This window comes from Seriola aureovittata, chromosome 11 (assembly GCF_021018895.1).
Source record: "Seriola aureovittata isolate HTS-2021-v1 ecotype China chromosome 11, ASM2101889v1, whole genome shotgun sequence".
In the NCBI taxonomy this organism is placed as follows: domain Eukaryota; kingdom Metazoa; phylum Chordata; class Actinopteri; order Carangiformes; family Carangidae; genus Seriola; species Seriola aureovittata.
This window is the reverse complement of record NC_079374.1, coordinates 25,787,874-25,932,052: the sequence shown is the minus strand read 5'-3', so window position 1 is coordinate 25,932,052 and position 144,179 is coordinate 25,787,874. Positions and strand designations below refer to the sequence as shown.

The 144,179-nt window shown below is 42.3% G+C and overlaps 1 protein-coding gene across 1 annotated transcript; it reads left to right on the top strand.

The window, feature by feature from the left end:
- The first annotated feature begins 39,314 nt into the window (after window positions 1-39,314).
- Window positions 39,315-132,139, top strand: gli2a (GLI family zinc finger 2a). Its single transcript, XM_056389969.1, has 14 exons — window positions 39,315-39,870; window positions 59,226-59,365; window positions 90,074-90,179; window positions 100,792-100,997; window positions 103,888-104,106; window positions 114,073-114,274; window positions 115,514-115,712; window positions 117,920-118,030; window positions 119,206-119,346; window positions 122,095-122,244; window positions 124,408-124,572; window positions 124,966-125,247; window positions 126,362-126,728; window positions 127,750-132,139. Exons 2-14 carry the CDS (start codon window positions 59,251-59,253, stop codon window positions 130,032-130,034), a joined length of 4,548 nt encoding a protein of 1,515 aa, XP_056245944.1. The 5' UTR covers window positions 39,315-39,870; window positions 59,226-59,250; the 3' UTR covers window positions 130,035-132,139.
- The last annotated feature ends 12,040 nt before the right edge of the window (window positions 132,140-144,179 follow it).

Here is a 144,179-nt window from a genome sequence, read left to right as displayed (position 1 = left end):
TATCTATCTATCTATCTATCTATCTATCTATCTATCGTGAGATTTCAAAAAGATTGGAGCGGGTAGTGGAGCATCAGTAGGCTGCTGAACATAAACCAAAACAGAAATGTTTACAAGGTTAAAAGTTGGATTTTCATCATTCGTTCCATATTTTCCTCTTCTCCTGTGTTTTATTTGAAGTGTTGATCCATAAGAAGATATATTTGTGGTTTTCAGAACCAAAAACCATCTCAATGTAGTTTTACATCTCCTCTCTCAGACTTCTCTCTGGAGCTCTGGGGCTTGGTGCATGGCTGAGAGCAGTGACTGCTTTGTTGTGACATCACAAAGTTCCAGAAGTCCTGACGGCTGGTTTTAAGGCTCAGTTTCTGAATACAGGCTGTGTGCATTTCTCTGTGGACTGAGCACTTTGATACTTCTACAGTATTAATATAGAACCTAGACCTGCTTTATAATCAAACTACACATGGAAATGTGCCTTTATACTATATGGACCTTTAATAGAAGACAGAAACAGGGTTATGAAACATACATGGGATGCATTTCAACTGTTGTTTACACAAATTCACATACACAACCTTGTTATGTGAGGACACCAATACAAATACTATATACTATATATGCACTATGCAGAGATAAATAGTGAGGGATTTCCCCAGCAGACATATTATGTGTGTATAAATAGACATCCAACACACTCCAGGTTCAGTTCACGATGGCTGAATTCGGAAAGTTGGAGGGGCCCGGCAGTGTGGCAGGTTCTTATCTTTTGTCATGATAAACCCACAGGAGATCCGAACTAGGCCAGGTCACATATTTGACCTTTGACCCCAGCATCACCTCTGAGGAGTCTGCCAGGAGAAGCCACCCTGTTGGTGCAGAAGGGAGGGAGAAAGAGGGGATAACACACAGAGAGAGAGAGAGAGAGAGAGGGAGAGAGAGAGTGTGTGTTTATGTCACACTAAGTCGAATGTAAACAGCTTGGATGCTGTCTGTCACCACAGCCCAGTAACATGGTTGTCCTGTTTTCACTGTCCCATTTACAGCTGTTATGAAACTTCTTTTAGGGGCTGAGGTTATGAAAGCATACCATATATTGAAGCTGCACCCAACACTTTTATAGTGCTCTGAGGAGAGGGAGCTAGTTGTTGCATTACCTCTGTTTGTGAAAAGGAACAAACTGTACATGTCAGAGCAAAGGATTACCAGATGTCAGAGAATCTCCAGACTGATGATGGGATGTTTTCTCCTCTCTCAACATTTGATGCCCTTTAGCAAGGCACTTAAAGTACAGTGACACTGCTGGCCAGGAGGTGCTGAGCAACCCAAACTCTCCTTTGATTCTTAAAGGCCCATATAGTATAAAGGTAGATGTCCATGTGTTGTTTGATTATAAAGCAGGTCTAGGTTCTATATTAATACTGTGAAAGTATCAAAGCCTCAGTCCACAGAGAAATGCACACAGCCTGCTTTCAGAAACTGAGCCTTAAAACCAGCCGTCAGGACTTCTGGAACTTTGTGATGTCACAACAAAGCAGTCACCGCTCTCAGCCATGCCCCAAGCCCCGCCCACCTGGACCCACCATCCAAACTACAATGTAAAACTACATTGAGATGGTTTTGGTCCTTAAAACCACAATATATATCTTCTCATGGATCAACACTTCTAATAACACACAGGAGAAAAGGATAACATTTAACACTATATACCATAAGTGAAAATGTGTAAGCTTTTCTACACCAGTTCTCAAATATATACATTTATGTGATACAGTAGGTAGGTTTTCAGCAGAGTAATGCCACCATCTCAGTTTTCCCTCTCCACGGAAGGCCCACCCACCCACCCTCCCTCTCTCTCTCTCTCTCTCTCTCTCTCTCTCTCTCTCTCTCTCTCACTGGCAGACACACACACCTGGAGACTATCTCACTCTTGATGCATTTGGGAACAGGTGAGTCACCTGGAAGCCACTTTAAACAACCTGTTACCCAGGCTGGATAACCTGCTTTTGAGGGTAGGACAAGTTTATTATTTTACTGCTGGGTAACACATGGCATTAGGTGATTTTAACACACATTTTAACATTTTGGTTTAAATTACACTGCAGTTGCCTTTGCTTGAAATAGCACTGACTTTGACTTTCTCACCAGATACTGTGCTGTTTGAGGTAAATCATCTAAACTGTAAGTTATTTAATAAGCTTTGTACCAAATGTACTAACTTTTTTTCTAATGCCGTTATTTTAGGGTTGTTATAGCCTCTGCTGTTTTGCCTGTATGTTAATTTGCTGCTATCTGTGCCCCTTTTTGTAAATACATTCATTTTCTCCAAACTGGACCAGCTAATAAATGGATGGGCCAAGTCCTGGAAATATTGAGGCCAACTGTTAAGGTCTGTTAATGCTCAAATCTAAACCTCAAAACCTTTTCTGTGTGAATTACAAATACCATGAATGATGCAAATGTAGCAGCATTTCTATCAATCCCAAAGGCCCGGTAGTTTTAATAATGCACTTGCATTAAGTAGGGGTAATCACAAAAGACACTTTAAAGTGTCAATTTCAAGATTTTCATTTAAGTGTCTTTTGAGTCTTTTAATCTATCACCACATGAGGTAACACAATTGCGATTGAGCCTTTGACCCACTGATGAAATTGTACAGAAGTCCTTGTATTTTACAGTTTTTTCAACTGGGTTCGCTGCACCCATTAGACCTGCCAGAAGTGCGGTTCAAAAACAAACCTGCCATTAACCGTTTATCGCCACGAGTTTCACCAAATATAACGAAACAGAGATCTTTGATCACTATTTTATAGAAAAAAAATGGTCAAAATCAACACAGCAGAGATTGATCCTGAGTTTTAATCCCTAGTAAGGGTGAAGCTCTAATACTCCTGGATTCAACACTTCCCAAAATGTATCTTTCTGTTGGACCCTCTGTGCCTGGTAAATACTCACATCTATAAGAGTCTTATGCCAAGTTTGTAACAGTCTATTAAAAATCTATTAAATAGTTGTGAACTCTAAAATGAAGTGAAGCCAGCAACATAGTTCATGCAGTCAACCTGAATAAGTTCCTACACACTTTACTTAAAGGGGAACTCGACAGGTTTTACACAACACATGTAGCCCAATCCTCCATCTCTCTGCTTGATGCTAGCTGCTCAAGGCTATTAGCACCAAAATCACCCACTGTATATCTCTGATCAAACTGTCAGCGTCTGAGTTGCACTGTGGGTAATGTAGGTGTCAGGTTTGGATGCATGAAATAAAAAATATATATATATATCATCAGTGCCGCTGAATTGAAGCATCAAAGGTGGAGCTGCCACACCTGCTACTGCCGCCACTGCTGATGTTCATGAAGTGTTTCAAAAGCCCCGCCTCCAGCCCAGCAGGCTCCGAGTTGTTCCCCTGCAGAGAAGTAACCATCATCATCATCATCATCACTGCACGCTGCCCGCTGTGCTGAGCTTCCTTTCTCCTTGTGGAGAGGGACGAGGTCAGAGCCTAGACACTGAATACTATTGCTGTGCATTATCGTACTACCCAGATTCACATATTTGTTTATTCCACATGGGCTGACCTGAGATAACCCTGATGACATCATCAGGGTTACTTTCCAAAGAATCAGAAGTTATTATGCAACTGTTTTCAACGGCTAAATGCTACTCCGCATGATGAGTAAGTCCTTTAAGAAATGCATAACTTTTACACTGAGCACGGTCGCTGTTTATATCCTTTTGTTTCGCTTTAATAGGATTAGATTTGTTTTCGCTCTCTCGGCTGTTGTTGACCCCCTGAAGCTGATTGTACCTCAACCAAGGTCTCGGCTAAACCACAAGTGTTATTGTAACACACCCGCTACTGTACTCCTGATTTGACCGACCAGTCACAGCAAGAGGGAAAAGACCACATCACAGGAAAGACTTAAAAGCTTGGTTTACTGTTTCACATAAAAACACTAGAAATCAAAGGGAAAACATTGTGGCGATTCTGTAATCCCTCAATTATCAAGAGAGGAGGGGGAGAACAGTCCAAGGCCATAGGTTGGTTGCTTCCTCAGTCCGCTGACAACTTTTAAACGTCACTTGATGGCAACACACTTCGACCTTCAGGAGGCCGAACTCTGCCTTACGACCGCAGCACCTAGATCAGACGCTGGACTGCACAGAGACGCAGCAGTAGACCAGAGCGTGGAGGCACACCTGCTTCCAATCAGCACCTCAATCACAACCATTGGCTCTACCACACACACACACACACACACACACACACACACCAACCACTCCCAGTCAATGCTGCTCAGGCCCTGTTCAGACCTGGCATCGACGTGACTCTCAGGTGATCCAATCGCAATCACACATTAGCTCTGCAGTCTATATGCAAATAAGCACAAACATCATTTCTGTTTTCAAAGAGTAAAGTTGTTTTCAACTATTTAGACTTTGACAAACAGGTCTGTTGTGTTGTGAAAGAGAGAGACAGAGCGCACGGCTGAGTGAACCAATTCTCTGCACACAGACATGCAATAGTAAAAAAACAAAAAAACAAAACAGAAAATCAATACAGGGCGGTGAGTGATGATACCGTGGCGCGCAGCCAGAAATAAATCAATGTGTGGGAAACACTGTGAGAAGTGTAAAAAGATATTGGACTAATCAGACTGTGTCAGAGGACGTCAGTAGAGTAAAGACACATTCTCATTCACACTGCTAAGAGAATGTGGCCAGCTGAGGTCCAGACCACCTCTGAATGTGGTCTGAGTGATCAGATCTTAAATGCGTTTCTGGTACGTTCGCACCTGTGCAACCGAGACAGATGTCGATGCCAGGTCTGCAAATCACATTCAATGATGCAAGTAAAAATTTGGAATTCTGTACCTTGTTTGAACTCTCAACATAATGCATTATCTTAATCATTGTAGCTGTGTTCCAATTCAGGGGCCACATCCTTCGAAGGATGTGGTCTACGAAGATGTAGCCCTTCGCGAAGGTCCTTGATTTTAACAGTTGTACCGTTAGCTGTTGAACTGAGCTGAAACCCAATACTGACATATTATTTTCATTAAAGATGCTTAACGAATCTTGGGATCGTTGCCCAGGAAAAGAAAGACGCATTTAAAGGAGCCTTCGAAATGGGACAGTCTAGTCGCACAATGGGTCTTCAAATGCAGCCACTGAAGGATGTGGCCCCTGAATTGGGACACTGCTATTATTGACATGGTCTCCACCATAGTCCAATACCTCTCAGCAGTATTGTTTTCCCCAATGGTTCTGGCGCTGGAGTGTCTCTCTTTCCGCCCACTCGTTACATCTGGTGACAGCTGCAAACGGATGTTTTATAAACCACTTATACAGACTAAAATGCAGTAAAATGAAGTGCAGATGAATGTCTGGCTACAGGAGGGTCAGTGTCCACACATCATTCATCTGAACCTGGATTACATGGTGTGGTCTCTGGTCGTAGGTACTTCACTCATTGACCTGATTCATCATTTCTAGGTGATGAAACTTTTAAACATAAACACATTCTTTGGCAGCATAGTCAGCTGCAGAGGTAATATAGTGAGAACAGATATATTTTAGTAGTTCTATCAACAGACGCCCATGTTCCATAAGATAGAGCAAAGTGCTGCAGAGGTGTAATGTAAATTACTGTAACTGTAAAAAAAAAAATAAATCCACCTTTACACCCTGAATACCAGAGACTCAGTCTCAGTTGGCATCCCACATTTCTTTCAGTAGCCACTAAGGTTTTATGATGCTGCTGCTTGACAAATAAAATCTGTGGTATGCTTGGTGTTTCATGTTTCATTTCCAGTATTATGTCATTTCTAAATAGAGTGTATAAATATTTAACTAACTGTTATGCAGGCGTTGGTGAAATGGGAGACCTGATTTGCGATCTCGTGTGGACTCACACATTTTCCTCTGTACTTTTAAATTAGAATCTGGCCGTCTGTCTCTCACATACAACTGAATACATTTCATGCAGTAGCTAAATGATGCCTTATAAACTTGCACATTCACAAAGTTATCACATTTACTAATAATTACTCAGTGGGAGGAGTTATTTGCTTTTTACTTTCTGGACAAACTCACCACTCCTTGGAAAAAAGCTGTTTGGCATGTAATAAGCAGTGTGCTTAGTAGAAGAATCTAAGTGGTCATATTCATTGGTATTTAAAGGGAAACTCTGGTTTATTACAACCCTCCTGTAGCTCTGGCCATCAGTTATGATAACAGTGTACTCGCCAAAGTAACAGCTAAAATCTGGGGAAAACGGCTACGACACTGAAACAAAGTTTTACTTGGCCAGAAACACAATCAGTCATTTTAAAAGAAGTAAACGGTTTAGCCATGTCATTAAAAGTATTTTATTTGGAGGTAAAACTGCATGTGAGTGGACCTGAAACACAGCAGGTCAACCAGCAGCTGGAAACTGAACTGTGCAGGATGTTTGCAAAGAACAGTGCAGGGTAATAATTTTGTTCTTCAAAATAACTGACCTGTGGCTTTTAAAGGCTTTTAAACAACCATAGGTGTTTTTTTTCCAACTCTCTGATATTACCCATAGGTGTCTCCTGAAATAACTCCCCTATGGCAGCGGGCTTACCGGACCTAAGTTGTCATGGTTACAATAATAAACACGCAGACTGTACCGAGAGCGGCATACCTACCTTCGTCACCGTGGTTACTATAATAACGGTCGTGCCTTGGTTAGGTTCGGGAAAAGATCGTGATTTGAGTGAAAATAACTACGTCCTCAACATTAGATGGTCTTTGTTGTCATGGTTACATTAATAACCACCTGTTTTGTCAATCGGCCATGAATAATAGAAACAACATAAACGTCATCTTACGTAAAAAAATAAAAAGGAAAATTGTGCTGTTGGTTGAAAATGTGGAGATCCTACAGTCACATTACACATGTGAAAGCAAGTAGCCAACCAAATATAAACCCTTTAACCCAGTGGTTCTCACAGTGGGGTCTGGGGACCCACAGGGGTCCTTGAGGGGGTTCCTGTGGGTCCCCATCAAAAAGGGTAGCCATTTATTTTCACTCTAATTCTACCCACAAGTAACACAATGACAGAATGTGTGACAATTTTTTTTTTTAAGGTTCTGTAATAAAACATCCACAAGCAGGTTTAGGGGTCATTGACGAGAAAAGGTTTTAGACCACAGCTTTAACCGACCAGCAAAGTCAATATATAAGCTAATTTAACATTAGTACGGTGCCATGTTGATTCTCCAGCCAGGCCAAGCGTCATGTCAACACAGTTCTTCTCCACTGCACATTCCAGCTTAAAGTCCAGGCAACGGTAAAAAGAAGCAGGCAATTGCAGTGCGGCCACCTGCGTCACATTTGTGTTTACTTCCTAAATGTTCCGGAGCCTTTTGAAGTCACTTCCTTGTTTTAGATAGAAGGCTGCCCTTTTCTCTCCGAGCGAAGAATGTAGCTGTGAGCAACGTGCGCAGGTCCAGCTGTGAGCCACATTACCAACTGGTGCAGGCTCCAGTGCTCCGGTTCCATCAGGGCGTTACTGAGATGTCGCGTTCACAAGAATGGGATAGATGGACGGATGGACAGACAACCCAAAAGCATAAATGCCTCCAGCTCTGGCTGTCGCCGGCACGGAGACATAAAAACAACTGAAACATAAATATAATATGATTGTATATTATAGTCTTTTTGCACCTCTCCATCGTTGATATAATCTCGTACATCCAGATATTTGGGCTGGACTGTATCAAGATATTAATTTTGGATATCGCCCGAACCTGATGTAACCGTTCCATGCCTATTGCACATGTGCAGAACACATCCAGTAGCTGTACATCAACACCCGTGGTCGAAATGCACACACATCCGTAGGCTGCCTTGATGTATTCATACATTTTCTTGTATACCAGGGACTTAACAACTTTTTTTGAACAAGATACTTGAAATGATCAAAACAGAAGTGGGGAAGGGAGCACCTTGCTGGAGGTGATGGTCAAACAGAAGCACATCATTGACAAAAAAGAGGCCACATCCATTTTCTCCAGGTACTGGTGGCAGCAGCCTTAGTAAGGCAGCCCAGATGTACCTCTGCAAACCACTTCTGCCAGACCTTGCTAGCAGATCCCGAGGCATTTCCAGGCCACATGGGATATGTAATCCCACCAGAGTGTTCCGGGTCTGCCCCAGGGTCTACTCCAGATGTATCCTAAAAGATCCAAGGGCCACCTCAACTGGTGAATATATACAGTGAAGTTTTTTAATTAAACATATGAAATGTGAATATGATAAATAGATGAATTTGAAATCGCAACACTCAGAAAGAAGACATTGTTTTAACAGTATATGACATTTTTCACATGGATCTGTTATTGAAACAAAGACAAAAAAAACAATCCTTTGTGTGTTTACAGATCTCTGCAGCAGGAAATGTTCTCTGCTGTGATAATTCACCTTCTTTATCTGTGGAGCAACTGAAACTGCCTGTGTCATAAAAGCTTTGTTGAGTTTAGGGTCTATAGGAAGCCCCGGGCCCCCGGCCAATTCAAGCAAGCTGCTCTCAGCGAGTGAAACCAGAGAAATGGCAATGCTCATGGGAGCAGGGATAGCGATTCAAAGACACCCATTCAGCAGCCAAACACTCTTCCCAGGGGTGTAAGCCATACAAGCAGGACTACACAAGGATCACACATGCTCTGTTGTTACCTAAATGGACTTATTAATCCATAATTTCAAGTGATCATTTTAGCAAGCTCAGTAAATCCTTTACACAATTATTGACCTTTATCAACTTTTGAGAGGTTGGAATTTGTTCAAAAAACTGTAATCAACAACCACAACTTCAACCTGTCACCTCAAGATAGACTCATTACAAGTTTTTTTTTATAGGGGGAAATGGGATTTGTGGGAGAACTGCATTCATACTGTAACTGCATACTTTTAGATTTGTGCTTTTGAGAGACTCTGGATATTGTCAGAAGTCAATAAAAAACATAAGGAAGCTCACATCGGGCCAAATCAGATAGAAAAAAAACAAAATGTATATAGAAAGAGTGTAATCTCTCTGCTATATGCTGCAAGTGTTTCTATGTCAGTGATTTCATCATGGCAGCATTAGACAATATTCTGATTATTCCAACTTCCATAGAAACATCTCAGTATGAAGTAATCAATTAGTATGTCTGGTTTACAGACCTTAGTTTTTAGTCAGTTTTTCAGTTTACTCTTTATGTATTTGGCATTATCTGGTTGAAGTCAGAAATTCTGTCAGTATAGTTACCGAGGCCATGTGAGGTTATGATTTGAATATTCTCTTTGAATAAAAGCATAAATAAATGTAATTTGATGTAATTATTCACAGTACAATAAAGATGGGTAATAGAGTGTGTCTTAGTTACGCATTAGTGCGTTAGTAAAGTTAAAACCCTTAAAAGGTTATATGTTGTCAAATATCAGCCATCATAGAGAGCTGAGTCCTAAAACCTGGAAGTTAATTAGTATTTTAGCACTTCCTGTTCCCTCGTCCTGAAGTCTCTGGTTTGTTGAATGGGTTTTTTGTTACGTGACTGAAATAAGGTCTGTGGTTAAAACAAGCTCCAGACATTTTCATGTTTTATTCTACGACATAAAATCAGTCAGTAAATACTCCAGTCCTGATTCTTGAAGCTTTTACGTCTGTTAAAAAAGTCTGTTGCTAACAAGTGTCTAAATGAGACTACAGAGGTTGTCGGGGACGTTAAACATCATCACGTTGAACGTGAAAACTGATCCACTCACCAGTCCACCTTTACAGCCTGGTTGTGTTTATACAAACTGTCACTAACTGTGTGAGAGGAAAAGCTTCTGTAGAAGAGGTCAGAGCTAAATCAAACTACAAGTTGAATTTTAGTGGTGGAGACGTTGAAGTCATGTGACCGTGGTGTAGTTGGTTTATAGCCTAGCATTAGCTTTTTACTTCTGCTGATTGTATTTAGGCTTCAAACATCATAAAGTGATGTTCATTAGTGAAGATGATCCTGCTGAACTAAACCTGTCAGGATCATTAACTAATGTTTATTTTCTGTAATAATCCAAAAGACAATGTTAAAATCCCACTGGCTTTTAGTGGAGGGAAGCAGTGTGTCGCTAACTTCAGGGAAGGCCTACAAAAATACGTCATCCCTGCGGCGATCTATAGCAGCTTAACTAGGGATGTCAATGTCGGTCTGTCAGTCAGTCAGTCCACCACTTTGGTCCAGATTCAAATATGTGGACAACTGTTGGACAAACTACCCTCTTCCTAAGCGTAGTTTAAAAAATAAACTATGGGTCATAAAAGGCTGTTTGCACAGACGATCATTGGGGTCATTTTTTACAGAACAATCTTGAGCTAGCATGGTTGCAGACTCTTAGCGCCATGTTTCAACCTTGCACGTGCAATGACAAGCACGAGGCTGCAGGTCTCGGGCGTATGGACTGTGTGCGCATCTTCAAGCATTCCTGCTATTTTGGTCGAAGTAGCTGCAACAGTAGAAAAATGCAGAAGGCTGCCTCAGGTGGAGTGTAAATCAGAGGGTGTGGTGATAATAAATTCACTCTTGGCCGGTCTCATCACTGATGTCATCCCTCTCAAACAGCGGCGCCAATCACGGTGACGCTCGACAACAACAGCTCAATAAATGGAAGGAGACGTCTCTAGGAAATTATAATCATACTGTTGTCCTGAAGGTGCAGAGCAGCACAACATGAACACACAGCGGCACAAATCTCTTAAAATGATGATAGAGATAAATAATAATAAATGTTGATGAAGCAGTTTAGCAATAACTGCATCAAACCATTTCTAGCTCAGTTTTATTTCTGCATTTGCACCATAATGCATTTCAATAATAAAACCGAATATTCTACTTATGCTAAAAATAAAGTTGGGAAGAAAACAACAGTGTAAAAGATTCAGATTCTGACCTCAACCTGCTAACCTGCCAGCCAATACTCAGGAGAAATTGTCGCAGAAGTAGGAGGAGGATCAGCAAACCAGTATCACTAGCTAGAGGTAAAGAGTCACCTGATGCGATGCTTTCACTGTCACGAAAACCTTTATTTCTCAGCCTCTGAAGCAGATAGAAACGTGACTTTAAAACCATCTGAGACCTTAAACCTTTGGCTTTTATTGTAAATCATGACTTTACTCTATTGTTCATCAACATCAAAGAAAATATCAATAAATGTTTAAATGCTATAAAACTTTGAACTGAACTGAGAATGTTAACAAATGTGCTTGTTTTTTCAGTCATATCCAGTTTCAAAGACAAAACCAAGTTTCCTCGGCTCCATCCCTCATCACCACCACCAGTGTCTGGCCTCTGGGGGAAGATTCTGATTGGAAGGACCTTAAACCTATGGACCGTTTCCACGGTGATCCACTTCCTGCCAGGGTCTAAGCACAAAAGTCTTTTCCTTTCTCTTCACAATAAATTTCTCGTACTCTTTTGTCCCTCTTATTAGTTTCTCCCAATTGAAAAGTAATATATGTACATATATAGAATTTCCATGTATCAAATATATGTACATAAAAAATAAATACCTAAAAACAAAACTTATACATGAAACCTATTAGAAATTGGGATTATTGATGTATATTACTAGACCATACAAATACATATGTTATATTGTAGTTTTATGTTATAGAAATATATATGATAAAATTAACTAGATATTAAGATGATTTTATTAAGAAAAACATAATATAGAGATATAAAATTTCATATGCTTGTTTGCATATATAAATTAACTATATAATATTAACATATATGGTCACAACAAAAATATTTACATATACAATTTTACCATGGTATTTCATGTTATAAACTTATATCTTCATATATCAAAAGGATGTTTAAATGTGATAATAATATATCTCCTTATGACGTATGGCATCATCACTCTTGATATAGAGACATATATGTCATATATTAACATTACTGAATGGGAATGCTTACGGATTCTAACTTTAAGGTGTTTTGAGGTCAGTTTCCTCATTTCTCTTCCTGCCTCTGTTCGTCCTTTTGTTGGGTTTACTGCAAAAAGCCTTAATCCAACTGTAACCGTAATCTGGATAATAATTCACAGTTGTGTTTGAATGTTCTGCGTGAATGTTGCTTTCAAGTATTACATGACTCATGTTTGACTGGAATAACCCCACCACCCGCTGCCTGTCCCCCGCTGCCCTCCCAACAGAACATCACACACTAATTAATATGAATATTACGACACAGTAATCTCTGTGTGTGGCTTTCTCTGTGTGTGTGTGTGTGTGTGTGTGGGTGGGGGGGGGGGGGGCAATGCCCATCTCTCAGTGGTCTGCACCTCACACAGGCTGTGTGAGTCATTTGGACACATTTAGCACATTAAACAATTAGGCTCTGAGAAGCCCCCCCACCACCACCCCCCACTCCCCTCCTTCCCACCCCCTACCCCCTTCTGCAACAATGGGACAACACATATGTCATTGTGCATGCAGGCTGACAAAGGAGGGACATTGTTGTGGACATAACTATGCGCATGTGAAAAGACACAGATTACCTGTAGTGTACACGCCAAAACACAAGTGTGCATCATATGCGAAATGTGAAGAGTGGAAACAATCAGCAAGGAGGAGGGTGATCATGGGTGGGGGGGGGGGGGGGCAAAGCAGAGAGGGTTTAGCAGCAGCTGCCCAGAGAGTGACAACTGTACACGAGAGAGGCGGAGAAATAAAGAGCGGGGGAAAGAGGGATGGAGGGAGGGAGGGAGGATGGACGAGGCGAGGAGGAGGTGAAGGTGCTCCAGAAAATGATTCATTTTCATTCATTTAGATTATTATTTTTATTTTGAGGAAACAAATCCACTTGGATGAAAAAAATAGTCTCATTAAAGCACAATGTGCCAGAGTTTTTACTCTTTTCCTGCTTGTTTTGAGGAAAAAAAAAAAATGTGTAGCTGTTTTGGGATAAATTTATTTATTATCATACCTTTATTCTTTGCAGCGCGCGCGGCTCCCGAGCTCCGGGTCCCACCAGCTGCCAGGAGTGTCCCAGGGTTAGCGGGGCCTTGAGCCACACAGATAATCAGCTTTATTAGTGCTGCTGCTAAAACCAATTTAAGAGCAGACTAGAGGGATCAGACGGGCCAGCTGTCCACACCAGCGCCATGGCAGGCGCCCTGGACCCGGCCCACACGAAACACCAAAACAACAACCAGCCAACTGTTTGCAGTGCCAATTAAACTGTGAGCGGGCTTATTACCATATCTCCAACACCAGCCCAGAGACTGGAAATAAAACAAACAATTACAGAATCTCCGCTGATCTGCATCTGAGATCATTCATTTAAAGACGACGGAAATATTTAAAATGATGAAATGTTTTTAATTTGAAGTACATTTTTAACAGCACTGAACCATGATTTTCCAAATCTCATCTATTCCAGTTCTTTCCACAGGCCGGCTAACTCCGTACAGTCGAAGCATCCCTCGCCTCATTACTCTGACTCTGACCCTGACAGTGACCCAGCACCAGCCTCATGTGACCCCATGTGGTGTTTCCTGTGCCCACGTTACAGTGCCGTCTCCCGGCCTTATACCTCCACGGCTAATTACCAAGTGGCGAAAGGAGGCTAACTCCATATTAGACGGGGCATGGTGTGCTACGCTCGGCTTCAGGCACAATTTCAACCTTACGTCACATCTCTGTCTGGGACGAGAGCGAGACGGTGGGGAAAAGTTAATCTCAATCAGCGACGCATCCTTTTCCACAGAGCCAGGTCTCGTCCACTCAGACAGAGGTTTCAAGGCCAGATTACGCAGGAAAGTGAGAAACAGGACGTGGAAATAGACGCGCCCTTCAGTATCAGGGCAGTAGGACAGTTTACACCAACGCCTCCGTGCTCACAAGCAACTATCAGCTCAGGTTGCGGCTTCGTGTTTGGTGCTGGAGAAGCTGACAGTGTTCAGGTCATTAAACGTCACTAACAACTGCATAAATCTAAAACCCCTAAGATAATGTTAAACATGTTGATTATATCAGATCATTAAGACAAAAAAAAAACACTGCCTTAAGACAGCTCAAGCTCGCCGCAACGCTAACCAACATTCTCATGATTTCACTCCGACTTTGGAAATTTGTCTGTGACAGTGAAGCTTTCTGTGTTTGGTGTGAGGCTGTGTATAGATCCACACTGAACCTTTGAGTTTTAGTTTTTTACGACTTTCCTTACAAATGTTGAAATCTGAATCTAATAGGATTTGATGAGGGATTTGAAAGGATTATGATGAGATCATTTTATATTGGATAAGGATCAATGAAATGCTGCAGGAACTCTAACTCTACTCCTGTCCATGCCGGGCAGGCACCAGGCGTCAGTGTGACATCAGAAAGATGTTTAGCAGACGTTTAGGAGGTGTTGGCTTTTGGTCATCACACTTCATGATTAGATTGTTGCTATTCTACATCAGTATAAAGTTGTCATGAGACGTTTGGAAGACACTGGATTTTAACAACAAAATATCATCATCTTTGCCTCTCTCTCTCTGAAACTAGAATTTACTTTTTCTTCGATTTTGTTGATCATTGTCAAGATCATGCTTTTGTCCATGCGGTTTGGGAATTTGCTCACCATTAGACACATTAACAGTATATGAGGGAGAATCCAGCGTTTAGGTTACACATGACAGAGCAGGCCTGAGCTCCTGCGAGAGGAGCGCAGGGCACCGTGTCAATGATCCGCAAACACACACGTAACAGCTTGTTCTTCAGACGCCTGTGTGTGATTATGTGTCCATACCATGTGCATATGCAATCATGTGTATGTCACTGTCAACATGTGTGTTTGTTTCATTCATGTATCTATATGTTCACACATGCTGCCTTGTGTTGTCATGCGTGCATGTTTGAGTGTGCGTGTGCTTGTTCCCATGCACTCGCATGCTTGTATTTGTGTTCATGTGTGTGTGTGTGTGTGTGTGTGTGTGTGTGTGTGTGTGTGCAGGATATGAACAGCAGATTCTTCGAAGCCAGGAGCACAGATCTCAGTTAATCTGCAGTTAACGGCTGTTTAAACAAGCTCCATAAATGTTCAGTGATGCTGCCCATGGCCTATTGAATGGAAGGCTTTTTACCTCGTGCAAAAACAGGCCGCCAGGGGCCTCAAGGGCCCCCCCTGACTTGCATTTAATGTGTGTAAGAAGGCAGCCATTATCAGTCTCACAATGACACAATTCACTCTGCCTGTGTGTCTGCGATCCCATTTGGTTTGTATCAGGGCCCCAGTGCTGCTGATGCCTATCTGATTGTAAGAGTTAATCAAGAGCTAATGTCATGAGCTGATGTGTTCATCTTTCTTTGGTTCAGACTTTATTTCCTCTGGTAATGCCTCATATAAAAGATTAGATGGAGCAGAGGTAAACAGATGAGATTATACACAGGTTGGAAAATAGAAGGTGATTGTTCCCAGTCACAACCAGGAGGAGATTTTGGTATTTTTTCACTTTTTTTTTGTTATAGAATTTGCGTTGCACTAAAACATCAGCTGTTAAGTTGATTTTTGGATCTAATTTTAATAGATTAAAACAACATGGTGGGATAATAATGTTTGAAGATGTTATGTTTTTATGGAAAATGTTCAACTTTTCAAATATGTCTATCTTTTGAAAAAAAAAAAAACACTTAGTGAACGGTCAGCCAATCATCTTCATTTTGTCAATTTTCTGAGTGATCCCATAAAAATAAAGGAGATTTCAGCTAAACACTTAGAGAAACCAAATCCTGGAAGGGTGGATGGACGGTCCAGGTGGGCGGGGCCTGGTGACTGTTGTGTTGTGACATCACAAAGTTCCAGGAGGTTTTAAGGCTCAGGTTCTGAATACAGGCTGTGTGCATTTCTCTGTGGACTGAGGCTTTGATACTTTCACAGTGTTAATATAGAACCTGGACCTGATCTATAATCAAACTACACAGGGAGTATATACTATGTGTTTATGTTAATATATCTATCTGTAGTTGAGCTTATTCTGATTCTGATCTGATTCTGAAGACAAATCTGAAATTATACTAAACCATATGTGCATATAATTTGTCCAAGATTGTGGTCAGTCAGACTAGATCAGGTAGACATTTGGGAACGCTTGTTGAAGAGAAGAGATGTGACGTCTGAGCATCTAGACAGCTTCTCGTAACTTCACTTAGCTAACCACCAGCCGCCAGCTGACCACAAATTGTGCTTTTACACACTGTTATTTCTATTTTCTACTTGTTGGTGACTTGTTGGTGCCAGGTCAGCTGTTTCCTCCTGTTTCCAGTCCTTAGGTTCAGCTAACCACCTTCAGGCTCGAGCTTCATATTTAGCAGACAGACATGAAGAGTGGTATCCATATGTTCATCCAACTCTTGACAAGAAAGTGAATGAGCAGATATATCTTAAAGGAAAGGTTCAACATTGTGGGATGGGTCTTTTTTTTTCCCGTCATCAGCACAAACCAACCGCTGTTTATCCTTCACTGTAAGGAGCTACTTCATTTTCAGGTTTGGAAAATTGAGTGAAATAATCCCCTACTGAAAAATTTGCTTTGAGGCAAACCATATGTCAAATTCACACACACACACACAGACAGACAGACACACACACACACTTTGACTTTACAGTCTGGCATCATTATACGGGTCACATTCATCATAACCTCTGATCTTTAGCTGTTTTATTCTTGAAGAAACCTTTGGACATAAAAACAGTAAGAATAGAGAATAGAGCCCCTGCTACCAGTACTATTAAACACAGACAGAGCGAGAGAGAGAGAGAAGTGTGTGTGTGTGTGTGTGTGTGTGTGTGTGTGTGTGTGCGTAGGATGGTGGGCAGTGCATTTAAGAGGGCATTACTCCCTCCACTCAGCGCTCTAGGGGAGCACAGTGATTTACTGTTCCTCTCAGCAGTGTTATAAACGCGGCTCCGCTCCTTAATGAGCCTCTGACATGCTGCATGTTTCCACCGTGTTTTCATTTGGCTCAGTGGCGACGACTGCCTGATTGCTGCCCCCATTAAGAGGGCATTCCCACTGACACCAGCGCGCGCCTTCAGCCTTATGCACTCAGGCATTACAAGCAATCAACCAGGGCGAGGGTAACAAGGGGGTAGATACAGCACCTGCTGTGCCGCTGATCAAGAGGATATTTATCATATGTTTTTTAGTCTCTTTCGGACAGTTCTGCATCTCATTCTGTGCAAGAGGTCAGGAAAGTCTTAGTCGTGCAACAGTAACCAGCTTACATCTCCTATAATGTGATTACTTGGCCTCTCATTCCTATGTGTAGTGGCTACATGAGAACACACTCATACAAACACACTTAGGATGGTAAATCTGACTTACATTTAGCGCCACAGCAGCAGAAACAGCAAACACAAGCCGGTCTAATACTATTTTTGTCAATTATAAACAAACACTGTGCACAGATGGACATGTTGTTGGCAAATGAATTCCACTCACCACAGACATGTGTTGGACATGTGTTCCAGTGATTCCTGTGATCCATTGAAGTTGAAAAAGTACATCAAATATCATCCTTGTGCTGGTGTTCCAGTCATGTGTACAAAACCTGTATCCACACTCACACACACAGTCCACGGACCTGCCACACCGCCAGTCAAGAAGCCAATCCAGCACTAAAGCCAGGTGGTGACTGACAGCTGCCAGCACAGCAACTGATATCCAATATCTGCACGCAGCCAGTCGCAGCTGGACCAGCAGGATGTGACAGCGACCGTCGCCGGGTCGGCCCCCGACTCGTTCTATAAAACCAGACTCTCCAGACTCCGACTCTGAGAACCACAGATCCCAGTGTGCCCCAGTTTCCCAGTCCTGCGTGAACAAATCCCCTCTCCAGGTCTGTCTGGATCTGCCGTGCAGAGCCGCCACTCCCAAGGATGCTGTCCAGACGCCATACGACGCTCGCACTCTCTCTGCTCACAAGGCTGGATTACTCTTCAACCACCTGGATATCAGAACAATTCCCAATGAGCAAGTTTGGAAACAGTTTACTTTAAATTCTTTTTAGAAAAGTGCATTTTACTTTAAATTTGAAAAACCTTTTAAATCTTACAAGTCTTTTGTGTATGATCATTAGTGTGTGAATTAGCATGTTGAGTTCTATGTATGAGTATAAGAATATTTGAGTACTAATTTGTCTTCTAGGTGCATTATATATTGTATACCTCGGCATATTTCAGGCTTACAGGACTTACAGAGCATTTGCTGTTTGCATGACGCTTTTGCTTTTCTATCAAACACTGTTCAGTGTTTATCAACAAGAGCCAATAAAATGCAGACTGTGTAATGTGAATGGCACACACGACGTGTGTGTGTGTGTGTGTGTGTGTGTGTGTGCATACCTGCAGGGACCACTTAATAAGCATTAAGGCACAGACAGTGGAGGGTTATTTAACCGCGGAACCTGGAAGTTTCTCATCATCGTCCCTCCTGGTGTTATAATAATAAACCTGGGCCGATATTCGATAATATCGAAGTCATGATATTTACGGCCATGTGATATTTTTCATAATATCAGGATTTTTTTCTTGTTTTGCAGTTTTGTAGTCTGCCCTGCTCCCAATCTGTCTATCATCTTTTTATACTGAATCTTTTTATTGGTTATTTTTGTCGGTTTCATAAACGCCATATCTGTTGGATCTATTATTTCCCCTGCTTAAGGGTTTTTTGGGGGGGAGCTTTTTCTTATTGAGGAATGAGGGTGGTGTATGCAGTAGAGACTGTAAACCCCCTTAAGGCAGTTCTGTGACCTCATTACCGGCAACTGAGAAAAGATCAGAAGATGCATGATTTGCAGATATTTTGAGTTTTGTTTCTCCGGCTTCTCTGCCCATTCTGTGGAGATGAACAGAAATGTGTTGTGATGCTCTCTAAGTATTAAAAAAGGAAATTATAAAGTCCTGTCAACTGTTTTCATAGGAACTATTTCTTTAGTAGAAAGTAGTGTTTTCCTGGAAACACACGCTGCTGAATTTTTTCAGTGAAGAAAATGGGTTTTTTTTGTAATTTAGACGAACTAATCCTTTAAATTTCTCAGAAACCCTGTTGAAGTGATATGTTTCATTACATCATTGTGCTTGGACAACAGAGTTAAATCACCTCAAACCACATTTTAAGCCATAAATCCAACCTCTGAGAGACAGAGGGAAAAAGAGTGTGTGTGTGTGTGTGTGTGTGCGCGTGTGTGCGTATGTCCATGCATACAGTTATGTGTGTGCGTGTGACTACAATGAAAGTGTGCATACATGAGTTTCTGTGTGTGTGTGTGTGTGTGTGTGTGGAAACGTATACCTGCCTTTCCTCGGGGGGGTAATACACACTACCATGACACATCCCTCCGAGGAGCTGCTGTATATTGAAATCTGAAATATGTGTCGCATCATGACCAAAACACAGAACAATGCCTTTATAATTCACATGTCACTGATACTACAGAGGGACACAAAGGAACACGAAGCCAAATCATCACATTATAGGAGAAATAAGCTGGGCACTGTTTCACAACCGAGACCTTTCTGGCCTCTCGCACGATTCGAACAAAGACACTGAATGTAAAGTAAAAAAAAACAAAACACTGCACTGTAAAAAAAGATAATCATATTTCCATTTGATCTGATTTATCTTTTTGTCACCTAGAATCTCCTTAAATAACCAGAGTTGTAACAAGTGGGTTTTTTCCATGACAGCAGTGATACCACAGGGCCCCACGCTGATTTTCAACCAAACCTCTCTGGGTCCAAAAAGTGAAACTAGCCTGAGGCAAAAATGACTCTGGTGGAAAAAACAATGGTGCATTGCCCCAGTATCACCAGCACAGAGCTAATAGATAGCAGGTGAAGGATGAGAAAGAGCGATGTCAACACTGCAATCGGAGCTCCCCTTTGGCGAGCCTCCAGACCTGCAGCTCTTCAAATCAAGTGGTACTTCACTGCTCTGCAACATGTGCATGTGGAGAGGGATCACTGAGGGATGTCCAGGCCCATCATCTTGCTTTTGGTTGCCTCATGTGGAACAGATTATTATGTGTGCGTTTGTGTGTGTGTGTGTGTGAGTGTGTGTGTGCAGAATTTTAACTGATATTTGGCATCTAGGCTCTGACTTTGTCACTTCCTGCAAAGACACAGCAAATTCCCTTCGGATAATGAATTGTAAGGGTAATAAACAGAGAGCATAGGTGGATGTTGGGGTGGGGGTGGAGCTAAAGGCATGCTATATCAACAGCGGCGGTAGCAGCAAGTGATTATAGCAATTAAAGCAGAGTTTCCAAGTGAGCCCTGCAGCAGGAGGCCGGGCCGGGAAGCCACTGAAGCCTTAAATACACCAGCCCTTGCAAAGTGTGTATTGGATATATCTTCCATTGACTACACCCAAGTTGTGTAACTTGCAGGCTTTGCTTCATTAGTGCACCGCTCTAAAACATAAGTGCTTGTAAAAAGGCTTCGTACGATACAGTGGTTGTCAAGAGGCACTGCTAGGCTTCCCCCCCCCCCCCCCCCCTCAGGAAAATAGGTTGCTACTTTCATGATATAAATAATAACTAACTGCACACAAAAACTGTGAGTGGTTAGTCAGCCATGAAGTGTGTTTTGATATTTATAACAGGCAACTTTACCAGTCTCCATGGCGGACTGGGGTTTTTTAGCCGTTGGACCTGTCTTTAGTGATGATATTATGGTCTGAGAACTCACCAATCATCTTGGTCAGTACAATGTTATAATGACAGACATAACCAATGGCCTCGGCTACAGATATAAAACTGCAGCCAACTACTAGTAGAAGAAAACACTTCAAATTCATCCTGAGGGTTGTCACAGAGGACAGGAGCAAAGTAGTAATAAATAACACATTCCCCTTCGCTCCCCCCCCTACCAGCCTGAGACCGGCCTAAAGCCACATGACCAGAGGCCCCTTTGCTAGATATGTACTGTATGTGTTTGCATATGATTGGCTGTTTTATATGTTCTTTTATATGTCCTATTTAAATGTTACTTGTGATGTGTGTGTCATCATTTTAAATTTCCTGGATGCAGCCAAATGTTTTCAAGACACCGAGGACCAAAGTGTTTGTCAGTTGAAGATTTTGATCCGATGGTGATGAGGGAAACTAAAATTAGCTGTCACATTATCTCGTCCTGGACCGAAGTGTGGACATCACAGTCCTCACGCCCCCCCCCCCCCAGCAGCAGGATCATATCCACAGTACCTGAAATGGATTAATGCCTCACATCAGATGTCTGACCTTTTTTGAGGACACTGTCGTTGTTATTGTTTCCACTTGTCCGACGTTTTTCATCGTGAGGGAGCCGATGCCCTCCGTTTAAGGACAGCAGCATCGCCATCACCATTAATGAAAACACACGGGGACATGTGAACTGTCGGTGGGGACAGTTTTAACTTCAGCTGGGCAGAAAAAAAAAAAGCATTTTCATCCGTGCTGGAGTTACAATGTGTCCCTGTGCTCTCTAATCCACGTGTTCGTCTGGAACATGTCCTGCCTCATAAAGCAGACTATTAAGCACAATCAATCTACTTTGCCGAGAAACCAGAGGGCATACTGATACGAGGTGGAGGGTGAAAGTTGAAAAAAACAAAACGGAGCTGGTAAACGAATGAGAAGCGCACACAATAAAATCAAATACAGATTAGTGAGACGGATCCCGCTGCTTCGTCTCTTGTGCTGTTTTTTTTTTTTAGAGAGATCACAAATCCTCTGTCCACTCTGTTTGACATCGTGTGGGGTCACGCTGCGGTTTGATTTAGGTGGATTATTGGATGTTGGATGGGGGGGTGGGGGGGGGCTATGTGTGTGTGTGTGTGCCTCTTGGCTTCTGTTTGTATGCGTGGGGAAAAATGTAATGGTATAATACTGACTGATGTCATTATGAGTAGAGAGTTTAGAGCAAGAGATCGAGCCGTCTAGACTCTGGTGGTGCTATAATGGGATTCAGTCAGATTACTGTGATTACACTTGTAGTTGTAATACAGGGCAGCGCTCTGGGTAGCCGGCAGGCCTCGGTTTTCATTCACTAATGTGTCAGGTTGAATTCTTCAATGGCTCGGGTCCATCCTACACACAGGGAGTGATCCTGCATTTTCTGCTCTTCATAAGAAATTGACAGTTCCAGCCCATAAATGCCATAACTGCTGTCGGTGTGCCGTACAGTTCCGCAGGGATGATGTGTTTTTATACACCAACCCAGAAGTTAGCATCATCCTGGTTCTCTAAACAAAAAGCCAATGAGATTTTAACATTGTCTTGCAGATTATTACAGCAAATAATGATCAGTTAATGATCCTGACAGGTTTAGTTCAGCAGGATCATCTCCACTAATGAACATCACTTCATGATGTTTGAAGCCTAAATACAATCAGCAGAAGTAAAAAGCTAATGCTAGGCTATAAACCAACTACACCACGGTCACATGACTTCAGCGTCTCCACCACTAAACTTCATCTTATAGTTTGATTTAGCTCTGACCTCTTCTACAGAAGCTTTTAATGTGACACAGTTAGTGACAGTTTGTATAAACACAACCAGGCTGTAAAGGTGGACTGGTGAGTGGATCAGTTTTCATGTCAACATGATGATGTTTAACGTCCCCGAAAACCTCTGTAGTCTCATTTAGACACTGGTTAGCAACCAACAGACGTAAAAGCTTAAAGAGTCAGGACTGGAGTATTTACTGATAGACATCTAACTAAAAACCCATTGAACAAACCAGAGACTTCAGGATGAAGGAACAGGAAGTGCTCAAACACAACATATTTCTTGATTTTAGGACTCATTCCTGTGGCACTCTATTGAGCAAGACATCCTCTGACACCTAGTTCCACTACTGTATGTGTAGATGTCTTTTTAATTTTAATGGGTATCTTCAAATAGAAATATGACATATGTTCCGGCCACTCATTTATTATTAAGTAATATTTTAACTGTGTTTCTGAGAACTGTTCTTTCGGGATGGCATCATTGTGCAGCCATCATCACATGCAGTTGTGACACAAACAATAAGTGAATTTGTCCAAAATTGACCCAGAATTCAAAAGTGAACTGTTGACTTTCCTCATCACTTTTATCTTTAGCTTCCACCTGCAGCCACTGGCACAGGTAACAGACTAAGGCTTGGTGCTTGAATGTTTCATATATAAATACAATTTTATAGCAGTACTTAACGTCTCTCCTGAGGTTTTCATGTCCAGTCTTGACCCCTTTGACTTTTCTAATAAAAGACATTTTCTGAGACAGTTGTTTGTCTTTTGGGCCGATGTTTCATGATGTGTCAGTGTCGATCCAAGCTGCAGAAGAAGAAGTCAGACTGTGAATCACGTTACTTTGTCTATGGGAAAAATTAATGGAATTTTTACTCAAGCACACATGTTGCGACTTACCTCTTGTGGTATGCAGTCAGACAGTTTGTCAGATTATTTTGTCTAAGTTTTTTTTTTTTTTGATTGTTTTTTGTGATCAATTTTTTTCCCTTTTTTTGTTTTGAGATATTTTTGTCTGAGCGTTCTGCTCCTGAACCCACACAATGGAGTGAAATCGAGTTGATGTTCTTCTCAATGTAAAGTTGGGCTAACAAAATTAAAAAGAAAGACATTTTTACAAAAAAATAAATAAATAATTGGAATTTCCCATTTGCAAATGAAAAGTTGAATTCATAAGCAATAAAAGAGACGTTCTCCAGCTGCAGCTTCAGTTGCTCTGGTATGACCAGAAGCTTATAGTGGCTAATGTTAGCTAACAGTAGCAAACTTACTTGATGTGTAACAAACTTTATTGAGTCAGTTTGCCGACTGACACCAGGACCGACAAAGATGCTGCAATGGAGATAAGAGGATACCTTTATGAACAGGAGTAAACAGAAGAAGAGCCTTTGCAAATGGAGAATGACCGGGCTGAAACAGAGAGAGGGGGAAGTGTTGTGGAAGGCGGAGGCCGAGACGGAGCCTGAACTTCTTGCTGGTGGAGATGTGTGAGCTGTCAGCCCACGCTGACAGACGCAGACAGTAACTGCTGCCATGAGTGGGACTTACAATGCAACTTCAGGATCTTTCTGAATCAGCGGATGTCAGCATCTCACATCCAATCCGCATCACCAACCTGCATCAGCTCCCTGCCTTCTGATCTGCGGCGTAATACAATTCACTTGTGCGTAGGAGTTCAGTGGCGGAAAAGTAGTTCCAAAGGAAAGAGCTGTTTGACGGAAAGATAAAGTGCTGAAAATATTCAAAATAAAGTGAATACTTCAACTGATATTAGCTTTTTTCTGTGAGCATTTTTTTGGTTGGTGGCTATGACGCATTGTTGCAGCTGGCCCCACCCACAAAAGTACATCACTCAGCTGCTTCTCCAAACTGGTGGAGCGCTGATCCGAAACCTGCCGAGGGTAATACACTGACTATGTACAAGTACCTCACACAACCCCACCTGAAACAACCTGAACTATCACTTTAAAGCTTAAAGAAAACTTGAGATCATGTTGGCATCAAGCCACTTACACACACACACACACACACACACACACACACGACACTCAGGTGAGCGACTTAAAGTGAATCCTGCCAAGCGAAGGTGTTAACATTCTTAAAGGAGGTTCATCTAGCTTCCCGTGTTCCTCCTGCATGCTTACTGGACAGCTGTCTGCCACTGCAGAGACCAGGTTAACAGGGTTAAGACAGTCGAGACAGTCACTTAGGGAATAACATGAAGTCCCAGACAGTCTGGTTGGGCTCACCTTAGAGATGTCTATGGCCTACATGTCATGTTATGGTGTGAGAGCTGTTTACTCAGTTTCCATAGCTGCCCTGCACCTTGGCTTCATGTTTTAAGGGGAATAATATGCCTTTGCTTTCCAAAGCAAACTGCTTCAGGACTATAAAAGACCCTTTGTCCTTAAAATGCCTAGTGACACACAACACAGTATATGTGGGATTATGTAATGTGATAGGAGGCTTGTGTTTGCTTTGTGGATATGTATCTGATACCAATAGGGACCGCTGCAGTCGGTGCAGGCTGATCTCTCTCGGCCATCAATCACGCGTGTTTTTCCACCTACATCCTTCAATTGTATATGTTTCCCAACAACATTAGTTAAGTAACGTGTCTGTACAGACAGAAACACTTGATACGTAAGATGCTGAGTGACATCAGAAACGTCACCTGGGACTCTTGAAGCATATCACACTTCGTCTTTCTCTTTCAGATACCAAAAGATGTTTTCACAGCAGGTCTGAGACTGTTGACGACGCAGAGACTGTTGTCGTTCATCATCACTCGCCTGTCTGAGAAAGATACTGTACCAACCATCCACCCCCCGTCACTTGCAAGCTCGTCTAACGGTACATCAAAGCACCTTTACTTCCATCACCGAAGCTGCGGCGAGAGACGACAACAAAAGCAGAAACAGCACGGAAACTCCCCAACTCCGGACCTTTTTTCTTTTCTTTTTCTCTTATGTTACTACCCATGAATAATCAAAGTTCTCAGATGAGGCGCACATCAACCCCCGCCTTCCCCAGAAGCTTTGGTTGCATTTAGCTGTAGCCACTCCAAGAACCAATGCAAGGTCAGTCATGGCAACGGAACGAGTGGATCCTCTGGAGACCTCAAAACACAGATCTCAGGGAAAAGTAGGAGGCAGAGAGTCGAAGTCGAATTTCCCTGTCCGTCTTGGCGTTTGAGCTTCTCAGACGGTTTTTGGCCACGTGGGAAAAACCAGCCGCGTCTTTCACATGAGAGGAAGCATCGAGCCGGCCGGTCAAGGAGGTTACTGTGTAATATATCACAGTCTGATGATAATGAAAACAGAGGGAGGAAGGCATGTCAAAAAAAGAATGGCCTTGATCTCGTACATCTGCATAGTGTTCGGGAAGCACATTTCGGACAGGTGTCCGAAAGGTGAAGCAATGTTTTGCTGCTAAACTCCAGATCGTGTAATGAGGTAGAGCTGGAACCGGAGGTGGAAAGTAACTAAGTACATTTACTCAAGTATTGTACTGTTGTTCAGTTTTAAGGTTCATGTACCTTCTCTGAATATTTCCACTTTATAATACATTTAAATCTCATAGATAGATGTTGTACTTTCTCAGCTACATTTATATGATAACTATAGTTTACATATTGAACATGTGAACAACATGAAACATTATGTATTTGTCTAGATAAAACTGTCCAGCAGCATATAAAGTGTTAAAATTAGCTCCACCTGAACCAGCTACAACATTAAACTGCTGCTAACATGTTCTTGCTTAAGGAATATGTGATAAAGTAAAATATTTATATTTTATTTTGATGCCTCACATGTTTTAATATTTTGTTTCAGTGCAAGGCTATGTTTACATTCTGGCATTTACTTTTACTTCAGTAAAGGATCTAAATAAGAACTTGAAAAATTCATTTGTCAATAGAAAATTGAAACTTTTTATAACAGTTTCTTTGTTTAAGTCAATTTCATACAAGAATATCAGACATGTTTTCAGATTAAGATTTGATGTTTTTGTCTGTATTTTCATCATTTCAAACAGAACCTATTTGGTTTGGTAACTCACAAACATTTCTTGTAGACTGGTAATTAAACAGCTGTTAATGCTCATGTTAGCCTTGTAGTAAGAGCACAACTTACAAATAGTTCCTTTAAATAGACAGGAAATGAGGTCTTCAGTTTGAATCCAACTGGAGGACTCCATGGCCGGTGTCCTTTAACCCCCTGGTCCATTAGGGACTCCCTGAGCTTTTGACATTTGATAGAATAAACAATGAACTGATTTAAAACCAATTTATTGCTCAGTAATGAAGACAGTTAATAGCTCCAGGCCTAAGAGGATGAGACAGTCACAGGGTTAACAGAAAAACGAAAGAGTTACAGAGAGGAGCGCTGAGAGCAGGCGACATGGGCGAGAGATGGAGAGATGAGGGAGAGTTTATTCCTTTCCCATCATCCGCTGTCCTTTTATTCTCCGAGGCACAGACCAGCGATGTGTATCTAGATCTAGCCTGCATACTTTGGCCTGATCCCTCCCTGGGGTTCCTCAAACTGGCCCTCTGTGTTTGGGCAAGCTTGAAAGAGAGCTGATAGTATTCAAAGTACCATGACAAGAGAGTGACGCACACAGTCACTGGGTTTTATCTCGACATCGGCAGCTGGGAGCACAGCTCCGCCGCATGCCCGTCATCTCACGTTTTCTGCAGCAGACGCCCCAGACGCAAAAAAACCGGCCCGTGGAAGGTGCCTCATAAGTCAATGACTTGGCTGATTTATGAGACAGTTCAGTAAGACGCAACACAGCGTCACCAGAAGAGATGCATCGGAGGTGTATGTCTGTTAAACCTCTCTAAGTCTTGCAGAAAGCCTTGAAGACCAGTTGACTGATAAGTTAATTATGTTAATGTGCCAAAGTGGTTGGTGTAATTTCAAACAGACTGTTCTGGTGGAAGAACAACAGGATGTTGTAATTTAGACCAACCAGGATCCTTTCCTGCATTACTGTCAGCAAAACTGGCAAAACACCCACAGCCAAGCTCGCAACCTAACTGAGCGGATGTTGTTTAAAATGGCCGAAGGTGAAGATGTCCGTCTTTTCTTTTCGTATCAGCTCCGCAGATCGCTGCAGATTGCTTGGGAGGTCTCTCGTATACACGGCAGGTCACTGCTCCACTTGCAATGACTGTGTTTGTTTGACATCCTCATCTGCTTTTGAGTTCAGTAGCAGTTTATCTCCATCTCTAGAGATTTCTGGAAGAAGATCTGAAATAAAACGACTGAATTTGAATGTGACAGAAGAGTCATGATAAACACAGATATATATACAGTCAAAGAGAGGATGGTCAGTGTGTGCACATGTCCTATAGTCACATTGTGTTGTAATCCACAGCCTTCCCCAGGGGCCTAAGGTTTACTACATGCCTGTTGATTTTTGGAAATGAATCAATTGCACACTTGGTCAGTAATATGCATCACAAAGGCCATGGATAGATTATGAGGCAATGGGCACAGACATGTCAAAGCCCCCATCCACCCCACTCACATAGGAGCAACATATTCAGACTCAAAGAGACACACAATGACTGCAAATGACACATTCTATGTATCTTTGCAGTTTCCTCTCTCATTGAGAGTCTTTTACATCTACTCCTAGTTATTTTTGTGTCTCTTTGTGTTCATTTTTTGTTTCTTCATGGTCTTTTTTGTGTGTTGCTTTACATGTCTTTGTGGTTGTTTTGTGTTTCGTCATAGTCGTTTTGCATCTCTTTGTGTGCATGTTGCCTCTTATGCACCTATTTTTAGTCATTTTATCTCTGTATCTCTATGTGGTAATTTCACAATTCAGTATTTTTTGCATCTCTTCGTGGTTGTTTTGTCGGTCTTTGTTGTAGTTGTCATCAACATTACAAATGCGGAGCGGAGGGGGTTTCCATCTGACAAGCATATTGTGTTGAAGTCTACTGTGTAGTATACTACTTTGTAATCATTTCGTGTTTCTTTGCATCCACTTTTGCTCATTGTTCATCTCTTTGAGGCTGTTTTTGTGTCTGTTGGGGTTGTTTTGAGTTTCTGTAGTTGATGTCATCAATGTTGGTGATAGTGTGACGGAGGGGGTTTCCATCTGAGAAGCATGAGTGTTGAACTATACTGTATCTTTAAGACCGTTCTTACCTGCTGCCAACATACTGATATACAGCAAAGTTGGGCAAACAGTAGAATTCCAGCACAGGAATACTGGTCGGTTTATTGGCCTTAGGGCAAAATATATAATGAGTGTAGCCTGATGTGTAATAACACAAGTCATTTTGTAGCTGTCATTGCTCAGGATCACCTCGCAGGTTGACCCAGCCCTGGTGATTCACACAGCTTTCTTTAGCAAAGATTGAGAAAAAGTCAAATTACACAGTTTGTACAGTTCAGATTTACCCACAGGATACTGTACCACATGGACCACCAGCTAATATGTGTGTGTGTGTGTAACAGCAACATTCCCAGTTTGAATCCTAAAAGGGACTTTTGTTGTCATTCCGCTTTCTCTCTCTCTCTCTCTCTCTCTCTCTCTCTCTCTCTCTCTCTGATGGAATGTGGTGTGTGCACTGAACAGGTCCAGAGTCAGTGCTTTAAGCTGCCATCAGGCAGAAACAGACACAATACAGGATGTCTTCAGCTATACTGACTGAAAAAAATAACTACAATACCAAAGCAACACACAGAAACTCAAAAGAATTTCAATTCATGGTTGGAAAAAAGTCGCTGTGACCACTGGCAAAACATAGAGCACTGGTACCTCCTAGTGTTCACTACAGGTAATGCACCTGACACTTGCACAGAAATCTGAGTGAGAATGCAACCTCAGAACTCACAGTAAAAAGCACATTTATTACTTCTATAAAATAAAACACTGGCTCCAGCTGTAAACCTTTCTCTAATGTGTGATTTTGTTACCGTAACAGCAGGGGAAACTTTTTTTTACTGGATCATTTGGAGACATCACAGAACTCCCTCACTGATTCTCTCCCCTGAGAGAGTTAGTTAGTGTGTGATTAGTGGTCCGGGTGTGTTGACGTCTGATGCTCTTCCATGGGCTCTGTTGTCGCACGCTGCCGTGACTCGGAGAGCCAGACTGGGCCGTGAGTCAGAAACAGACAGGGGCACTTGTGGCTTGCTTTATACTGCCAGCTCACGCAGAAAGCTGTGACTGCTGCAATGAGGTTTTCAGACGTCTGCTGTATCAGCTGCAATCTGCGGTCACTGAGTCTGCGCCTTAAAAGTGACCAGAGCGGCGTTTTCATGGTCATCGGAGGGGGGAGATGAAGGAAAAGCCCGAGACAAACTCATAGCAGGCGTGCAATTCTTCCTGTAGAGAGGGAAATTGTGGATTCAGTTCTGGATCTGAAGTCTTAAAGCTTGGAAATGACTAGTTCCCACCTGCTGGATTCTCAAAACCCTCGAGTCTGACAAGATCTTGACCACATCTCCCAGTGAAGCCAACAAAATGCCTGGACCGGATGTTATAGACCGGGTGCTTTGAGGTTGACCGTGAGTCACTGAAAGGGGACAACACCCTCCCTCCCCCCTCTCCTCGGTCCCCTCCCACAGCTTTGAAGTGGTGGCAGATTGTGCACAAACAACATAAACCTCCCCTGCAACAAACGCTGTGATTTACCACCCAAAGGCAAGGAAATGGCCACTAAGACAGTTCTATTCAGTTTATAGGGCTATTTTGCAGCTTTCGTACCTCCGGACGGATGCTCTTTTGTGATGGCCACTTTGAGAATGCTGGTAATGAGGATTCCCAAAGCGGAGCCTGCAGAACAAATGTCTGGCCAGGCACCTAAACTGAGGCTTACAAGCGCAGGACAGTTTTGTCACTCACACTCTCACTGCTGTGGTCAAGACATCCAGAAGAGCAAATGTCACTGCGGTTAGAGTCTGATTCACTGTGATCCGGCTCAAACGCAATGAAGTGAAAACTGTAAAATGATATGGTTGTAAATGTAAATTGGAGCTGATTGGAGATGACAGAAATCCAGCTGTTACTGGTCTCTCTCTCTCTCTCTCTCTCTCTCTCTCTCTCTCTCTCTCTCTGATGGAATGTGGTGTGTGCACTGAACAGGTCCAGAGTCAGTGCTTTAAGCTGCCATCAGGCAGAAACAGACACAATACAGGATGTCTTCAGCTATACTGACTGAAAAAAATAACTACAATACCAAAGCAACACACAGAAACTCAAAAGAATTTCAATTCATGGTTGGAAAAAAGTCGCTGTGACCACTGGCAAAACATAGAGCACTGGTACCTCCTAGTGTTCACTACAGGTAATGCACCTGACACTTGCACAGAAATCTGAGTGAGAATGCAACCTCAGAACTCACAGTAAAAAGCACATTTATTACTTCTATAAAATAAAACACTGGCTCCAGCTGTAAACCTTTCTCTAATGTGTGATTTTGTTACCGTAACAGCAGGGGAAACTTTTTTTTACTGGATCATTTGGAGACATCACAGAACTCCCTCACTGATTCTCTCCCCTGAGAGAGTTAGTTAGTGTGTGATTAGTGGTCCGGGTGTGTTGACGTCTGATGCTCTTCCATGGGCTCTGTTGTCGCACGCTGCCGTGACTCGGAGAGCCAGACTGGGCCGTGAGTCAGAAACAGACAGGGGCACTTGTGGCTTGCTTTATACTGCCAGCTCACGCAGAAAGCTGTGACTGCTGCAATGAGGTTTTCAGACGTCTGCTGTATCAGCTGCAATCTGCGGTCACTGAGTCTGCGCCTTAAAAGTGACCAGAGCGGCGTTTTCATGGTCATCGGAGGGGGGAGATGAAGGAAAAGCCCGAGACAAACTCATAGCAGGCGTGCAATTCTTCCTGTAGAGAGGGAAATTGTGGATTCAGTTCTGGATCTGAAGTCTTAAAGCTTGGAAATGACTAGTTCCCACCTGCTGGATTCTCAAAACCCTCGAGTCTGACAAGATCTTGACCACATCTCCCAGTGAAGCCAACAAAATGCCTGGACCGGATGTTATAGACCGGGTGCTTTGAGGTTGACCGTGAGTCACTGAAAGGGGACAACACCCTCCCTCCCCCCTCTCCTCGGTCCCCTCCCACAGCTTTGAAGTGGTGGCAGATTGTGCACAAACAACATAAACCTCCCCTGCAACAAACGCTGTGATTTACCACCCAAAGGCAAGGAAATGGCCACTAAGACAGTTCTATTCAGTTTATAGGGCTATTTTGCAGCTTTCGTACCTCCGGACGGATGCTCTTTTGTGATGGCCACTTTGAGAATGCTGGTAATGAGGATTCCCAAAGCGGAGCCTGCAGAACAAATGTCTGGCCAGGCACCTAAACTGAGGCTTACAAGCGCAGGACAGTTTTGTCACTCACACTCTCACTGCTGTGGTCAAGACATCCAGAAGAGCAAATGTCACTGCGGTTAGAGTCTGATTCACTGTGATCCGGCTCAAACGCAATGAAGTGAAAACTGTAAAATGATATGGTTGTAAATGTAAATTGGAGCTGATTGGAGATGACAGAAATCCAGCTGTTACTGGTCTCTCTCTTCTCTCTCCCCCATTTCCCTCCTCTCAACCCAACTAGTCGAGTTAGACGGCCGCCCACTTCCCGTTCACCGTCTGGTGCTGCCCATGTTGGGAACTGTTGGGTTTCTCTCTATAATATTGTAAATGCTTGATCTTACTTTGTAATGTGCCTTGAGATAATGTATATAATGATCCGGTGCTACACATACAAACTACAAACACTACTATAAACACTTTTGTTTTTATTCCCATTTTCCCACTAGGACTTTTTTCTACCCGCAGAGGTTTTCTTTCTATTAAACGTTCTTCACAAACGTGTTTAAATCTGTGTCAGTGAAAACGTCTCCTTTGTCAAGATAATCCACCTGACAGTTGTGTCACATCAAGATGCTGAATACACAGCATGATTACTGCACAGGTGTGCTTTGGACTTCTCACAATAAAAGGCCAAAATGTAGTAGTTTTATTTTGAAAAAATACCTTTATTATGTACTGTGGATTTCACATGATCTGGGGCCGGTTTCACAAAGATAGACACAAGCTTCAGATCGACGTCTGAATTTATCCGTTGCACAAAGCAGTTTAGTTCTTCACTAAGAACTAAGCCTGGCTTCTTTACAGTGCATTGTGGGTAAATTAAGACTTTTTTCAAAAAAAAAAAAAAAAAAAAGGTTGACAGTATCCAACCACTCAGCTCCATTTACACCAGCAGAAAATATTTGTCTTTTGGAAGAATTCAACAGTAACAATGACGTTATACTTGAAGAGTGAAACAATCAAAAGAAAAATCTGATTTGGGAAAGAAACTAGCTGTAGTCTCTACAAACTTTCCCATTGCTCAAATTATGAGCCGAGTTTTCCTGTTTTTTGTTGTTGGGTGCTACTGCTCAGTGCAGGTGTCATTGATTGTTACCATGGTAACGTGGGCCTTAGGACTGAGTTAGCCTGCAGGTTAGGTGCCTAATGTTTTTGTCTTAAAATGAGCCAGTCTGTATTTTTGTGAAGCAGTCTGACATCAGGCTGATCTGTGAGCAGCATGAAGACTGGGCCAACATATTCAGTCTGGTGTGACCATCTGCCTCGTGCAGTGCAACACATCTCCCTCGTACAGAGTCGATCGGGTTGTTGGGTATCGACCGCTCCTCGTCAATGGCTGTGCAAAGTTGCTGGATATTGGCAGGAAGTTTTACATGTTGTTGTACAAACAGATCTGGATTATCCTAAACATGCTTGGCGGGTGGCATGTGTGGTGATCTGCATTGTCAGCTGTGAGGATATACCTGATATAAACAGGTGTGTGTTTCCACATCATGTCCAATCAGCTGAGTTTACCACAGGTGGACTCCGGTCAAGGTGGAGAATCATCTCAGAGATGCTCAGGAGAAATGGAGGAACCTAAGTGTTATAGCAAAGCGTCTGAACACTAATGTCAATATGACATTTCAATTTTTCCTTTTTGATAAAGTTGCAAAAAATGAAATTTTGTTTTGACATTGTCATTGTGAGGTATTGAGTGTATATTGATTTTCTTTCTGATGTTAGGATCAGTTGAGAAAGTCTTCCCTAACTGAATTAACATGGAAGTAAAACTCTTCAAATAGGCTACTTAATGTCTGAGAAAGACGATCTGACGGAGCCTTTAAAGGCAACCATGCTGCAACATTTAAAATGACCATTAGAGGGCGGCATTTTATAAGAAACTTTCCTTTAAAGTAACTGAGTGAAACTGATTGAATGTATTTCTTTTCAGCAGAGGAAGTTAGTTGATGAAAATAGAAAATCATAGCACTAAGATATAAGTGTTTTCTGACCCAGTGGTTGGGATTGGTTTTGGGTCCCAAAAACTGACACTTTTCTTTGTTTTTCACTCTAATTTTAGCTTTCTTGTGAAATACTCTTTCAAATGTTCTTTGAAGTCTTTCAAATAAAACAACGTGAGAAGTAGAAATCACCGCTCATGTCCACATGAAGCCCATAACCTGTGATGAGGGGTCAGATAAGTAGACATGACTTTACCTTAAGAGGTCACAGGTCAAACCATGATATACTCTACTATAGCAGTGCATGTAAAATCATATAATATAGCAGTATAACAGGGAAGTTATGGACAGATGCAGAACCCATCTCACTTAAAGAAATGTCAAAAATCAAAACTGAGTCGTTAAATTTACATGACTTCATTATTATTTTATATAACTTCCATTTACACATCACTTAAACCGTGTAAAATGAAATGTTTAACATCCCGTCATTTTGCTCTTCCCCACCCAAACTCTTCTCATCTCTACATGTGTGCACAACCTGCACCTTTTCAGCGTGAGACACAAGGCGAAGCTGAGCCCTGAGGAAACACTGCAGTGCTGTAAAGGGCGCACAGAGAGCGGCTGAATGGACTGTCAGGAGCTCAGAGATGGGAAGATAAGAGGACAAAGTGTGTACTGTGCTCCAGCAGAGGGCCGCCTCACTTGCTTCACTTACCTCATCCACTCTACGTGGAGGTGAGTGAAGTCGGTCTGACTTATCGAGGGCTGAGGACAGAGGCTGCTGTATGTTACACTGATTGTAAAACCCTCTGAGGCAAATACGTGATCTGAGGCTTAAAAGAAATAAAATAAAACTTCACTTGACTTTGAAAACCTGCTTGTTACCACAGTTTGTCTTGTGTATCAAGCACACATAATGACAAAAATAATCACCTGTTTTTTTATGTTTTGCACATTGCAGTAGTGATGGAAGATAATGCAGTGTATTAGGTTTTTATGACAAATTTTATGTGAAAAAATGTCATTATTTTTTTCATTTTAAGACAGTAAAAACCTGTTTAAACTTCGGTACAGGTCAAAAAAGTCCATATAGTCTAAAGGTAGATGTCCATGTGTAGTTTGATTATAGATCAGGTCTAGGTTCTATATTAATACTGTGAAAGTATCAAAGCCTCAGTCCACAGAGAAATGCACACAGCCTGTATTCAGAACCTGAGCCTTAAAACCAGCCGTCAGGACCTCTGGAACTTTGTGATGTCACAACAAAGCAGTCACCACTTCTCAGCTTTTCCTCAAGCCCCGCCCACCTTGCAGGATTTAGTTTCTCTAGCCATGTTTCGACCAAAAAGAAAAGTACTTTTCTTCAGGAACTAAAAGGTTCCTCTGGCCCATTGTTTTTTTTTTGTGCCTTTATTGGACAGGATAGTAGAGAAAGACAGGAAGTGGGGAGGCAGAGAGAGGGGGAATGACATGCAGCAAAGGCCGTCCGATGCGGGACTCCAACCGGGGCCGACTGCAGCGAGGACTGTAGCCTCTACACATGGGGCGCCTGCTTAGACCACTACGCCACACGGCGCCCCCTGTGGCCCATTGTTGTCTGCATTTCCACCGTGGCCTAAAGTCCCAGGAAGATTATGCAAAATTATTACTTGACATTACATTATTCACAGCACTTTGAGGACATAACATGAATGAACTCTGGTTGCCTGTTTCAGTTTTTTTACCTTCTTCTGGACTTGTTTCGCGGTGTGGAAAATGTGTTTGCTCGCTCTGTCCTCGCTCACTGTGGACTTGGCGAGTGAAATAAAATGCAGTGAGTACTCGACCAATCAGAAATGTTCAGCACTGCAGACCACACCCCCCCATCCTGAACCTTTGGAAAGTGCCACCCCCAACCAGGGACTTTTTGGGGGGTTGATCAGTTACACTGGAACTAAATTTAGACCCTGGTTCCTGCTGTGGAAACGTGCATAGTCCCTCAAAAGGTTCCTGGTTCCTGGGGAAAGTTCCTGCAGTGGAAACGTGGCTTCTGAGCATTTACCTGAAATCTGCTGTATTTGTATTTGATCACAAGTACAGGCTCAGAGCCTACTCTCTTCTGATTGGCTCACTGACCTGTTGTCACTAGAGCTTAAGAGAGAAGCCTGAGAGAGGAGATGTAAAACTACATTGAGATGGTTTTTGTTTTTTGGTAAAACACATGTATAAAATATGGGACCTTTAATATAAAGAATTACCAAAAAAAAAAAAAAGAATATAGTTTAACATTCTAATCAATTCATTGATTAAATGGGCAAATTTTCATTAGAAATGTGCAGGTACACTCATCATATTAATATGACTCAGGGAAATATATTTAAAAAAAAAGATCATTAACCACCTAATGCATCAGTCAAAACTATTGTAAAGACATACATTTATTGGCTATAATTGAGCACAAGATCACGTTTGAATTTGTTTCAGATTATCAACTGAGATCATTTAAACAACATGTTCCCCCATAAACATCTGGGTAAACAATGAGCTGGCTGCAGATGTTATCACAGAAGAAGAAGGCATCGGGTAATATGACCAAAACCATAATCTTATTATCCTCTCAAACTTCAAATAACGGCGTCTCTTCTCCTCACCTCTTCATCTTTGTTCCTTCTCCTCCTTGTTTCCCCTCTTTGATTCTCGATCCAGCAGCTTTACCGTCTCTACTTTAGCAGTTACATTCCTCTATTCCAATCAGAAAAAAGGCCGACCGGCTCATTAAAATTCCTGCCTGTAAGACCATAGTAGCACGGGGAGGGAAGGCCAGCGAGCCCGACACTGGCATTCACCCTCCTTTTGAGGCCGTGCACAGGCACAGAGGCGCAGGGGACCGCAGGGGCCGCTCATGTGCACGGGCTGGTGTTGAGATTGGGCACTGAGGCATGATGCAGCCGCACAGAGAGACAATAGGGGGCAGCACCTCGAGCCCCAAACAACGACCGGGGCCCTACAATCCCTCCGTGACTCAGTGTGTTTTCATCCTCTTCATCTTTTTGTCTCCCGTCCGAGGAGCCGAGCAGCAGCTCAGGAGTTTGAACTTTGGTTTCCATGTGTGAGTCACTTTCTTCCACATCTTCCACCGAGACCTTAAACCGCCTCTTAGAGTATGTGTCTTTATTTGTGTGTGTGTGTGTGTGTGTGTGGTTTTAGTACCTGTGATTGACGGGCATCCTGACACCATGAGAGCCTCAACATAAAGGGATGAGCAACGAGTGGAGAATGAATGAATGAGTCAGGAGGGACGACTTGTTTCATTTCTGCTCAGTTACTGTACTTGTATGCAACTTCAAGATGTCACTTTACTTGACTTTTTTCCATTTTATTTTACGCTGATTTTTCACATTTCAGTGGGAGATATTATTTATAATAATAGAAATAGAGTTTATAAAACATGATACATTGTTATGAAGAAGTCAACAATATAGAAAAGCATTTAAAATGGTTCGACTTGGAATAAACTACGACACTAAAGTGCTGCTCACCTGTGAATGCAGGATTATTTAATAAAGTTTATACTAACATAACACACCTGACACAGGCTGGTACTTTTTCTTTTGGACATTACGCTTTGACAGTTATGTGAGTAAAATAAAATCCTCTTAATTTTATATTGCCCTTTGTGTCATTGTTTAAGAAAGAGGTCAGTAGAACAGAAAAATATTTTTTTGAAAGATGCTAAAATAATGAAAAGAGACAAAAACATGTTTTATTTTCTTTGCTTTGGTTCAGGGACGCTCCGCAGTAAATGTTACATGCAGCAGTGATTTGTCTTTGTTTGCAGGATGAATGTCAGCTGTTAGTCTGCGGCGTTGATACGTCTGGATCATCGACCCCTGACTCCAGAACACACCAAGGATCCAGACAGATCTGTGATCATTGTGAATATCACACATGAATAAATTATACAATACATGAACACTACAGTGCACACATTGAACTCAGTGGCCACATCCTATAGTCTTATAAAAATAACTTTATTTGTATGGCACAGTTCATACACGTGCGACTCAAAGTGCTGGAAAAGTTTAAAAAAAAATAAGACGTGAGAAAAAAATTCAAAGGCCCACATCTGACATAATAATAAGTTCTGATACCAGTAAATTACATTACATAAGAGCTATGAAAAAACTGAAGGTTTTAAGATTTTTGGTTTTTAAGCCGTCAAGTGACTCATCTGATCCGACCTCGTCTGGAAGCTGCTGCAGAGGCAGAGACACAGACTGCAGCTTCTCTGTGTCGTAGTTTCAGAGGATCTTCTGGATCTGGCCGGGGCGATCCCACCAACATATACAGACATATGAATACTTACAGGTCTATAGGGGTTACAGCGGGTACTGGGTTAAATTGAACTGGGGTGTCCTGGTGCAGAATATAAGTATTAGGCTACAATTGAAGATAATGTGATAACTGACTGTGACTGTCCATTACTTGAATTCATCAATTAGATGAATTAGGAAAACATGCAGCTTATGCCTGAGACCCATATTAACACGTGGAACATAAAGTTATTTTTACTCTGTACTGTACACTTCAGGTACTTTTTCCATTTTCTATTGTATTTCTATTTTCTATTTGTTTCTGTATATGGAGAAATTTCATTTTTAATACTGTACTTTGCTTTTACTGAAGTGGGATTGTGATTTCAGGACTTGAATCATAATGAATTTTATTCTGTGTTATTGCTTCTTTTTCTTTATTAAAGGATCTGAATCCACCACTTTCATAATTTTCTTTCTGCTCTTAAAAATAACTGTTACTTAAAAAAAAACAAAAAAAACTAAATGAGCATTTAAATGCACAGAGTACAGGGTGACTTTAGGTGAAATCTACATGAATCACATAATGAATGCTGTTTGTCCGCAGCACATCACTGCCGAATAAAAGGTTCCAGCAGAGATGAAAAAGCCTGGATGGGAATAAACAAAGCATGAATTATGAAGATTGTTTACTGTCTACTTTTTTTGAATCAACAAGCTGTAGCTTTAACTATAGACTCTGGGTGTATTTGCTGGTAAATGTTGAGTTTGGTTTGTTCAAGATCAGAGAGAGCCTTGATTATCCGTCCACCCACTCACAGAATCACTGCTCCAAGAGCCTTTTCCAACCGTAAAGACCTGCTGTAGGTGAGAGGCTACCGTCAACAAAGGCTCTGTTGTAACTGATTGAAATGTGTGTTTTTAAAACGCAGCTCTAAAACCCCCGCGCGCAAAGCTGACTCCAACCAACGCTCACAACAATGAAGCCCGTGAAAAATCGCGCAATAAATGAAACTTTATCCAACTTCTCTCCCGTCTACAACTGCTGGATTGAGTTAGCCCGGCCCATCTGGTGCAGCAAATGGCCCAACTCACCAGGGAGCGAGGGGAGTGAGAGAGGAGGAGATGGTAAAGGGGGGGAAGAGAGAGAGAGAGAGAGAGAGAGAGAGAGAGGGGGGGGGTTGAAAACAGATCAGCAGCTTGAAGATCTCAACACCACCGCATGTCTCTGCAACAACTGCCGAGTGAAGCCAAACCGCTTTGAGTCCCAAACTTTTTTTATGAGTAAGAAAAAAAAAAGAAGCAGATATTTTACACACCATGTTAGTTTGCTGAAGACGCGCGCACAGCACGCACGCAAAGAGCGCACCTCCGAGGAGAAGATGGATTGTAAGAAAAAGTTAGACGCGACTTCTGCTCCGCACTGAGACTCTCTCTCTCTCTCTCTGTCTCTCTCTCTCTCTCTCCGGAGGTAGAAGAAGAGGAGGAGGAGGAGGAGGAGGAGGTAATGCCGAGCAGCAGACTTTGCGTGCTCCAAAACTTTTCCTAACTCGGTTCATGGAGTTTCGCGTCAAGTCCGGAGAGGCTCGTATGCGCGGTTCGCGTTCAATGGTGGTGCCAGCTTAGTCCCAGTTTACGGGAATCCGACTCCAGGCAAAGTTTTTCCTCGGACAAAAAAAAGACTTGAGAGAGGAAGAGCTGCTGCGGTTTCGACGGGGGGAAAGAGAAGTGGAGGTAAGATGCTGACAGGCGGCGGAGTTTGGGAGAAGTTGCTTTACTAATGTCTTTGTGTTGTCTTTTATTTCCACTCTGCAAAAAAAAAAAAAAAAAAAAGTGTTTTACTGTGAGTTTGTCCTCCTCTCCTCTTCCTCCGCTGCCTCGCGTGTCAGCAGCAGATGAGGCTCAGGGCAGCTTCACATCTCATTTGCACTTTGAACTTATCTGACACAGGAATCCAAAAAATGTTTTGTCCTGCAACTTGATCCATATGGGAAGAGATGTGATCAGAAAGCTCGGCGCCAACAGCTTTTTATTAATAGTTCTACAGAAACTGTTGCAGGATCCAAAAGTGAAATTCTATGGTTTAAAAAACAACCCTGCAAATGCATCTTTATCACAACATGAAGAAAAACACTTTTTCTTTCACTGTTTCATCTTTGGATGCTTAGAATGAAAAGCTGCACTGCACTAATGCAATCACTCTCACACTCCTCTCTCTCTCTCTCTCTCTCCCTCTCTCTCTCTCCCTCTCTCTTTTTATTTTTTAATCTCTTAATGCTACAAAGCAGAGAAACAAAACATAAGGCAGAGGGTCAGGAAAGCAGCAGCAGCAGCAGCGTGGACACGTTACTGCCTCTGACAGGCCTGTGGGAGATGTGTACCTCTTGATGAAAGATTCAAAGTTTACTATTTGCTCTCCAGGCTGAGCAGTCAACAAACACTTGACGCCTTTGTGGGGCCCTTAACCAGCTATATTTGCTGTTGGCTTTTACCCCTATCTAACAGGCGCTGCTAATGATCTCTAAACTCATGTGTGGACTTACGAGTCCCACTTTTTTTTTTTGGGGGGGGGGGGTTGTTTTGGCCTACATATTAGTGGAAAAGGAACTTTGTGTTTGTTTTTTTTTGTGAAGCTTTAAGTCACATTTGAAAATCAAATGGGTGTTTTTTTTGTGGTTTTTTTTGGCATGCTGATGAGACCTAGAAAAGTTGGAAAATCATTGCGAAGCTTTAGGAATAATTCTGTCTGTCTTTTTTTTTTTGTTGTTGTTTTGTTTTTTTTTTTAAACTGAGTAAGAATACATGCATGTGTGTTTTCCGCTTCACATGATGACAAACCCAGGCAGGGCTGAGGTGATTTGCATGAGAATAAAAAAGAGAAAGTTTTAGTGCATTTGCCCATTGTGAGGAATGAAGAGTTCCAACAGTTAGGGCCTACGGAGAGTGAAAGGAGTAAAGAATGGATGAGCCTATTCAGCTCATTCAGCCTCGGTTCGGGGGCTCTGCTCTGCTCTGCAGCGTTCAGAGACCCATAGTGGCCATGTCACTTTCATCTCCACAACCCCAACCCCTGTGTGCTGTTGTGTGTGTGCTGTTGTGTGTCTGCTGCTGCTGCTGCTGCTGCTGTAGCCCCCGTTTTCACACAGTGCACACAGGCCCCACTTTATTGATCTAGCTCTGTTTTTTTCTGGAAATCCGCAGAAAATTTAATGAATCAAATACTGGAAATACTGTGTGTGTGTGTGTGTGTGTGTGTGTGTGTGTGTGTGTGTTGGAGAGAATAGGCCAAGTAGGAGGAGGAGGTGGGAGAGAGGGGGGTTGATTTTTTTTTTTTTTTTTTTTTTTTTTTTTAAGCAAATACCGATGAAGTCTAGCGTACAGGGACAGAGAGGAGGGTTGGAGGAGGAGAGGGTGAGGAGGGTAAAGTCTGAGTGACTCTGAGGAGGGGGAGGAGCACCCCACCACCACCACCACCACCACCTCCACCACCCTCCCCCCCCCCCCCGCTCCACCACAACCACCCACTCCTGCTGAGTAAACTCAAAAGTTGTAGAAGAAAAAAAAAATAAAACAGAGAGAGAACACCGTCAACCCCAACCTATCCCACTCTGACCCTCGTTTCACTCAGACACCCAACCAGTGGAGGCATTTAGCGGCCGTCGCCTCATGGTGGGGATGTGTTAGGTGTGGTGGGGTTGGGGTGAGGGAGGGAGGGAGGGAGGGAGGCTTCTTTTGGGGCCTCGGTGGTTTGGTTGAAAAATGTTTGCACTGGAATTTAGAGGCTGTGGATGAAGAGTAGCTGCTGCTGTTTCCCTTAAGCGCTGTGTAAACCTCTGACCTGCTGCTGAACACACTGTAGTTCAACACAATGTGTGACTGACTGAACCACAATGCAATAAGTTTATACTTTACACAACCCCCGAGAGAAGTGGATGTTTGCATGCTTGGCGGTAGGCGGAGGAGTAACAAGGTTTAAAAAAAAAAAAACTGAAGGGATGCTGCGGCATGTCTCGTGGCTGCAGTGCATTCTGGTCTATTGACGACGTAGGATGAGGATGTGCTTGTTCCTTTCTGACTGATGAACATAATGTAGGTTGAACCTTGCTCTTTGATCCTGATGGGGCTGAAACCCGAACACATAAAACTGTGGATTTCTCCTTTTTCTCCTTTTATATTTTTTAGGCACAGGAAACAGGAAACTGTGACATCACCGACAGAAAAGAGCAAATTGTCTTGAATTGTTTTGTTGTCAGTCTCACAAATTCATATGTCACTCGTGGAGATGTAGTTGAAGTGAAATCACATTCTTGTTCTGCTGTTGAGCCTATTATATTAATTATATAAGAATATTTATATTAATAATGGAGTCCATAATGGGGCTGCAACCAATATGCTTGAAAATCATATTTCCCATAATATGCAAAAAAAAATCCTTCCCACCCTTCCCCTCATTTTATAATATATTATTATTATTATATTATGATTACATATTACAATCTCTATATGTTACATTATAAATGAATCTGTTTTTATTAATTGTTTGGCCTGTAAAATGAAAATCACTTATGTATTATTAGATGTCATAAAATAGTGAAAATTTATTGTTTCCCTGAACACAACGTGATGTGTTCAAATTGCTTGTTTTGTGTGATCAACAGCACAAAGCCTGAAGATTTTCAAGGAACAATGATGTGAAATAGATAAATGAAGGATTTAAAATATTTTCTTAATAAATGACATAAAATAACTGTTGGAGCACTGGTCCATCAAGTGATGTTTTAAATGAGCTCGCTTGTCCGACAGCTCCGTGGCTCAAACATATTCAAATGACAATCAAATGAAATGTAAATCAGATCTTACTCAAAGATTCACCTCAACAAATGGCAGTTAATGGTAATGAATGTGATTTCAGCATCAGCGATCTGAGCGCTGTCAGGCCACAGAGGTCGGGTGTGTTGTGGACTGAAACTTTCATTCATGTGCAGGGATGAAGTGGTGAGGCGTTCGTGGCCATTCGAGGCGCTGTAAAAGGCAGCTTCGTGTTGAGCGATGCCACCACGGATCGTTCACAGAAGGACCAGAGAGAGAGAGAGAGAGAGAGAGAGAGAGATGATCACTTACATTCACATGTAGGGCCCTCCACTGAGTCCTTAGCTGTTGGACGCTGCAGGAGAGTCTCTGCTTGTTTTAACACCTGTTATTTCACACCGATGTCTCATTCATTCTCCCTCCAGTGTGTGATGTTAAATATGTTCACATCGTGCCTGGGTTTCGGCGGAGGGGGTTTGCACCTTTAACCTAGAGCAGCTACGACTGTGTAGCTCCAATCGCAGCACAAAACTTGAGGTCACGGTGGATTGAAGAGAAACGCGTTCACGTCGTCCCGGCTCTGAAAACACGCCAGTGGAAACAGAGCGGAGGCTGATGCGTGTTTAACAAGCCGCTTTAAGAGCTGCACGGTAAAATAACTGACAAGCTCATTACAGGCCGATTTGACCTCATCAGTCACTGGTGGCGCTCCCTTTCATCTAAAGCGGGAACTGTATTTTCAAATCATGCAACTAGGCCCAACAACCCTGTTCCTGTTCCTGTGCCTCTGTTTTGTAATTCTCAAAGTGCAGAAGAAGAAACACGAGACCGCAGCCAGATCCATTATCTCCAAAAAGGGAGGGAAGCTTAAACAGATTCAGTCTTGTATATAGTCAGCCCCCGTGTGATGCATGATGTGTCATCACCAGCACGGTGCAGAGATTTTCCCATCATGTCCTGGGCGAACTCTTCACACACACTCCTCAGCTCACACACTGACTCATCGGAAACCCAGTTTCCCAAAAGCATTTCAGCAGTAACATCATCATTGTCTGTCGGCCCACAACAGAACAATGGTGGTTGTAGCTCTGGTCTTCGGGGGGGGGGGCCTGCCCAGGTCACAGGAGGTCACTTAACTTGTGGGAGGGGGATGGTGGGACTGATTTCATTATCTCAACACAAGATAAACTCTCCGGACAATGGAAAGTGACAGGTTGTTTTTTTCAGGTTGACTCTGAACCTTTTTATTTGGCTGCATTTTACGGCCTGTTTAGTCTGGACGTCTGGACGGGACGTGAACTCGCTGTTGTTGTGTTTTGAAAAGATTTACGACAAACAGAGAGACATTTGATGCACGATCTGAATCTTTGAATGGCTTGAATTTAGTTGATGCTTTTGCTTCTATGACCAGGGGGGCCAAATTAGGCCGGAGCCCGTTAGAGCTGAGCTCCACCTCCTTCATATCATATCATCATATCACACTTTTTTTTCTAATGTCCTAGTAAATATAACACCACATGGGTCTTGATGAGTAATTCTCTAGACTACAAAGACAGAGATTTGAGGTGATTTCTACACTTTATACTGAAGGTCACTGGATGTCATTGAATGCATCAGTAGTGAACAGCGTGAATATCCCCGTCTGACATTCAGTCAAATGGTTTTGCTCCATGTTAAGTTGATTGCTGAGTTTGCTAACATCTCATGTGTACTCACTAAGCTCTAGGCATGTTGTCGCCCCTCCCTTGTGGTATCTGGACATTTCAATTTGAAATTTGAATTTTGAAAATACAGTAAGAAAATTCAGCCTATCAAGGTTTCCAGGTCTTGGACACAATTTAAAGCCTTTCGTGGGTCCAGAGGGAGCTGCATGAAAGCTGATCAATCTTTGTGGAAATTTGGGTCGAAGACTACAAGTCAGAAAATGAAAAACAGTCTTGGTGTGTGGAGACAGAGCACTTACCAGACCTCTTTAGCCCATTCCACATCTTTGTTTGAGTTGCATTGTGGGTATATGCACAAGGTTTTGAGTCATAATAAAAAATATATATAAAGAATAAAAAATGTGGCAAGTTTTATTCTTTTTTTAAAACTGTCCAGTTGTGAGTCAGGTCATCGATATAGGAGTGCAGTGCTGAATAGATGGGAGTATTTCAACAGCGTAAACATTTGGACGTTATCGTGTCTCAAATGTGGTATTTTGATTGCTTTTCTTTCTATTTTTAGTTTAATATCATTGTAATTTGATTATTGTCTAGTTTGCTGGTGACAATCTGGGATCATCATACCTTCATCATTTGATCTCCTACAACCTGGAGATCTCAGTCTTTCAGGAGCTTTGCTTTTTCTTGAGTACTCATAAAAGTTGTTATGGAAAGAATGAATGAAAATAGAAACCTACTGGATGTTAGACAGTTTTCTTAGAGAGCTTTAAGTGTGCTTGAATAAAGACAATACAAACCATGTCAAACCATCAAAGGTGGACTGGGATTTCTTTTTCTCTCACCGACTTGGAGTGTTGCCATCTTTGATTTTTAATGGTTTGCACTAAATTCAGTCTAAGAGACATTTACACCATCTGTCGTAGAAGTGTCCACTTTAAATGTCTCTGAGGAGTTTGCCTGCCACCCTGTGAGTTCATACTCTCCACATTCTTCACAGTTGTTTTGATTGACTGTGGGACTGAAAGTCCCGGATTCCATAATCCAGGATCCAGGTGATACATACTGTTATCAGAACCAGCCGTTGTTTGGACAGAAGAGGCAGGACTTTGTCATGATTTTAAATAACTGGTAACAGATGCCTGTGTGATGGCTTTTACTGTCCAAACTCCATCCTGTGGTGAATGAACTTTTTACCGGCTGGTGTGAAAAGATGCCATTAGGGATACAACTGCAAGAGGGGAAAAGCTCATGATTTCCCTTCACTGTATCATTATCACTTCCTCATCAAACACCCAACAGGCTTTTCTATGTGACTGCGAGCTGCTGAGATAGACTGACACAGGCTCGCACACAATGGTGTATTGTCTGCGATGTTTGCCACAGGCCCTAATCTGATGCAGAGGCAGAGATCGGGGTCTGTGCAGAGGCCGCTGACAACAAAATCAAGAGAGAGAGAAAGAGAGAGGAGGACAGAGGGGGGAGCGGGGTGTGTTTGTGCTGCTAACTCTGGGGTTTGTGTTGGGAGGGGAGAGGGCGAGGAGTTTGTAAGTTATGATTTACACTGGGAACCTCCCATAGCTACAAAGTCGACGCAGCCTCAAGGGCAGGGCGGCTGGCTTCCTTTTTTTTTTACGTTTCCATATGATGGGAGATATTAGATTCCACATCGCGCTGACTCAGTGCCAGGCCACAGTCTCCTCGCAGATACAAGCCGGAGACAAGAGATAGAGTCAGAGCGGAGCTTGGATATAGAGACATGTGGTTGTCTTTAGCAACCGGCTCCGTAACCTCTCCCTCCTCCCTCACAAACATGTCTGTTGCTGCCATCATCTCCTCTCTCTCTCTCTCTCTCTGTCTCTCTCTCTCTCTCTCTCTCTCGCTCGCTGACTCTGGCTCTGGGCCAAACTGAGGTTTGCTCATGTTTTGTAATCAGCTCATTAGAGAGAAAGTGGGATGAAAACCGCACTGGTTACGTGCAGGGCCGTCTTTGCGCTCGCTTGTTTCACATGCGAGGCTCCACGGTGTCAGGCTGCTCTCGGGGTGAACTCGGCCGCGTCAACAGTCCGTCGTATTGTAGAGAAGCATTCCAGGAGAAAGACGGTGAAGACAGCAGAAAATCTACACGCAGAGTGGTTCTCATGCTCAGTGTGGAAAGCCTGTACATGACAGAGGAAGTCATGTTGCATGTAAAAGACGGTAGCAGTATTAAAACAGTTACATTAACTGTTACCTTGTGTTAAGAATTGGTTTAATGAATGTTACCTTCAGCCACATGGTCTGATTTAAGTCCACACTCAACCTGCTGAATCTCAACAGACAATTAAAGGAATATTCCACTGATTTTATGCATAAAATTCAGTTTAGTTGTCGTGGGGAGGAACAACACAGTCTGTGAAAACAGAACCCAAACAGTGGTTCTGGAGGAACTTCTCTGAAGTCTGAGGCCACATCCAAACTAAAATGTTTATGTTTGTGTCCGGAGTTTTTAAGCCCTTAAAACTGAGACTTATGGAAACGCGGCTGACCCCGTTTTAGTTTGAAAACTCCCGGATTGTGTTTTAGTCTGGAAGGACAGAAACAGAGACCTTTGGAAACGATGAAGCAGACAGATTGGGTTTCATCAGCCTTGACTACCAGTGTGAATGCAGCACGGATAACAAATTACCAGCATTACTGGCTTTTGTTTGTAGCTGTTGTGCAGTTAAATTCTGCATTTAAATGCTACCACTTTCTTCACTGTTCCTTGGTCATAGTGTGTTGTGCAACTAAACAACCGAAGAGTCAACAATCTGCTTCCTGTTTACACCGGCACCGGCATGTGACATGAGTTTTCAGGTGTGTTTGTATGGACGGAGATTATGATTATGATGTCATCAGGGTCTTGTCATCTCAGGTTGGACCTGGAGTCTACAAAGGTTTTAAAGTATATATTCTTTTGGGCTTTTGTGTCTTTATTGGACAGGATAGTAGAGAGAGACAGGAAATGGGGAGGCAGAGAGAGGGGGAATGACATGCAGCAAAGGCCGTCCGATGCGGGACTCAAACCGGAGGCCGACTGCAGCGAGGACTGTAGCCTCTACACATGGGGCGCCTGCTTAGACCACTACGCCACACGACACCCCCTGGAGTCTACAAAGGTTTTGCAGAAAGCCTTTTTTAGAAACTGGGTTTGGGCATTTACAAGCCAGTGAAGGTGCAATGAAAAAAAAGGTGTTGTTTGAATTAGGGGAAATGTAGGATTCTATGGTTTTCTCACTCTCAGGACTGAACGTGAAGATGCTTCAGTCTCTGCTTCTTTGATTTTGACCATTTGTTTTATGTCTTGCATCTTTATTGCAGAGTAAATTGTTGGAGTGCTCCTTTAATGAAAACATTATGTGTCATCCACACTAAAACATCTGAACAATGCCAAAACTGTTGAATCACGTTTTGAGGTGAGGAGCCTCAGCTGAGCCCCAGCTGGTTAGGCCTCCTTTTTGTCCCTTCTTGCTTTCCATAATCACCTGTCAAGTGTTTTTGTTCTTGTTTACAAGGGAATAAGCAGGTTAACAGTATCTCCTATAATCCTGCACATCTCTCTACTTAATGATCAAACTGATAAACAGGAACACATGCGTCAGGTGATTGGTGACACAGACATTTAGAATAACTGGTCACAGAGTGGAGGTTAGAAGCAACGGAAAGTTGTCTTCCTAACTTTACTGGCTCGCAGCTCTCGACCTGTCGGAGCAGGCTGAAGTCGAAATTTTCCAAAAGCTAATTTCCCCCGTTCACAGTAAAACACAAGCCAGGTGCTTTCAGACTGATCCACTCTGGGGACTGATTTCTAAAAGAATATAAAAGTTAGTTTGTCTAAAAAAACACAGATGCATTTTGGACAGAGGGACAAAATCTAGAGGAAAACAATTGCTAACTTAGTAGTTAGTAATAGTTACAACTAACACCATAAGCTCTCACCCGGGGACATGCTTTGACAGCTGCTACTGATGGGTCCCCAGCCAACACAAACACACACACACACACTGACATCCCCCGAAATTCAAGGGGAGTCCTCCCCCTCTCCCCCCTCCCCCCTCCCATCACCAGAGGCCTGGGATCTGACTGTGGAAGTAGCAGCAGCTGTATGTCTGTACGGGCCAGCAACTACACACTGTCAACTATCAGAGGCACTTCTACTGGAGCGCTGGACTCACCACAACAATGTGGAAGTTGCACCACAGCGAAACCTGAGTGAAGCAAATGCCAACTTTAATTTGGCCAAATTTTTACTCACTGGCTTGCAGGCATATCTGCACACACAAACACACACACACACACCCTTGTTTTACTGCATTGGTGGGAACCCGTGATTGACATAATGCATTCGCTAGGCACTTACCTTAACCTTAAGTATCACAACTGAATGACCAACCTTTACTCTTCACCAGGTCTTCACCTTCAAACTGCCATTTAAACATGTTCAGCATCCTGGTCCTCACAAAGCTGTCAAACCCCACAAGTATAGTGGGCTCCCTGTTTTTGGACTCCACAAATACAGTAAAACAAGCCCCCACCACCACCACCACCACCACACACACACTCTTAAGTTTTGCTTAAGTAGTTGCCGGAGTTATTGACAGCTGAAGCAGTCGAGAGTGAGTGCTAACAGCACATTTAGGATGAATGACCCCCGGCCAAATGCTTCAGAGAGGAAGCCGGCTCGACTCAGCAGAGTGTAATGTGGCACAGGTGACAGCTGTGACTTTTACACACAGACACACATCATGTGACCTCCATCACACGGACACGGGGTCAGTTTCGTTCAGCTGTGATGCGTCAGCAGTAAAAACATCAAAGGCTGCAAGTCAGGATCATTTTTTTTACGATCAATTAATCTTTTCATTATTTCTCAAACAATTTACAGTTTTTCTCAATCGCTTTGATGCAATTCATTCACCAGAAACATCATTCTCACAACTCTTAATTCAGTTCTCAAAACAGTTCATTTCCCCTAACACTAAATCACCTGTTCAAAAGCTTCTACAACAATCAAAACCTTGTTCATGTGTCGAAACATGCAAAGTCAGTCAATCACTTCAACATTGTCACTAATGATTGGATTGAATGAAATGTTTTACAGACACATATGGTGGCTCAAAGATGAAGCCTACTCACTAACACATCATTAGGTGATTATTTCTACCTGTTTGTAGTTGAGTTAAAGTTTCTCTCCAGACTTGTTTTAAACTCTGTAAAAATCCTCTGCTGTGATTCATATTGTGCTTAACATGGTTTTCACACATAAAAAAAAAAAAAAAAAAAAATGGAAATAAATTACTTCCTCATTGAGAAAAGTGGATCAGGCCTTGAGCCCCACCTCCCCCTCTGTTGAGATCAGAATGGTTAGCATAGTTAGCATCTTTTATTTGTTTCTTTTGTTTGTTAGCTTGTAACCAGCAGTGGCTGACACAGTGTTTGCAGTTGTGCTAATGCTAACTCTCTCTCTCTGTACTGACAAGGTTTCATGTTTATTTAGCCCCGCCCCCGTCCCCACATGTTGACAGGATTGGTTCCTTAGGTTTGTGACATATGAAACCCTGGCTGTCTGAATCCGTATTTATGAGACTGTCATTGGTTCACTGCAGTTCAAGATGGAAACACTCAGTCATGGTGTTGATGATTATTTCTATTTATTTTATATGTCCCATAGAAAGAATTGAGCCTACCAGGCCTCTGCAGCCCCCCCCCCATCTCTGCTTGAGGCTAGTCTATCTCTGGTTCTCCTGTATGTATGTAATTTCGATCCTTTATTCATACTGTTGGGAGTGCCATGCTAAATCTGGTGGACCACTCTGTAATGTGTACGTTGATTGTGTACCCTTGCGTCAGTGTCTGTTCATTGACTCAGTTACTTGATTCTCTCCGAAGCACAAAGGCAAAAATCCACAATGCATCCATGTAGATTCCTCCCTGCCAGGGGACTGTGTGTAGGCTTTGAGCTCCACATCTGTTTTCTGTTGGTTGAGGGAGACAAAAAGATCAACCACAGGATATTGCCTTTACTAGCAGGAAAGGTCAGGTTCAGGGGTGGGGTAAGAACTCATCCACAAGGGTTTTGTCTGCTGTTATAGATGCCTTTTATATTACATCAGTTGTTAGGTGCTTATTACTCTGTATCCGCTGGATGGTTGGGTTTTGGTAAAGGGATTCGAGTCCTTATGTGCAGTCTGCAGATTAACCAGAAACTGGAATGTGGTGGAGAAAATATTTTTAAAAACCCTAATTTACATGACTACATGATTAAAAACACATGGATGATCATTTTGAATTGGAAAACCTACACCTCGGTGTAAGGACGTGGATTGTGACAACACTCTCCTTCCTGCTTGACTGACCTGAAATCTATACATGTTTGACAGCCTGCAGTGATGTTGTTTCAGCCTCTGAATCTGACTAATGGCTGATGTGTTGCTGTCAAGACTTCTCACAATCTGTTTCGTGACCTTTCAGACCCAAGCTTGAAATCCTCTCAGCGATGTGTTTCTCCAAAGACAAGTGATTCACCCACAGAGAATGTGCCCTGTCCCAGTCTAAACTTGTCTTCTCCCAGAGGTCTCCGTCTGTCAACAAAAAACATTCCTGCTCTGATATTGATTGCTTTGTGTTTACATCTTACAAATTTTGTGGGAACCGATTAAAGCGATGCAAGTTCCTCAAACGAGATCATGTCAATTTGGATATAATGATGTAGAGTAAAATGATTTTGTTGTTTTTTTAGCAGAAAGTTTCCTTGGATGGAGCATCTCTGCTTCAGGGTTTAGTATTTTTTTCTTAAGGTTTAAACCTGCAGTAACTCATTTTTAGCCATTTGAGGGCAGATGCACATCCAGCAGCACTACAACACTAGCAGGTATTAGGAGTTGTGTTTCTGGCCACCTAGTGATTGTAAGTCCAATACTGACTCTGACATTTAGCTCTAGTTTTGGTCTCCACCATCTCCTGTGGAAAACAACTGGTTCTTCAGCAACCCCAACGATGCTATGCTATGGGAGCGGTGTTCAACCGCTGTGAGAGGGATGTGAGATTTGATATGTGAGAGGGAGCCAGAACAATGAAGCTTTGGAAAACCAAAACAATGAGCCGAAAAGCTCCGTAGATCTGAAGGGAACTGCAGTCGGGTGGTGTTTCTCTGTGGGATTGTCACCACAAGAGACTCTACCGGCTCAAAGTAGGGTTAAAAAGATTTGCGATGTTTGCAAATAATTTCAGAGTTTGTAGTTGTAAATCAATCTTTGTGAACCTGTGAAATAAATCTGCAGGAGAAATTCAAGTTTATACATTTGTAGAAAAGATAGAGGCAGGTTATGTGAATAAAACATGTGAACAAATGACATCAGTGACGGGGTTACACATACAGATACAAAGATGAAACTTTCCAACCGAGTTTACAACTCGCCGCCTCCCACACTGTGTGTGGCGCTGAAGTTACAAATACAAATTTTCTATTTTCTATTTTTACACCTGAATCAGATTGGACAATAACAGTCCAATCACAAAGCAGAGTCCAGTCAGAGGGCAGGTGGTCCCGTTACCGATGTTTAAGATGGACAATGGCGCCTCTATGACCCAACATTTATTGTGTTGTATATTTATGCAAACCCACCTGAGTCAGTTGCACATCAATTTACAAGCTCAAAATCTTTTCAACCCTAATTTGAGCCCATACGATTCCTTTCGTATTACAAACAGTCATTTGACCCATTTGTTTATATGAAATGGTGACTGGAGTTATTTTAAAGGTTTGGTGCTTGATGTTAAACTGTTCCTGTCAGGTAAATTGGTAAAAACAAATTGAGAATTGAGATTATAATGATAGAAGTCCTTAAAGGACCTGCTTGAGTTTTCTTTCACCTCATCATGACCAGTGAAGCCTGTTAGATCCCGGCCCAAAAAATGCAGAATTTCAAAAGTTCAAACGTTTAAATGGTGGAAACTGGCAGGGATTCTGTTTCTCATGTGGTAAACCAAAGGTGAAAGTTTGAGAAAGTGGTTTAAAAACGAGACTGTTAGGTAGTGCAGCAGTCAGGACTAAAGAAGGAAGTATATGGTGAGCGAACAGAGCTCTCATGGAGAGAACATTTGGTAAGTTAAATTAAAGGTTTCTCATGAAACTGTCGCAGAGGAAGTCCAGCCAGGGTGGTTAGAGCTGGCCGTGTGAGGGGAAAAACAGCTCCACTTTGTCTGAATTATGCAATGAGCTCTCTGGATCCGGACATAGTGAAGGTTCTGTACAACTGAAGCACAGTGAAAGAAGAAGCCTGTGTGGATTACCTCCCCTGACCTCTACACCTGGCCACCTGTGAATAAGATCTGACGGCTCCAGCGTTCCTCCTCAGTGTCTCGTTGTGTTCAGCCTCATGAGGAGACCTGGAGGAAGGGTTGAGAGCAGCAGCAGTGCATAGACTTGGTGGTGTCCTGTATGAACCACATCTTTAAAAGACAGTTTGGAGACTGTCTTAATGACAGTAATCATCCCTATGTCCTGTTTAGGTGTTGTATTAATGTAGAGTTAAAAAAAAAACAAATCTAATAACTGTCAGAGAATCAAGAAATACATAACTTCACAACATAACTAACATAGTATAAAAGTCCACTCAAACCTTTTGCAGTATCACACCTATTGACTATATTGCTTCTTCTGTTACCTGGTACTTCAGATTATCTTCACACAGTTAATGTGAGCTCAAGTACAGTGTTGGGTTTTTTTCTGATCCCAGAGACCACGGTTCACATGTGTCCTAACAGCTTCCCCTAACCATGAACATGATCTTTCCTGTTTTTCTTACTGTTTTTTAGCCATAACAAACAGAACACTGACATATCATTATCTTCTAAAGTTGGTTTGGCTGGGTGAAGGGTCTTTGCTGCTAAATGCTCCACTATGTGGGTTTTTTTCACTGAAAATCGACTGGCTGATTTATGTGAAAACAACAAAGATCAGAGTTGGTGAGCGCGAAACCGCTGAGGACAATGAGCTGAATGATGCTACAACGCTCTGTAGAGTTGAGGGTTACTCAGAGCTGGGTGATAATTCTCTGTGGGTTTGTCACAACAAATCTCTTTCTTTTTCAAAATAAAACATTGATTAGAGCAGCATTAATCATATACTGTTTAGTTGCTTAAACCTAACCAGATTAGAGAGGGCTCATGTGTGTCATGCTGGAAGGCAATGACAAACAATCTGTTTTGTCATTTAGCTGTTGTGGAGAGTATTAAAGCATTGTATTTTTATATATGACAATATTAGATTATCATTATTGATGCATATAGAAGGTGAATAGGCTTGGAAAATATCCAAATTTTAGTATCTCCATACAGTCGGCCCATATATCCTGATATATGATATTATTGTGAGGGGTGGGTTTTTTTTATATGTACATATATTATTGTATTTTATGATTCAGATATAAGCATTGCTGCAACTAAACAGCATTTAAAGTTTTATTTGTCACAAGCTAAGGAACAATGTACAGTAAAAAAAAAAAACAGTAAGGGTGGGGCGGACTGTGCAAAAATATAAAATACTGCAATATTTGGTGTTATTGAATATCAACCCAAGCCTGAAGGTGAATTTTATTGTCACATCTAGTTGTGGTAGAACAGATTTTAACTACTTTATACTGTTTCTGTAACAATGTGGCAATTTTTATAATGTGATCCTAAACTCTAAATATTTTCAGCTGAGATTTGTAATGTAGTATATACTGTAATATAAAAGCAACTCAAGTAAGGCTCAAGTACTTGGAAATTGTTAGTTCAGTGGTTGAGTAACTTTCTGTCTCACATGCAAGAGCTGATCAAAACACTTTTCAGTAGCTCGATATAATCTCAACCACTTCTCAAAAATAGCGTGTCATCGTCACGTCTGTGATGAAGACACAAAAATATGTAAAAACAAAAGCATATTTTGGCGTTTGGAGGTTGTTATGTGAACCTGCATGTGTGTCACAGTCAGAAACACGAGAGAGGAGGTCTGCAGGTGGCATAGGGGCAAGGAGACCTCACCTATCCATCTCCTGTGTTTGCCAACTGAGCAGAGTGTGGGACAGCAGTTGGTGTCATTGAGAGTGTGTGTGTGTGTGTGTGTGTGTGTGTGTGTGTGTGTATGCATGCTGCTGCCAGGAAAGAGAGCCTACCAGCATACGGATTACATTGACTGAAAGATAGGAAGGAAGAAAGTAAGAAGAGCAAAGCCTGGAAATCTTCAAAACGAGAGGGCCTCTTTTGATGTGTGTTTGCATTCCTTTCAGTGTTGGTGAAAGGGGAGCTGTTGAACGGTAGTGGAGGAGAGGAACACTTGAAACTGAACGAGGCGCTAAGAAAAACACACACCAGGTCTCATAACAAAAGTCCTGCGAGTCTGAGAAAGGAGGGGGTAGAAGGTGAATTAACAGTGAGAGGAAGAGAAGAAAAGATGAGGCAGGGAGACGGTTCTCTTTAAACGAGAGGTCTGCAAACGGGGGTAAGATAATTACTGAGCTGAACTGTAGATTCATTAGTCAAGTGATTATCCTGACTTTCTTATTTCTTCATTTTCCAGGCGAAAAACAAGTGATTCTGCGTTTCGAAACAAGTGGAATTATCTGATCCTCTTATGATTTGAAGTCTGACCTGAGCAGAAGAAAACATAACAGTGACTTTCCCCATTACATCAGTCTTTTTCCTGTGCCTCGTGTGGTTAAGTAGCACGTCTGGATCCTCCATCAGAGGAAAATCAACACGTACAACCTCTGCTATAAACTATTCTCTGTGCACTAAAACCTGCTTTTACTGCAGCCTGAATCTTTAAATATAAAAATTTTACTTTCATCCAGGATGTATTAACAGTCTTCCTGTTGTAGGTGGACTGTTTGAAATTTGCACTGAGGACTTTGTTACAATTTATTAAACACAGGAAATTTTTCTTTGCAAAAAACATACACACAGACACAGATTCTTCTTTAAACCTCATTTTGAATGTTTGTAAGATAATTCACTGAAGGCAGAGGCATTTTTAATGGAAGAAAAAAAATGGCAAGCTTTGTGGTTGTGTGGCAGGAAGGAACAAGAACAAAGCAGCCTCGCTGTAAAACTCGAAACTTGGTTTCGGATATGGTTACTCCAGCCTTACCCCGAAAAAAAAATAGCGTTGCATTGAAACAAACTAAATAAATAACTTAAAGCGCATATTTTCCTCTTCTCCTGTGTTGTATTTGAAGTGTTGATCCATAAAAAGATATACTTGTGGTTTTAAGAACCAAAAAACATCTCAGTGTAGTTTTACATCTCCTCTCTCAGGCTTCTCTCTGGAGCTCTAGTAACAACAGGTCGGTGAACCAATCAGAAGAGAGGAGGCTCTGAGCCTCTCTTCTGATTGGCTGACTGTTGTCTGAGTGATCCAATAAAAATAAAGCAGATTTCGGGTAAACACTCCATACCCTGCGAGGTTGGATGGTAAGTCCACGTGGGCGGGGCTTGGGGCATGGCTGAGAGTGGTGACTGCTTTGTTGTGACATCACAAAGTTCCAGAAGTCCTGACGGCAGGTTTTAAGGCTCAGTTTCTGAATACAGGCTGTGTGCATTTCTCTGTTACTGAGCACTTTGATACTTTCACAGTATTAATATAGAACCTAGACCTGATCTATAATCAAACTACACATGGACATCTACACAATATGGGACCTTTGATATCTTGACCTTTAAAGCAGTAATCTGAAACATTCTTGTGCTTTTATTTTTATACTAGAAGTCATTGCTCTGGTGTTTCTGCTCTGCACTTCCCAGAAATCACAGTGAAGTTGATACTGTTGCATCTTTCCTGCGTGTTGAGGTCGCGTCTTGTTCCTGGTCTTTAAGACAGAAAAAAGTTTACATGAAGTGGCTCGAGGTTAAAGAGGCGACATATCAGAAACAACATTTATTCATGTAACATTAATTTACATATTGAGAAAAATCATCAGTTGCTTTCTTGTGAGTGAGGTGACTGTGTGTGTGTGTTTCGTTGGGGGTGGTAATCCTGCCCCCACTGTCTTTAAGTCCCCAGCCTCGTGGTCACATGGCACCAGAGGGTGGGGTAAGGAGAGGGTAGGGAGGTTTGGGAAGGGGGTGGGGTGTACTTCTCCTTTTCGTGCCACAACGGACTGACCAGCCAACCAGAAGATGAGACAAGAAGTGCACCCTTGTTGTTTGTTCGCCTTTGGCTCCTGCCATCTGTCCGACTGGTTCCTGACACCTGTACCAGCCTGTCAGAGCCGGGCTTCCCTGTCATGGGGGGTAACGCGGGGTCTGGCCTGTAGGGAGACACAGAGAAGTGGGGCAAATGTAGCAGCTCCAGAGAATTAAGGAAAGAGGTGTATGTGTGTGTGTGTGTGTGCGTGCGTGCGTGCGTGCGTGTGTGTGTGTGGGTCAGGGTGAAATTGGGGCCACTTTTTTGAGGAATGAACTCAACAGTCCTCTAAACTGCACCTGCTGCATACATATATTTAACATATATCATTTTTTGGTAAATTACCTTTACAGGTGCTTGTACCCCGAACCGTTTTTCATCAAAATATTGGCTAGAAGTTCAGAGGCGACTGGAAAGCAAATAGTTGGCATGCTGTAAAAGCATGGAAACAGCTATTAATGCGGTGCCAGATGTTCATCAGACGGTGATGTAAATGGGAGGATTCGCAGTTATTTTTGAGGGGCAGGCTGCTTGAAAGGCAAACGCCGTTGCTGCGAGGACCGATGTGTTCATGTGCAGATCTTATCTGAGCCAAGAGGGGTTCACTACCCAAAAAAAAAAAAAGAGAGAGTCTGCAACAACTCAGGCCAGCTCTGAATCGACGACAAAGGCCCCATGAAAGAGCACATTAAATTCTATCACTAAGGTGATGTCAGAGTGATGGAGTCCTCCAAGACACGACGGCCCCCCTGGCTGAGCTGCAGGGACTTTTTGGCACCAGAAGAAAAAAGAAACAGATGCAGCCTAAACCTGTTAGTCGCCCACCTCTAATCGGCTTACACTGGCTCGGTGACAGGCGACTGGCACCTCCAAAGGGTCGCAGACATGGCTGCTCGTGCACACACCTCACAAGAAAGGATGACATGTTGGATATCCACATGAAACCAGAAACAGCACTTCACACGTTCGGCAAGCTGGTAAACCAGATCACTGAACACATCAACCTCACCTTTTTAATGCTCATAACTATGTATTTGCATCCACATATTCTCAACCAGAGTGTGTTTTTAATATGTTCCTTTCATCTTCCATCCAAAAATCACATTTGTTTCTCTGACTCAAGAGAAAATTAATTTCCGGATCATTGTTTCAGGGTGTTGTTTGTGTCCCTCGGGCACAAATCAAGTCATAAACACTTTATTTTCAAACGCGAGAGACTGCAAAATGATTTCTTTTAGGAGTTTTAAAGAATGGATTTCCCGTAGATGCTAACAGGTGTGAGGAGAGGAGTGGATGGTAAAATAAAGTTTCCTAAACCTGCTGACCCTCACGAGAAAAAGATCTCCTTTTCCTCACACTTGTGTAATATGAAGTCACCTCCCTCTGATCACGTCCAGTTGCTGCGTCTTGCAGGCCGAAAGCAGGCGGGAAAGCGATGACCACGAACGAGCTATAGCGGCCGGTTCTCAGCCGAGGACGATCCTGTAGGTCCCGACAAGTCAAACAACAAAGTGGCTCTTTGCCAAGTTATGGAGCCGTTCACACAGACATGAGGAGGAATTAACACGGTGTTAACGCGGCTCAAACCTCAGCGCTGAGGGCCACTCATGTTTACAGTCGGAACAGAGGGGCCGCTGTGAATTACAGCAAACTGACGAACCTGTATGTGTGTTCAGGGCCTGACCTGACAGCACTTACACCGACTGAAGAAATGCAAACACACCTATAGAAACATTTCAGTGCAAATACTCTTCATTGTTATTCAGTTTGTGTTACTATATTGGAAAAAAAAAAAAGAGAGAATTTCACTCTCCTGCTTCTTAGATTTTACAAAAACCTGTAACCTGTATTTAGTCTGAATGAAAAGAAGAGAAATGCATGAAGATACGAAATGGTCTCGTGCCACAGTTCATATCAGGTTTTGTTTGGAATAGTCATTCATTTTTTCTTTTCTGAAAACCACTTTTCTTTTCAGATTTAGAACTCTACAGCAGTTTTAACTATCGATTTGCTGGCAAGCAAAAAAAAAAAAAATCTGCAGCTGCCATGAACGTTTACTAGCATCAGTGTGTGTGCTTGTATTGTAACTTGGTTTATTGTATAGTCATGTTATCAACCAACATTAATGTTATTTTTTTAGCTGTTCTTCCTGCTGTTGAAAAACTTTGTTTGACTTGCCACGTGAGTCAGAGTCAAACATAAAGTTTGAAATAAAGAAAAACATTATATTATAATTCAGCCATGTTGATAACACTGCTCTGGCAACCATTCATTTCTCACCGTAATTTCTTCAAAAACAACAACAACAAATAAAAAAAAACAATCAGTTTTGCTGCTTTGAAATGTAAAATACATTACTTCATTCTTTTCAGCGTGGTCACAGCCAACTTCAGATATTTCACCTAACATCAGCGTCTCTCTTGCGTCTGCAGGTTGTGACTGACACTGAAGAGCAGCATGGAGACCTCCGCTCCAACAGCCACAGAGAAGAAGGAGTGTAAGCCCTCAGGTCTGGATGGAAGCAGCTTCTCAGAACTCCCCAAAAAGCCCTCACCCACCACTCTGACCAGAGGTACTGCAGCTTTCCGGCGCTGTTTTCTCACTTACCTTTTACACTAGATGGTTGACACTGGGTTGCAGGTGACACCTAGCTGAACCTAACACAACAGACCTGCAATAACGCAAGTCCCTATAACACAACACAGTTCAATAGCAGCAGAAACTGCAGCCTCCAAAGTCAAAAACAGAACAAGATAACCTTCATGAAGGAGGACTTACTGCAGGGCTGTTGTATCAGACTGCACCAGTTTTAGCTAGGTGTTCCTAATAAACTGCCAGCTGAGTGCACAGTAGGTATTACACACGATAACGGCAGTGTAATAGTAAACAGAGTCATTTAGTAATTTGGTGATGAAATGGGAGCGCTTCAGCTCTGTTCGGTTTAATGCAGCGCTCTTGCATCCTGCTGTCTGTCCGTAGGATCGCGCACTCTGCAGTGCAGTCGACCGAAACGTTACGGCTATTCACACAAGTTGCTGGGTGGCGCATGAAAAGCGTTGGACCCAGAGACAGGGGCCGTGTGTTTCCGAGATGTCAAAGAATGGGTGATGAAAAAATGTTATAATGAGGTCGAAAGACCTTGTTCTCACCTCCCGAGTGTAAATTTCATGAATTACTAAAAAAGGCTGGCATAGCAGTGGACGACATAGTGTATCAGAGGCCTCGCATAAAGGCTGGGAGGAGGGAAGGGCCTTTGAAATGCTAACAAGATGTCGTATAACATTGTGGCAGTATTTATGCTTAATGATGGGCTTGGTGGCCTGCCACGAGAGGAGCCATGAGCATTAATTGTTTAGGGATGCGGGGTGAGAAACTGGGACGTTCCAGTGCTCTCTCCCTGGCACCTCCACAAAGAGGCCACAAGTTTTTCAAACCAGCAAAGAAGAAAATATTGTGCTTGCCACATCATGAATTATTCAGCCATTTACACAGTTATGACCATTGTGCGTGATGTAGGCAGTCAGGGGTTGAATTTTCATAACCTTGCACCAGTGTGAAGAAAGTAGTCTTCACCCATCACCCATCAGGGGTTATTTGTGCTGGTGAGGTCACACGGAGGGTGCGGGGTGTGCAAAATTCCCTCTTTTAATGGGGTCATAATTAAAAGATGAGAGCTCATGTTTTCATTAGTGAATATGTGATATAAACTCCTCATAACGAGGTTGGAGGACCTTGTTCGGGCCTCTGAGGTACCACTGTTATAAATTACTAACGGCTGCTGGTGGACACTGAAAGCCCCCAGGAAGACACGCTGGCATCATCTGAGGGGCCACTGCAGAAACATATCACTCAAGTTGTTTTACTGTTTAATGAAGGGCCTGGTGGCCTGCCATCACAAAGCCCACTTTGTGGCACAGGGGGACAGTAGAAGTAGGGCATTAGTATGTCATTAGACACTTTTAAAGCTCTGCTTTTGTTTTCAATTTGATGATTCCTTCCTTTTATTTGAGCTGCTTCTCAGATTAGTTTGCATGTGCAAACAAAAATATGGGACAAGTACGAATAAATCAAGCAGCTTGGATACATTCATGCTTAAAGGTCTTTGTTTATTCAACTTTTATTTGAATTGGAATTTCAAAGTACTCCAAACCAGGCAAACTACATTACATAGTTATAATATGTAACTTTTTCACATTAAAATGACTAGACCTATGTAATTTTTTCAATTGTATACTTTCATTATCACAAATGTTTCCATCAACCCTCAATGCTAATGGTCTGTTTCTTTAGTCATCTGTCAATGGTGGTTTCCTGCCAGAAGAGTCACATTTTTAAGACACACTTTTGACACCTTGGTGGTTTTCAGCTCTATGAACCAGATGAAGGATTTTAGTCGTCGGACGTCTGGATCTGAAGTTATCAGAGAAACAAGCTGAGGAAACAGCTCAGCTCTCAGTCGCTGTAGACGTCCTGTCCTGTGTCACTGAAGAGCGTCAGTGAATCTCTGATTTTTAAAGTGAAACTGCTTTCTGGGTGTTTCTACTGGTTTTAATCCCCTGGTGTGTTTGCTATGGAGAGGAGGACACCTCTGTGGATAATTCAGCTGCTGGTAAAAACCTCCTGAACGTCTCACGCTGAAGGCTGAACCGGGAGAAGCTGATGGCAACGATGGTGAAGACAACAACTCCCATGATCCCGCGCTACTTTACAACATCACCCAACTCTGTCTTTTGTCATGGTTTTGATTGACAGGCCCCTAGTGGCAGAAGTTACAGACTGTGCGTTTAAGCTTGATAATAAAACAACACAATAAAATATCGTAACTGTAGTAGAAACATCCTGAGAACATCTTGTTCACTTTAATCCGCCGTGTCAGCTGGCCACGAATCTCATAACTGGTTTCATGAGCGCTCACTGTGCTTGTGTTTCATGGAGACACGCCTCGCCCTGTTGAACTTCACTGTGACTCCGAGTGTAAGGATGTAATGGAAGTGTGTTTGGCCTCTAATGCAGAGTGTGTCCAACAGGAAGGAGAGGAGGTAGGAGAGCGTCCAGGGATGCTGGCACGAAAGTGCAGGTCGGGTTCAGTCCATGTGATAGGAATCAGGGCCTTGTTAATGGTTTTAAATGGTCACCCACATTCTGTGTGACAGCCTGCATCTGTCTCACAGCTACAGGGCATGCTTCAACAGGCTCGGCCCCTGCAACCCGACTCCCAGGCCCCTGGGATTTACGAGTCTGTGTCGGCTTGTGCCTTACCATGTCAGAGTAACATGTGTTCAGATTAGGTGCCCGCTTCCAGAACTGTAAAACATCTCATGGTTTCAAAGGCATACCTGTGATTGATGCACCTCCTCCTCCTCCTCCTCCTTACTTCACGCCGTCTGAGGGTATAAGATGCTCAGATGTGCCGTCTCCCGCCGCCTTCCCCTGGCCTCGTCTGAGAGGGAGCATCGCCTTCAAACATAGATCTGCCAGCTTGTTGTTTTACGGCCCTTGTTATATGCTGAGAAAGTTTGCCAGAGAGAATTTTTCCATCATCCCTCACTTTGGTGTTGACTGTACGAGGCCAGTGGAGCAGACGCTCTCTGTTATTTCTACCTAACCAGTGTCTTATATTCATCCTTCTTTGAGTTCGGCCGTAGCTTTTGCGAACTCCCGCCAAAGATTGATGTTCTTCAGCATTATAAAACACATTGTCTACGGATGATTATTCACAGCTTCGATGTAAGAAGGATGCCAATGATGCACCGGGAAAAAACTTTCCCAGCATTTGTCAACACAGCATTAAATCAACCACTCCTCCAGTGCACGGATCAACTGCTAGTCTGACTCGTAGAAGTCACTGTGGTGTAGATGGAAGAAGAAGAAGAGGAGTCTGGTGTAAAAAGTGTGGTGTTGTGATGAGGTTCTGGGTGTTAATCATGGTCAGCATGGATAAGGCTACGTACACGCTAATACGGCTTCATTTTAAAACGTCCCCGATGGAGCGCATACTGCTTAGGCTCAGTCCATACCGCAGCGGCCCAGGTTCGAAGCCACCCACCCTTTACTGCATGTCACCCCCTCTTTCTCGCCCAACTTTCCTGTCATTCTCTCACTGTCCCTTAAAAAAATATAACTAAACTTTAAAAAAAAAAAAAAGCCATTTTAAAACAAAAACAATCTCTGTCCAGACGAGCGTTTTACCTCCAAATCAGAAATGATCTCCATCCAAACTAACACACCTGAAAACACACACACACACATGATCATTCACGTGCACTGGGCATGTACCAGCAGGTGTAAAACAGGAAGCAGATGATTAATTGTAGTAGGTGATTAGTTGCAGAAAATACTACGAAGGAGGAACAGCAAAGACAGTTGTAACATTAAAATGCAGAATTTAACCGCACAACAACTTTTGAAACTAAAACGCGGCCAGCAGCGTTTCCAAAAGTCTCTGTTTTAGGTGCTCGTAAACTCCAGAGTGGTGTGGATGGCAGGAGTAAACGTACCATAAGAGATACATGTTAAAACTAAAACGTAGTAGTGTGGATGTAGTCTAGAGGGGTCACCAGGATCTCTGCAGTGGCCACAGGGCCTTTCTCTGGAGCAGGTCAGCCCCACCACCCCACCAGCCCTTCAGTGGAGAAAAATGTCCGGGAGAAAAATAGACACCCCCCCACCACCACCACCCTAACCCACTCTTACCCCTTACCCCGATCTCCCTCTCCATCCACAGGCCTACTCCAAAGGGAGGACAGCCACTAATCTTCCTGAGAAAGAGATTTCTGCCTTTCTTTCTGTGTCCCTAAATGAGGCTCTTACGCTGCTGTGGTTCCACAGACTGGGTGAGAGGTGGAGGGCGGTGTGGGGGCATGGGGGGGTGGTGTGTGTGTGTGTGGGGGGGGGTTATGCAGGGATGCCTGCATTCATGCCAGACCCCTATGCCCCCTTTTGGGTTTAACTCCTTGGCCCTCCACCTTAGTTGAAAGAATCAGAGAATTAATCTCCTGATAATTACAGTATTTTAAAAATGAAAAATACCCATACTCCTTTGCAGCATCCAGACAAGTGAGTTAAAGCAGAGCAGAGAAACTTGTAGGTTAAGTGTGCAGCACAATGCAACTGTCGGTATCTTTCCTATTTAAAGAAATGCTGTAGATCGAATTACGTGGCTGCTCGTACCAGAAACACCTCCCCCGGCTCCTGAAGCCACCAAACATGTCATGGGTTTCATTTTTAACAGCCCAAAGTACATATTCGTGTCCCCAGTGTTGAGAGAGAGAGAGAGAGAATCGACTCTATCAGGTGTCATCTACAGTAACATTTCGTTACAGCATATCAATAATGCCTTTCCTGATACATGAGAAGACCTGCGAGCAACAAGCTTACAGGAAGGAACTATTGACCAAGTCCCGATGTTGTTTACTTTCCTGTCAGAGTCTATAGCCGCACACTATCAGGAACCCATCGCTGTCCTCCAAGAATGACTGAAAGAGCGGCCGATATTGTTTCTGTCCCGGAATGTCTTTCAGTTTATAGCTTTGATTTTCAAACTTACAGTTGCATCGTCTGCAGAGTCGGTTTACACTTGGATTTTGTGCCTGATTCGTCCAGCGAGTTGGGACTGGACACATCTAATGCAGCATTACATTCATTTTTACCTGTTTCTTTACCTGTTTATTTTCACCTTGATTATCTGGGTTTACAGAGATTGCTGCTTCCATTGATTCATGTGTATTTTATAAACAAGACAGTCCTGTTAAAAATAAGTAACAAACTACGCTTCGTTGCTAGGCGACATCTAGTGGTGGTAGTAATGATGACAGGAGCAAAGGGAAAAGTGCGGTGACGTAGTATAAAGAGAGACAAAGTCCACGTCAGGAGGAGGTGGTGGTGGTGGATGAATATGACACAGGAGAGCTGCGTTCGATTCCCATGTGAAAGTAGCTGTTTCTAGCTTCTATTATCCATGACTGTTCGACAAAGTTACGACGTTGTTATTGTTGTAGCCATGACAACAAAGATCGTCTAATATTGAGGAAGTACTTATTTTAACCCAAATCACCATCTTTTCCTAAACCTAACCAAGCCATGACTGTTATTATAGTAACCATGGCAACAAAGGTAGGTACACGGCTATAGGTACAGTCCAGGTGTTTATTATTGTAACTATGACAACCAAGGTCCGGTATTCCTGCCGCCATAGGGGGCGCTATTTCAGGAGACACTCCTATGGATCGTATCAGGAAGCTGAAAAAAACAACCTGTGGTTGCTCAGGTTGGAGGAGTGGTTGATCTTGTTGTTATAAACAGTTAACTTGGTTTCTTTCCAAGTCACCCCTCAACTCCTCGTCCATCCTCACATCTCTCTCTCTCTCTCTCTCTCTGTCTTATCTAGAGTTTCACTTTGGGGCACCAGCTGGCCAAGACAGGATTTAAAGATTAGATATGCTAAGTGAAAGCACAAGAGGGACATCTTGTTTTTTTTCACTCTTTTTTTTTGGCCTTGCTGATTGCCGTGTAAAAGCCAACAACATAGGTTTTTGAGCCTTGAGTTTCTGCCTTTATCATCAGTCATTACACGGCGCTCTCATCATCACATCACAGAAGTGCTGGTCCACGTACCGAGAGAGGAGAGCTACACTGAGAGATTCCTAGCAATTGGTTACAAGGGTTTTGCAGCTTAATATACAGTATATATACATATCATTGCTTTTCACATTATTTAAATCTGAATTATGAATACATTCCCTGGCCTCTTTTTTAATGTTTACTTGAAGCACATAAGCACCCCCCCCCACACACACACACACACACACACACACACACACACACACACAGCTGAATCCAACTACAGAGTTCAGAGGAATCCCTAAGAAGCTGAAAGCACTGCAGAGATGCATCTTTTTTGAAAAAGAATATCACAAGACAAATGTTTATTTTAGTGAATGCTTGGAAGTAGTCGTAAAGGCTCGCATTAAGCTGCCTGGTCCTCCTATTGTAGTTTTTGAGCCAATGCCTATAGTAGAGTGTGTTGACTCAATGGAAAACTGACAGCCTTTGGCGGGTCTCTAATGTGGTTCTGAAATATAAATCAGGCTCAAATGAGAGGACATTTCTGATATTGGTTGTTTCTTTGGAACGCTCTGCCTCAGCTTCAAAGAGTAAAAAAAAAAAAAGCAACATGCTATGCTTTGGGCAATGTCTGCGAATATAAATCTCTCTGTACCAGAGGCGTCTGCACACGCAGGGCCCAAAGACAACATGTTACATTCCTCGCCGTTTACAAGCAGTGGGAGAGGCGGTGGAGGCAATATATGGATGCTTTAGGGGATTAACCAACACTCCGTCAGCCCAGCTTTCTCTCCCCATCCCTCCAGTCTTTCCCTTCTCCCTGGCTTGTGCTTCCTTTTTTCCTTTTCAGCTTCATCCTCTCTTAAACAGAAAGCTCTTTCCCAGCATGCATGAGTGTAATCCATGCCCCTGCCTCTAAGACACTTCCTGCCTGTTTTGTTTGTTAGGCTGATGGGAATCAAGCCCCAATAAGGTGCCGAGCTCTCTCCTCTTCTCCGAGGTGTCGCCTCAGGCAACCGCTTTCTTTGGACAGGAAGACGCTGCGTGTTATTAAAGAACTTGTTGAAAGTCCGTGCCCGTGCATTTCTGTGCTGCGAACCCTCCGTCCCCCTGACCCAGCGTAACCCTCGGCGTCCATTAGACTTGAGCCACCAGCCTGCCAGCCTCTGCTGCTTTCATCCGCTAATGTAGCTCTAACACTCACAGTTCAAGTGAAGCAAAATAAACATCTGAGGAGTTTAGACATGGTAAAACAAAAATGTGTGCTAGCTGTAAACACGGGCGGGAGGCGCTTATGTAAACACGCCTGGTTCCTATGGCTGAGTTGGTCTAAAGGCGGACAGTTTGTGGTCAGGCTCTTCCGGTTCATGCCCCCCCCCCAGCCTCACCCCTTAACCTCCCCCCACCCGCGCCTGCAGACACAGCTGTTGTCCGCCCTCACAGAAATGTTGCTGCATGGAGGAAAAGAATCAGTCAGCGCGCTGCACGGAGCGAAGAAGCCCATTCACCCGTGATGAGACGCGCATGTCTGCAGTTACTCAAACATCAGTCGAGGAAAAATAAAACACTGAAAACGCTGCATCAACATAGACCTCTCCAGGGACAATGTGTGCATTTTATTGAATACTAGACTGCTACTCTAAAGACCCCCCACCCAACACATCAGTTGTGTCTGAGCCTGAGTAAGCCAGTGGACAATAGGTGTCTTTACAATTAATGCCTGGTGTAAATGTGTTGCTGCCACCCCAGAAAGAAAGAGGAGGAAATTGATTTTTGCCATCAGTGAAATTCTTCCTGAGGGAAACGCTGCTTCTTGTAATTACAGATCTAAGGTTTCACTGCCAGCGCTCTCCAGCCTCCGTTAGCATTTAGCAATTAGCCTAATCACTGAGAGCCCCGGGGCAGACTTGAGCCAGGCTGTTTGAGCCAGACTTGTCCATACATGTCACTTGCCAGCCTGTGTGTGAATTGAATGAAATGAGCTGCTTTGGGCTCCAACTTTTTTTTTTTTAAATAAAACAGTTGTAGCCAGAAACAATAGCAAACCGTCCTACCCAGTCAGTGAGTGGGTTTGCAGCAGAGGAGGAAGAATCTCACATAAACATCCCCGAAAAAATAAACTTGTACAATGTATTTTTATGGTCACGTCTCCAGCGGCGAGAATCTGTCTCCAGCTGTAACAGCTACTGGCCTCAACCCAGGGATAAAGCGTGCAACCAGCAAAATAAGCAGGTGAGGTTGCCTTGGTAAATAAAGTGGATGCAGGTATAACAAACAAAAAGCTGCTCCTGCTGATAAATTCACCGGCTCTGGGATCAGAGAGGAAACACTTCAAGGTCTCACAAACAAATGTCACATATCACGCTTGTCATCGTCGCTTCCTGCAGCGAGGGTTTTTTAAATTTCTTAATTAAAAAAAAAAATATTATTCAATATCTATCCACAAATCTTTCTACATTTAAAGCCCATTGTAAAGGCAAAGAACAGTATGTCTGAATTAATTATCTCATTTGACGTTTCAACAGAGCTGGCTCTCGTTTCTTCCTTACACCTGAGCGTTGTTCATGCTTGATTTTTGATTTCAAACAGATTTTTTGGGGAGATTTGCTTTTTCGCTTTTTTTCCAAGAAAGAAACGAGACAAGACAGTTAGTTGACCTTGAGTGGAATTTATTTTTGTCAGACATAGAGGATGGATTCCAACTTCTTCAAGATAAGAAAGGCATAATTTGGAAAGACCCTCTCCCAGCCATAAACATCCATCATATTCTTTGTGAGAAAGTCCTTTGGGACTTTGCTACTATGAGCTCCACTGCTCTGTAATCACAGCAAAGCCTGTCATAAGGCCCCTGTGTGGTTGTCATGGTCCCTACTAAAGAAGAAAAAAAAAAGCTAAACAAAATGATGCCATATGGAAAACTCATTTGTAATGTCATTCATCACACAGCGGCAGGAATAAAGATGGTGTTTCAGCTGGGCAGCAGCAGATGATTGGGTGGTATCTCTAGCTCGGGTGGAATGGGGTAGACTTTTGGTATGGAAGACTCCACTCGGTTTCTAGAGACAGGATGTCTGAGATTTTAATCTCAAATTCTCCTCATTTTAACTAAACCCAAACATCACGTGTCCCTTGGCTGAAACATTTACCCAAGGTTGTTGACAGTACTGTTTTTAGCTCGGTTGGCCTCAGTTCAAAACAAGTCTATGATGGATTTAAGTGGATCATGCAATATAGAAAAAGACAGATGAATAAAGTGTCATTCTGACTTCTTTGCTTTTGTGATTATGCTGCAAACCAAGAAGGGGATGTAAAGAGAGAAACTTGAAGACTATTGAAGACGAGTGTTAAAGTAAAAGAAGTAAAAAGATGCCATATTCCTTCAATAAATGGAACCAGGAGACAGAGTTTACAAGAGATGTGAACAAGGGCAATGAAAAGCAGGAAGAAGACGTATCTTCACAAGGCAACATGTGATATTTTGGTCCAGTTGCAGTTTGACTCAAGTCTATGTTCAAAGCCATTCATCCGTTCATCCATTCATAGATACCGGCAATGAAAACCCCCAAATAAACCTCCATAACTGCTGCTTTAAAGTTTTCATCCATGAAAGTATAATTATTAAGTGATCTACTGCAACTAGGCTCATCGCTCTGCTTCAGCTTCATTGTGTTTATCAAGTGGAAGGAGGCAGCCGTCTAATAAACAGGTCTACAAATGAAAAGGGTTTGTTGAATGAACGGCTGTATGTGTTAGTGTAGCGTGTAAGCCTGTTGTGTTTTGTTTGCCAGGTGATTTCCCCGACGATGTTAGCTAAGCCTTAGAATTCCTGGCTCGTGCTTCAAAGAGCAGTGGGGTCACCTCCCGACAGCAGCGAATACAGACATGTTCGTGGCAGACATGGCTCTGACGCGTGCACGCTGTGAGCTGCATCCTGTGCTTTAAGTTTGTCCAACGGTGTCTAGCAGTTATTTCAGAGAGAAAAAACAATCTTTGGCCATTGTGAATGTTTTGTCATTGTACGTTGTGTGTACTTTGTGTCTTTAGATTGTGAGTCAGACTAAACGAGCAATATGAGGTCATCAGTTTGGCTCTGTGGAATTGTGTTGGTGATTTTCAGATTAGATTTTTCAATACAGATTGCTCTAATGAAAAAAAAATCAATGTATACAGTGATACCGTCTAATTCTAACTGCTGTATTTATTAGGGGTGTCATGATTATCAAAATCAAGATTCAATCAGATTCAATTTATTTTCAATTTTAAAGGTCATGATTTGATTCAATTCTCAATTTAAACTATTTTTTTCAGCACTAACAGCTCCTCCATTGTCCATTTGCACTAGTTATTTCTTTAGCACAAGTTGATTTTTGTTGAAGTTTGGCTCTAAATGTGGATGGAGGAGTTGTTTTCCCAGTCAAATCTCTTTCTTTACAGTGCCAGTGTAATTGTCCTTCTGTATTTGTCATTTTACCTGAGGTGGCATACATGGTACCTGAGTGTAGCATAGCATACAAACTGTGGTCACTTACGTTATTGCCATAACTCATGGAGAATGCAAAATATTTCCACTCGGATGATTTCAGAGAAGCAGGAGGACTTTCCAATTGGGTTGTTTGTTTTCGTGTCATCTCCGCCTCCGGTAGAGGCCATCACGTGTCGAAGGTGCAGCTTCAGGTAACAGCTAACTGCTGCTAACTGCTAATGCTACTTTGTTTTGTCAACTTTGTGTTTCTTTTTCTTTGGATGCATGCTGAATACGACCGAGTAGGCAAAAGAATACCGAGAGAATCAACGACACCACTTTTGATTTCAAAGGTCAAAAAAGATCAGTCATTTCGATCAATATTAAATTTAGAACCAAAATTGTGACACCCCTAGTATTTATATTTAAAACAAAGGGGTTAACTGTGTCCCTGCTATAGTTTTGATATTGTTTTGAATCATAATTAGGTGTCGAATGCGCCACCACAGCACTAAATGGATGTGTATATCATCCAGTCATACTGTGCTTTAAGTCATTCTATTTACATTGTTTCTGTCCCTTGTGGGAAGGTTCATTGTGTTTCTTACTAAATATGAGACTACTCCATGCAGCCACCATAACTCATTACCCTGGAGCTACGCTGTAACCCCTTAACACACGACTATCAGCCCGGCTTAAGTTGGTTAAATGTGATAAATTTTGTTTGCTGGGAAAAGAACCATCACCCCATTGTTGAGGACTTTCAGTGTGGACAGAGAGCTTAAGAAAACAAACTGAAAATCCAAGAGTGGACAGCATTTTCAAATTAGCTGGCTTTGTGTGGACGTGTACTCTCACAATCACTGCTTGACCCTGTCGCTTTAATGCAGCCCGTCTCCAGACCGTTGTCTTATCAGAGATTATGAGGTTGGCATCAGCTGTCATGGTAACAGATTGTAATGTCTGGCGTGTTCTGGCATGGCGCTTCTTCAGCCAGCAAGTACGGCATATCGTAGCAGTCTATAAACATCTCCCTGGAGCTTGGTAATTGGTTTTTGGTCATATTGGTTATATTCATTTGTTACCAACCTGATTTCAAAAAAAAAAAAAAAATGCTAACGAAGTCTAGTGACACATTTTTAAACGTGAACCAGCAAGAATGTGTGAGTTTGTGTATCTGTTTATTGTCGGTGTGTGAGTGAGTGCACATTCCCTGAGTGTTAGCTTTGGCAAAACAGGTTTGAGATGCTTAGGCGATAAAGGTACTGTAAATCCTCTATATTCAGCAGAGTTGTAGTCTTAGAGAGTATCTGGCCCATCTGAAATTCCCACGGAACAAAGAGGGTGGAGGGGGAGAGAGGAAGAGAGACGGAGTAGCGAGAGAGAGTGGGAGAGGGTACTCAGCTGAAGAGGGGGTATTGTTTACATATCAAGATGCTTCCTCCAACTCCCAGGAAAAGCAGTAATTTGCCTTGCATGGTTTTACAGTTTAATTTCTCCATTGTGCAGGGGGATAACCCCTTAATTATAGAGGAGGAAGTAGCCCTAAGCCCCGGACAGAGGGTGAGGGCTCAGAGAGAGCCTGAGTGAGTGTTGGACCCCCACTTCCTTCTTTCTCACCCTTTCTCTGCTGTGGCCATTTTGCCTGTTCATTAGCACTTGTGGGATATCTGGGTGCTTGCCAATTAGCGCTCCGCTCCAGGTAATATTTCCTTCCATGAGGCCAGACCAGCTCTACTGGTGGAGACTTATAGGCGTCTGGGCCTGGAGGATGTGGGTTCAAGGGGGTTGGGGATTGACGAAGCTGCCAAAACCATCGGGACCCTTACCCATTAAAGTGGCTATTTGTAAGTTTTGATATTGGTACATATTATATACATATATACATGTTTGCCAAGAGCTTCAGTCATCGTTGTGTTTATAAGACAAGAGGTTAATACGTCCTCTGAGTAGCTACTTCTAACTAGCTGGTTAGCATGCTAACTTCAGTAGAAGGAAAGTGGTAGAAACAGAAGCAAGTAAAGGAATTAAGTTTTGATGCTGAATTCATAACTTTTATTTGAGATGCTAACTCTAGCTATGTAGCAAAGGCAAAACTTACAGCTCATTTTAAAGACTTGCAGTCTCTTCATAAAATCACCCCAAGTTAAAACCCTCAATAAAGTAATTAACAGATTAGTTAATGAAGAAAATAATCAGTAGTTACAACCCTTAAAACAAATATTTAATTTAAAGCAAAGGGATTCAGATCATCGCTTCATTCATGAAGCAATCCCAAATGTATGGAATCAGGACATTCAGAACACGGACATGTTTTGTTCATGTCTGCAAGTCAGAAGGTTGAAAAGCAAGTTTTTTGTGAAAGATTTATAAGCTGTCTTAATGTAAGGCATTGTTCAAATATACTGACTCATGCAAAGGAAGCTGCAACAGAGCTATTTTCACAGGTGTGCATTAACTTAACTCAACACTAGGCCGCTTGTGATTCTGTGAAATTGGCCCTGTGCATGTGTGTGTGTTACACTGACTGTTTGGTTAGTGTTTAGCTCCAGCAGCTTGTCATAGCTGTAGAGACTGTAATTGCCCCAGATCTTGGCTGTGGGGGCAGATGGAGTAACAACAATAAGACAAGGTTTTCATTTTGAGTGACTGCAATTCTCCTCATACCAGGACAGTTTAGCATAGTTTTTTTTTTTTTTTTTTTTTTATGGTTGTAAAATATTGTGTTTGTATTTCAGCCTAACTGATGCCTTTGTTACATACTGGTATCTCAATAGTTTTTACACACTGGCACTGTGTGTTGCCCTTGCCCCTCTCCAGAGTCTGTGCTGGGATTAGGAACAGAGGGGTTTCTGTAGGCTCATGTTCATAGAACGTCCTGAGCAATATTTTCCTTCATAAAATAATTCCAGAAGCAAACACCTCAGCCTCCGAACTAATTTCACTCTTCAAGACTGCAACTTTTACAGCCTGAATTAGCACGTGTTGTCCAATCTTGACGGCATTTTGAAGTTATTCTTGGATCAAAATTTCCAAAGCATCTAATGCTAATAATTCATTATTTCTTTAAAAGCTTAATATGACAACTCTGATCTTTGTGAAAGACGAACATTTGTGTGCACATTCACCTCCGTCTTTCTCCTCCACTCTCTAACTTTCTCTTTCTCTCCTCCTCCTCCCTTCCCCTTACTACACTGCCACACAGTTACTAGCACCATTAAGCTGTCATAACACGGCACATATAACCAGAGGTGATCCCAGGACTGAGTGAATCAAGCTCCCCCCGGGGGGGCGAGGCGCTGCGGCAGCCAAACAGGGTCGCTACCTCAGGGTCTGGAGATAGATAGGTACCACATGTAAGCAGATGCAACCACTGGCTCTAATAGGAGCTGACAAGTGGCGGTCTGACAGAGGGAGATCAGATGGCTTGGGTTGGCCTATTGCTATGGAAACAGAGCTCTGTTTCTATAGGCCCAATGTCAGAGTGGTTTGCTTTAAATAGAGACTTTGTACAGATGAAACCATCGACTCATGGTTCCTGCTTGGTCTACACTAGCGTGGTGCTGGAATTCATGTGGTTCCTCGTATTTAACTAAACTTTCAATTAAATGTGTAGTAAGGTTTGCTAATGTCATGGCAGTTGCGCTGCATTGTGGGTAATGTAGGAAGAAGGACATGTGGAATAAAAAAACATTAAATCTCTGGTTCTGGTGCATCTATTTTCCATCATGAGTATGACACCGTTACAGAGATGCAATGTTAAATCACTGGAGCATTTTTGTACATTCCACAACACACCAGTCACTTCATGTAGATATGACGTGCTGTTTGATTGCTGTCGTGCACAATGAAGTGCTGCAACACTTACGTCAACAGCGGCACTCCATGTAGCGAGAAGTATTTGGAATCAAAAGTCTTTTGTGTGTTATTTTCAACAAGTCCTCTAAACTAAATGACAAAATACATAGTGTGTCATTTTGTGATTGTGTTTTTCTGATCTAATGCCCCTATACACAGGAGGAAATTGTTTGTCAGTGACTCATAGATCATGGCCAAAATGATACAAATATACGTATATATTTTTGTTTATAAGGTTTGGTTAAGTTTAGGCAAAAAGCTACTTGGTTAAGGACAGGGAGATGTAAAACTACACTCAGATGTTTTTTTGTTCTTAAAACCACAAATATATCTTCTTATGGGTCAACACTTCAAATAAAACACAGGAGAAGAGGAAAATATGGAACTTTAATAGAAACCAACGCTGACTGTTGATAGGAAATGAGCAGTGGTTTCCTGTGTTACACACATTGCTGACCAATCCGTCCAGCCCAACCCAGCTCAAACCCTATGACTTTCTGCCGCGTTATACCACCGTCAACACTACTTCTGCCTTTCCACTGAATACAGTATTATGTACGATGTGGCTTTTGTTGTTTTTTGCACAGCTGGTGCGTTTCCCCTCGAGAACCACAAACTGCACTTTGCTGCTATAGTTGTGTGGCAGATTAAAGAACAGACCATGGACTACCTGAGACATGTAGGAGGAATAAAAGTATTGAAGTGTTGATGGGTTTGAGGAGATGGGTGGGATGCGTACTGGTAATTCATATTCTCTTCTGGAAAGATTTTACCAATGCTGGATAACTGAAGCTGACTAAATCCCAACTGCCTTTACAGCCTTTGATGGAGTCATGATTCATTCCCCCAAAACCACAGCATACAGCTCAAACTTCACATGGTGTTCGTTGTGAGCGCTTAATGTGGTACAATTAGAGAGAAGATTAAGAATAATACAGTGGCAGCATGTGGCACCCTTTCCCGACGAGAGCTGGCTGATGAATATCACAACTGGGCCACATATGGATCATTATCGAGAGCCAGGCAGGAATTGTTAAAACTTCAATGTGCTCTTAGATTGGGGCTTTGAAGAAGGGCAAAGGGAAAATGCTTTCTAATCAAGGCCTTGCAAAAGCAAAAGCCACAAACTCCAGAAAGATCATCTCCATCCTAAGGAGCCAGATGGTTTTTGTTTGTTTGTTTCTATTGAAGGGAAACCCAAACTAAATAGTGAAAGAATTACATGATAAGTCAGTCTGCGCTCATTAGTTTTGTCCCTATGGGGATTCTTCTAGAGGTATGAAACAACATTTTGTAGCTTTAATAAATGGAATTCAGCTTTGGAAACAGACTGTAAAGAGAATTTACCAAGGGTTTTTTTTTTTCCGTTTTTGGATGGAGTCAAGATAGGCATATAAGACTTCACCCTGGATTTGGTCTAGAGCCTAGAGTTTGGCACGAGTCCGTACTGTAATTGTTTCACTATGTCGCCACTCAATTTTGCAGTCACTAAGACTGAGATAGCATATGGAGCTCTCTCCTACATTAGGGTGTCTTATTCTAGCTCTTCAAAACGTCAAGGTTTGATGAAATACCACTGTTATCATAGCTGTTGTAGTCAGAGTAAGTGATACTTAGTCTCTTCAATTTGTTCCCCAAATGTTTCATATGGATGTTGATGGAAACTCTTTGGCATGTACATCTTTCACTCTCTGCCTGCAGTTTGTATCGCAGGCTTTCTGTGGTAAACTTGTCATATCCAGGCCCAAGTCAAGATGACCTTGATGACATCACTATGACGTCATCAGCGTTAGCTTTCCACACTTGTCAAAGCTTCTCCAGATTCCACAAAAGAGATTATCCAACAGTTCCCACCCACCACAACTCCAAAACTGATCCTCATGGGTAACAGCAGTGAAGTGGCCCTTAAAGAAAAAATTTATTGATTGATTGAGTATTCAAGCCTTATTCATATGTATAAAGCTGTATAAGGTTTTGAGTACGAAGCTGATCCTCATACGTACCAGCTGTGAAGTCGCCCTTTAAAAAAAAAAAAAAGATTGATTGGCTGATTGACAGATTGGCATAGAAATCTGTTGAATTTTATGGTTCAATTGCGGTCTTTGAAATCTGCAATGTAGGGTCAGAATGTAACCATTAAGTCAAAGATTTATACCCATTTATACCAAACGGTGATATAGTCGGCAGGAAATGCCCTGTTTTTTGAGGGAGATAAAATCCAAACGTGTTGACATGCGTGTGTCAGTTTAGTGATGGTAAGAGGTAGGGATGCACCGATTGATCGGACGATTTTCATTAAAAATCGAAATTAACATGTGGAACTTTTACAAAGTGTGTGATATAACGTATGCCATCTGTAATGCCTGACAAAAATGATCGGTATCGGCGGTGGATTGGCCGATCTAACTCATAGATGATCGGTATCAGCGCCCAAAAAAAAAAATGTGATCGCAGCATCCGGTGATAAGTATCATTGGGTTATAAATATCTATCACACTATCAAGTAAAGGTGCAGTTGTATGAATAGACTGCTGCAGGAGCAAGTCCTTAAACACAGACATAAGTTAGAATTTTTGTACCTCCGGTTCTCTCGTCATGAAGTCTCAGGGATCTTTGAATGTGTTTTTGGCTGACTGAAATAAAGTCTGTGTTAACACAAGCTCAAGACATTTCCACATGTTATATGACATAGAATAGGTCAAATATGGCGATCATAGTCCTCAGTGTGCAATCCTATTAGCGGTTACAGCTTGGCTTTGGATGCTGCTGCCTGCCTTAAACATCTGATATACCTGATAAAGTGATATTTAGTTATTGTAGAAATGCCAATTATCATATTTGTTTTTATTTCTCCTGAGAAAGGGAAATTTATGTCGGAAGAGCAGCCATGATTTATAGCCTTATATACGGTTTTAAAGGTTGCTAGTTTAAATCTGCAGCCCCTCTGGTGAAACCTGTGGGAATGTGACTTCTCTCTCAACAGCTACTACTGAAGTGGTTTTGAGCAAGGCACTGACTAAAGGCCAACTGGTCGAGAGGGGTTGCTCAGTGTGGTCATCAGTAGAGGCCTGCGGTTAAACTGGCCACATTCCCGGTGGGAATGTGTGTAACTATAAACAGAGAGCTGAGACGTGGAAAACAGGGTTGACATTCATACTAATGAACTGCAAGAATATGCAATCAATTTGTTTTATATTTTCTGTCATTCATTATTTCCTCATTTCATCATTATATAGTTTATATTTGAAACAGGATTATTATTGTTATTATTCAGCTTAGAACTTTCCATATGATTGAAAGCCCTTCCTGACCGTATCCATAAAAAGTATTTGTCAAATAAGAAGAGATTCCCCCACAGGCTTTACCCTGAGGTGACTCAACTCTCTCAGTGTCACACAAGGGAAGCAGCATGTTGGCTAATTTTATCACACAAAGCATTCTGTTTGTCAGCACGGCTCCAGTGACAAATGATTCCTTATCTTAAGGGCTGTTGTTTGTTGTTGCTGAGTAATGTCCTGGCCGCTCCTGGCTCTCATCTCTGGAGCCTTCAGAGGCCTCAGCTACTCGCCTGTCAGTCGTCGGGAGCCACAGTCACACACACAATCAGAGATGTGCAGGATTTCAAGTAAAGTTCGGCAGGAAAAAAAACGAACTTTCTTTGATTTGTACACTCAGTTTTTATTGTAACTGTTTTCTGTGTTTACCATATCCTCTTGAACCACTCTCCTTGATGGCCTGCATGTAATCTAATGAAGATAGACATGTAGACTAACACAGAACTCCTTTTCTCCTTCAGTGTCACAAGTCCCCCCCATTCATGTGAACTGAAGAAAGTGACATGTGTTACTAATAGGGCCCCTTGTTTATTTGACTTCCATACTTGCATTAAGTAAACATAACAACTGCAAAATGTAAGTGTTTGCACCTGGAACAAAAAGTTTTAATGAAAGTGATCCTGTAAATGTGCAAAATAAGTGTTTCAGAAATAGCATTGGGCCTCATTCACCAATATCTTCTTAAGTATTTTTTTTAAATTCTTTCTTAAGTTTTTAAGAAAGTTCTTAAGAAAACTCTAGGTCAGATTCATGAACGTGCTCTTTAACCGCAGAATTGTGCACACCTGTGTTCTTAGATTGATGAATGCCAAACTCCTCGTAAATTAAAAGCATGTGGCAGTTGGCCCTAATTAGCATAGGTAAACGCCTGAAAATGCCCTTAAAAGGACACGAGACTGAAGGGTCGTGTGCAGACACAGACAGAAGTCACAAAGAGATACTGTGAGTGAAAGTTGAAAAAATGCCAATATGAAAATCTAAAGACGGAGCACCGGAATCAAAACGCAAAAAGAACTTTAGTAGTTCTGAAGTGGAGGTACTGCTGCAGGAAGTGCGCCGCAAACGAGCGGTTAAGTGTTAATTTAGCGTTCATTTGTTTTAAAAGACTATAATGCTTTGTAAAATAACAAAAGTTTTTTTTTTTTTATTATTATAAATGCAAAAATATTATTGTAATTTAAATAATATAATACTATATAACTGTAGAACAGAAGAAAACGCAATAACCAGTTATTTTTCTCAAACCCGTCAGCACTCAAATGTGCTTAAGAGTGCTCGAGTGTGCGTAGATTCTGTTCTCACCTAAGAACAAATCCCAAACAAGAAAACATTGGTGAAAGTCAGAATCTTTGTAAAAAGTGCATAAGTGGGTTTTAAGAACATATTTCTTCTTAAGAATGGTTGGTGAATGAGGCCCATTATTCTTATGTGTCAGGATATAACTGAAGTAAAAAGAAGCTTCTCTGCCTCTGGGTCTTGGGGGAATCGTGGCATCCCAAAGGCAGAGCAGCATTAAAAGCACATGTCCTGTGACCCGGCAGATCCAAGAGGTTGTAGCCCTAATAATTCATGTCACTTCTGACTCCGTGCCCTCTTCTTCTTCCTATTTCCTTTCCTCTTGGCTTATCACTGCATCAGCCAGCTCTTTTTACATATTTCTCGTGTTCTAGCCTGGAGCCATGGAGTCTTGTTTATTGTTTTCCCAGTCTGAATTACAAAAGTCAGGAAGAAAAACGGATACAGTTTAAATTCTTTAAAAACTAGTAGCACTAGCATCATTCTGACCTTCTAACACAAGTGGCCATACAGGGTTTGAATCTATAGCGACACAAGGCTGTGCTAGTAAACTCTTACAAAGTGAATTTCATCCTGTTCCCATATGAAACCAGTCATGTTTCTTTTAACTGTGACCGCTTGACAACCTTAACTGCAAGGTAACCATGACAACAGAAGTCTTTTAAATGAAGTATTTAGTTTGTGTTTTTGCGCTTAAACCAAAATGTGACTTTTGCATAGGCATAACTGCATGTTTATCATTGTAACAATGATGAGGCACTTATCTTTGTCGTCATGGTTACGATAAAAGCACTAATTGATATTTTTACAAGATCATGAATAAGCATTGGTTCTGAGTAACTAAATGGCTGGTCCCTCATGGTTGACCAATAGCAAACTATCATCTCAAACCAGTACTTTTGACTAGACAGAGAGTCAGAGAGTCCAGAGCTAGCGTAGCTTATTAGCTGTATTGCATCATTCACTTTTATTGAAACTCCCGTTTGAGGTTCAATTAAACCAGTATGCTGCCTCATACTGGTTTTTAGATAGCATGATTGTCAGAAGCTAATTCCACGTCTGGACCAATTCTGGCACACACGCAGAAAGGCTTGCGACTGTCAGACAATGCTGTAGGATAACACCCAGAATCTGCCCAGATGTGGAAGTATATGGGTTGGCTGAGGAAAGGCGTCTGGTATATTCACGGAGGGGTTGATAAACGAAACGGGTGAACAGGTGCATGTGGGGAGTCAGGCGACTGCAGCGCAGGTGGAAGTTGGAGCCGGTCGACTGAAACAGGTGAGGGCATCTGGTGGACAGGTGGTGAACAGCAGGTTTGCAAAGCTCTGTATAAATGGAGGGGTGTGAGGAGGTGAGAGCATTGGCAGACTGGGCAAATTTTACAGAACTGGGGGAGGAATACAGACAGAGGGTCACTTTACAAAAAGAGAAAGAGCAGGGCAGCATTATCAGACTGAGGGGGGGCGGGGGTGGGGGTGGGGGGGATTACCTGAGAGCCAATCCAGTTGGTCGGAGGCCCTCTGACCTGCTTCACAGCTGTTTCTTGTTAGTGCTTTAAAACAAATTCCCAGAGTGAGATGGTTTCCATGCTGAATCCTGCCCCAGAGAAAGAGGCCAGACAAGAAGGCGGTTTATAAGACCCTGCTGCTGCTGTGTGTGCTTTTTTTCTGTGTGTGTGTATATAAACAGTGTAGTCTTAACGTATTATCTTATCGGGATAGATGACCTGAGAGCGCAGCTGACTGCACTTAAGATGCTCTGTCCTGTGTTATGAACGGCACTAACAGGCAGCTGAGTCTGAGTCTTGATTTCTTCCTCCGCTTTAAAATGATCCGCCCTTAACAGAGTTTCAACAACAGTCGGAAGATGTTTAAAGTCAGTCAGTGAGAGTCGACCTTTGATTCAACCGTGCTCAGAATAAACAAGTATAACAAAGCCTTATCTCAGATGCTATAGTGTCCATATACAGAGAAGAGAAAAGTGGAATAAAATGCACTCACTCATAGATTCACATCTTAAAGCAACAATATGGTGACAGTTTATTCTCACCTGACGCCAGACTTTTAAGATACTAAGAATCAGTCAGTCTTTGTAATGCAAACACACATCAGAAAGAGAAAGTAGAAGGATGTTATTAAAGTCTGAAATTGGCCACATGGTTGTAGAGCTGTTGTAAACTTTGATGCTATTAATGTCGCCCTGAAACAAATGGATGTCATTAGTTTATTTAATAAAAACCTCCATGCTGGTAGATATAAACATTTTTACGAACTTAAATTATTTTGAACGTGAATTATTTTAAAGGTCCCTGAAGAAGAATTTAGCTTCATCTGTGTCTTCAGTGTTCAAAAGGGAAAAATCTGTGTTTTGGTCATTGAGACCAGAAGCACATTGAACTGATCCCGCCTGGCTGTTTGATGGAGACCAGGCGAGGTCCTTCCAGGAGATACTCCCCAGCCTCCTGCTCGGGTCTGGAGAGCAGGCTCCCCAGGGGGCGCCTCACCTCAGGGTGACCCCCCCAGCCAAGACAGCTTTAGATTGATGTGCGCTGCCTCCTTCTCTCACACGCTGTGTGCTGTTTTGGGTATTTCCTCTGCCTTCCCCTTCTTTCCTTTAAATACAAAAAGCCCTGTTTACGAGTCGGGGAGGGTGAATGCTGAGCTTGCGCTGAGGATGCCGTCATAGGGCGCTGAGGACGCTCTTTGTGTGAACTGGCAGCTTCTCCATCAGCTGTGTCTGAGAGGTTAAAGGGCTCGGAGAAGACAGAGAAAAGCTCTGAGTTCCCGCCGTTTGAAGTGACTTCACTTTATTGGTGCCAGAAACTGGCAAGCAAATGCTCCTTGGAGCTGAGAGAACAGATTGATGAAGTCATGTATAAACTAGTTTTTATTATCAATTTTATGTGTTGTTTTATATAAAAGCAGAAAACACATAATAGTGACAACTCAATGTGTCAAGCATTACAAATTTACAGCGTGATGAAGCCCCTCTAATATGTGACAAAGGTTTTATCTCATTTTTAACTGCATGCTCCTAAATTGGGCACCATCGCTGGAACAATACCCGTGCATTAATTACTAGGCTTGGGAGATATCCAAAATTTTTCTAGTGTTTTATTGTGTTGATTGATTTGTAAGTGTTGATCCATAACAAAATATATTTATGGTTTTAAGAACCAAAAACCATCTCACTATAGTTTTACATCTCCTCTCTCAGGCTTCTCTCTGCAGCTCTCGTAACAATGGGTTGGTGAACCAAACTGAAGAGAGGTGGTTCTGAGCCTCTCTTCTGATTGGCCGACTCTTTTCTGAGTGATCCATTAAAAATATAGCAGATTTTAGCTAAACCGAAACCAAATCCTGCAAGGTTGGATGGTGGGTCCATGTGGGCAAGGCTTGGGGCATGGCTGAAGGCAGTGATTGCTTTGTTGTGACATCACAATGGGACCTTTAATATCTCGATACAGTCCAGACCAAATATTGCAATATACAACATTATCGCATAGGTGGGGGTCGTATAATCTAATTATATTATTTTATCAGGTGTTTCTCTTATATATTATGTATATTATTATATATATTGTTATGGACTTCCTTGTTGAGACCTTCAGGTTGCAATAAACTACCTTCACGTAGTCATTGACTCAGTTTTAATTCTTGTTTTGTCACGTTATGGTTCCTGTCACCCCTAGCTCCAGCTAAGGGACATAACAATATATATGATTGTATTTTATATGTATAAGTATAAGTGATGCTGCCACTAAACAGCAGTTTCATTTGTATGCTAAGCTACAATATACAGCAAGCAAAGCAGTGAAATGAGAGTTGGACTCAGCAGCAGGGTAGACTGTGCAATACTGCAAAAAAAAAAAAAAAAAGCTTTTTGTAAAAACAATAAAAAAAACATTTCTAAAAATGCAATAGTCCGAAAGTCATTGATATTTTTTGGAGTGTCTGACAAAAGCATTAGTCTGCTTGCAGTTTCCTGTTCCCTTGGTGCTGAATGGACTTTAGTATCACCGGCTAATGGCAACCCAGGTGAGATAAGGTCTTGGTAGCATTCAGTCTTTAGAACAATTAGGAGAGGCAATGCAGCACCTTGTAGCCCAGGTGATGGATCATACTCCTGGTGGGTTCGCAGGGGTTGACGCTGAGACTACGAAGTGATTGTCTGAGGCAGGCGTACGGCTCTGACAGAGACTAATTGCAGAGGAGAGAAGCCAGCTGGGTCTGAGCAGGTTCTGTAAACACGCCGGGACAGGAACAGATCAGCAGCCGAGGCCTGGGTGGCTACACAACAACCCTGAGAGATGATACGACACATCTGGGGATGGGGTAGTGGGGTAGGAGGGATGAGGGCTTCATGACAACGAGATATAAACACAGGCCCGAGGCCCTGATAGCAACCCCCTAAATCAGATTTTAATCTCATGCATGCTCATTGAAAACACATGAACAACCTCACTGCACAAAATGTTAAAGCTGCACTAATCAATATTCTTATATTAACAGTCATTCAAATGACTCTAAAGTTCCCTTCAGGTTTTATTTGTTTACTTTCACCTTTCTTACCTTAAAAATGCAAACATGCTTCTCATTTGACAAAAGCCAATTTAACCCAAGAAGCTAAGCTAAATGTTTTGTTGAAATCAGGAAGTGCTTGATCAGAAGAGAAAAAAAATCTCACCATTCATTAAATGTCCATTTTTGGAACCTATGGACACATTTCAGTCTGTGTTATGAAAGTATTAAGGTTCAACACCCAGCCCAGCCCTAGCTACAACTATTGATTCATGGCCATTTCTACATGTTAACATTTGAAATATCTGATTCCCTAATCCACTATAAATAAGTTACAGGCTTCAAATACAATGCACTCATTACACTGCTGACTCAAAACCTCTGGAAAACAACTGTGTTAGTCTTTGTGTGTACATCATAACATATTCAGACTTTTTGCAGTTCACAGAGACTAATGAATTTCCGCTCAAACAATCTCTTGTCATTACGGAGACCATTGGGCTAATCCACTTACCTTCTGCCCAAAATCCCCCTATCAATAAAAAAGGTATCATTTTACCTTCCCCGAGGGCTGTTAAAAGTAAAGAGCCACTCTGTTAAGACTTCCTTTCATAGATGGCAGTGGTTTTCGTGCTCTCCTGTAAGCCTCTAATCCCTCTGTCGCCATCATTCGCCCATGCACTGCCCTAGAGGAAGCGACGTCTTGCAAACTAAACCTGCAGATCTCATGTTGTGTGTGTACTGCAGGATTCCCGGATTAGGCTAAATATACACTTTTTATTAACCTTGGGCATGGCACTTGCTGTAGTATGACTTCGCACACAAGCATCTTGAGAGCAAACTCAGTTTCGAAGTGTCTGTGTGTGTGTGTGCGTGTGTGTGTGTGTGTGTGTGTGTGTAAGAAAGGCATTTCTGTTCTCAAAGTAACACGTTTGTGTTTGTCTCAGTCACTCTTGATGGTTTCTCTACTGAGAGTGAACTGCAGAACAAATCAGTGTCTGTGTGTGTAATTGTGAGTGTGTGTGAGTGTATGCATGCACATGAGCATTTGTGTATAGCCGTTGGCACGGCGCTGTGTAGTTAGGACCCAGGCCAACTTTTTCTGCTGGAATTTCCTGTCTGAATCGAGCACCCCCACCTCTCCTACTCCTCTGCTCTTCACTTCTCTCTTTCTTTCTGTGCTTCCCCCCCTCTGTCTCTCACTGCCCTTTTCTCTCAGAGCATGACAAAGGCTTTTTTTTTTTCTGAAAATTATTCCTGGCCTGGCCTGGCCTCTCAGGGCATTATTATTATCGTTGAGTACTTCCTCGAAGACATGAGCCCACTTCACTCTCCACTTCAGCGTGGTCCTGATCAGGGACTTCATTTGGACATAATGAGAGAGTGCATTTCCTTCTTTCTCTGAGTCATGAGACTTGCAGGGGCCTTTGTTAACATCGAACACCTGGCATTGTCTTTAGTGAGAGATCAAACCGGGGCTTTAAGATGCACACTTAAAAAGGAAGATGTGGGGCTGTCCCTGCTGCTTGGCAGGATGTTTGGCAGGCCTCATTATGGGGGCTAGGGGGCAAAGATATGTTCAGTCTTAAAACAAACACGTTATGAGAGATCAGAGCAGATACAGTGCCTGTAAACGACCACCAGTCAAAGGTTCCTGTGGGCTGGATTGATTCATGATATAACATTACACTAACACAAAAGCCCCTCAGTGCACTAGGCACAGTGCACTTAAGTGAATTTTGAGCCCTTGCCATGGTTTACAAAATTAGATCCTTGCAGTAAAACACAGTCTTATATAATAAATTCTGTATCTAGTATTCGGTATACACTGTAGCTAAGATATACTCTTTATACACAGTTAACTATTACAAGCCTGAAAGTGAGACATTTACCTTCTGATGCCAAGCATTTCCTGTGTAAATTTGTAACTTTAGCTAAGCAACACAACACGCTATCCCATTGGTGAGGGCATGTTGTTTCAGGTACTATTGAGAGTTTGAGTAATAGATATATGATTTTGAAGGCTCATCAGACCCTAAAACATGAGACAGGATTTTACACCTCTTGGAACATTATCACAGTGGCCATTTAATCCTCCTCCTCGGAGTCACATTGTCTTGTAGTAAAAGTTGAGACAAGTTGTGCTGTTGTCGGCTTTCGTCCTCTGCGCTGTTTTCGATATATGAGGCCCCGGGGTGGAGTAACCCTGCGTGCCAACACACCCAAAGGGGAACACATGGACGGTAAATCAAGAACCTGAGGCGTGTGAATCGTTCCAGCCACGTACCTGTCGGTATTTGTCCCTGCAGCCCAGGAAACAATGCAGCTGTCTGGGTGATGGAGGGCCCTGTCCAAACCTTATCACCCCCATATTCAGCAGCCCCAACCTGGGAATCAGCCTCTTGGGGACTTGGTGCTTTTTTTTTTTTTTTTGTGTGTATTTGTCACAACTTTTACTTAACTTTATTCATTAAAGGTCCATACAGTATAAAGGCAGATGTCCATGTGTAGTTTTATTATAAAGCAGATCTAGCTTCTATATTAATACTGTGAAAGTATCAAAGCCTCAGTCCACAGAGAAATGCACACAGCCTGTATTCAGAAACTGAGCCTTAAAACCAGCCGTCAGGACTTCTGGAACTTTGTGATGTCACAACAAATCAGTCACCACTCTCAGCCATGCCCCAAGCCCCACCCACCTTGCAGGATGTGGTTTTCTCTTAGTGTTTACCTGAAATCTGCTATACTTCTATTGGCTCACGCTGAAAACAGTCAGCCAATCAGAAGATCAGAGCCTTCTGATTGGCTCACTGACCTGTTGTTACTAGAGCTCCAGAGAGAAGCCTGAGAGAGGAGATGTAAAACTACTTGAGATGGTTTTTGGTTCTTAAAACCACAAATATATCTTCTTATGGATCAAAACTTCTAAATAAAATAGAAGAAAAGTGTAAAATATGGGACCTTTACTGGAAATATGTAAATAAATGGCCACTCTAAATATTTGATCTGTCAGGTATAAAACAATAGAAGAAGCCACCACAGCTGATAAAAGGTTAATAAGATAAAAGAAAACTTTATTAAATGGAAATCTAAGAAAATACATTACAAGTAAAAGACAAAGTAATGAGGAATTAGCAGAAAAATGAATTGGAGAAAAAAGAATAGGGTCTTGTTAGTTGGCAGTTTAATGATCAACTCTCCAATACAACTAAAAGAAGCTACTGTGCTGGCCTGACTTCTAGCACAACCTGTCTTTGTCATAGTCGAGCCTCCTTGTCCCATGCTCTCCACTGGAGATGTGCCAGGCAGCACAAGCAGAGGGCACCTCTCAGACAAAGCCCAAACTTCTGGCTCCACTTGTGAAACAAAGCTCAAACTCCTTTTCCCAGCTCTCACTCACTCTCGCTCATTTACTGGGCGCCTCTTTTGGCTTTGTCACACACAAGTTGACTCGGAATTGGCCGCCTGTCTCACACACAAAAGTGATGGAGGGTCACTGGCTGAGATCCAGCAGCATGGATCTTGATAGAAACACAAAGCCCTTGGCCTTCGAAGCTCAAAGACAAGAGGAGATAAGGAGTGTGGGGCACTAGACAGATTTTTACAACTCACTTTGGCTCAACAGATGATTTTATTTATTCTCTGAGTGTGTGTGTGGAACGTATTGACTTTGAGACTTACTTTACCTGGGGACATCCACTTTTTTTGTAAAAAATTCTGGGTATTCATTCATTTTACTATGAAAATCTGCCATCCATATAATCTCAGTTTCCTGCTGAAATGATCCCAGCGTGTTTTGAAGCCCTATTATGTTCTGATATGAACTTTAAAAACATTTTTTTTTTCTTTTTCTTATGGCAAGTGTCTACTCTGGACAGACACCTGTGAAGAAAGGAAGGCATTCGCAGAAACCTTTCAGGAAAATTTGACTGTTTTGTCAAAGTGGATTGTTGAGATTGGTTTATTCTTTATCAAAAAACAAACTTTTAAAAACAAATGTATAAATAGATTCTTCATCCATTTTGTCTTGTGTGAGTTATGTGAGGGCTACACATAACTTACTTTTCACATTCGAAAAAGCATCTGTAAATGCATTGATTCTTTTTAGTTATCCCAACTTTATTTACTAGTAGGCCTAACTACACTCTATTAATAATAAACACATAATTTTTATAACCATGGTATGTTGATTGAGAGCTTTAGAGTTTAAGGACAACAGAACAATGGCAATGTTTTTCCATTGTAAAAAAAGAGCAAACTCATGAAGCATTTTCTGACAGGAGACTGTTCGTCCACTGTCTGAAGGCTCTAGATACGTTCATGATCCTTCATGGCCACTGTCACTGACAGCTGACACTGACCTACAGTGATGTGTGTGACACGTCTCTTCCGGGTTTATTTCCTGGTTTAATCCAACGTCTCTTGTGAGTGAGCCAACGTTTTAAACTGACTAATGTTATCAGTTCAGTAAGTCGCCTAAAGTTTTGTTTTATGGAAGCTGTGGTAACTTAACTAATCAATGTAATCAATGTATGACTTGATCAAAAAAAGTTTCATGGGTGATAAAACTTGCCTCAGATGCTTTGACTGTTTGTAAAGGATGACCAGGCCAATAAAATGTAAAACTTTTTGGCTCTCTAACATGAGACTCGGCTAGTTTCATGTCGCTAGCCAAGGGGAGGCTCAACTAAGCCAACATTACTAACGTGTAGCTCCCAACAGCGCAATGCAAAGCACGCTCGCTGTTAACGATAACTCCGCCCCTACCATGTTCACATAAGGTGGAACTCATATAGACATTTACACACCTTTATTTCCCGTCTCAGCTTGAGCCGATGTTTGTGCTTCAGCTTCAATCACTTTACTGGTAAAAAAAAAAAAAAACTCTGCGTACATCCATTTCTTCCTCACACTGACTGACTGTGTGAGCTAGTGTTTGCCATGGTAACCCCATCAACTGAAGGATTGTAGAGAGCTGTCAGCCAATAAGACACAAGTATTTCCATGTATCTTCGCGTAAACCCTTTTTCCGATTGGTTTTGCCTCCAATGAAGATAAAAAACAGGAATCAACCAGCTGTACGAAATTCTTATCTCAAATCAATTATGTCTTTGGCATTTCCGCAAATGTCATTGTGGCAGTGCATCAGTCATGCCAGGCCCATCCAGACTGAGTTTGCAAAGGGAAAACAATCAGTGGCTTGTGATGCTTAAACAAATTCCACACCAGTCAAATGGTTCACAGTTCAGAGCTGCCTTGAGGGGAACTCTCCTCCCTCAGTCATGGCTAATCCTGTCAGAATTAACTAAGAACAAGACGGTACAACGTTATGATGATTGCCTCAATCACAATAACAAAAGCCTCAATCAGGGTTAAGTAGCAGTAATGTCTGTCTTTGTAACTGGCATCACCTAAAAACAACACCCAGCATTCTGTCGTAGCCTTCAGGCACAGAGTCCTGTTACACCTTGTTTTCACAGCGCTGGTTAGTGCGAGTCAGGAGCCTGAAGGCACATCTCAAACAGGAAGGTGTTTGAAAAATACAAACTGAGAAGAAAAGCAATGGGATATTATAATTGCTGTGATTACAATGACAAACACTGAGCTTTAAATGCAAAACATATAACACCTGAACTTTTTCCATAAATTAATTTTTCATGCGGATTGAAAAAATATAAACACTTATCTTGATAGCAGAGAAGATGGCATTTCTTTGGAACAAGCTTATATTAGAGAGGTGTTATTTTCCAGTAATAAAAACTTCCATCCTCCATGTTTACCAGTTATCTTGATAAATGCAGTATAATGTACTGTACAGTATTTTTTGTAGTCTTTTAATGTTAAAAATCAGAAATAAGTATTGGGATTCACTAAGTAATTAACAGCAATCAAAAAAACTGCAAAGTACCCAAAGGTAAAAAGGTAGCATACACACAGAGCTCCAGGACAAAGTTCAGCACTTTATTCCTAGTGGTATCCACTTGAGCATGGAGCTATGAGGTCATGTCATTTATGTACAGGAGTTGGCAGGTGATCACTTGCCTCTAGTCTGAAACGTTAGCATGTTTGTTGACAGGGACAGAATAAGGTGCTCAAGTGTTTTGACCTGGAGCTCTCTTTGCTACCTTTTTACCCTTGTGTATTCAACGTTGGAGTTATATGACTTTGGTTTAGCACCACAAACACATATACTGGGAGGGTGCATCCTTTCAAAGATTTAGCTATGAATGAAAGTAGTATTTCTGTTGAAAAATAAACTGAGTGTTGAGTGAGAGTTGTTGTCCTGACTGAATTAATGCTATAGGACTGTAGGTTATGTTGAATGTACAGTGGATTTAACAGCCTTAACATGTTTGCTCACGGCATATTATACCACATTGGTGTGAAAATCCATTTCCCCCAATTTCACCCAGTGTCAGTCGTCCTATCAGATAGAGATAATGATCTGCTCTCACTGGGCTTTGACCTTTAACCTTGGTGGTCTCAGCTCCAGGCTCATCCCAGGTTTCCTGAACAATTTACAGACAAAGAATCCTAATAGCAACCAGGGATCAACCCAGGGTAGCTGAATTGCTTTATGTTCTATCTCTCTCCCTCCACAATGTGGACACACACACACACACACACACACACACACACACACACACACACACACACACACACACACACACACACACACACACACGGAAAGTAATTCTGCTTTGCTGTTTTTGGTTTTTTTCCTGCATTAGGTATGTGAAACTTAAACATATGAAACTGGGAGAATTAGTAGGCCTTTTGTCTGTAATTAGAGCTTATGTCTCCTACTCAGTCCTTGTAATGACAGTAATTAATGAAGATCGGCTGTGTTGTTCTAATGAGACTTCCCTCAAGCCACCAGACCATTTATGGCAGGAAATGGTGGATTCGTGCATTCTTTGTCTGACACATAAAAACACGTTCATTGTTGTGTAAAACCTGCTTTGGTCTTATTGGACAGAGCCAGTCATTAATGATCATACTGTTCTTGGAGCAAAAGCCACAGACAGTGTAGAAGGTTTCAATTACTGCTGGATTACAGGAACTGTAAAATGGTACAGTTGCATCTCATGCTGCGTCGTCGGCGCTAGTCAGACTCAATATTTGTCTGTCTTGTTCTGCATTATTCAGCTTTGGGAAATGTGTAATTGTCATCATTCACTGTATTAGTTTCTTTGAATGTCATTGTTCTTGGTGTGTGAATTTTTATCTTTTTGCGCTTACAGGTGCCCACCACCTCTTCCCTACGTTCCACGCACCTATCCCGATCGACATGAGACACCACGAGGGGCGGTACCATTATGAGCCGCACCCACTTCATGCTATGCATGGGTAAGTATTATTAGACTTTTAAAAAAACTTTAAAATCGACAGAAGTTCATTTTAAAGGTCCCATATTTTACACTTTTCTTGTGTCCTGTGATGATCCATAAGAAGAAATATTTGTGATTTTAAGAACCAAAAACCATCCCAGTATAGTTTTACATCTCCTCTCTCAGGCTTCTCTCTGGAGCTCAAGTAACAACAGGTCAGTGAGCCAATGAGAAAAGAGGAGGCGCTGAGCCTCTCTTATGATTAGCTGACTGTTTTCTGAATGATCAAATACAAATATAACAGATTTCAGGTAAACACTCAGAGAAACCAAATCCTGCAAGCTTAGATGGTGGGTCCAGGTAGGCGGGGCTTGGGGCATGGCTGAGAGCAGTGACTGCTTTTTTGTGACATCACAAAGTTACAGAAGTCCTGACATCTCATTTTAAGTCTCAGTTTCTGAATACAGGCTGTGTGCATTTCTCTGTGGACTGAGGCTTTGATACTTTCACAGTATAAATATAGAACCTAGACCTGCTTTATAATCAAACTACACATGGACATCTGCCTTCATACTATATGGACCTTTAAGTTCTAGCGGAGATCTCAAAATTATATGGGGAAATGTGTATAAAGTTATGCTCAAGAAAAAAAGAACATTTTCAATTAACATAATGGAACCTCATCATAAAGCTTCAATGATGAGCTGAAAAAAATGTATGCAATATAAATATAATGTGTATAAATGTAAATGTTAGACAGAGGAGAGGAACCAAACTGAGAGAACTGAAAACAAACAAAATAAAACAAAATACTTTTCAGCTTAATGTTTTATTAGTTAGTTTGTCGAAGAGAAAATCTATATATCTATCTATCTCATCTATCTACTATCATTTTCGAACGGCATAAAATACCCCCAAAAATGTCAGCAACAGCGCTGAAAAAACACTTCCTGTGCCGTAGCTGCAGTGAGAGAGCCCCGTTCAAACACATCAAAGCCAGACAAGATACACAGAGCAAAGAAAGAGACAGAGATGAAGAGGATGAAGAGAGACAAGCCACATTAGCACCAGCACAACATTTCCTCTGCTAACATTTCATGGTTTGGGACTTGGAGAGCTCTGTAGTGCTGGCATCATCCTACAGTGAGGTGCTCTGCCAAGACACATTGTCTCTAGTAGAACAACTCTGCTGAGAGAAAACCTAATGAAAGACAGTTTTGGAAGAAGAATAGGGATGCTTCACTGAAGTAAAGGTGGCAGCTAGTTTCATGGTAAAAACCTTCTGAGAAAAACTTTACTGGTTATTAAAGGCCCATATAGTGTAAAGGCAGATGTCCATGTGTACTTTGATCATAAAGCAGGTCCAGGTTCTATATTAATACTGTGAAAGTATCAAAGCCTCAGTCCACAGAGAAATGCACACAGCCTGTATTCAGAAACTGAGCCTTAAAACCAGCCGTCAGGACTTCTGGAACTTTGTGATGTCACAACAAAGCAGTCACTGCTCTTAGCCATGCCCCAAGCCCCGCCCACCTGGATCCATCATCCAACCTTGCAGGATTTGTTTTTTTCTGAGTGGCTCAGAGCCTCCTCTCTTCTGATTGGCTCACCAACCTGTTGTTACTAGAGCTCCAGAGAGAAACGTGAGAGGAGATGTAAATCTACATTGAGATAGTTTTTGGTTTTTAAAACCACAAATATATCTTCTCATGGATCAACACTTCAAATAAAACACAGGAGAAGAGGAAAACATTGGACCTTTCAAGTAGAAATATGTCAAATTTATATCACACATTTATATATTTTACTTCCATCCTGACTTGACCTAAAAAGAAACACAAATTTATTTTCTGACTGTATTAATGTGGCATTACCATACAAGCTTGGCCTTCTTAACATTGCCGGGTCTTCCTGTGCTTATCTCAAATATTCAAGTCCAGGAAAGGAACCCAGGAGGAAGATCAATAGAGGTTTTGTGAGAACTGTGCTGTTACATTTAAATTCAGCAAGATCAGGTGATACACGGCGCAGGCAGAGCTATTCATCACCTGCAAAGCGAGGGGGGAAAAAAAAGTCGGGGCTGTGCACCCAGTTTGTTTTGATTAATGTTTTGTGATGCTGACAGAGCGCTACCACTAATTCATCAAGACCTCGATCGAGCTGTCGTTTCCACAACCTGAGCCAAATTCACCTGATTACTGTGTGTCGCTGCAGCGAAATGGAGCAGGGTGTCAGCACCGGGCGCTTGGTCGTCAGTGGCTGGTTGCTGCATGTCAGGGTTTCACTTTTTTTGTCTGAAAGATTGTGTTAACTCTGGATGTTAACACAATACAAACAGTTGCATACAAACAGTGGTGACAGGTGCTTCGTTATCACTGTATGTAACATAATGAGGTCTGGCCGCCAGTCCGTCATAGCTGTCATATGTAGATCCTGCAGTAATTACACGCTCCCTGGCTAACAATATAAGGCCTGATATAGGACTGAATAGGCCAGTTTACATTCTTCATATGTAGTATTGCATCTGAGTGTAACCTTGGTTACGTGTCATTTTCTGACACGTCTTTTCAGTTTCTCACCATTTCAGGCCTTTTAATGAAACTGAAATGCCAAAAGGTTAGTGCTTTATCTCGTTGAATATTATGACTTCAAATATAATAATATCAAGACTATTTCAAACTTTTACCTGGATTACAATTAATGATTATTATTACAAGATGTTTGTTTAAACACACTATGTTCCGCAGTAACTATAGGAGCCACCCCATACACAAATAACTGTGTGTGCATATATTGGATTTTCCATATATTAAATATATGTTCATATGAAATAAAAACATATATAAAATTTGAACAATTTTGTATTTATAAAGTTGCATATATAAATTAAATATATATAATTATCATATATGGTCACAACAAAGATATTTTGAATATATGTACATATATACATTTTAATATGGATATTCCAGATAGATAGATAGATAGATAGATAGATAGATAGATAGATAGATAGATAGATAGATAGATAGATAGATAGATAGATAGATAGATACTTTATTTATCCCCTAGGGGAAATTCATATATGTTATAAACCTATATCTTCATATAGCCAGAGGATGTATATACATAGTAATAATATATCCCCTCACAGGTGATCTCTATGGCAACATCACTCACACATCCCCTTCACAAAATAACGTGAACCTTCCTCCACCTTCTTGAGTGCTGTTCATATTCAGTGCATTTGTGAATGCCTGTGTTTGCAACAGCTGCTTTGTTGAAGAACTCTGGTCTTATTGTTTGCGCTCATGTCATCTATCGCTTTGAGTGAACATGGACTAACACTAGTTGGCCGGGCTGAAGCCACGTGACTGAACACGAGGTAGTATTTTTGTTAAAGGGACAGTTGATGAGGGGAAAGCATTAACCACTTTAGTCAGCTGTATATAGGAAGTGACAGAAGTAGCTGTGTGAGGAATGAAAAGTGAGAAGTTGAGAGACAGTTTGCAAATCGTGGCTTGTTTTCTCACATTTGCCACCTGGACAGTTGTTGTGTGAAGTGTGTGCTCTCAGAAAGGGGTTTCAGAAGCTGTCAGACCATCCCACAAGTTAATACTGAGAACCTTCCTCCTTGTCAGACAGTAGTGTTACCCAAGTTTGCAGTGTCAGAAGACATTTTTGCATATGCATCTTTCAGCACATTTCTAAATGCTTGATCCAGGATTTAAAAGTAGAAACCTTCCAGCAGTGGTCTCTCTGCTTTTCACGAACGACGCATACCGGAGAGAAGAAACGTGCCATATCAGCCTCTGGAACACATTAGGACGAGCCTTCTTGTGGGATGACAGTAGAAGTTAGACATAGAAAACAGCACTTATGTGCTTGTTTGCTGCTGCATATTGTGGAGTCGGGCATCTTCTGTGCTAACCCACAAGCCAGGAAAGCCAGCCGCCGTGCCAACATGTTTGACCGGGTAATTAGCATCCAAAATCCAGCCTTCCGTTCCCAGAACCTCAACGACAACGCAACGGATGAGAAAAACAGATCCCCCGCTCATTCCACAGCCCGTATTTATGCTTTTTGGGAAGCAGTCGGGGGGCAAATTGCAGCACTGAAAAGTTGAAATATGCCCAAGGTTTTTGTGTTGCAGAGCTGCGGCCTGCACCGCCCCTGTACACAAACAGATGTGGTCCCGCTCACCAGGCAGTCAGCCTGTTCAGGGCCCGCAGCCCCACAGCTCGGAATGTGTTGATTAAACACACTTTACAGATCAGCCATTTGGGTTGATGTTGTTTTTTTTTCCTTTCATTGTTTTGGTTTGGTTAACATGGAAAAGGGGGAGTGTGGGAAGACGGGGAGGGAGGCTGGGGTTGGGGGCTCAAATCTGACGATTGGTTGTCAGCGGTTTTGACAGACGTGTAGTTATCCTACATTGTTGCCTGCTGGCTCCAGACCCAGCTCATCGTCATGGCTTAATGTTTGAATTTGGATGCTCCGCCGAAGTACAGCCAGGAATGTGCTGCTGAAAAGACAAGGGAACTATTAATCAAAAGACTGTGAAGTTGCAAGTCAATAGCCTGAAATTTTCACGCTTTATTGCACGGTCTCAACATAATTTCCTTGCACTCAAAAAAAGACCAAATGGTATGTGACAGCAGTGGAGCTGAATAATGGATAATTATCCCGTGTATAATCCCATCTCATTTAAGTATATTATCCCATCGTCTGACAGAGTTTTGCCGGGCCCCTCCCTTGTACACAGTCTTCGCTTCCCAGGGAGTATAGTATCAAGTTGTGTCCAAATCCTCAGCATCCTGATCAGGGCCCCAAAAACAACTAAGGCAGGATCTTAGCATGTCCCCTGTGGGGTAGCACGGTGATTTATCTTGATCGCCATGGCTGCTCAGAAGTACAGAAGGGAGTGTGTCACATCATAATTCATCCCACCCTGAGCCAGTAGGGAAAATGCCAAAGAGGCAAATACTAACTTCTTGGTCAGCGAGGAGGGCAGGGAGGCCGGCAGACAGACAGAAATGGAACTGTATCACCTTACTTTGAAAACAGGTTACTTGGGCAGCATCTTGTGGCAGTGGAAATGGATGATTTTCAAAATCATCATTTGGAGAAAGACCCACTTTGACAGTATATTAAATAAGAAATAAAAATGATATGAGCTTTCAAGCCATTATAACAAGACTGTTTAGGGGCTCCCGTTGTACCCATTGTCCTCATTGTCCCATAATTAAACACTGCTGACCCCGTTTTAGTCTGGACTGGCAGAAAGTGAGACTTTCAGAAATGATGGTGCAGACACCCACATTCAATCCCTTATCGGGTCGTATCAGTCGTGATGTATCCTTCCCTGATTCGTCATGCACCGTGACCCTTTTCCATGACAGCCTTATGCTCTTTCTATTCGCCATAAGCACATTGAATGAACTCTGTGTATGATAATATGCTACACAAATAAATTTGCCTTGCCTTGCCATTGCTGTTCCTTGTTTCTAGTATTTTCTGCAACTAAGCAACCAACCCGTTTTCAGTTTTAATAAAGAGATTATTTGATACGAAGCTAAAAAAACTTGTCTGGATGGAGATCGTTTTCATTTTAAAACGCTGTTATGTTGTCATGTTGATGTTGGTGCTGCACTGGCTAAAAAATAAAAAAAGACACTTGGACGGACTAAATATGAATATCACATTTTTTCTTTGACTCACTACTCATCATGCTGCAATCTTCCTCTGCCAGGAGCCTTCTGTAGGTGCACTGTGGTATGCACTTACTCACAGGGTTACTCATATTCTCAACAAGCTGTACCATGTCCAAATCACTTTTTCTCACAGAAAAGTTAACAGTGGAACAACAGAGAGCATGTAATCACACAGTACAGAACATAGACACAAATAGCAATTACCTTGTTGAAAGCATGTCATCCACTGACTCACGTTGGCTTCTTATCTCTCTCTCTCGGTCCCAGCTACTGTAATATCCTCACCAGGACAAACTCCTCACACTTTTTTTAGCCTGTTTCCAACCTGACAGCCACCCATAGTGTTCAGGTATGATGGAGATTTGTTGAAATGGCAGCTGCTGATTAAGAGACAGGGTTCTCCCAGGACTCCGAGGCTTCCCAAGCCGCACAGACTTCAAGTAAAATCTTGTCAGAAAAAGGGTGGGTCAACAAGGCTTCAATAGTGCTAACTGCCAGACAGGACTATTATTTACCATCTCCTGACATGCAGCAGCAGTAAATCTCAGCTCATTATCAAGGCTTCATACACACTGTTGGTCATTTGAGTGATATACTGCAGCTTGAGGGGTGTGTGTCGACATGCTGGTTTGCTGTCAGCCAAGAAACAAATAACTACTGTTGACAGATATAGGTTTAAAGTAAAATATGGTAAAATAGTTTTGGTTGGTTGGGCATGAAAATTAAATTAATTTCTTTTCAAAGTTCACGCTTGAAGTTCTGGTTATATTTGTTTTCAGAGGACGTCTGTGAAGCACATTGAGGAAGTTCATAACACAATATAATGATGTTCATATTATCTCATCACAAAACATCATGACACTAATTAAGCTATTTCTGATTTGTTGTAAAGGACGAGGGTGGTGATATTCATATTTTTTTTTCTTATATCATTAGTGCTGCAGGAATGTGTTCTGAAACCCGGAAATTAGCATTTTAGCACTTCTGGTTCCCTCATCCCGAAGTCAATGGGTTTTTCGTTTGATGCCTGAAAAACATTTTCACATTTTATTCTACAACACAAAATCCATTGTAAATACTCCAGTCCTCACTCTCTCTAAGTCAGACATCATCATGTTGAACATGAAAACTGATCCACTCACCAGTCCACCTCTACAGCCTGGTTGTGTTTATACAAACTGTCACTAACTGTGTCACATTAAAAGCTTCTGTAGAAGAGGTCAGAGCTGAATCAAACTACAAGTTGAAGTTTAGTGGTGGAGACGTTGAAGTCATGTGACCGTGGTGTAGTTGGTTTGTAGCCTAGCATTAGCTTTTTACTTCTGCTGATTGTATTTAGGCTTCAAACATCATAAAGTGATGTTCATTAGAGAAGATGATCCTGCTGAACTAAACCTGTCAGGATCATTAACTGTTGTTTATTTTCTGTAATGATCCAAAAGACAATGTTAAAATCTCACTGCCTTTGGTGGTTGGACCCAGGGTGACTCTTCCAGCCAACTTCCAGGATGGCTACAAAAATATGTCATCCCCACAGCACTCTATACTATACTAACTAAGTATTGCCTATGTAGCCAAGGACGGATCCTGCTGTGCTTCATTGTTTCCGAAGACACTGATGAACCACTCCACTGCACTGACACACATGTTCCTTCATTACCACAAACACACACACTGTAGTTAATTCAAAGTCAATCCTGCATAAACCTTCCTGCTGCCATAAATACTTACAAGTAGTACAAATGTGTATTAATCCACAGCTGAAAATAGTCCTCATGCACTATTTCCTCCTGTTTGAGTGATGTTTGCTAAAAAAGTGCCCAGCTTTACATTACCTTTTAAAAAATGGAAATTGCATGTTAGTGACCAGATGATATAGGGTTTCCAACAGGGTAGGGAAACTGGAAAGGAATGAGAGATGGTCTAACACATCTGGGTCTTTTGGTGGGATTTATTGACAATAATAAAATTATACAATAATACCAGCCTTATCCTTTAAAAACACAGCATTTTATGACTATACAAAATATTAAAACCATTCACTATTTTTATGAAACTTAAATTAAATCCGGAACGCATTGATCCATAATTAAATCAGTATTAATCCAATGAGGAGGTAATGATGAAACTGGCGAAATAGATTCCTGCAATACACTTGGCAGGTGTTTCTAATATTATTTTGTATTATAGTTTTATGATTTAGCTGAATGCTGGGAATCCCAGTGTGCAATTACTTAACTGAGCTTTGAGTCACCCTCTCTGACAAGAGAGAGAGAGCCAGAACGACGGCCAGTTTGCCCAGGTAGTCCGTCAGTGAAGCACCCAAGCACTAATCTGAGGCGGCACTGCCAAGATCTCTGTATGCTGCTTAGAGGCGGACCAAGGGAAGCGTGTTTTTGTGTATGGAGCGTCTGTTTCTTCTCACTTCTCCCCTCCTGCCCAGAACAGAGGGCTCTTTATGGTTGTTTGTAGGGGAAGAGTGGGCCTGACGGCAGAAAATTGGCTCTCAGACAAGGCCAGCAGTCTGCAGGCACTTACTGGAAATGGAGCGAGGGTCAAGGCTCTGGGTTGGTTGGCTCGGCCTGAGCTGGGCAGGGCCGGGCCGGCCCGGGTGCAGGTTGGCTTTCGCACAGAGACAGTGAAAGAAAGACTGAGCAAGGAAACTCTGAAGGGCGGATGGAGTGCAGAAATCCTGCCAAGCATGCTCGCTAGGCATGCTAACTACAACCTGGAGCAGTCACACTCATTTCACCAGACCCTGATGAGTCTGACACCCCTTACAAATTTCTGTAAAGACACTGAAACAGTTTATTAGTTTCAAGATTTAAGGTTCTGCTGAAGCATGACAATCTACACTATTTACTGACCGTAATGCCTCTGTCTTCAGTACTGGTCTTGGTTTGAGTCCAAAGTAGTAACTAAATGCATCATGTTGATTCCAGTCCATACACCTTTTTCTTACACACACACACACACACACACACACACACACACACACACACACACACACACTCACACACTGTGTACCCAGCATGCACTTGATGCTGCCAAGAATCAAAACCACACATATAAACACTCATTTGTTCACAGCAGCCATCGAGCTGCTAAAGTGGCAGCTTTAGCACCATTTGCTCGTAAAGACAGTTTTTGTGTTATTTTCATTACATTTGTATTGTTTTGTGTCACAGTGTCACTGTGGGTATATTTTTCTATTAAAGAATTGCTCCCTATTTTGAAACAGACTGAAGAGAAACAAACAGACAAAAGAAAATGAACAGATTATGAAACTGAGTTTGCTAAAAAGTGTGGAATCTTTGACAGGTTTCAACAGGGCCAAAGATTCTTCAACACATCATTTCTAACTAACATTTTAATCATTTTTACTCAGCCTCATTGTGGGAGGTAGTCTGTCTGTTCAACCAGCAATCAGTTTCAACTGAAAGTCCATGTACATTTAAATCCCTCTGTTCTTATACAACGCTAGTATCGGAAATGCCGAATATTTGGTACCAGTGTGAATGAGTACCAACTCTATGCACTGATCCAATGCTACGTAATTTATTTAAAAACTTTATAGTTACACAGTAGGATGAAACGCCACCTTTCCTGGAATCAGTTCTTCTTTGCTGCTCTAAAACAGTAGCCTACAACAGTAGGACGTTGGGCTGTTTAGCCACTCGCAACTACTGTAGTAGAATGGTGAAGTAGAATTGATTTCTGGTAAATAGCAGAACGTTAGCCAATTTTAGCCATTATCAAAATGTCAGCAATTTAATTTCAAGGGGCAGCGCTAGTGTAAGGAATTGTTATTTCCATTTATTTATTATTGATTGACAGTCAAATTAGATGATAAAAGAGCGGGTTTAACCTGAGATATGCAATACAACGATAGCAATCATATTACATCTATGCAAGCTTAGTAGTACACAGATGCTAAATTTATTTAATGCGATGGCATCAGATTTTTTACTCGGTGTCTGCTGATCTACAAGTTCAGGCATCAGAATCGGTATCAAGAAAGAAAAAATGGTATTGGAACATCTCTAGTCTTGATTGACAAAAAACAGGAATATAACCACACTCTGTCATTCAGCCTTTTCTCTGTTAGTCATCATTTCTCCTGCTTTCTGACGGCTGTATTTGTACCAGGTGTTCTTACCACACACAAAGGAACACCAGCCCGCTCCTTAGAGCTGAAGAGCAACAGGGTCGACATAAATAGCAGTGCCCCTTCAAAGGGTTGTGCCACTGCCGGTGGCTAGCAGACGTTTTTATCTAGAGTTCAGCGCCTCAGGCTCATTGAGAATTACAACACCCACTTGTCTGTGTCTCTGCAAGCAGAGCTGGTAATTACCTCACAGAGATGACAAATTTACTGTATAGCCTGGAGTGACCAGCAGGCTGTCGGAGAACTTCAGGCGCGACTTTTCTTTCTTGCTAACGGTGGCCATAGGCACCCACTTAAAGTCTTGAGCATCAGGTTTCAATCTCTTATCATAGATCATGTAATACCTGATGGGAGAGACCCTGTAGTTTTGCCCACCCAAAAAGAGAGAGAGTACTCTTTCTTATAGCCGTGCAGTTTGGTCTTGACTTGTCTATAGCTCCGGGGGTTTAACAGAACAAGGTGAACAAAAGGAGATTATTACGTATTAGCTGTGGGACTGGGGAAAAGAAAGGGTGTAAGTGGATTGAGAACGCACACTTTTGTGGAATAACAGAAGTTAAGGTTTGTCTACCAACATCATCCATGATAACCATGCAAGTAATACAAGTAATCAAATTAAGACAACCCACCAAAATCTCCCACTATCTTCTCTCTTTCTGTTTATCTATGATCCTCATCCTCCATTTCTTCATCACCCCACCTTCCTCCATGTATCATCCATTAACAATTCGTCTAATCTCTCTCCACAGACCTCCAGGGCTGACGGGCAGTCCAGTCATCTCAGATATTTCCCTGATCCGTCTATCGCCCCATGCAGCGGCTGGAACGGGCGAGTCACCGTTCAGTCCACCACATCCGTACGTCAGCCCCCACATGGAGCACTACCTACGCTCGGTGCACGGTAGCCCCACCCTCTCCATGATCTCAGCTGCCCGAGGACTGAGCCCCGCTGAAGGTGAGATTTACCCCAACACGCCAGCGTCGTAGAACCACTAAGATGTTAACTTATAGGTTTGATAGCCACAAATTTGATGTTGATAGTACCGCAGCAAAAGAAAAACATCAGAAATAGAAAAAGAGGGAAACTCGAACACATCAGTAACTGAGAGGTGAGACCGGGGAAAGTAACCGGAAACAGTCGTATCCTGCTGTTGTGCCCCAAGATGCACATAAAAAAGGTAGTCAGGTAAGTTAACAAATATTATTTTATACATTTATTAAAGAGAGATACAAAAGAAGTATTAATTGAAAAAAAAAAATCCTGTAGGGAAATATCTTTGTTCTGTTCAGCTATTCAAGCTAGCTAGCAATTACAATCTTATAGGCACATTTTCATGCTAATGTGTTTTTAGATTTAAACTAAGCTTTAATAAAACAAATCCTTAAGTGTGTCACCTGGGTAACGTAGTTTGGTGGCAGTTTGTGCTCAGGGCTGGGAAAACGTTTTTAGCGTATTAGAGTGGATGTAGCCTTAGAATTTATACGCTCTACGCTGTTAAACCGAGTCTGTCTGCTTTGGTTGGAGTTCAGTGGAAAAAACGAAACACTTCACATTCCCCTACATAGAATACTGAGGCCCACCTTTCATTCCACATGCTGGTGATTTGTGGGTGTCTCAGGCATATGCTTTGTGGTACAGGCAACCTTCCTGTACGTTTGTAATGTATGTTTGGGAAACCATGGAAATTAGCACAGATGTAAACACACAGAGTCCCTGAACTATTACGTTCACACGACGACAGACCTGTCCTCGTTACTCCTGGTCAAACAACAGGTCGGGGCAGACAGGAGCCACTGGCCTGCACCAGGAACCAATAAATCACCAAGCACATGCTGCTGGCAAGTCATAGCTTCCAGCCTTTCAAGAGAAGCAATGCGGAAGAGATGCTGTCACTGATAAAGCGGCAGGGACGCATGGCACTCAGTGGAAGGCAGAACGTAAATAAAGTCTGGAGGCTCTGAGCTCGGTGGAGCATGTATAAACCTCTGATAGGGATACCTGGTTGCCAGGCATGTGTTCAAGGTGGTTTGTGAAACCCTGTTTGGGTAAACTTCAAAAAAGGACCAAGATCTCTGCTGTAATAACATGTTTATTTTATAAATTGAATTTAATCACAATTGCAACGTTTGCTCGGTAATTGTGCACAACTTTATCTGCGGTATTTCTACAGCATCTCTGGAACCCCGACGTACATGAAAAGATGTTGTAAAGGGATGTTGTAATACCTGTTTAGTACACACTACATATCAGACTAGTTGGTAACTATTGGATAGATCTTCTTCTTGGCAGCATCAGCACATTCAATTTTTAAGAGAATAATTGATACATTAAGTCAAGTCTCAGACTTTATTTACCCTCTGCCTTTCTATGAGTATGAAACTATGAACTATACAGTTACCTCAAAAATTCCCCCAATCAATTAGTAATAATATGCAACACTATTTTCTGATAACAAACCACAATTGAATGCATTTTTTAGAAAATAACATAATGACACCATCATGATGCGAAACGACGTGCCCAATATCTCGGCTCCTATGGAGTAAACTTTTGAGTGTTTATAAGGGACGAGGACGAGTGAACAAGGGAATGAGTCTATAAAACTAAGGAGTTGTGCTTGGAAAACATCCCTGCATTTACCAGTTTAGTCAGGTTTTACTGGGAGCAGTGGAAGTGTAGCTGCCGCCTCTCATCCCTCTGTGTTCACAAGTGAGGTCACACACACACACACACACACAAAATGCTACTCCGCCGTGGTGGTAACATGATCTGGCAGCCATGGAGAAACTAAAGGCATATGCCCAGGCCACTGCTGCTGCTGTCCACCGTTACCTCAGCCATGGCCTAATAGGTTCTGATGGATCCAGAGTTTTGGTTTATATGTGCGCTTATGTGTGTGGGTCTGTGTGTGCGCCTGTGTGTGCGCAGAGGGTGGGGGGCTGTGGTTTTGCCTCCCTAGTATCCCACTTGGCCCCCAGCCCCTGATACCAACCCCTGCTTCCCCTGTTTCCACCAGCATGCATATTAAACCACATATCGGCCCACACCCCTGTCCCCTCCACAAACCAACACCCACTGGTGGAGAGAGGGAGGGAGGGAGGGAGAAAGCAGGAAATGGAGGGAAGGGGGACACAGAAAGACCAATCCATCTCTCACTCTTACACTTTCTGACACTTTTAAACGTGGCTTTACTGGGTGCAGGTGTTAACACATTTTACGTCAATATTACCTTTACACATGCAGCATTTAAGGCTTCCTCAGCATAATGTATGTGTGTGTGTGTGTGTGTGTGTGTGTGTGTGTGTTCACCTGCACCTTGCGTGTGACTTTAGCTCGTCAACCTGAATGTATACAAACCACAAAAGAGGTGTAAGAATGTGGTATTTCTTCTTCCCTTTATAGCACAACCCCCCACCCCCTGCCCTGCTCCTTTTCTCCCTCTGCTTCCTTTACTCCCTAGAGATATTTTCCTGTAACCCAGCAAGCCTCAAAGACATCAGACATCTTTTATCTAGAGCCTCATGCCCCAGGGCATGCACACAGGCACAAATCTTCAAGTCTGTAAAAGCAGGGTACTTGTCTTCTCCGTTCAGCTCCACTTTCTGTTCTCCTCTTTGTTTTTGTCATCCTGTCAGAGGGTATGTCAGATGGTGTCTGTGAATCCTCTATTACTTCATTACAGGAAAATAAAATCAAGATGTATTTAGCTCTGCCCGTCTGACTTGTCAAAATGGGTTTAGCATCACTTCACAAGGTTATTTTGACAATTTTGATTCTGTAATATTGTGTTATAGGACAACAAAAATAAAAAAAGTTAACCTGTTCTCCTCTTTTTCTGCCTCAGTGACCCATGAACACTTGAAGGAACGTGCCCTCTTTAGCCTCCCCCCTCCTCCGCCGGGGGCCAACCCCACAGAGTACTACCACCTGATGGCCAGCGCCAGTCAGCGAAGCCCCTATGGTGACCTGCTGGTGCAGAGCGGGGCAGCGGCCGCCGCCGCAGCTGCAGCCGCAGCAGCAGCGGCAGCAGCTCATCTACCTGATTACATCAGCCCCATGGATGGTGAGGAATTCTTATTATTGTCTTTTACTGTGCATGAACATCAGCTTATTGTAATTCAATATTATTACAATATATGCGTCAGCGGCACATGAGATTATTAGACTTTAGGGGTGGATTTTAATGACAGTTTTTTGAATCTACTAATGTAATCTGAATCTGTTCAAATCCCTTATGGAATCCATTTTAGCATTTTACTCCCACTTAAACACAGAGTATTTGAGTTTTACTGGGAGATGCCAACTCCTGAAACAAGAAACAATTAAATAGGAGTACTACTTAGTACTTTCACCCAGGTTTCCTGCTGCACTGAAGCTTTAGTGATGTCCCTCACTTTTAAATCGCTTCAGATAAAAGCATCTGCCAAATGATTAAATGTAAATCAGCAAGATTGTTTCAGATTGAGACTTATCGCTCTGTCAGTCTTGTTGAACTGCAAAACCACAGCGCAGTCACAGCAGAGCGGTGTTTGTGAGTGCAGCTTCTTGCAATAACCTGTTAGAAATAGTTGGAGAATAAGTAGGGTGGCACGGTAGGGCAGGGGTTAGTACTGTTGCCTCACAGCAGGAAGGTTTGAACCTGTCGCCCAGCTGGGCCCTTCATGTAGGCCTTTGTGCCGACGTGGGTTTCCTCCAGGTTCTCTGGTTTCCTCCCACAGTCCACAGACATGAGGTTAGTTAATCGGTGACTCTAAATTGTGTGAACCTGACTGTGAATGTTCGTTTGTCTCTATATGTCAGCCCTGTGATAGACTGGCAACCTCTCCAGGGTGTACCCTGCCCTCACCCCAATGTCAGCTGGGATTGGCTCCAGCCTCCCCACGACCCCCCACGAATGAATGGAGAGGTTTGCAGGGTTTTGAGCCTAGCTCTGTTTTGGTCTTTTTGCAAGTTACTGGCATTAATGTTAAATAGTCACAGCTGATGTGATTTGCCATGACTGATGTTTGTTAGTTTAACCGGAAAAAGCAACAGTCATTGCCCATTAACAGTGAGAAGTCCACTGCACCTCAATGTTCACTCTTTGCAAATAATAAAAGGGAGAAAAGCTTTGGAGATTAGCAAACACAAGACGAGGAGTAACAGCCGAACTTAACAGCCATCTTGCCCTTTGTTCTCAGCACCAGACATGTTCATACCATCCTCCTATTCTTCTTCTTGACTCTTTTTGTCATGGAAAGTTCCCCACATCAAAGCTAGTGGAGCTTTTGGACTGAAATGTAGCATGGGGGCCACGGCTTGTCGAGGGTGGATGGTGTGTAAACATTAAAAGTCCCAGGGCTCGTAAAACACATTACTTTAGAGTTTCTGATTTTGGTGTTTGTACTGTTATTGTTATACATCCTACAAAATAAATCCACAGTAACTGTAAAAAGACAGCATGGAGAGATCCGAGGGATCTTGGTCCCCACTCTCTTAGGCTATTAAGGCAGAGATTAACCTCATGGGCTGCATGAAGTGTCAACAGGGATGAGGCAGGTCAACACTGACACACACACACACACATCCACACAGCGGCACACAAAGACTTTAACAGCCAGGCAAATAGGCAGGCAAATGCTCCGAAAAAAAAGTTGTACATGTGTTTGCACACTCACTCACAGAGACGAGCCTGTTCCTTCATGCCCGTTAGAGCCTCGGCCCTCTATCAAAATGACAGTCAGGCACCAGAATAGACATTTGATTTCTGCAGCAAAACGCATCCAAGAAACTCTCAGCCCTCATGAATGGGGAACAGAAAAGCGCACAGAGTGGAAAACTGTCCGTGAAAGTCAAGCCTTTTCGATGCCTGATAATCAAATACTCCCCTTGGCACTGACGCCTGCGCCGCTCCAGGAGCCCTCACTCTTTTCTTTCATCGCATCCAACCACCCACCCCGAAAAAAAAAACAAAAAACACTCCCTTTCCCCGCTGCAGTGTCACGCTCCTCGAAGTCGCTGGCGGACAGTAATGCAGGCGTCCTCACGCACAGGTAGGGAAACACAACAGAGAGAGAGAGAGAGAGAATCAGATACGGGATCGCTCTGTAATTAATCTTTTTAATTACCTGAATCACTTGGTTAAACACAGCGGTGCTGAGAGGGAAGGGTGATGTGGGGTTAGGGGCCTCGCAGAAACTGTAGACCACCTCTTTCTCCTCCCTCCTCCTCCTCCCTTTTTTCTTCCCTACCTCCAGCCACCTCAGTGACCGCCGCTGTGCTGCCTTTGCCCACACTTGTTTGGGGAAGTTGTTTGCTCAAATAGCCACAACCCCCCCCTCCACCCTTCAGCCCTCTCCCTCATCCCCACCTCCTGCTCCAGTGCAGTGTCCGCACTCGCTGCCACCATCCCAGCAGCTTTTATTTAGTGTTCTACCATGCTTGTAGTGATGTGGTCAGGCTCGGGCCTCTCTGCCAGTCTGGAGGCTCTTCCACTGCAACACAGGGCCCATATTGACCGAGGCAGCCAACTAATGGTCATCGCGGGCAGCCTTGGCCGGAATCAAAGACCTTATTTACTGCCAGAGAGCGTGGGAGGGGGAGGGGGAGGAGGAGGAGGAGTAGTGGCGGAGGTGGCAAATATGTGTTTCATCCCTTCATGTTAGTTTTGGATGGCAGCGCAGATAAAAACCCATAATAAAAATCAATTTATGCACTTGTACTGAGCAGACCCACCGCAAGAACTGGGAGCCCTCAGTGAACCCAGAGCACAGCCTCTCACCCACCACCTTCCTCTCGCTCACTGTTTTCCCCCTCTGGATATGTGAATTGCGAGGCTCACGGCGGAACCACAAAACACTGAGCACTGCTGTGAGAAGTGTGCTGGTGGAAAAGTTGTGGACACATGCGTCAGGAAAGGGTTTTTTTTGACAAGGCTGCAGGACTCACAGGTCCACTTATGGATTTTAGGATTTACTGTCGGGCACACCTCAAGCCAGACTTAAAACACAAGAATTTATCCCTGGGACATGAGGAAGACAAGGTTTAAAAACACTGCTGTTGTGTTGCTTTAAGTCCCACAACTACAGACAGATTTCCATTCCATCGCCAGTTAAAACAGAACCCTAACCAGCCATAATGGGGACAAAGTGGTGTTACCAGCAGTTATTCAGCCTCGCTGAAATGCATAGCCGCTCCTGTAAGTCGCTGTCCTTATCTGGTGTGAGTGACACGGCGGCTGAGAGGAGCAGACTGGGTTAGAACAACAAAAACACATTTCCAGCCAACAAGTCATTAAATCTGGTGTTGTCTTTAATGAATTAAACACTTTAAGGTCATTTCAGTTCTGTCTAAAAGGAAAAGTTCTTTCGAGTTTTCTCTAATCCCTCATGTACGAGATTTGCTTCAAGATGCTAAGACTTGTCTCTGGGAAACTTCTTATAAATATGATTTCTGTATTATTTTGAAGCAGCTAAAGCTGGAGTGAGGCTTAGTCATTTGCACAACATCTTCACCGCCATCTTCACGTGACAAATGTAAATTCTTGCCATGACTCAACGGAGAGACAAGACTAGAGATGTTCTGATAACATTTTTTCCTCCCTGAAACTAATACTGATACCTGAACTTGTGTATCAGCCGATAACGATATATAGAATAGAATCCCTCTTTTTACAGTGGAAACTGATTATAGTCATCATAGTTAGAGTGATCAACTGATTATATGGATCAAAAAGCTTGGGTCAGAATCCTTCTTATACAAATGCTGTTAAAATAATTTGCTTATATTGATCAAGTAGTCTGCTTAAAGTGTTCATTTTGGATGTTTTCATGCATGACAACATATGGAAACTGTCGCTCGTCACATCACGTGTAGGTATCTCACAGACTAACTCGCGCGACAATGATTGGCTGGGAAGCATCACATGACTGGTGCAATAAAGGCTGGAAAAGATGTGCCGCTTAAAACAGAAACACTACAATAAATATTGTATAGGTGTGGGTTGTAGGTTCAAGTCCGGAAAGGACAGCATCATAGTCTGGAGAACTGCTGTTTTCACTTTACTCAAAGGTTTGCCTCTTGATATCTTGTCTTGTCTAAATATAACAGGACAATTTATTTACTTTTTTAGATGCCATTTGTTTTCCCACCACCAGAATACCAAAGTATAATAAAATACCAAACCTGGTGCTTTACACGAAGCTGCTCTCAGTCTCTGTACCCCAATAAAAGTAAGACAGAGAGACGCTAATTCCATAATTAAAAATCATTTTAGCATTGGTACACCACCACTGCTGTAAGTGTAAATAAAGTAACATTATGGTATTTCACATTGGGAGCATTCACAGGACTGTTTGTATATGAGCGAGCAGGTATGTAAGGGGTGGGTGGGCAGAGAAATATCAGAGCGGCTTACGGGAAATCGTTGAATCTCCCACGACAAAAGCAGCAGCCAAAGTAAATGTCTGCCATGCTGAGAAAAAAGAGATTTTACTGTTGATGCAGCACAAGGAGAGAGAGGGAGATAGATTTGTGTACCGATGTGGCGGCGAGGAGAGAGAGGGCTGGGAAAGGGGGTCCGCTCCCCTCAGACAGCATATACAAACACTTAACTATATGTTAGTTCATGAGCACATGGGTGGAAGTGTGTGCATAAACACACTGACAAACACAACGGCGGCTTTGGGCTGGACACTGGGGGCTCAAAGAGGATTCAGTGCGAGCTCCCTCACTAATAAAATTCACAGTGTTAGTATTAGTGAGATTTAGCAGGGAAAATAAATAGTCTCCCACTGCTCCGGCTGGCCCGGGGGGGATGGCTAGGCTGGCTGAAGATGTGGAGACATGGGGCCCTGCTGGCACGAACTCAGACTGTGGTGGTGTGGGGGGGGGGGGGGGGGGGGTTACCCAGCATAGAGCAACTCCCGCTTCACCCTAGACAAGGTCAAGGTGGACAAGCCAAAGATTATCCACAGAGGCCAACTGCTCAGGACATGGGGGTTTTGCTGGCTGAATTAAAGTAAATAAACATATGATTTTAAATTTAAGTATTGAAAACTTAAAAACCCTATTCTGAAAAACCAATAAACACATACGAGAGATTAGAGAGTTATTCAGCTCCACTGTAGTATCTACTTTTTCTAAAGCTAACGACACAGTATGACTTGTAACACCACTCTGATTCGGCTTCATACAAAAGCAATGATGCAAACTTGGTATTCAAAGACTTCTGGATTTGTCAATAGTGTTGTTTTGTTATGGTGGTAGAAGGGACTAAAAGGGGAATTTCTTCAAATTTGGCACAGACGTTCACTCAAGGATGAAATGGTTAGTTTTTGGTGGTCAAAGGTCAGAGGTTGAGGTCACTGTGACCTCACAGACATGGATGTAAAAACTGCTCCTTGCCTGGTTGGAAGTTAATTGTAGTTTAGATGAGATAGATGATGATAACTTTTCGACCAGACTGGCCTATAATGTTACTGACTGACTGAGTGATCATATTTCCACCATTATTGTTTCTATTAGGGGTGGTATTCTGGATTGTCTGTAGGTGCACACAAACCTGTGCTTGCACTGGCCTGCAACCCCCCCCCCCCAGCAATGGAAACAGCTCTTGTCACCACCTGTGACCTGGGTATTCAATCTGAAAGTAAACAACTCACATTTTACACATCAAAGCAGCTTGAACAGAGCAGGTGATTGTCAAGAGAACTGGAAACAGTAGGTTTGCTTCATGGTTTTAGCTGTGTGTGTGCACAGTTATCTAGCTACTGTTTTTTTAACTATGGTTGTCTATAATATATATATCCCTCCAAAAGCTCGTGAGTTATGGAATGAAGGAAGGGAAGGGTCTTTGCCTCCCCATGGACACCGGATTTGAACAGTACTTATGCTGCCCAGAAGGAGGCACTGCCCTTAAGGCTGAAGTCAGGGAACAAGAGTTTCATGTGCACAGCTGATTACATGAAGGACTGGCCCTGTTCAGATTTGGCATCAACATCGTCTCGGGTAATCCAATCACAAGTGGACAGCTCTAAGTATTCTCTAAATTCGTCAGTTCACACATGACATTAGAACACATCTCCAAATACGTCTCAAGTGCCAACTTGTGTGATCTCAATTCCCCGCTTTATATCCAAATAAACGATTGAGTGAGTCATTGCACTGTTCGCAGCTCTACAGTAAAATAAGTTTTTAGCCATTTGAAATAGTAAAATATTTTCAGTTCATTCATGCGAAAAGAATGTGCCCCAGACCACCTCCAAATGTGGTCTGAGTGATGGGATCTCAAATGCGTCCTCAATGCGTCTTGGGTGCGTTCACACCCAAAATTAGAGCTGTACACTTGTGATTGGATCACCCAAGATGGATGTTAATACCAGGTCTGAAAAGGGCCATTGTATCATTATTGACTGTAGCCTTTTTCTGCAACATGGACAGTGATAACACATTACTGGCTGTTTAGAAAAGTAGGTACTCAAGAAATCCTCCAAAGTTGGGTGCACTGTGAGATTAAACTATTCAAACTAAATCCTTTACAAGAACATCCAAGGCGGAGATAGTTACTGTACAGACTAAAACACCATAAACCCATAAAATAATAAGAGTTCATGCATCCTGTTGACTTGGCTCTGTTTTCAGGTTCAGGAGAAGATGCTAACATTTTTCCCAGTAAACTCGAGCACATTTTTCTGTTTGCAGAGACGGTTTGTTCCCACATTTAAGGATACTACAAGGTTTGTATTTCTATTGGCACTGAGCTGAGCCACTGGCATTGTTTCTTTATTCAGCTCAGCAGCAGTCCAACTCAGACTGCTCATCATTCTGTTGTTGGCGTAACTCAACTGTCTCTGTTAGTTCCACTGTAGTCATGAACCCAAGAAGAGGCCTCTGGATTCTCAGAGAAGTGGAAACTGCTTTCACTCACAAATAAGATATAAATCTCAACTTGGCGTTGTAAATTTCAGATTTTATTTTCTTACCTCTAAAAAATGCTATTTTTCTGCCTCCACACTGATGATGGGTTGTCCATCTGTACTGTCCATCCCATTCTCGTGAATGCAATATCTCAGCAAGTCTAAAAGGGGAATTTCTTAAAATTTGGCATAAACATACACTCATGGATGAACTGATTAATTTTTTGCGGTCAAAGGTCAGAGGTTGAAGTCATTGTGATCTAACAGACATGGATGTAAACTGCAACTTGACTGGTTGTTAGTTAATTGTAGTTTAGATGAGATGGATGATGATAACTTTTCGACTGGAATGCAATAGTGGAGCTAGGCCTATAATGTTGCTGACTGACTGCCTCAGTGATCATGTTTCCACCATTGTTCAGCCAAATGCCAACTGAGTTGGAGTTTCCCCATTAGCAATTAGTCTTTCAAAATGAATTTGGCGCAAACAATTTCTATTAGTGGTGCATTAACAGCCTGCGGTGTTGCCAACAGAACCACCTCTCAAGGAGGCCTCAGTGGTCTCAGTTCGGTTCGCTTCAAGTCCATGTTGCGGTTCGCTTAACCTGTGCATTTGAACACAAAGCACAGGTTATAGAGGTCCAGACATAGATGGAACCTTGTCCCCTTGTAATGACAGCGTCCACAGCACAGAGAGGAGGAGAGACGCAAACAGATGCAAGCATGAAGAATGCAAATAGCGTATGACACAGTCCAGACATATATTAGGTTTTGACTTAGACTTGTTTATTGTTCACAGTGCCCTGTGTTAGCCCCCTATTGGGGAGAAAGGCTACAGAGGCTACCAGTTCTTTAAAGAGCCTCATAGTGACCCTCTAAATGCTCAGGGCCAACACTGAGAGCCAGATCCGTATGGGGATTAGTACAAGCCTCCAATTAAAGTGTTTTCATTTTCCACAAAGCAATTTCAGTTAAGACAGCACAGGCAAATACTTAAATAATCACACACACACACACACACACTCACTCACACACATATACTTTTTTCTTTTCTTTTCTTTTTTTTTTACTGTATCAATGTGCACTGTAATTATGACTCTCTATATAAATCCAGATCCCACAATTACAACCATCCCACGATACAGTCCACAGAGCACATACAGACACACACTCACGTACACATACCCACACATGCCATATTACCACACGCTGCCGCGCCACCACTGCCTGTGCAACATCTGTTTTCTCACTCCCTGCCGGAACCTGCTCACCCTTTCAATTATAACCACCACCTATAAAACACTCCTCTACCAAGTGGTGAGTGTTGTATGTCCGTGTGTGTGTGTGTGTGTGTGTGTATGTGTGTGCATGTGTGCGAACTTTATTCCAGGTAAAATTAGGGTTTGGACAAGGACATCCACTGGAAGAAGATTGAGCTAAACAAAACTAGTTTGTCCGCAGCTCAGCATTAGAAGACCAAACTTTATAGACATCTAAAGCTCCATTGCTGGAGGCGTTGAGAATTCTTCTGAGCTTAGGTAGATGTATAGATTGAGTGGGCGTAGAGGGCGGTGTTTTGGGCACAGTTCCCAGAAGGGTGAGGCAGGCGCCAGGCTATCAAGGCCACCAGGTTGTGAGGCCTGTTTTCTGCTTTATAAAAGGGGGGATATTAATACACTTATCTCCCATTAAAACTGTTGGCAAGGCAGCGAGCTCGCCTCACTGCAAAAACAGCAAATCCTAGCAGCTGCACAACCCGTATGGAGCAAAGCATAGTTTATCATTCATAGTCATTCATGACGGTCCATATTCTCTTTCTCTCATACCGCCTCCCTCTTTTACTCCACTCCCAACCCTCTGTGTGGCTAACTCAAGATGACATTTATTCATCAGCCCTTAAAAGACGCATTCCTGACGACTGTTTGTTGTTTTTGCCAGCTCTTTCATACATCTCTTTCACTCTACTAGTTTTTTTCTCTCTCTTAGGCCCCCAACTACTGTTGTCTGCCGTCTGAAGTTCCCAGGGGCCTTTTAACTAAGTGCACATGCCTCTGCTTTACGACTCGCCACCTCCAAACATAATAGTTTTGGAAGCAAGACCTTGGTTTATGGCTGTAGGTCTGGTGTGGTGATTATGGCGGTGCCTGGATTCATTTGGCTTGAGGGGCTGTGAGTTTCACCAGCAAACACTCTGGGATTGGCAGCACATTGGCAGCAGTGAAGCTGACATGCAGGGTGTGTGTGTGTGTGTGTGTGTGTTAGGTCACTGTGCATGAGCGTAGGTGTGTTGTGATGGGCCCATTATGGGTTTCCTGCCTCTCGCACCTCTGATGATGTCTGCTGTAAGAGCTAATTACAGGTTTGCACAAACACACACCAGCGCTGCTCTCTGTCGCCTCGCACAGCGAAGCAGCACCTGTTGGTCCTGACAAGTGATCGCTCTCTGTCTCTGTGGGAGCTACGTGCCTCAGATATGTTAGAAAAAATAAACAAGCATGAGTACGTATGGAAAAATAAATAGCTTTTTCTTCAAGTTCATGGGAAAGTAGCCTCCCCCCACCGTTTTCTACAAGAATAAGAAACTAGTGCGACAACCAGGTCTAGCAGGAGGCCGTGAACCCTACCTTTGTGAGTCAGCCTTGTTCTTTTTTAATGGTATTCTGAGATCAATTTGTTTAAATTGCCTCCTTTTAACTCGCCCAAGTACAGCGGTCTGAAAGAGATTGCTATCACTGTAATTACTGAGAATGATTGGGGGCAATTCATTATGCATAAGAGGATGCGAATGTTAAATAGGGGAGCTGTGTGTGTGTGTGAGAGAGAAAGAGAGAGAGATGCACGAGATAGCGTGTAGCCTAGCATGGCTATGACCTCCACTAGAATGCTTGGGGCTAAATGTTTCTTCAAACATGGTCCAGGATAAATGCTGGTTTCTATTGAGGCCATGTGGAGGTTTAATGGAAGTGCAGGGAATTTGCACATCACAGTAGTTCTCCAGTCTAGTTAATGTGAAGCACGACGGCAGTGTGTGAAAGAGAATGAACAAGTAGCAGTTGCCTTCTGAGTTGAAGTTGTCCGTTGAGGTAGCGATGCTAAAATAGCTGACGCTGCTGCTGCTGTGTCTTTGTGTCCAGTGTCACGTTTCTCCAGCCCACGGCTGACGCCCCGGCTGAGCAGGAAGAGAGCGCTGTCCATTTCCCCTCTGTCAGATGCCAGCATCGACCTGCAGACCATGATCCGCACCTCGCCCAACTCCCTCGTGGCCTACATCAACAACTCCCGCTCCAGCTCAGCTGCCAGCAGCTCCTACGGGCATCTTTCAGTCGGAGGTATCAGGTGTGTAGACGGAACCCATGCATACATATCTACCAAGTGCTGACACACAAGTATATACACATTTACAGACAGGTACACACACAAGTGTCAGTTTAGATTATATTTTGGATCAAACTTCAGGTTTCACTTTTGAATATTACCCAGTAAAGTAAGGTATTGTAATTTCCAAAATATACAGTACTGTCCCATACTGACATCTAAAAAGGTAGAATTGCCATTGACATAGACAATCTTTTTAAAGGTCCCATATTGTGAGGTAAAAGTAGATGTCCATGTGTAGTTTGATTATAAAGCAGGTCAAGGTTCTATATTAATACTGTGAAAGTATCAAAGCGCTCAGTCCACAGAGAAATGCACACATCCTGTGTTCAGAAACTGAGCCAGCCGTTAGGACTTCTCGAACTTTGTGATGTCACAACAAAGCAATCACCAGCCATGCCCCAAGCCCCTTCCACATGGACCCACAATCCAACCTTGCAGGATTTGGTTTCTCTGAATGCTTACCTGAAATCTGATATGTTTTTATTGGATGACTCAGAAAACAGTCAGAGAGGAGAGGAGGCTCTGAGCCTCTCTTCTGATTGGCTCACTGACCTGTTATTACTAGAGCTCCAGAGAGAAGCCTGTAAAACTACATTGAGATGGTTTTTGGTTCTTAAAACCAACGCTTCAAATAAAATACGGGAGAAGAAGAAAATATGGGACCTTTCAAGTAATGCTTTTTTAATATTACTTCTGCTTTTATTTTAACATATATATTATACAGTCCAGCCACATATTGCAATATACAATATTATAGTAAATTATAATATACAGCCCAAGTCTATGGGGGATGGTCAACATTTGCACCAACTTGCACAATTCTTATTTGTTGAACTTCAAAAATCAGTGTGTGTTTAACTAGTAAAATCAATGTTTTTCCAGTGTGTCATTGTCTCATATCCCCTATTTATATAATGCTAAAAGCTAAGCAGGCTGGTTTTCAGTCAACTGCATAGGAAAAATAAATGGCACATTGATAATATTAAATCAACATCTTAATAAGTCAGATTTGGAGCATACTAGTATCTTACTCAGCAACCAGGGCTGATACAGCAGAAACATGATATCTGCAGCAACTTAATTGGAGTTAATGGAAATATAACTGTTTGTACTGTGGTTTTATTTGAACACCATCCAGTAGACAAAACTCCATTCATAATTCCCACAAGATAACGTTTCTTTTTCCCTCTCGCCCAGCCCCTCGTTCAGTTTCCCTCATCCCATCAACCCAGTGGCGTACCAGCAGCTGTTGTCCCAGCAGAGGGGTCTCAACGCCTTTGGCCACACACCGCCTCTTATTCAACCGTCGCCATCCTCCTTTTCTGCTCGCCAGCACCCACTCACCGCGTCGCCCATGACCACCTCCCATAACAGCTCCAACTCTGAGGCAAACCAGGTAGGAAGTGAGACATTTCTACACACAAAGGTGTCACACATTCAAGTGCATATACCCTTTTTTTTCTATCTTCAGATCCTGAACCTCAGATACCATCTATATGGATGTGTACTTGTTGGGTAGATCAAGGCTTTCTCAAATAACTCCTGCTACCAAACAGATCATGGATCAACAGAATAAGACAGTTGACTGCCATGTGATGTGTTGACATGACAGTATGTAGGGAAAAACTTATGTATTTCATATCCCTATAATCAGACTGAACTGCCATTTTATTTGTCTTCCCTCTTCAGACTGTCATTTTCATATTAGCTAATTACTGTTAAGGAGAGAGGTCATTTTGTTTGGCTTTGTCCCGACCAGTCAATCAGTACTGTAGCTTAATTATGGATTAGATAATTAGATAGATATACAGTAAATTAAATATGCAGATGTACCAGTAGTTATTTTTGTAAGGCCACTTAAAACAACCTGTAAAGCTGCATGAGTATCATTCATGCTACTTTCCATTATTGTTGTAATTTTCTGTGACCAGTTCTCTGGCTATGGCAAAGAGACATGATATCCTGTTTAAATCACTGGAAAAATGATGAGATGGGGGCAGCAATGTAGTAATCTTGAGGGTCCTGTGTAACTATGGCATTGAAAACAATGAAACATCTCAGTGGAACAAGCACCGAATTCAATGTTCCTTTCTAGAGCTGAAAATGATGTATTTCACTCTCTGCACATGCTGTCAGCTCAGATACAAGTTACCATTATATCAACTCTACTATAAGCAACCTTTCAGAGTAGAGCTGAAACTAATGATTTACTTCACTGATTAGTTTTATTCAGTTAATTGCTTAAGCATGTTGTCGCACGTTGAATGCCAACACAAGCTCACAGAGCCTGAAGCCGACATCTTTCCTCCTAAATTGTCCTAAAAACACTTCCTTGACCTGAAAAATGCTCACACATGAGGAGCTGGGACTACACATCAGTCGTGTTCTGCTCCATACATGACTCATGAATCTTTTGATTATCAAAAATTTTACCTTGATCAACTGATCGACTAATTGTTTTATTCAGAGGTGAGGATGAAGGCCTGTGCAGCTTACATTTACACATTGTCATGAATGAAGTATATTTTTTTTTAAACTGTCTCAGGTCAGAAATATGCAGGAGACTCCCTCTCTGTTCCATCTGTCTTACTTCCTACTGTCTCCTCTGTCTCTCTTTATCAGCCCTCTGTTTACACCACAGCCACTCGTCATGTAAACTTCCCACTCAGTGAATCACTCCAGCTCACGCTGCAATCAGCTGCCTTCACCTCTGTTTCAGCACAGTGCATGCTAACAGTATCCAAGAGTGTGTGTTTGCACCTATACGCTCACACACATAACAAACAAAGACACACAATCCCACCATTCATACACATACACAAACATAAATTCAGCTTCATTTCCACAGTGATCAGAACCATATTTCCCTTTTGGTTTCCAGCCACTGAATGAATCATCGTCATGCTCAAATGCACTGTAGCGTCTGGGTGGGATTAGGAGACCCCCCCCCCCTCGATGTTGGACTCCCTCCAACGAACCTCAATACACACACACACACACACACACACACACACACACACACTCTCATTTATATCTTTCCTTTCTTTTCATCTCCATTAGAGCTTCAACAAGCCGTCTGAGTCTTTGTCTTTCGCTCTTGTTCAGAATCTGTTGGCAGATCAAAGCCCCTTCCTTCCCCAGCCCCCGACTCTGCCTCCTCCCCGCTCTGTACCGAGGGTAATAACTCCTCTTCTTTCATATTTTCTTGTGGCTTTTGGCGATCATAAAGCAGTCTAAACTGTTTAGTCTCGGCGGCAGGTCCTAGTCTGACTTATGGGCCCGTGGTGCCTGGCGCAACCCCGACTCCTCACATCTCTGTGCAGCCGATTCGCTGAGCCAAAAACAGTTGCGTGGTATCTTTGTGATTTAGTTATCTGATTCCCCGCGGCCACTCTGTGCAATGAGTGTGTGGAGAGCAGTAGTGTCTGAAATGAATGAGTGATTAAATTAATAGGTGGACAAGTGGGAGGACTAATGGATGCATGGACAGATGAATAGTGTAGGCTGGTGTCAGGATTAATGGAGTGATTCACTGAATATTATATATTCTGCCGTATCTGCTCTGTGTCTTCACCCCTGTCTCTGGCCTTAACTGTCTTTCAGAATGCCGGTGGAGACCCAGCAGTGAGCAGCACAGTCAACCCACTGACCACCAAGAGGTCAAAGGTCAAGACGGAAGCAGAAGGTCCGCTGCCCATCTCGCCAACCTCTCAGGTAGGACAACCAAAAGATAGTGGACAGATGTTTAAAGCTCGTCTCCAGACATGTTTAAATAATGTAAAAATCCTCTGTTATGATTTATACTGTATTTTGTTTAACATGATTTTCACATATAAAATGTGAAACAAAAGGAAAACTGGGTCTGAAGCTCATCTCCTCTTACTTCCTCATTGAGAAATGTGGATCAGGCCTTTAGCCCCGCCCACCACCTGCTTGCTCCAGGTGGACAGGTGAAAGAGCAGAGAGTATCCAGATGGTTAGAGGAGGAAACATCAGAGAGACTCAGCCACATGTTTGAGCCTCAGTCAGACCCAGACTCAGATGAGGAGTCTGTTGAGACCAGAACCAGAGACTGAGAGACGGATTGGAGCGGTTAGCGTAGTTAGCATCTTTTATTTGTTTATGTTGTTTGTTAGTTTTTGTAACTGACAGTGGCTGACACTCTCTTAGTGGTTGTGCTAATGCTAACTCTCTCTCTGTACTGACAAGGCTTCAGGTTTATTTAGCCCCGCCTCCCATCCCCACAAGACAGGATTGGTTCCTGAGGTTTGTGATGTTTGAAACCCTGGCTGTCTGAATCTGTTTTTATGAGACTGTCATTGGTTCACTGCAGTTCAAGGTGGAAACACTCAGTCATGGTGTTGATGATTATTTCACTCATCACTGGCTTGTATTATGTACAAACACCATATGGATGTTAACAAGGTTAAACATTAGATTTTCATCAGAGGGGTCTTTAAAAAGACATAGATATAAAGTAAGTAGAAAAATGCAGAAAAATGGAAACTTCTCGGATCTGCATTGACCTTCAAAAAATCCCAGTGCGTAGATTTTTTTCATGCAACTTAACTCTCTCCATCATAGTCTTAACTTCTTACAGTGGGGAAACAGTCCTCTCTTTAACTGCAGTTGCTACTTTGACTCTAATTGATTATAGATAATGAATAAAAATGCAGCTTTAACTAACGACAAGAGGTTCTGTCACACACTGAGATCAAGTAGCAGCTCCTTAGGATTAAGACCCAGATAAGATAAGACAGATGCAAAATAGTCCAGAATGCTTCTGTAATTATATTGACCACAGACTAACTGTTTGCATGTTTTTATTCTAGTCATTTATATGCACTATTGGATACACACATCTGTAACCCCCCCCCCATTTTCTCCAGGATCACGGTGGAGGGATCTTGGACTTGAGTGAGGATCTGGACAAAGACGAGTGCAAGCAGGAGCCTGAGGCCATATATGAGACAAACTGCCACTGGGAGGGCTGCACCAAGGAGTATGACACCCAGGACCAGCTCGTCCATGTGAGTATCAGGCTTGTTGCATTGTCTTTATAATGAGACTCACTGAATGACAGACACTGTCACAGCCTGTCTAACAGAAGACAGAAAATTTATCAAAAAAAACTATTTAGCCAAAACACAGCCACTCGTTTCTCAAATGTGATTCTGTCATACATGATGGTAAACTAAATGTTAATCAGGAAGTGGGAAATTAACATTAACAGACTTTTTTCTGAAATTTTATTGACAAAACAGAGAAAATAGATTAGAAATCATTTTTCATGCAATAATGAAATTAATTATTATTTACAGGCCCATCCCACTGAAAATGTTTCATCTTCTTACTCTGGATGCCATCCATGTCGTCAGTATTATTAGTTTGCTTTAATGAAGCTGTTCCATCAGAGCTGTTTGTTTTGTAAAAAGTGAAAAGTTCAGACTGCTGCTCTGCTGCTCATTAAATCCTCGCTGATTGAGTCCAGTCAGAGAGAGCTCCAGTAACTGATCCTTTCCTGTTGGGTTGACACGCGCAACATTAATGAGCCTGCCGGCTCTCGCCAAATTCAAGCCCAAGCCCCTGCAGCTGTGCCCCACCAACCCCTCAGCCCCGTGACCCCTAACCCCTAACCTCTCACTCCCAGCAACACCCCTCCCCAACCCCCTGAAGCCCAGAGGGCCGGCCATAAATCCATCGTCATGCCACCAGCTCTGGAGTTATGGAACCTCATGCTCCTCGCTTTTCCAGGCCAACTTCTCTTCTTGCTCCGACTGGATGTCAGAGCAGTGGCAGGAGGGGCATGTGTAAGGTCCACAGACGCAGAGACTGATGGGAGTTGGTGGACAGGTCGCTATGGGCTGCGACAAGTCAGGACCAGAGTTACCTTTAAAAACTTTTGCCCCAGCTTCAGCTCCCTCGCCACAAACTCTGTGAACGCCTGCCAGGATGAGTGAGTCGACCTGTGGATCGGTGGTTAGACCTCGGATGTGGATGGACAATATGAGGCCAAGACATTTTTAAATGTGCTTCTCATCAACTATTCAGAAACTCCTGACAGCATCTCCCTAAGCACATCCACGGTTCTACACAGAGTTCTCACAATATCAGCAAAAAAAAGAAACACCTGTGGGTTTTTCTGACTTCTGCTTAACCAAAGTAATCCTGTTTTGTAGAGCCCCCAAATTATGGATTCACAGTAGTGTGTAACCTGAAAATAGAGGCATGTGCTTGGGCCACACACTTGTTTCCACTCCTCCTCCTCCACCTCCTCCACCCAAAATAGATCTCAGCAGAATCGTCGACCACTGAGCTTTTTTCACTGGTGAAGCAGTGGCCACATAAGTGGAGCATTGTGGGCCTGGATGTCCTGAGGAAATGAAGTGGTTCCTCTGGGTGTGTGGATATTTGCATGTGGTGCACGAGATGAGAGTTTTTCAAAGTGTGTGTCTGTTCAGAAACATTGTGTGTGTGTGTGTGTGTGTGTGTGCTTAAAGTATGTGCGTGTTTGTAAGTGTAAGTGGTTTGAGTTTGATAAAGGCTGTTGCATCTGATGGCACAATTAAGATAACTGTGGGCAATGTGTCATTGTCTTGCATATCTACACAAATGAATCATTTTAACAAGACAAGAAAACATGATGGAAGGTGGAATACATGTTGGAATTAGACTGAAACAGTGATCGGTAACTGTTTTTGATAATATGTTTTTCTATTATTTTTCTTACAGTATCGGGCGAACAGTCCTAAGAATGCTTATTATACTTTTATCCATGTTGAGAGTGAATGACGGAAGAAAACATTTTGTCTACAAAATAAACCTTAGTTAGTAACGATAGTTTTGCTGTTTGCTCTTTTTCAAGCTATTGCTAACAGAAGGTTCCAAAGCTTCTGTTCAGACGTCTGTGCTTGACAGATGTCTGAAATAGTGAACATACAATGGTTGATATGAAAAAATAACAACAGTTCAGTAAATCAGTCAAACATATAATATAAGACTGTGGCCACAGCGCCACATGTGAACAGTAACAAAGTTAATTCTAGTTTTATCAATCAATATCTTAAATTAGCCTTTGATTACGTTCTGGCCACTAATGGATTAGAAAAAAATTGGCTCAAAGCCAAACATGCTGACCTCTGGACTAAAATGTAGAACTGTGTTAACAGATCCTTTCAAAGAGAACCCTGAGACTTCACATATAGGATTATTTCTCTGTAATTACTTGGCCAACTGATTCAAAATTTAAGTGGAAGTTTAAGCTTCAACAGGAAACTGTGTGTCCCCTGCTCACTTCCTGATCTGTTACAAGTGAGGAGAAAAGGAGATAAATACAAGATGGTCACAAAAATCCTCTTCCTGGTCACTTTTACTGGGATCTGAGGAAGTTCCTCTTCCTTGAGAAACTAACACACACACACACACACACACACACACACACACACACACACAGCCTGAAAAAACAGACAGCTTTCAAAGCAATTGTCTCCTGCTGACAGATGCATAATAACTGTCAGCCATGATGGATGACACTGTCACTTACGTGTGTGTGTGTGTGTGTGTGTGTGTGTGTGTGTGTGTGTGTGTGTGTGTGTGTGTGTGTGTACATGCACATGTGCACAGACTCATGAAAGAGAGAGAATGTTCTGGTGGGAAAAAGACAAGAATTCGCTGACTCATTTTTAGTAACACACACACACACACACACACACACACACACGTGTTATGTTATATTGTGATAACTGGCTTGAATTGACTTGGATTTGCTGTCTCCTCAGCACATCAACAACGACCACATCCATGGTGAGAAAAAGGAGTTTGTTTGTCGCTGGGACGAGTGTTCGCGGGAGCAGAAGCCCTTCAAGGCTCAGTACATGCTGGTGGTCCACATGAGGCGACACACAGGGGAGAAGCCACATAAATGCACAGTAAGAACAACCTCACACCGCTATGACACACTGTTATTGAGCTGTTTGTATCTCGATCCTTATATCCAAAATTAGCGAGTATAGGCGGGTTTTTTAAACGTGGGTTAACCCGAGACAAACACAACTGCAGGGAGCGTCATCTCATGCACTTACAGAGCACCCACACAGACACATGGGAGAAATGAGTGAGCTGCTAGCCGCCATGCAGAGTGATAAAATGGATCTGTCATGTCTCACCCCTGGGTAGGGTCTCCTTTCAGTGTCAGAGCCTTCATGTGAGACGCTTTGATATGTGATTGTGTGTTTTTAAAACTTATTTCAGGGCTGCAGATCACTCTTTCATAGCCGAGCGCAGTGTAGCAGCACAGTGCTGGACAGGTTCACAGTGTCTGAAGGGCGAATATTAGCATGTTCACCCAGGATGTCGTGTTTGCATCACTGCTGATTGGAGCTGGAAAACTGTACCCCTTCTCCCACTGGTCAAAAAACCCTCTAAGACCCGCTAAAATCAGACTTTTGTCAACTGGCATTCACACCCAGGTCAAATGAGTCTGCAGTAGACGTAGATATTTATCAGCTCCAGCTCCAAACGGCATTAATGTAACAACACCTTGGTGAACACTAACACTGTAAACACACCTATCACCTGCCCAACACGGTGCTGTTAAGCCAGAAACACCACACCTACACTGTGCTCGGGCATAAAAGAGTTAGCTGCTGCAGCCCCAAATAAGTTTTAAAAACACATAATCACTGATCAAAGTGTCTCACATGCAGGCTTTGACACTTTGACAGGAGCTCCAACCCACGGATGAAATGCGACAGATCCGTTTGACCCGTCTGCACAGCAGCTAGCAGCTCGTTCCTTCTCCCTTGTATCTGCGTCTTAATCTCTGTGTGTGTGATTGCTCCCTGTAGTTGTTTGTCTCATCTCTGGCAAATTTGGCTAGTAGTGTAAAAGGAGTCAATCGGCTTTTGGTGTAAAAAGTGTACTACAGAGTCATTTGACCCGGGTGAGAATGCCAATTGTCCCCTTTCATGTTGCCAACATAAGCCCAATGTTACCAAGTTTTTTGACCAGTGGAAAAGGGTCTTCAGTCAAAAACAATGGATCCTACATTCACCATGATGCAACCAGCAGTGACTTTTGTTTGACCCTCCCTACCTCCTGTTTGTAACACAGGCTTTTTGTTCTAAGTTTGAAGTCTCAGAGCAGATATACTCTGATCATATCACAGTTACATCATGAGGGTTACTGGCCCTTTAACTGATTAGTTAACTGGTTAACTAGAAATGGGACTTGGATGTTATTTAGCCACATTAGCAGCCACAAGTCTCTACCCTACAACCCTTCCCTTTGCCTCAGGAAAAAAAAAGTTCATTTGATTTTCTTTGGCTTGGAACCAGTGATATTTCCTTGTCAATAAATAATGGGGGTTTTACTGAAGCCTTCATTTTGGTGTGTGAAGATCAAATTGAGGGCCTGTTTGCTCGGCTTCAAAGCGCGCTCACAGGCTCTTGTGAATGCATTAAAACAGATGACTCGTAAAGGAGAGAGTTAAGAAAGCTGATTGACAGTGTGGGCGTGTAATTAAAATCTGCAGACAAGCAGGGGGCCGAGGGTCCTTATTAAGACCACGCTGAACATTCTCTGCACAAATCCCACGTGCATCTTCTCATAACACTCTAACACTCCTTTAGTCTCATCTTTTGAGCGGGAATCTTCTGACTTTTGTTTCCCATTTCCGAGCGAGTCTAATTTGGTTTTCTTTTCATTTCAAAGCCAATTACATTCACAATAACTGCTCAGAAGGAATACCTAATTATAGTTTGTACAGTACAAGTGAATACAAAGGGAAAACACAGGCCTTTCTTTGTCTCAGTAAAGCGCACCAGACAAAGAGCTCTGCCACACCTCACACTTAGTTTAGATATTTAACATAATGGGCCTTTTTACCAAAGTGTAGCAGGGCTTTGCTTTTGTGTGGCACACCACAGTAGGTGGGCAGGAGTCCAAGAGTAGATTACATTTGAAAACTGAAACACACAGAGCTTTTTTGTTGTTGTTGCCCAGCTCTTTTCTCTAACCAGCTGCAGACAAAATTACAGCACTCAGCCTCACTGTGTATCTGTCCGTCCGACTGTGTGTCTGTCTCTCTGCAGTTTGAGGGCTGCTCCAAAGCTTACTCTCGTCTGGAGAACCTCAAGACCCACCTCAGGTCCCACACCGGAGAGAAGCCGTATGTGTGTGAACACGAAGGCTGCAACAAGGCCTTCTCCAACGCCTCAGACCGGGCCAAGCACCAGAACCGCACACACTCAAACGAGGTATGTTCACACCATGCAGCAACCTCTGGGGCTGAAAAATGAAGCCAACAGTTAAGTACTGAAAACTGCAGTTCCTCTAATGACTGCTTGAGCCAAAAATTCCCATGTTAAAATATCCAACTTTAAAGCAGGAATTAACATGTTTACAGCCTTGTACAAAAAACAGTTTTGGTCTCTAGAGCTAATTTCCTACTTCATGACAACCGTATGAAATTTTTAAAAAGCTGACATTGTTATATTTAATTTACACCTTATGTACGCCTCACATCGGACAAGATACAATTTGAAAAATCAGATCTTCATATGTTGTGTCTTTTCCATCTACATCTGCGACTGAGTCGTGATTCCTTCCATCTTTCTGCAATAAGAACTGTGTTAAATCCCTCTTGGCAGAAACCATATGTGTGTAAGATCCCTGGGTGCACCAAGCGCTACACGGACCCCAGCTCTCTCAGGAAGCATGTCAAGACAGTCCACGGACCAGAGGCCCACGTCACCAAGAAGCAACGCAGCGACGCTCCTCCACGACAGCAGCCACCCAAAGGCAACGGCGAGAACGAGGCCAATTCCAAGCACGGTGCAAGAGGCACGGATGGCAAGATGGAGGCAAACAGCACCTCCAGAGGAGTGGAGGACTGCCTACAAATCAAGTCTATCAAGACAGAGAGCTCTATGGTGCGTCCTGATCACATTAATTAAAGGAGTATAGATCATTAATAACCTAATAATCTAATCAGTGGGGTTTGATACCACTTTCTGTAGTTGAAATGATCGGTGTCACCTGTTAACTGCATGGTTTTGTATGTTTAGGAACCAACAGAGAGAGGCAAAGAAAAAGACTTATTTTCCCACTTTACTAACATTCCTCTGAGGTTAAAAGTTTACTGCCAGTGCCGCCTGCATCCTTTCTAACTCACCTCTCTGGTTGTTGCTTGAACTTGCTTGTCTCTTTCTCTTATAACCTTCCTCATGGACAGACTTCACTGAGGTGAGCACTCAAACTGTCTCTCTGTCTCGTCAGCATGGGAGCTGAGCGATTGTGTTCTCATGTTTCATGATATAAAATGGTTTTTTGCATGATAATCCATTTTCACACATTTGTATGAGCTCCTTTGTATGTAGGACACACACATATATGCATGTGCGGAAACACACACGCTACTTTTAAACTGGATTTTTTTTTCTGTCCACAAGATCACTGGCAGTAGCCTCTGCTGTCGGCCGATGATAAAAGTCATTGTCACATTAATATTCAGAGGCTGGGACTGTTTTAGCGTCTGCGCTGAACAAATAGTGCCAGCGTCAAGCTGTGATCAAGACTTTAGTTCATTTTGGGCCAGTTTGAATTTGTTGCCATTGGATTGTTGCTCACAGAACTCATCTATTATCCACTTGTTTTTCATGTTGTGAATAAATCAAACCCATCTATAACTGATGAGATTATGGAACTATAGTCCTACATTAGTTATTACAAAACACCATTACAATCAGAATTTTTAACAGTGGTGATTATTTAATATTGAAGAATACATAATGGGCTTCTCTGAACTTGGCATGCGGCTGTAGCCATTATTATTTTATTTTATTTTTATTTTATTCATTTGTATTTTAAGTTCCACTATTGTTTTTTTTTTGTTTTGTGTTTCTTCATGTCATATATGGAAATAGCAAATTGTTGTCAGTGTTACGAAGGTTTGGCAGAATATTTATTTACAATCAATTATAATCAAGCTTCGATTGTTTGATTCATTGCACTAACATTGGATACCTTCCCACTGTCCTCCTCCAGACGTATCAGTCCAGTCCTGGCGGCCACTCGTCATGTAGCAGCGAGCCGTCACCTCTCGGCAGCGCCAACAACAACGACAGTGGGGTAGAGATGGCCATGCACAGCGGGGGCAGCTTCGGGGACCTCACCGCACAGGATGAGTGCCCCATGGTTGACTCCACTGTTCCCGCTGGGGGACAGCATGGTGGGGTGGGGCTTCAGTTGAGGAAAGCTGCAGGTCACGGTGGAGGGGTCACCATCAAGCTGGAAAACATCAAAAAGGAAAGGCTGAAGACAGTGAGGGACTCCTGCCCCTGGGTCAACTCCGCACCACAGCCACTACAGGGCCAACGCAGCAGCATGAAGCTTCCTCCCATACCTGCAGTCGGTAAGTGTGGGAGGTTAAGGAAACGTGCTTACGGGTCCCATATAGTCTAAAGGTAGATGTCCATATGTTGTTTGATCATAAAGCAGGTCCAGGTTCTATATTAATACTGTGAAAGTATCAAAGCCTCAGTCCACAGAGAAATGCACACAGCCTGTATTCAGAAACTGAGCCTTAAAATCAGCCGTCAGGACTTCTGGAACTTTGTGATGTCACAACAAAGCAGTCACTGCTCTCAGCCACACCCCATGCCCCAAGCCCCACCCACCTGGACCTACCATCCAACCTTGCAGGATTTGGTTTCTCTGAGTGTTTACCTGAAATCTGCTTTATTTTTATTAGATGACTCAACAGTCAACAGTGAACCAATCAGAAGAGAGGCTTAGAGCCTCCTCTCTTCTGATTGGCTCACCGACCTGTTGTTACTAGAGCTCCAGAGAGAAGCCTGAGAGAGGAAATGTGAAACTACACTGAGATGGTTTTTGGTTCTTAAAACCACTAATATATCTTCTTATGGATCAACACTTCAAAATAAACCATCAGAAAAGTTTAAAATATGGACCTATAACTGTGAATTGCTGGTGCAAGATGGCTAAATGGCATTATGCCGTTAGCTTATTAGATACTAATAGACCAGTAGTGCTCAAAGTGGGGCCTGGGACCTCCAGGGCTCCTTGAGGGGGTTCCTGGGGGTTCCGAGCAAAAGGGGAATCATTTATTTTCACTATAATTCCATCTATAAGTAACACGATGACAAATGACAATGACAATGTATGACTATTTTGACCACGAGTTTCAAACACATTCTGTAATACAACATATAAAAGAAAAAATCTCATCAGAGGGCGGTCTATGGTCTTATTTGTGTCAGTTTAGTCCTTGATGTGAAAAAGTTTAAGAACCCTTGCAATAGACAAAGCCATACACAGTAATCTTCACCCTATGGTAAATGAATATGTAAATATGTATAAATATGTATTGTTAGCTGGTGTCACTAAGTAATAATGTTCCTTGTATCCGCCAGGTTCCCTGCTGGAGAGCTCCAACATGATTAGTAACCTAAGTGGTCTGCACCCCAGTCAACGCATGGGTGACCTGTCTTCATGTGAAATAACGCTGCTGAACCAGCTGAATGAGCGGCGTGACAGCACCACCAGCACCATGAGCTCAGCCTACACCTTGAGTCGCCGCTCTTCCGGTATTTCACCCTGCTATTCCAGTCGTCGCTCCAGCGAGGCGTCTCAGTTTGGCGCTAACCGCCACAACAACATCAGCTCGGCCGACTCCTACGACCCGATCTCCACTGACCTGTCTCGCCGGTCGAGTGAGGCCAGCCACTGTGGAGGTGGTGGTGTCAGTGGTGGAGGTGGAGGAGGTCTCCCAAGCCTCCTCAGTCTGACACCAGCTCAGCATTATCGGCTCAAGGCAAAGTACGCTGCTGCCATTGGTGGAGCTCCACCCACACCTCTCCCCAATATGGATCGAATGAGCCTGAGGACCCGCATGGCCTTGTACAGTGACTCCCAGGAGGGCTCATCGCATCCGTTCCATCAGCCACCCTGTGGAACTGCACCCCGGCGCTGCAGTGACACTGGGTATGGCACTCAGAGCATGATGCCCCATGAGGTACCCACCAACCTTCCACGCCGTGCCAGTGACCCAGTGCGTCGTCCCACTGACCATCTCTCCTTTCCAAGGGTGCAGCGCTATAACAGCATGAACAGCATGAACCCCATGAATGGTCCATCTGCTTCAGAACACCACCAGGCTCTGGCTATGCAGGGCTACACTCGCTCTGATGGCAGCCTGCAACGCTACCCATTTGCCCCCAGACCACCTAGCATCTCTGAGAACGTAGCCATGGAGAACATGGCAGTAGATGGGATGATGACTGGGGGGGAGCAAAGTGGGGAGGATGATATGGTGCTCCCAGATGATGTGGTGCAGTACCTCAGGTCCCAGAACTCTGGCCCGTCAGGTCACACCTCGGGGCAAGTGGACTATCATCCTAACAATCAGACTCAGGGCTACCAGACAGGCATGGCCCCAGCAGCATCATTTTACGCGCAGAGGAGAATGGCCATGGTGGACGCCACCATGACTCAGTCTGGCCAGGATCTGACATTCTCAGCACCATCAGACAACATGAACAAGAATAACATGCCGGTGCAGTGGAATGAGGTGAGCTCAGGGACTGTGGACACCACAACCAAGCTCTCCAGACAGCAGCAGCATCCTCTCAGGGGGAACCTTGCTGTCGTTCAGCATAGGCACAATTTAGGATCCTTCCAGGCACAAGGTCAAGGCCTGGGCAGCAACCAGCAGGTTGTGCCTATGAGTCAGAATATGACTATGCAGGGGTACGCAAACCACAACAGCCAGAGGCTGATGAACATTACCCACCAGCAGAATCAGCAACAGAGGCAATGCAACAATGTGAACTTTAGTGAGCACATGAGTCCTCAGCAAGGGTATGGCCAAGAGGCAATCCCTAACTCTATGGCTGGGAGCACTAGTGTGAGATCTACCCGCAACAGTATGGCAGATCCTGAACTGCAAAGTTACAGAGCAAGGACACAGGCTGATGAGTATTCTCATGTGAATCAAGTGGATCAGCAGCAGAATTACAATGTTCTCTCCCAGCAGCAGCAGCACAACATCCATACCGGAGGCAGAGGAATGTTACAACCCCGGCCCCCCACAGAGCCCAAGTCTATAACCAGACAACTCACAGGGTCTGGCATGATGCAGCCAAGCAGAATACCCAAGCCAACTGATCTGAGCCACAGTCATGGTAATGACACCTCAGAGGCGAGCCCAAAGAGGCCCAGTGGGTCAGTGGCCCACAACAGCAACTCTGAAAATGCGAACTCTGCCGTGTTCTACACAGGTCAGATTCATGTGTTTGAGCCAACTTCTGTCAGCTTTGATACCCCCATGTCCCCCTGTGTCAGCCAGGCTCCTGCCAGCAGCAACACTGCAGCAGCCAACATGGCCTCCCCAGGAGTCAACCAAGTCTCCAGCAGTACAGTGGATTCTTCCACTGGTGGATCTGGTGGCACAGAACATGCCCAGATTGACTTTGACACCATGCTTGATGATGGAGACCACTCCAGCCTAATGTCGGGCACCCTAAGTCCTGGCCTTCTGCAGAGTCTCTCCCAGAGTTCCTCACGTCTGACCACCCCTCGCAACTCCGTTACCCTTGCGTCTGTACCGGCAGGGATTGGCAACATGGCTATTGGTGACATGAACTCCATGCTCACAGCTTTGGCAGAAGAAAGTAAGTTTCTCAATATGATAAGCTGAGAGCAATCAAACCTCATCACCAACCCATTCTTACCATTTGTACATCAGGAATTTATGGACTACACGAGAAAGCACTGATTGAACAATGCAAAACTGGTTATTTCATACATTTTTGTCTTTATTGGCCATAGTAATATGCTCATCTTGTAATATTTGCTTCAGATTATAATATGTTACATTAAAATTGAATAGTAAGTATAGCTAGGGTTAAGGACCATTTTCTATCATCATTTGTTAAAAAGCCATAATTTTTAGCTACACATATATGATAGCCCAGGGTATATGAATGCATCTACAAACAACTGCCATTCAGTATTTGCTGGTGTCAAAGCCCTTTACAAAGTGGTGCACTGAGAGCAGTTCACATAGTGCCTTGCTGAGGACTGAGCGTGACATGACAGTTACCAGGAAATGGACACGACATGTAGATATCAGATAATATTTTCTCATGAAGACCTTTATGTGTATAGATTATAATGTATGGTACTTGCTTTAAGTTATGCTATAGACGTTTGATGTTTGAACTAGGGCTGTCAAAGGTACAGTATCATATCAACACCTACTATTAATTCACAAAGGATAATGAATGATTTTTTTAATTTGATTTTTTTAATGACATCAATAACATTTTTGTTTGTTTTTTTTCTTGAGAATTGTAAAACATATTCTCACAAGGCTAAGCAATAGTTTGCTGTAGCCTCTGTGTGCACAGCTCAAAGGGACTTGCAGTGCTAGCCTTGAACTTACAATATAAAAAAGAAATGAAAATTAATAAGAAAGATTAACTTTTCATTTGTGACCAGGTTTAAAACTATCACATGATTTAGAAGGACAGCTATAGTTACATATGTAATTTCATATCACAGAACAACTGTGTCCACCAAACCTGCTGGTGCTTAAATCAGTAAAGGTCCCATATTGTGTTTTGTTTAAAGTGTTGATCCATAAGAAGATATATTTGTGGTTTTGAAAAACCATCTCAGTGTAGTTTAACATCTCCTCTCTCAGGCATCTCTCTGGAGCTCTAGTAACAACAGGTCGGTCAGCCAATCAGAAGAGAGGAGGCTCTGAGCTGAGGACAATGACTGCTTTGTTGTGACATCACAAAGTTACAGAAGTCCTGATGGCTGGTTTTAAGGCTGAGTTTCTGAATACAGACTGTGTGCATTTCTCTGTGGACTGAGGCTTTGATACTTTCACAGTATTAATATAGAACCTAGACCTGCTTTATAATCAAACAACACATGGACATCTGCCTTTAGACTATACGGGACCTTTAATATACATGCCTATTATGAAAAAACTATTAATTGTCATTACAGTTTACAATATATATACACTTAATTACTAAGCAAAGAGTTTCAATTACAGTTAGATTGTGGAATAAAGATTTATTTTATTCTGAACAAATTATGCTTTTTTAAAATTTGATTTAAGTCAATATGCAGTAATTTCATTCAACCAGACATTTGTATTTGTTTGTAATTAAAATAAAGCATTTGACAGCCCTAGTTTAAACACGTGGTTGTACAAAATCATAGTCCACAGATATTAATTGCTTTTTGATCATGGTCTGAGCTCTTGGGGATGGCACTGATGAACACTGAACACATTTCCTTCTTTGCCCTCTGGATCAGAGGCACTAACTCTCCATGGTCCCATCTCACAAGGGTAAATAATTGGAAAGGACAAGGATATGCCTCTGTGTTAGTCTATCAGGGCACATGAACCCCTGTGTCTGATGAAGAGCATTCTCTAAAAGAATATACAAGTACCTCTGTGTGTTGTCAGCAGAGATCCAACCCTAATTAACGCATTCATACCGCCTCCCCTCACTGCACCCTATACCTCCCCTGGGTTCTGGATGAACTGCAGAGAGCCCAAGAAGGAACTCCGACTTTGATAATGAAATCCTGCTTCTGACAGGATTGGTGAACTAGCCCTCCGAATTCCTCAGTTTTATTATGTTTGCTGAATTTCTAAGTAGCCTTTCAAATGTTTGTGTGTATGCTCCCGTTCACTTTTACTATGCTCAATGTGTGTGGGTTTGTATGAGTGTGTATATAGCTTTTGTACATTTCAAATAAACTATCTCCTTTTTTCTGTTTAAATCCCTTAGTTGTGTCTTCTTTGAAATCACATGGTCTGTGGTCCCCAGAGGCAACATGAAAGTAAGACCAGTATCCTACCAGTGAAATCATGCTTGGCATGTTATCACAGTTGTAGAATACGGTACTAAGGGCAAGCACCAATATATTCACTGTAACTCCAGTGACCATGTGTATTAAGGGTGCACACTTTATATACATACAGTAAAGATGATTCTTAGAACCACATTTGTATGAAAGGAATAACTTTGATATGAAAAATTGGTACACAGTGCAAAAATGTGGTTCCCATACAAACAGGTAAAAATAACATGTTTTAAAAAAATAATTATCATCACTTTCCAAACAGGAAATAGGACTGGGTTGAAAAAATCGATGTTCCAATTCAAGTCAATTAATAATCCGATATCAGTCTATAAAATCCTGCGATCAACAATTATAAGGCCTTTTACAGTCTCGTGTGGATGTGTGTAGCTGTGACCCCCTTTAGTTTTGTGGGATCACCCTTCTCGTGCAACAAGATCTGGTCACGAGAGAGACAAAAAATGGCAGATGCAGCTCCACTGAAGACACAGATATGAAGACAGATGTATGGTTGTGTGTGTAATGTACACATTAATATTTTTAATAATGCACCAGGTTTGAGGAACAATTTACAGCATTAGTTGTCTGAGAATCCCATTCATATCCAAGCAAAACTGGTATTGTAACTTAAATATCTCTAACACGATCAACTGAATCGATTCAGGAAATCAGTGACAATACTCAGCCCAAGTGATCAATAACTGGCAGTTGTTAAAAGAATGGTTTGTTCATCAACATGGTTTGGCATAGCAATTATACATCTTTAATCCTGCAATAACAGATTTCTTTTGGCCACTTGGGGGCAGCAGAAACAAGTCGTGAACATGACATTGACATTTCCACTTAAAAGGTGATGATATGTCAAACAGTTGTTTATTTACACATCCAGCAGTTACGGAGTAAAATTATCATTGTCATTTTGTGTCAACCTGTTGAATGTCCTCCCCATGAATGACCTCAAAATCCTCCTTTCAAGCTCCATTTTTGGTTTAAACCAACTACTGACGGTGTTATCTGACTCTTGAGCCACAAATTGCACCACCATTTGATGCTGCGTAGGCAGTGTACAGTGGGTTTTTAGAGTTTTTATCACTGAAAACAGCTGCCTCCTTTGGCAAAACGGATGCTATGAAAGCAGTGAGAGTGACAGTCAAGTTGTGGGCTGAACCACTTAACAGGGGACTAAAACTCAGTAAAACGCTCTATGGAGCCAAGGGGAGCTGGAGCTGCAGATTCAGGTGATATTCCACAACAGGTTCATACAAGTGAGCCCTTTCACGCAATGACATCGTTTATAGCTTTTGGGAATACGTTTGTGTGATTAAATAAGCATAAAACTGGAAAAAGCTAAAATCAGCCACTAATTAACATGTTATTTGTCATTTGTTTCATTTGTACAAAAACCAAAGTGTAAAACAAGTTATGGTTCTACATGGGATTATGTGGATTACTTGGCTAGACACAGTCACATATATCCCCCAGTAAAACCACAACGTGCCAACTTTACACTTTGGTTCTAACTTCATATTTAAAGGTCTGAGAATAGTATTTGTCTTGTCATCTTGCTCTCAACAAGAATGCGATCAACCCCATTTTATATATGGATTGTTCCTTTAAAGATATTTAATGAATATGCCAAACCACGTGGAGCAGTGATAGCAAACAGACCATGTTGAATTTTTGAAAAATGGCAATGAAGTCTTTGACTAATCATTGTCCTAGGCAATTCTATAAAACTAACATAAAAGTCTTATAATAAATTTGCACCCTTGATTCTCATGCTCAACTGAGCCAAGCAGGACAGCATCATGATAGAAGAGGTTGCAAACAAACCTCTCTTTTAACCCTATTTATATATTGTTACTGGAGTATAAATGAACACAAAATAATTAATTAAAAATAATTCCTGTAAATACCTGTTACTTTTTGCACACTCCTTGCCGTTGTCTTAGAGTCAGGTCGCTTTAGATTGTTGCAGCCATGCATTAATAATAGAGGGGCAACACTTTTATTTTGAAGCCGCATCTTTCCTTTCAGTGTATCTTCTTTGATGTTCTGCTAATGAAAAGACAGTGTGTAACTTTCAGTAGTTGTGCTTTTTTTATATATATATATATATATATATATATATATAATATATATATATATATATATATATATCCATGAACGAAAAACATATAAAACACAGTTTCTAAAGTTAGATGGCATGTTGTCCAAAATTCACAGTGGCAGGCTGGTCCCGAAGAAATGCGTCAAAGGGCAACATAAAATGGGAAAGATCAGAGAGGTGAAAAAGTGGTGCAAGAAAAAGGAGAGAGGAGAAGAAAAATCAGGAGAGAAAGAGAGAACTACTGTAAAGAAGGACAGAGCAAAGGTTGCAGAAGGTGAGAAGCAGATAGATATAAGGTAAGGAGATGGCGTACGAGAAAATATGTAATAATAAAATCTTAAATGATAAAATAAAATATGCAGAATGCTAAAAGAAAGAGAACAAATCACCTTTAATTTGACAGCAAATTCAGATGGGGTCTGGTTAAAGTGAAGCCCACTGATTGCTTTTGCCACTGGAATTTCTTATTCTCTTAGAGAGAAGATGGGAGAAAAATAGCCTCAGGGTAAAGAGTCTCACCAGAGAGGAGAACAAGAGGTTAGTGAGGCAGAAATGGATGGTTAGACAAAGCACACAAATGAAGAGAAATGTGTGCCCTGAAGCACATGACTTCATACTGTAAAAGGGAACAGACAGTAAAGTACATCTGTATGTGAAACAGTGAAGGGATCATCAACGTGTTTCCTTGTCAATGCTTACATAAGAAATTTAGGCTTTAAAAGAAAAACGGAGTGAGATTTGACACCCGCTCTTAAAGTTGCATTTTCTTTAGCTTTAGCTCAAGCTATTTGTCACATGTTTGACATGATATAATCTTACAAAGGAGCAGGAGCAAAACCTTAAATCACCCAGTCTGATCTTTAATAATTGGTGACCATAAACTGACCTCATAAATTCTACTACAGATTTTAAATAAATAAAAAACATACAGTTTTCAGTTTGTATAGCATATCTGTCCAACATCTGTCTACAGTAATTGAATTTGTTTTCAGTGAAATACCATCATTGAGTATTTATGATGACAAGGTCACCACTAATACATTACAGAGAACTACTGCTCTAAAAGAGGACAGAATTGTAGTCCTAGTACCAACAGCATGAGTCTTGTTTTAAGTCCATCCCTTATCAGTGTGTTCTAACATTACAGTTGTATAGAAAAGTGCAAGTGTCCGTTTGAATGCACTTCCCATTTAAAGCAGCAAAATCATGTAGTCTTATTGTTATCCAAAATGTCAGGGAATGTGGAGCAGGAGGGAAAGGGAAGTATCCTCTCTCTGACTGTGGAATCCACTTCCTCTCAGTTCAGCTGTCCCTAAGTCGGCCAATATCACTGCACGGCTCTGAAGTGCCGGTGTCCGTCAAGTAGAAGGCATTCAGTGGAAGTCAGCTGTCGGTTGGTGACATTCGCACCCTGCACCATGGTTGTCACCAGACAAAACAACACACATCAGAAGGGCAGAGGGTCAAGTGGATGAAAGATTGTTATCCTCAGCTGACCCTCATGGAACAAATGTTCTGTGGAAAGCCTGAAAATAGCTTCTCATACAGTAAAGTGCTCATAGCTTTAAAGTGCAAATACTAGCATGGTAATGAAGCACAAAACAGTCAGCACTAATCTGAAATGAATGATACAGCAGTTACTTTGCTGACATTTCTAGCTTTTTATTTGACGGTCCTGCAAGAAAGTTCATGAAAAATCCTCTATACTTTGATGATCTAACTTATTTGTCTCTATTTGGCCATGCTAAGTTGGATGGTAATGTTAGTTGGATCCTACTGATCTTTGCTTATTACCTGACGTTTCCTCTAGCAGCACCAAATTGACACTTTCAGTGAAATGTCGCAACAACTACCGGACTGCATAGCCTTCAAATTTGATAGAGATTTTCCAGATTCTTAGAGGATGACTCCTAATTACTTTGGTTAAGGAGCACCATCATCATGTCAAAGTTCTCAACTATCCAGTGAAATATTTGTAACATGTACCTAGTGGATGGGCTCATAATTCTGTTGAAGCATTCACGTTTCTGAGTTGATGAATGTAAATGACTTTTGTGATGCCCTGACTTTTTATATATCATCACCAGTGGGTTGATATTTTTAGAATTTCTGTTTGATGGATGGCCAATAAATAGCTCAGACATTCATGTTCACCCTAGGATGAGTTGAGATTTCATCTAGCACCATCATCAAAGTTTAGTCAGAAACCAAAGCTGACGCTAAAACTTTCAACTGGTTTGTGACTAAATGTACCTTTAAGAACACACACACACACACACACACACACACACACACACACACAATTTAAAACTGATGACGGCCCCGTCAGTCTCAGTCAAGCATGCTATTACACTTAGGTAAGTAAGGTGGTGACATTTACAGCTTTCCTGCATTGTTACTGCACACATTAGCATGCTGATGCTAGCATGCTTCACAAAACTTCCAGTGTGAGTGTAGACTCCTGGCATGTCTACAGGAGGTCTTCCAGTCACTTTTTTCAGTTGCCCATCTCACGAGCATCTGACAGAACAGATTTAATTTATCCAGCTGTCTACTGTACAACTAATTACTTAACTTACATTTATTTTATAGTTCTATAAAGTTCATCTGTCTCTTTTTTTGTCTTCATTCATTTATATATTTTTATTCCTAGAGCCATGATGTTCACCGGTTTCCAGTGATATGTAAACAGTGTTCATTCATTTAATTAGACATGCTGCTAAAAGCACTTCTCAAATCTTTACCAGCCTCTATATCTTTTTGAATATTTTGAATATACAGTGGGGTTCAAAAGTCTGAGACCTTGTTTAGAGGATGTAATACTGTGCTAATGTGATAATAGGTTAAACAACACTAAGGTCACCAGACACTCTGTATAACTGTGTATCCACTAATGCTGATGCTGCACATGTGAATCTAAATTGTTTTTGTAAAATTTTAATGAAAATGCAACTAAAATCCCATATGAAATGTATATTGAATAAAGAAGTGCTGGAGTGTGTCACAGTATGCTCTTTGACCTTTGAGGGCAGGTCATCATAATAAAGCGATTCACAGGCTGGGACTGTTGTGCCTTTCTCCCCTAGCTTGGCTCAGGTTTTCATCAAAGGCTTCCTGCGTTGAGCTCCGTGCCGACTGAGATCAGAGGGACGTGACCCGTGTCTGAGTCAGGGTTACCTACTGCTCCAGTAGAGCTTAGGCCCATTCTGCTGCTGCTAGCCCAAGGGCAGAACGTGCCCCACTAAACTCTGGAAGTGCAAGAATTATGATCAACTCGCACAGAGCCTAGGGGATATCTGTGATGAAGGCCAGCATTGTGGCCTTCCTCGGGGGTGTGAGAGTCCAGGGTCAGTCCCTAAACCGGATCATGACCTCTCCTAGGTTATGCTCTATCGCCAGGCAGACTGGAGGTCAGATGCTCTGAGAGCTTCGTCATGAGTGGGCCGTTGAGGAATGCCATCATTTGATTGAAGTCAGGGGGATCTTCTGATTAAAGGCTCATGTGTGTGTAGGGAGTGGATGACCTTGTCTTAGCTTTTGGTCAGTAAAATTTTGAGCTTCTCTTTTATGCTCATTTAGACTTTTTAGACCTTTTCCTGTTGTAACTGGCTGAAAGAATGCACACCCACTTATCTCCCTCACCCACTGCTCTTTTCCTTTGAAATGAATGGTGTATCAGTACTCACAAGTTATTCTGATTATTAAAGCATAACTGTGCATTCAGTTTTGTCCGCTGAATGCCATGCCATTGGAATAAAACGTTCCTGTATGCATTAAAAAGTTAAAGATAGATCTGTTATTGTGGAAAAGAAAAAATGTTCAGGGTAAAGACCACAGGGAATATGGGCTGTTCAGTTTTTGCTAATGTTCCTCTGGTTTGGCTCAGTCACATTTCCTGGAGGCCACATTGACCGGAGCGCCACCTCCTCCCAACACTGTGAAAACCCTTTCATCGCTGCATTTTGGCTTCTTCTGAACAACACTAATAGACCAAAGGAGTTTCCCACCCTAAACCTGAACCCTTGACCTTGTTTAGGGGCTGGGAGACCTGAGTTGTAGTTGATGCTGATGGACTAGTATTTTTACATCCACAACACTTGTAATTATGGAGTGGAAATGGAGACTACAAGTACAGTTTGAATAGCGGAGCATAGCTGAGAGACAGTGGAATGACTGAGCTTCAAAAAAAAGCCTTACATGTAAATTTACCCTTACAACGTCGCAAACAGATATTTTAGCATGTTTGTTTTCCATAATCACACAGGTCAGGGATCCCTTAAAAAGAGCTCAGCACGGAGATAATCTTCATACCATCATAAATCAGTGGAACAAAGAGGTTGATGGTGCCATGAGGAATTTTACAAAAACCAACCACAGGGTCAGTTACCTTTAAGTCCCAGCTTGTGATTTGAATATGAGGCCTGGCCATCTCACAAGTATCATATATTCACCCTTTTTCTCCAGGGCTGGAGGCAGGAGAGGGGGGTCTGATGCAGTGAAAAAAAAAACCGCCCAGACAAAACACAGATTGTTTCCTTCCATACAATGCATAATTGTACTTGCTTTGCACTTACCAAATAAAGTTCCTCTCAGCAGACACAGCAGATCTGTGTAGAATGGTAAAACCACTGTGGTGCTCTTCAAAGGAAGGAACAAGTGTTGCATACATCCTGGACATGATGCCAACATGTGGGATGCTGTCTATTTTGAGGAACTGCTGCTTCCCTCTTTCTCTCTGTCATCTTCTTGTGTCATTTTAAACCACTGTAATTTGGTTAAACTACATCTAAAAATGCATAGACATTTGCCTGTCTACGCAAAAGGTCTTTAACTATTGCCTGGCAGATGGTTCAGGCTGATCTAATTTCACATAGTTGGTACAAATCAAATTCTGTCACACATGAAAGGATGGACAAGTGCCAAAACCTCATTGTTTCATTTCAGCAGATCAGAATTTTTAAAAAATCAAGTCATCACAGTTTCATAGGTGATATACTGTTGCAAATGTTTGTGATGGAGTTCCAGTGTTGTCCAAAAACTATTAAATGCACATCAATGAGCCACATCATTGAACTTTCTGACATGTGTCTTCATTACCACGAACACACACAAGTTAAGTCATAAATACTCTCCAGCACAAAAAATGTGTATTAATACATGATGGAAAATAGTCCCTAACAAATGTTCTATTTAGTCCTGTTTGAATAACATTTGCTAAAACTTAAGGTGCCCAGTTTTTTTGGAAATGACTGAGCCTTTTTAAAAATAAAATGATATACATGTATTTGTGACCTGTTTTTAAACCCGCAGTAATTATCTGTCTGCGTCAGTGTGAGGCTCTTTTTCTCTTTGCTTGGGTCAGGTTGGCGAGGGTTGAATCTTATTGTCATGGCTGTCTTCTTTGGATCCTCAAAGGTTCACTTGACTCACTCGAACATCCTACAGCATGTAGGCAGCCCATGCAGCAGTCCGTCGTCTATACAGAGATCCGGTGCCGGATGAAAGGAGTGCAGCAGCACGTCAGACTGCTGCATGACACCGTAGTCCCATCTTGGGTCCAGTCCACACAGCTGAGGCAGCTGAGGCTGAGGCAATGTCCTGCCACTGCCGTCCCTGCCGTTAGCTTAACATTCCTTCAGGGCTGCTACAACAAGCTAACTGTTGCATTGGCTAACACAAGTAGATAGCTAATGCTTTAAAACGTAAATCTGAAAAAAGGCCTATATGAAATGTAATTTTTTAGTGATGTACTGAAAAGTAGTTCACCATTTGTTATAATTTCTTTTCTAATGCTGCTCCAAAATGAATCTATCACTTTACTGCCTGTTTGTCACACTAACATATGATACAGTGTTAGAGAACTGCAGATGAAATTTGAAAATTATCAGTGGACCAGTGCAATGTCAATATTGTATTGTGGTTGTTGATTGGTTAGAGAGGAACTCCTCATTTAATATGTTTTAAATAAAATTGATATGAGAGCCTTGCCCTAATTTATGCTAAGACATTTTAATGTCAGAATGTTCTGAAGATCTGTGGCTTCTGAAAAATTGATCCAATATTTATTTCAGTGACTTTTGGGTGAAAGAGTCGGTCATAATCTTTGATCACGTTCCCTTCTCCCATTGGAGGGAACAGACCTGCTGCTGGTTTCCTAAAGGGGCGGGGAGGTGGAGAAACCCACAGTTACAGGAAATGATTGTAAGTGCGCTGTCTCCTTTCTCAACTGTCTCTGCTCTTGCCTCTCAAAAATAGAGGAGGGACAACCTCCTCTGCCTCAGTGGACTAGCCTCCTCTGGATATATTAAACACTAAAAAATGAAAATATTCTTCTGAATGAAAATGTTTTTCTGTCTCAGACATAAATGAACAACAGTGCCACTGGGATTTGCTCTTGCAGCATTTTAAATGTCCATTGCACCTTGAACATGCCTCATTTGATAATCCCTTTAACAATGTAAACAAGAGCACATGAAAACCAAGTGCTCTCATTTTACACCATCTTACAAATCTGTGGTCACTAAATAAGTCATCAGGTTATGATTATGTTATCTTATACCAGCTGTCACTCCCTCCAGGGAACACTATGATTCGCTGTTACTGGTCACACAAAATAAACACACATTCATATTACAACAAACTACAAATGTGTAAATATAAACATACACGACGACATATAAATAAATAAACAAACCTCGCTGCCTGCACATGACCAATAGGGAATGAATGGACCAAAAATAAATCTTAAAAACAGGCAGTGTTTCACCTTTACCTTAAACTTCAACAGAGTACAAAACTAGCTTTCTGTCAACTTCACGTGTTCCTCCCAAGGAAACTGTTACTACTTAAGGTGTTTCTGTGAAACACAGGCGCAAACATTTCCTACGTCCTGAATAGAGCCAATACAAATAAAAGAAAATTCTTGAAAATAATTCACATAAATATTGTGTGAAAAAAAAAACATCAAATGACAACATAAATATATTTCAACCATTCTTTGACCTTGAACAACCATATAGGACGTTTTTTCAACCCTCTGCTACAACCCATAGGAGTGTCTCCCGAAACAGCAGGCTATACCGACAGCAACATACCTACGTTTGTCGCCATGGTTACTATAATAACGGTCATGGCTTGGTTATGTTTAGGAAAAGATGATGATTAGGGTTAAAATAAGTACTTCCTCAACATTACACGGTCTTTGTTGTCATGGTTACAATATAAACTGCTACTTTCACATGGGAATCGAACGCCGCTCTCCTGTGTCATATTCATCCATCCACCACAACTTCTTCCTGACGTGGACTTTGTCTCTCTTTATACTACATTACTGCACTTTTCCCCTATTTCCTGTCATAAGTACTACGACAACTAGATGTTTCCTAGCAACAAAACCTAACTATGGGTCATAATAATCTGCTGCATAGACGACCTAAGGGTTTGTTTTATATACTACCGTATATTCTATTTTGTGCAAATAAATATCAATCTGGTGCTAAATCAAATAAAATTTAAAAATTAAAAATATTATTAGATGCCTATATTTTCATATTCATGTACATACATTATTATACACCATTCAACACAGTTGTTTCTGTTTTTCTAGTCATTAAATTAAATATTCTATTCCTCCATAGATGACTACCATACATGTATTTTGTTCATAGCTGCATCTTTATAAAAGGACTGAAGAAAACACACTCACCACTGGGCTTTTAGTGTACCTTAGGTACAGTGCTAAAGTCCTCCTGATATCTGGGCTTTTAGCACTTCAAAGTGTCAAAACCTCCCATTTTAGGTGACAAAGCATTATCACACGTCTAATCTCCGGCTACATGCGTAGGGGTGACTAAGAGCATCGTTTTGACTGACAGCAGCATAGTCCTGCTAAATGCTCATATAGCCAACATACACCACACAGCTGCACATCTATTCTGAGCCAACCATCACCCTCGACAGATCTGAATGTGCATCAGAGAACACTGATCCAAACATCAAGCTCTATTGCAAAAGCATTTAGGTGTCTACTTATACTAAATCCATTGCTATCATCCTACACTTATGCGTAATCATTCTGCTGTATATCCAGGAAACCACCCATTATATTCTGCAGCAGTCTGGCAGTTTTGGTCTTGAAGCAGGCTCCTCCTGACTCCATAGACTCCTGAGAACGTCAGACGTGGACTAAACAAAGTCATATCAATCTGTTGTAATCACTGTACCACACACTTCTCTGATGTATGAACAAAAATACTGTTGTTGTAGCGTTAGTTGTCATAAACATTGTACTGCACTGGGAATTTTTGCCACACTGACACCTTGACTATTGTGTTTAAAGTTCCTCAACACCAGCAGCCTCTGTATCAGAAGTGTGATGGTCTATTGTTAAAAAAAAAAACCCTTTTGACAAATACAATTTCCCTCACTGGCCTCATTAACTTCTTTTTGCTGTTTATTTCTTTCCAGCCAGCAAGAAGCTTTTGTTAATAATACAGAGGACGTTGGACGGTAGTGTTGGTCTGTCCGATGACTGGTCAGTCCACCACAGGCTGAAATATCTAACTATGCTAACTCTCTCTCTCTCTGTACTGACAAGGCTTCAGGTTTATTTAGCCCCGCCCCCCGCCCCGAAAGTTGACAGGATTGGTTCCTTAGGTTTGTGACGTATGAAACTCTGGCTGTGTGAATCTTTTCTTATGAGACTGTCATTGGTTCACTGCAGTTTAAAGTGGAAACACTCAGTCATGGTGCTGATGATTATTTCACTCATCACATGTCTTGTATTATATAAAAACATCATATGGACATTAACAAGGTTAACAACACTTGATAGTCATCAGAGGGGTCTTTGAGGTTACGTTAGGGAAAGATCGTGGTTTCAGTTAAAATATATTGAACATGTTGTGAACTTTTCCTGCCTTAGCCAGGTGCCGCTAGAGCTCAGCACAGCCTCAGAGCCAGTGCTAAATGTTGGCTCAGCAGCCCTATGAGTGGACGACAGGCAGATCTGATCAGTTTTTCAAAGAGTGTTATATACACACACACAAACACACACACACACACACACACTCGACACTTACTATCGTCATAAAGGACATGATTTTCCACAAAATCTGATGTAATTTCAGGAGCAATTCTATTATGTACAGAGCACCACCATCAACAGCATCTTAATCCCCTGCAATGACTGATCATACTTAAAAAAAGAAAAAACATTTAGAGCTTGCATTCTACTCTTTTATCTTATTATTCTAACCAAAAAGTAAAACAAACCTAACCAGTAATCAGAATAATATGTGCATTTTCCACGGTAATATAAGCCTTGTTGATGAATCCATCACCAGGGTACGAAAGCCACTGACTGTCAGTCCTGATGGAGACGTCATATGAACTGGCAGCAGTGCAGAGCCCCTGAGAGTAAAAGCTGTTCACTGTGCTCAGTGAAAACCCTGCTTTGTGCTGAATCAAAAAGCCCTTGCTGATTGTCCTATTCTCCTCTGGCTGCGTATCTCTGTGACAGCGGTTCCAGGAGCCAGACCCTCGCCGCCATTGCACTTCCCAAACGCGAAAAAACCCACATCCCCCCTCTCATTTCTGTCCATTAGCAATCCAGAGGGGGAGGCTTTGCTGAAAACAAATAACAACAAACAAAAGACCAAAGTGGGGCGAGGAATGCGGAAGGGGGTGCAGAGGGAGAACTTCTGTGTGAAATAATTGCGAGGAACAATTTCAAACAGATGTCTGTTTGGACTTGGCCCTGGGCTCGTGTCCCCGTTAAATATAGTGATTTGATTGGAAAACAAGCATGTGAGATGGGCTGGCGGCCAGCCGCACCATTCGGGG

What these genes read in the sequence shown, in the direction of transcription:
- gli2a (XM_056389969.1), top strand. Translation starts at nt 59,251, where the DNA reads ATGGAGACCTCCGCTCCAACAGCCACAGAGAAGAAGGAGTGTAAGCCC. An exon ending in CCATCTCGCCAACCTCTCAG is followed by an intron (nt 118,031 to 119,205) that starts GTAGGACAACCA and finishes CATTTTCTCCAG; the next exon opens with GATCACGGTGGAGGGATCTT. An exon ending in AGAAGCCACATAAATGCACA is followed by an intron (nt 122,245 to 124,407) that starts GTAAGAACAACC and finishes GTCTCTCTGCAG; the next exon opens with TTTGAGGGCTGCTCCAAAGC.